The sequence below is a fragment of the Anolis sagrei genome, chromosome 5, assembly GCF_037176765.1.
Source record: "Anolis sagrei isolate rAnoSag1 chromosome 5, rAnoSag1.mat, whole genome shotgun sequence".
Taxonomy (NCBI): domain Eukaryota; kingdom Metazoa; phylum Chordata; class Lepidosauria; order Squamata; family Dactyloidae; genus Anolis; species Anolis sagrei.
In genome coordinates, this window is record NC_090025.1 from 83,596,571 (window position 1) to 83,740,749 (window position 144,179).

General features: G+C 41.2%; 3 protein-coding genes across 3 annotated transcripts in view; 2 read left to right on the forward strand and 1 right to left on the reverse strand.

The window, feature by feature from the left end:
* Nucleotides 1-10,306: 10,306 nt before the first annotated feature.
* On the forward strand, nt 10,307-42,392 carry NAMPT (nicotinamide phosphoribosyltransferase). The gene is made up of 11 exons (XM_060778369.2): nt 10,307-10,495; nt 23,085-23,241; nt 26,064-26,167; nt 27,064-27,192; nt 28,150-28,308; nt 29,633-29,769; nt 31,674-31,899; nt 34,553-34,672; nt 36,668-36,808; nt 36,951-37,085; nt 40,217-42,392. Exons 1-11 carry the CDS (start codon nt 10,436-10,438, stop codon nt 40,328-40,330), a joined length of 1,482 nt encoding a protein of 493 aa, XP_060634352.1. The 5' UTR covers nt 10,307-10,435; the 3' UTR covers nt 40,331-42,392.
* A 19,120-nt stretch (nt 42,393-61,512) lies between these two features.
* SYPL1 (synaptophysin like 1) lies at nt 61,513-111,253 on the forward strand. The gene is made up of 7 exons (XM_067468482.1): nt 61,513-61,547; nt 89,053-89,089; nt 99,747-99,917; nt 102,133-102,251; nt 102,615-102,819; nt 105,451-105,639; nt 110,408-111,253. Exons 1-7 carry the CDS (start codon nt 61,513-61,515, stop codon nt 110,531-110,533), a joined length of 882 nt encoding a protein of 293 aa, XP_067324583.1. The 3' UTR covers nt 110,534-111,253.
* An 18,934-nt stretch (nt 111,254-130,187) lies between these two features.
* Nucleotides 130,188-144,179, reverse strand: part of CDHR3 (cadherin related family member 3) — a 51,041-nt gene continuing 37,049 nt past the window's right edge. The window contains exons 15-20 of the mRNA XM_067468483.1: nt 143,320-143,564; nt 139,908-140,089; nt 136,128-136,141; nt 135,543-135,574; nt 132,651-132,699; nt 130,188-130,558 (exon numbers count right to left, since the gene is read on the reverse strand). Coding sequence (XP_067324584.1) covers nt 130,188-130,558; nt 132,651-132,699; nt 135,543-135,574; nt 136,128-136,141; nt 139,908-140,089; nt 143,320-143,564 — 893 coding nt within the window. The remainder of the gene's footprint in view (nt 130,559-132,650; nt 132,700-135,542; nt 135,575-136,127; nt 136,142-139,907; nt 140,090-143,319; nt 143,565-144,179) is intronic.

Consider the following 144,179-nt stretch of genomic DNA (forward strand, 5'->3'; position numbering starts at 1 on the left):
AAAGGTCAGTTCCTCCTAAACCCCTCCAGTATATTCAGTTCATCATGGTGGTACTGTGTGTCAAGTTTGATCCAGGTCCATCATCAGTGCGGTTCAGTTTCTCTGTTTGCAGGTGAACTACAACTCACAGAAATCAGGGTCTTTCCCTCCCAACCCCTCCAGTATTCAAATTTGGGCATATCAGGAATGCATGCATCGTCGTTAGAGCGCATGGTGCTCTCTGGATGTAGGTTAATTACAACTCCCAGAAATAAAGGTCAGTTCTCCCCAAATTTCTCTAGTATATTCAGTTGGTCATGGTGGTTCTGTGCCCAGTTTGATCCAGGTCCATCGTTCGTGGGGTTCAGTTTCTCACAGAAATTGGGGTCTCCCAAACCTCTTCAATATTTAAATTTGGGCATATCAGGCAGGCGTGCATCGTCGTTTGAGTTCACAGTGCTCTCTGGATGTAGGTGAACTACAACTCCCCCAAATCAAGGTCATTTCTCCTGAAAGCCCTCCAGTATTTTTTGTTGGTTATGGGGGGTTCTGTGTGCCAAGTTAAGTCCAGGTCCATCTTTGGTGGGGTTCATAGTGCTCTTTGATTGCAGCTGAACTTTAAATCCCGGTACCTACAACTCTGAAATGTCAAGAGCAACCCCCTCCCCCCCAAACCCGCCAGTATTCAAATATGGGCATATTGGGCATACGTGCCAAATGTGGTCAAGATCCATTGTTCATTGGGTTCACAGTGCTTTCTGGATGTGAGCCACAACTCCTATAAATCAAGGTCAATTCTTCCCACAACTCTTGAGTATTTTTCATTGATATGCCAAATTTGGTCCGACCAGGTCCATTGCCTGTGGGGGTCACAGTGCCTTGTCTTGATGGAGGGTGAACTACAACTTCCATCATGTTGAGTCAGTCACCCAAACCCTTCCAGTATGTTCAGTTGCTGATCAATTCTGCTCTGTTTGCTGTGCACCATAGAAAAGAGTAGGAAATGGCTATGGGAGAGGCAGTGGGCGGAATCACGCAAATTCCACACCAATGGAGGAACTAAAACACTAGGATGTCTAGTGTGTACTAGAAAAAGCGTTGATATTTGTAGATGTTAATGGAAACATCACTATATTATTGTAATTTAGAAGTCTCCTGAGAGTCAGCACACCTGGTCCTACATGATCTTATGATTTACATTCCAAGATGAGGAAAGCAGACATTTATCATTGATTATTCAATGGTCAGAAGGTGACACTACTTTTATCTGTCTATGCATATATGTATATTTTAGGGAAAGGCCTAAAAGGGAGCTCTAGTGGCTCAACATGCAACACATCCCAGGATTCCATGATATACAGCCCTGGAAACTAAAGAGGTTTCATAGTGCTGTAATTGTGGAAGAGACTTTATACTTACCAAATTATAAAGTACATTGTATAATCAACTTGTACTACTGTATACTATATTCCATAACTATGTTCTAAGGACTCATTGCTTATACTTGCAATTAAAAATAATATGTATACATACTTTAAAAATCTACTTGCATGAGTATGCATATTTTTGCTTGTCATTATGAAATGAAATTAATTTAAGAGGGCAATGAGCTCTGCTGATCTCTTTATAATGTCTCCATGTTTTATCCACCAACAGCCTGAGGGTTAAATGCTTGTGGCAGGGACACACCTTTGTGTTGTGAACAGAAGGAATTGTACTGTGCGGCTGCCAAAAAGTGGCAGGTAAGCTTGCAGAAACTACTTTTTACAGAATAACAACTCTCATGGGACCTTGAAAAAGTAGAACAAGGACATATATCATTATGATTTGACAGCTTATTTGTAATTCCTTTTAACTCACCTGGTAAGGATGGCACAATAGCTAACCTCTCCCATGGGGTGTGGAAAATAAATACCGCCCAGATAATCTAGGGAGAGCTTCTTGAAAAAAGGCAAGCTCATTGATTTGTAAACATACCTCTCCAACAGGCACATTTTACTACAGGTGGAAAATTTTAGGAACAAGTTTTCTTTCTTCTAAGGCAGTGTTTCCCAAACTGTGCTCCTCCAGGGGTTTTGGATTTCACCTCCCAGAAATCCCAGGAAGTTTACTAGCTCTTAGGAATTGTGGGAGCTGAAATCCAAAACATCTGGAGGAGCACAGCTTGAGAAACCGATTTAAGGAATAACCATGTGTTTATCACACTATTTTACAGCAAAAATGCTAGCCTCTAGATACCCTTTCTGTTTATTCCTATTCCACAGCACTGAGGTTAGTTTTCCCAGTACTGACAATAACTATTGCTTTTTAAAAGTTAACGCTATCTTGCTGTGTTAAATTCTCACACTGGGATGCTTTCTATCAGCAGGGTAGACTTAAACTCGCAAAACTACAATTTGCAGCTTGGATTGTACAATGGTAATAGTATGCTCAAAAAGCATTAGGGTTGTCTATGTCTCATGTGGGATGGTATATATAGAGTGGTTGGAATTATGAAAAGTAGTTTGAGATTACTTACAGTTAAATGTGGCAGAAAAATTAGCAATATCTCTATGATGCTGTATCTATATAAATAAAAATGTAATCTTCGTTTGTGGGATTAACATAACTCAAAAACAACTGGACGAATTGCTGCCAATTTTGGCCACAAGATACTACTAACTCAAAGAGTGACCATCATTAAAAAAAAATTGATTTTGTCATTTGGGAGTTGTAGTTGCTGGGATTTATAGTTCACCTACAATCAAAGAACACTCTGAATTCCACCAATGATAGAATTGAATCAAACCTGGCACACAGAACTCCTGTGACCATCAGAGAACATTGGAAGGGTTTGATGGGCATTGACCTTGAATTTGGAAGATGTAGTTCATCTACATCCAGAGAGCACTGTGGACTCAAAACAATGAAGGATCTGGTTCAAACTTGGCATGAATATTCCATATGCCCAAATATGAACACGGATGAAGTTGAGGGAAAATAGACCTTGACATTTGGGAGTTGTAGTTACTGGAATTTACAGTTCACCTACTATCAAAGAGCATTCGGAACCCCACCAACAACAGAATTGGGGCAAACTTCCTACACAGAACCCCCATGACCAACAGAAAATACTTAAGGCCAACTCCCTTCACCAGGGCAAGAAAACGTAATCAAAGCCCTCCTGACAAAGAGCCATCCAGTCATAGATATAGATATATATGATACACACAGAGATATAGTATGATAGATTTGAAAGGGGCCCCTAAAGAAGGACAATTACGTGTTGCATGTTCCAGAGTAGGCAAACCAGACAATCTCCACATCAACACTGACAAAGAAACAGCAAGAAATACTGTTTACCCACAAGCATAAAGAAACCACATATATTAGAAACCAACACTTTTCATTACTATATTTTCAGATCACCAGACTGGGCCACAGCAACGCGTGGCGGGGGGACAGCTAGTTCTAAATAATTCTAAGCAGGAATGTTTTTACAAACCCCATCTCTCAAAGTTCTATCACGCTGTTGTGGGTAGCTTGGAAAGCGAGGATGAGGAGATGCTGGTTGAAGGGCCAGTGATATAGCTGGAGCCTGGCACTGCTCAGCAGCTCATTCAGCCAGGCTTTGAAGAAGCATCCAGGAAAGTAGTTACTACTTCTCAGACTGCAGAACAAGTGTAATCTAGTTCCTCTGAGCAGGCTGAGGAAGTTAACTGTTCCAGCTTTTGTGGATCTGCGGAGAGAGGTTTCAGTTGTGTAGGTCCTAGATGAAAAATGAGCCAGCAACAGGTAATACTTGAACATCTAGGATTCAAGAAGTTCTAGGGTAGCACCTTGTTACTGGTTACAACTTCTGCCTCGGGATCTTGTTATCCAGTATTCGTGATCCCTGGACTACCCTGGCTGTTGGATTCTGATTTATCCCGGGATTCTCTGATACTCGGCTCTCAATTTGGCTACTTTGTTGGTTTTCTCTCTACTAGTAACTGGTGCCGTGGCTTCTGACAGACACTCTCAAATACCATGTCTCACATTAGAAAAGTTTAAGAATTCTACCTCTGCAGTTTTTCTATCGTCCAGTAGTCCTTCTCATGCTTAGTCTTCTGTTCTGTCATTGTTTTCCATTTCTCTTTAAAGAGATACAGTGGACACTCAGTTAACCAGAATTCAAGCAACTGGAACTTTCAAGCCACTAGCAAAAAAATAGAAGAAAATAAACTGCATCGACAAAGCTGTTTTTTATAATACAGTAAAACTGTGTTTTGTTAAATTGTCTTTATTTACTTTTAAACATTTCTTAATTTAATTAACACCAAGTCAATACAGTTTATGGTATGGTATAATATGATGTATTGTAATTCTTAAGGAACCAGGGTGCCAGTACCATCTTTAGATCTTGCAGCTCTAGGAAGGGGCATAACTGGCATAGCAGCCAATGCTGATAATAGGCCCTCCTGGCTGTTGTGTCTATCTGAGTTGTCCAGAAGCACCCTAATAAATGAAGAGGAATGTATCCCCAAACAGGACTGGTTGACATACCTCCTAACTCAGATTGACGCTTGACAGTAAGCACCTATATCTTGTTTAGATTCAGTCTGTTATTTCCCCTCACATCCAATTACCCCCTCCTGTCAGAGGAGACACATTGTCCATAGCTGACACTGATTTTGAAAACATGGAGAAATATATTTGGGTTTCATCAGCATACTGATAATACTCTGCCCCGTGCATTTGGATTATCTCTTCCAGTGGTTTCATATAAATGTTGAACACTATTGGAGATAGAACAGCAACTTGTGGTATGCTACAAAACATTTCTTTTTTCTGAGGAGCAGCTATCTTTAAGCATCACCATCTGGAATCTACTTGAGAGACAAGACTAGAAGCAACAAAGCACAGTATCTCCAGTTCCCAGCCCACCAGATTTCCAGAAGGACACCATGGCCCACGATATGAAATGTCACTGAGAGATCCAATAGCTCCAACAGGGACATAATTCATCAATACTCCTATTAAGATCATCCACTTGTTGGAGTTCAACTCCACACTGCTCAAGTCTCAAGTCCACAATGAGAAGCTAGATACCTTAGAATAGGCTGAGGGTTTCCCTTCCCCCATGTGTCCTGTATGATAGATGGAATTTATCTAATTTCATCTCTCCTCTGTGTTTCTACTCTTATTCTGATTGGTTGTGCAGAATGGGTACTTTTCTACTGCAAGCCCTGACTCTAGCTTTTTCATTGCCCTGGTGGTGCAATGTGTTAAACCCTTGTGCTGGCAGGACTGAAGACCAACAGGTCAGAGGTTCGAAACTAGGGAGAGCACAGATGAGCTCCCTCTGTCTGTTCCAGCTCCCCATGCAGAAAGAGATCTCAAAGCACACAGCACATACAAGATTTTTTTGTGTGTCAGGAGTGACTTAAGAATCTGCAAGTCGTTTCTGGTGTGAGAGAATTGGCCGTCTGCAAGGACGTTGCCCAGGGAATGCCTGGATGTTTTGATGTTTTACCATCCTTGTGGGAGGCTTCTCTCATGTCCCTGCATGGGGAGCTGGAACGGACAGAGGGAGCTGAAAGTGCAGACTAGAAACTTAATTCTTGACATTATCTTCTGTATTAATTCACTTGATTGCATGGAGGATTCAGTTATGAATGCACCCAGTCTACAGTCTCTGTGGTAAGAATGTGTCTCCTCTTTACTTTTAATGATTTTATTTTTTTAAATGTAAATGTGCTGTTGTTTTTCATTTAAGAACCCAAAGTTGCTAGCAAAGGGAATTCTAAGTGTTCTGTCATCAATAAAACACATCATGAAGAGATCAGCATAATCAATTTGGTTATAGCAGCAGAAAATTGTTGGGCATTAACCTTCTACCAACTCCCCCTGAAAGATTTACATTTTAACAGCTTTGTAAATAAGTCCACAAAGGTTACTAGCCTGCACAATATATAAATACAAGCTCGTCAGGGGTTAGCAGAGAAGGGGTGGACAGTTGTCTTTCCTGGAATGACCCCCTGCATTTTTATATTACGGTGTGAAGGGTTTACTACTCAGGTAATTTGTATAATCTCTGCGCTAGATACAAAAGTGAGGGCAGTACTTCCACTGCAAGTCTGCTCACTCACCTTCATGCACTTCCATTCCTATCTATGACTTCTAGGTAGGTGCTTCAAAGAATCAAAGAGTATTCTCAACTCCACCAACGATGGAATTGAACCAAACTTGGCACACAGGACTCTCATGACCAACAGAAAACACTAGAAGGCTTTGGTGGGCATTGACCTTGAGTTTGGGAGTTGTAGTTCACCTACATCCAGAGAGCACTGTGGACTCAAACAATGATGGATCTGTACCAAACTTGGCATGAATATTCCATATGCCCCAATATGAACTCAGATGGAGTTCGGGGGAAATAGACCTTGATATTTGGGAGTTGTAGTTACTGGGATTTATAGTTCACCTACAATCACAGAGCATTCTGAACCCCACCAATGACTGAATTGGGGCAAACTTCCCACACAGAACCCCCATGACCAACAGAAAATACCTAAGACCATCCAGTCCAACTCTCTTCATCGAGGCAAGAAAACATAATCCAAGCCCTCCTGACAAAGAGCCATACAGTCATAGATATAGATAGATATATATGATTCATATACACACAGATATAGTATCATAGATTTGAAAGGGACCCCTAAAGGACAATTCTATGTTGCATGTTCCAGAGTAGGCAAACCAGACAATCTCCACATCAATACTGACAAAGAAACAGCAAGAAATACTGTTTACCCACAAGCATAAAAAATACATATATTAGAAACCAACACTTTCTCATTATTTTCCAGATCGCCAGACTGGGCCACAGCAATGCGTGGCAGGGAACGACTAGTATAAATATATAATAATATCATATTATTATTATATTGCATTATATTATAATGTGTTATATATATTATATAAAATGTATATACAATATTGTGCAGGTACAGTTGTACCAGAAACTCCAATTTTGTTTGCTTCGCATTGAATGTTTGTTGCAGTCCTAAGTTTCAGGGACTCTGCAGATAGGTGGCTTCTTTTGGCTGCAATCATAGGGCAAGCCACCTGTCAATTATAGTTAGGTTCCCTGGTCCCGCCCCCTTTGGGTTTTTGGAGGGAATAGGAGCCTTTTTGAGTTCAGTCCACACAGAGAAGCTTTCCATGCAGGACATAATACCAAGAGCTCCTATAGAAAGCTTCATCTTCTATGGCTTGGCTGGGGAGATATACAGCCTACAGCCTGACCGGGGGTGTACAGCCTTACAGATCCTTTGCTGAAGGACTTCATTCAGCCATCATGGAAACCTGAGTTCTTTCCCCCTGGAAGTCTACAAAGCTCTGCTTGGTAAGGGTCTCTCGCAGAAGCCAGAAGCACTTGGTACCGGGTGCAGGGGCTCCACGCCAACAGAGGCAAAGACAGACTGCCCAGATTAGAAGTTAAGGATTTCCCCATTAGTTACAGTTAAGAAGATAGTGCCTGCCCCTGTGGACAAGATTGAAAGAGCCAATAGACTGTTAAGAAAGCCTTAATGTACCTGTTTGTTTTCATTAATAAAGAACTTTGTTGAAACCTTTAAGCAATCTAAAGACTCTTTAGGAAATCCAAGGGCCTTTAATCGGAGGCAGCCCCGGCGTCCTGTTGGGCACACGGAATTTATGTCCTGTCTACAGTCTTATGCACAGGCCCAGCGTGCGACAGCACAAATATACATATTTAAGGTTTTACATTTTGTGTGTTATTGCCAGGGGCGGCTCATACACTTTTTTTTTTGCCAGGGGCGGAGAGGCGCCTCTGTAAATGCCCCTCGACCACCACTTGAGGAGTGCCCCCTCGGCTCACAACAGCCCTAGCTGTCCAGGGGAAGCCTCGGCAACCCATTACGCAAAGTAAGCATTTGCAGTATAGTTGATTTTGCCCAGGGGCACTCTTGAGGGAAAACAGACCTTGACATATGCGAGTTGTAGTTACTGGGATGTATAGTTCACCTACAATCAAAGAGCATTCTGAACTCCACCAATGATGGAATTGAACCAAATATGGCTCATAGAACTCCCACGACGAACAGAAAATATATATCCGTGATTGGTTGGGGGGGGGGGGGCAAAATACTGTTTGCTTACCGTTGAAAAGTACCTAGGGCCGCCTCTGGTTATTACTTATATGTGAGTTACATTAATTGTACTGTTTTATTTGCTTGCTGCTTTGTTGTTCACTGATGTGTTGTTGGGCTTGGCCTCAAGTAAGCCGCCCCGAGTTCCCTTGGGGAGATGGTGGCGGGGTATAAAGTATTATTATAATATTGCATCATATTATATTAATAGAATAGTAGAGGAGACCAGGTGCAATTGTCTTCTGCCCCCCTCTCTCTTCACTCTAGCCCAGAGCAGCAGTTTATTTATTATTTATTTATTTACAGCATTTATATACCACCCTTCTCACTTCGAAGGGGTCTCAGAGTGGCTTATAATATATATTTTCATACAATATATGATATTATTAGCATAGTATAATATCAGTATTATATATTACTATATTGCACTATACCATTATATTGTAACTGGGTTGTTGTAGGTTTTTCCGGGCTATATGGCCATGTTCTAGAGGCATTTTCTCCTGATGCTTCGCCTGCATCTATGGCAAGCATCCTCAGAGGTAGTGAGGTCTGTTGGAAGTAGGAAAATGGGTTTATATATCTGTGGAATGACCAGGGTGAGACAAAGGACTTTTGTCTGCTGGAGCTAGGTGTGAATGTTTCAACTGACCACCTTGATTAGCATTTAATGGCTTGGAAGTGCCTGGGGGGAATCTTTTGTTGAGAGTGATTTGATGTGCCTGATTGTTTACTCTCTGTTGTTTTGCTGTTGTAATTTTTGAGTTTTTCATGGTTTCTTCCTTTCTGTTGAAATTGTCCACATGCTTGTGGATTTCAATGGCTTCTCTGTGTAGTCTAACATTGTGGTTGTGAGAGTGGTCCATGCTAATATTCACACCTAGCTCCAGCAGACAAAAGTCCTTGATGCAGGCGAAACGTCAGGAGAAAATGCCTCTAGAACATTTATTTATTTATTTACTTAATTTCTATACCGCTTTTCTCAGCCCTCAGGCGACTCAAAGCGGTGAACAACATCAGTACAAAATATCACAAAACAAGTATAGGGCTATTAAAAACAATTATCACATAAATCATTAACATCAGTATAACAATCAGTAGCGCCTCAACAGTAAAATCAGAATCCAGTCTCGTCATCCATTATTCCGTATTCCTATGTTCAATTACACTGTTTAATCAAATGCTTGTTTGAACAGCTAGGTCTTCACTTTCCTCCGGAACGGCAGCAGGGAGGGGGCCGATCTGATATCTGCAGGCAGGGCGTTCCACAGCAGAGGGACCACCACTGAGAAGGCCCTGTCTCTCGTCCCCGCCAAGCGCGCCTGTGATGCAAGCGGGACAGAGAGCAGGGCCTCCCCAGATATTAATGTCCTAGTCGGTTCATATGAGGCGATGCGTTCGGAGAGGTAAGTAGGGCCAGAACCGTTTAGGGCTTTATAGGGTAAAGCCAGCACTTTGAATTGAACATGGCCATATAGCCCGGAAAAACCTACAACAACCCAGTGATTCCGGCCATGAAAGCCTTCGACAATACATTATATTGTAATATTATTAGTAATATTACATATAATGTAAATATATAAGTATAATTATAATGCTGTATTATTATTACTAGTATTATATTGTATTACACTGTAATGTTATAAGTATTATATGTAGATTCAATATACATACACAATACAAGTTGGTGCTGGGGGGAGGGGCTATATGGCAGTGTAGTAAAATCATTAGGGCCTACTGAAGTAAGCGAGGCCTACTCTAAAGTAGAGAAGGTGGCGAAGCACCTGTCACCCTGCTGAGGGAACGAAACCAGTAATTTGACGCCTTGAGTTTTCAAGAAAGCCAGGGTTTCAGGGAAGGAATTCAGGGTCCCTTTCCCGGAATTGCTGCCGGGCTTTCCCTCACGCCGCGCTTTCTATTTCGCTTTTTTTCCCCGCCTCAGCGCTTGAGAATCGAAAGCGGAGCCGTGTCTGCCCGCTGCGCATGCGCCCTCGCACTCTCCGCCATCCCGGCCTCGCCTCGCCTCACGCCCTAGAATACACCGCCTCGCGCCCCCCAAAGCCAATGAGGAAAGAGAACCCGAAGCCCCTCTCGCGTGACGTCGGGGGCCTTTTTTTTAGCGTGACGTCAGAGAGAGCCCGCCTCCCAGTTACCTCACAATCCCTCTCCGCCCCGGGGACGGCGGCCAATCAAGAGCGGGGAGGGAAAGAGGCGGCCTGTGACGTCGGCGGGGGCTGCCCCTGGGCAAAAGCGGAGAGGCAGCAGGAGCAGGAGCAGCAGAGGAACCTGCCTTCTCAGCGCGTCCCCTCATCCTTGCAGACATGGAGAGCGCAGGCGTGGGAGCCGACTTCAACATCCTCCTGGCCACGGACTCCTACAAGGTTGGAGGGTGAAGGGAGCGAGGGGAGGCTGGCGGGAAAAAAAGGAAGGAAGGAAGGGGAGAGCGGGTCCTGAGGCAAAGAAGGCAGGCATGGGCGGCCCAGCCTCGCCATGAGTCCCCTCAGGCCTTTCAGGCACAGCGCAGGCTTCACCTGCTTGTGGCGCGCGACGTGTGTAACGGCTCGCAGGCCATGAAGAGGCACGAGGACCAGGGAAGGGCGGGGGGAGGCTCTCGTGCCTTCTGGGAGCAGATCCTTTTGTCACTTCCCCACGACTTGGGTTGGGATCGCCAATTGGTTGGGCGTGAATACACAGCCTGGAGCATCCCTCACCCCAAACCCCAAAGCACATGGGCGGCCCAGAGAGTGACACCTTTGCCTTTCTGAGGCTTCCAGGTCCTCCTGATTTGTGAGTGTGGAGGGAATCTCCTCCTTCATTCAGCCCTGCTTTCACTGTCCTGCAGGGCTGAATGAAGACTCTATACCAGTGTTTCTCAACCTGGGGGTCAGGACCCCTGTGGGGGTCATGAGGGGGTGTCAGAGGGGTCACCAAAGACCATCAGAAAACATAGTATGTTCTCTTTGTCATAGGTGTTCTGTGTGGGAAGTTTGGTCCAATTCTATCATTATGCTATTTCATTGTGGGTGAACTATAAATCCCAACAACTACAACTCCCAAATGGCAAGGTCTATTTTCTCCAAACTCTACCAGTGTTCACATTTGGGCATATTGATTATCTGTGCCAAGTTTGACCCAGATCCATCACTGTTTGAGTCCACAGTGTTCTCTGGAGTGAGGTGAACTACAATTCCAAAAACTCAAGGTCAGTGTCCACCAGACTCTCCCAGTATTTCTCTTGGCCATGGGAATTCTATGTGCCAAGTTTGATTGAATTCCATCATTGGTCGAGTTCAAAAGGCTGATTTTAGGTGAACTATAAATCCCAGCAACTCCAACATTCCCAAATGACAAACTCAATCCCCTCCAACCCCACCAGCATTCAGATTTGGGTGTATCGGGTATTTGTGCCAAATTTGGTCCAGTGAATGAAAATACATCCTGCATATCAGATATTTATATTACGATTCATAACTGGAGCAAAATTAAAGAAGTAGCCATGAAAATAACGTTATGGTTGGGGGTCAACACAACGTGAGGAACTGTATGAAGGGGTCGCGGCATTAGGAAGTATCTATTCTGCCTTGGTTAGACTACACCTGGAATATTGTGTCTAATTCTGGGCACCACAATTGACAAGCTGGAATGTGTCCAGAGGAGGGTGACTAAAATGATTAAGGGTCTGGAGAACAAGCCCTATGAGGAGTGGCTTAAAGAGCTGGGATTGTTAAGCCCGAAGAAGAGAAGGCTGAGAGGAGACATGATAGCTATGTATCAATATGATCAGGGGTCTGGAGAACAAGCCCTATGAGGAGTGGCTTAAAGAGCTGGGATTGTTAAGCCCGAAGAAGAGAAGGCTGAGAGGAGACATGATAGCTATGTATAAATATGATCAAGGGTCTGGAGAACAAGCCCTATGAGGAGTGGCTTAAAGAGTTGGGATTGTTAAGCCCAAAAAAGAGAAGGCTGAGAAGAGACATGATAGTTATGTATAATGGAGCCCCCGGTGGTGCAGTGGGTTAAAGCCCTGTGCTGGCAGGACTGAAAACCGACAGGTCACAGGTTCAAATCCGGGGAGAGGTGGATGAGCTTCCTCTATCAGCTCCAGCTCCTCATGTGGGGACATGAGAGAAGCCTCCCACTAGGATGATAAAAGATCAAATCATCCTGGCGTCCCCTGGGCAACGTCCTTGCAGACAGCAAATTCTCTCACAATAGGAGCGACTTGCAGTTTCTCAGTTCGCTCCTGACACGACAAAAAAAGCTATGTATAAATATGATCAGGGGCCTGGAGAACAAGCCCTATGAGGAGCAGCTTAAAGAGCTGAGATTGTTAAGCCCAAAGAGGAGAAGGCTGAGAGGAGACATGATAGCCATGTATAAATATGATCAAGGGTCTGGAGAACAAGCCCTGTGAGGAGCGGCTTAAAGAGCTGGGCATGTTTAGCCCAAAGAAGAGAAGGCTGACAGGAGATATGATAGCCATGTATAAATATGTGAGAGGAAGTCATAGGGAGGAGGGAGCAAGCTTGTTTTCTGCTGCCCTGGAGACTAGGATGCGGAACAGTGGCTTCAAACTACAAGAAAGGATATTCCATCTGAACATTAGGAAGAACTTCTTGACTGTGAGACGTTCAGCAGTGGAACTCTCTGCCCTGGAGTGTGGTGGAGGCTCCTTGTTTGGAAGCTTTTAAACCAGTGGTTCTCAACCTGGGGTCCCCAGATGTTTTTGGCCTTCAACGCCCAGAAATCCTAACAGCTGGTAAACTGGCTGGGATTTCTGGGAGTTGTAGGCCAAAAACATCTGGGGACCCCAGGTTGAGAACCACTGTTTTAAACAGAAACTGGATGGCCATCTGTTGGGGGTGCTTTGTAATTTTCCTGTTTCTTGGCAGGGGGTTGGACTGGATGACCCATGAGGTCTCTTCCAACTCTATGATTCTGTGATAACAGGGGAATATGCTGTGTGGTGGAATAACAGGGGAATATGCTGGGTGCTGGAATCCCCTTCTCTGGAGGATTGTAAGCAGAGGCTGGATGGCCATCTCTCGGGAATGTTTGGATTGGGTGTTCCTGCCTGGCAGAATGGGGTTGGACTGGATGGCCCTTGCGATCCCTTACCAGCTCCATGATTCTATCACTCAACTCTCATGATAGAGGACTCAGAGCAACTCTCTGATTCTATATCTCAAGCAGTCCATGAATTACAAACATTCAACTTACAAAGGACAATAGGAAGTGAGAGAAATCTACTCCTGGTAAGGGAGGTTTGTAAGCAGAGGCTGGATGGCCATCTCTCGGAATGTTTGGATTGGGTGTTCCTGCCTGGCAGAATGAGGTTGGACTAGATGGCCCTTAAAATCCCTACCAGCTCCATGATTCTATCATTCAACTCTTATGATAGAAGACTCAGAACAATGGGTTAAATGACAGGAAAGGAGATTCCACCTGAACATTAGGAAGAACTTCCTGACTGCATGAGCTTTTCAGTAGTAGGAGTGTGGTGGAAGCTTCTTCCTTGGAGGCTTTTCAACAGAGACTGGGTGGCCATCTGTCAGGGATACTTTGATTGTGCTTTTCCTACAAGGCAGGAGGTTTGACTATATCAGGTCCTCAGACTTTTTAAACAGAGGGTCAGCTCACAGTCCCTCAAACTGTTGGAGGGCCGGATTATAATTTGAAAAAAGCACGAATGAATTCCTACACCCACTGCACATATCTTATTTGTAGTGCAAAAGACACTTAAAAACAATACAATAATTAAAATGAAGGACAATTTTAACAAATATAAACTTATTTGTATTTCAATTTTGGCTGGTGAGATAGGATTGATGAGACAGGAAAGGAGATTCCACCTGAATATTAGGAAGAACTTTCTGACTGTGAGAGCTGTTTAGCAGTGGAACTCTCTGTCCCAAAGTGTGGTGGAGGCTCCTTCTATGGAGGCTTTTAAACAGAGGTTAAATGGCAATTTGTTGGGGGTACTTTGAACGCGATTGTCCTGCTACTTTGCAGGGGGTTGGACTGGATGGCTGACAAGGTCTCTTCCAACTCTATGATTCTATGATTGTTGTTGTGTGCTTTCAAGTAATTTCAGACTTAAGTTGACCCTGAGCGAGGGCTGGGTAAATGACCTTGGAGGACAGTATCCGGCCCTTGGGCCTTAGTTGGAGGACCCCTGGACTAGATGGTCCATGTGGTCTCTTCCAACTTTCTGGGTCTATATCTCAAGCAGCCCATGAGTTACAAACATCCAACTTACAAAGAACAATGGGAAGTGAGAGAAATCTACTCCTCGGAAGGAAAATTCACTCCTGGAAGAGTGATCATGGGGGAAAGGTGTCTCCACTGAAGCTTTCTCTCCAATCCTTGTTTCCACAACAAGCCAAATTCTTCAGAGCCAATTCTCACAGGGACAGGAAGTGAGGTGAAATCTTCCTGACAGGGCATAGACAGCAAAACTAACACCTCAGGGGTGTTTACCCTTCCCTGTGCTAGCCAAAGCTTGTGTGTGTATATATGTGCGTGTGTGTCTGGAATTACACTTTGAATGTACCTATTAAATTTGATTTACAAACAAATTTGGCTTAAGAACAGACCTACAAAACTGATCTTGTTCATAACTTGGGGGTTGCCTGTGTATGCAAACACAGGTATTTCAAGATGCTTCTGGTTCTGAGCATTTTGGATAAGAAATGTTCAATGTATAATGATATTTATTTCGTTATTTATTGTGTCAGGAGCAGACCAAACAATTGCATTGCATTTTTAAACAAACAAAATTAATAATATTTCAATCTGTGATCAAAAAGGGTAGGAGGACTAAGCTTGGCTGGTTGCAGTGGCAGAAATTCAGGATTTGTCAGTCAAACGTAGCATAGATAGATGGAGGGTGGGGAAGGAATCTTGGTGCCAAGTGCTTCCCCTTTTTTTAGTTTCTTTTCCTCTAGATTCTGGGCTTCCAGAAATAGGAAAATGGAGAGGGAGCAAAAGGGCAAGATAGAAAGTGAAACTTATGGTGGGAAGGAGCTGGCTCAGCACTAGAGCTCTTGCGACATTTGATCTTTTCATCCAGACACTGACAATCTGACTTGAGGGGGTTGCTAAATGAAATACTGAGGAAGCACCTGCCTCATTCTATTACTAAGTTAGTTCAAAGGGCTAATTTTAGGTGGCTGTGGTAGTAAAAGGGAATGTTGCCGTTTCTGAGAAAACAATCCTTTGTACACAAGCTAACATTTACTTTCTAACAAAAGCCCTATGCTTCTAGCTAGCAAATAATGGCCCAAAGGAAGCATCTTTCTGATTTTCATCAGGTTTCGTAAAATTATTTGTTACACTAGTGGTGTTTCCTATAATAATAATATTGCTGTTGTAATGGTCTTTATAGATTTATTCCCTCACACATTTCATTCTGAAATGTTTGGACCTGGATATTCAGGAAATGTGCAAATGTGAAACAGAAACCATTTCTCATGCCAACAAGATCGTTGGACAAAAATAGTCATACTACCCCTTCAGTTTACTGGTTATGAAACCATGTCAATCTCATTGTGTTTTAAGGGAAGTAAAGGGAAAAGTTGAGTTTGAGGAACATTTCATCCAGATTCCCTGATTTGAAACCTAAGCTTTTAACATACCGTAGTGGTATAACTGTTGCTGTCCCATAGCTGTGTCATAACACTAATACCACCCTGTTATGAAACACTTTCAGCACGACCCATTCAGGGCTAAACTCTTCTAAGTCCTATTAATTTTAATAGGGGAGAGTTGAACTTGTGCTCAGCTATTCATACTGAAAGAGTTCAATCAGTACTGAAGTGTGTTTACTCAACAGTAAACCCCATTGAGATTGATGGGACTTTAAATCACAGAATAGATTCCAGCTTTAGAACATTCTTCAACCAAGAACACCTAACATAATACAGGCAATGGCTACAATTTGCAGTAATTGAGACAGTAAGAAGCATTTATAAACACTCACCCTAGGCAAAGTGATTTGATTTTAAAGTTAATATAGAATGCATATTTACATCAAAGCATATCATTTTCCATCTTGGTATAAGAAGCTTCTCTAAATGTTTTGGGCTAGGTTGTTGTAGGTTTTTTCAGGCTATATGGCCATGGTCTAGAGGCATTCTCTCCTGATGTTTTGCCTGCATCTATGGCAAGCATCCTCAGAGGTAGTGAGGTCTGTTTTGGGCTACTTTCCATCATTTTTGACCATGCAAACTAGGAGTTACAGGGAATATACCTCAGAACATCTAGAGGGCAATAGATTTCCTATTTCTATAACAACCCTCTAGGGCAGGGATCCTCAAACTTTTTGAACAGAGGGCCAGGCCACAGTCCCTCAAACTGTTGGAGGGCCGGATTATAATTTGAAAAAAGCATGAATGAATTCCTATGCACACTGCACATATGTTAATTGTAGTGCAAAAAACACTTAAAACAATACAATAATTAAAATGAAGAACAATTTCAACAAATATAAAATTATTAGTATTTCAATGGGAAGTGTGGGCCTGCTTTTGGCTGATGAGATAGGATTGTTGTTGTTGTGTGCTTTCAAGTCATTTTGTTTCATTATCATCTTTAATTACTTATTAATCGCCCTCCATCCGAGATGCTCCAGGCGATTTACATTGCAGAAATTATACAGGATAAAACACATACATACAAATATTAAAATTAACATGGGTCAAATGCTCTAGTAAAAAGCCAGGCCTTAAGTGCTAGGATAAAATGCCCTTAGGTTGACCCTGAGTGAGGGCTGGGTAAATGATCTTTGAGGGCCATATCCGGTCCCCGGGCCATAGTTTGAGAACCCCTGCTCTAGGGTTTGAAATAAGATTCCCTCTTTTATTGAGAGTGCGCTTGATACAACATGTTACCTTTGTAGTGCAAAGAACACACCCTATCCTTGAGCAGAACTTCTGTATGGAGTCTTATGTTTAAAATATCAGGTATTTTTTATGTTTGTTTGCCTTGAAGTAGTTTCCAAATTATGACAATCTTGAGATACACCTGCCACAGGGATTTCTTAGCAGCATTTGTTCAGAGGGGTTTGTTTTCCTCCAAGGCTGAGTATGACTTGCCTGTCATGGGTTTCCATGGCTAAGCACAGATTCAAATCTTGGTCTAGAGCAGTGGTTCTCAACCTGGGCTCCCCAGATGTTTTTGACCTCCAAATCCCAAAAATCCTAACAGCTGGAAAACTGGCTAGGATTTCTGGGAGTTGTAGGCCAAAAACATCTGGGGACCCCAGATTGAGAACCACTGGTCTACAGAGTCCTAGTCCAACACTTAAGCACTATATCACCCTGGCTCTTTTAGTGTAATTTAAGATATTTTCATACCTTGATTCAAACATCTTATTATTAAACATATAATGTTGTGTTCCTAGCAATAAAACCTGGTGCTTTCAAATGTTGGATCTATATTAGGTGTTATGTCCGTGTTATAACGGGGTTGTAATGCTTAAAACAATCTCATAAAATAAGTAATATTACTTTTTCTCATCTAACATGAGCTGAGAATGTGAGGCCACCTAGTGAATTTATGCCAGAAGCAGTAGTTGAACAGGTTACATACAGTGTGTCTAGATTTCACTGAGTTTTTCCTTAATCTAAACTGAGATATTCTTATTATTACTCTTTTGCTGCAGTGTTTTTTCTTGTAGTTTTTATTATGTTCTTAATTTTATAATATATGTTTTGTGCTTCTAATATTTTTTAATTGTCAGTTGTTTGAATGTCTATAGAAGTGTAATATAAGAAAATATAAAATAATTTGCCCAACACAGTGATTATGTGGGCACAAATCTTGCTTCAAATTGCCTACAAACATTTTAAAAACATTATCTGTACTTGTATTTAAGTAATTCCCTTGGTCTAAAATAAAAAAATGTCCACTCTTTTATAAAACAACTTTTTAAAATTACTAGTGATGGCAGTTACTGCATATTCATTACTAATTTTGTATTTTGAGATTATTGTGAGCTGTGATATTTATATAACAATGCCAGTGCTCATTATGGTTTAAAGAGTGTCTAAAACATTATGACTTGGCAGATGAAAGTAGGAATAGGTTTGAGTACCTAAGACCCTTATGCTTTACCAGTAGTCATTGTCTAAGCCATCCTCTTGACCAGCCTCATGAAGAGGCCTACATAAATTACTATCCTCCAAAAAATATTATTAGCCTGCAGGTGGACTTGTGCTCTACAATTCCAGATTAACCACAGAAGAGATGTCTGTATTCCCAGACATACAGACATTCAAGTTTTTAGCAGGCTAAAGGGGGGGGGGGGGTGTCCCTAGTAAGTTGTAGAAAAGGGACCACATGAAAGTCTTGGTTACCTATGGCTACTAAGGTGAGTTGTTAAATGTAAGGCTTACCAAAGGCTGTTACATCGGCTTGGTGTTCCTCTTTCACTGTGCCCTATGCTGGCTTCTGAAGCAAACGTGCTAGTAAACTGGCCTAAGTTTATAAAGTGGACCTACTGGTAATTTTATTTATAATAGAATAGCTTAGTTCAGACATAAAGATTAGCATCTCCATGAATGATGGATGGAAGGGAAGCAGCATACTGAAATGCTGTGTTCATGCTTAGAATACCATTATAGATCTTTTTCAAATGTTCACTGTAGATTCTGGACTAAAGTACTGAATGGAGTTTAAACATTCAGTAGTTTTTGGTGATATCTGAATATTCCAACAGTTCTTGATTTAAATAAACACAACATCACCTATTGCAATATATGCTTTCAGAGAAAATAAAGTTTGAAATCACTTTGAGTTACATTTTCTAATATATGTATTAAATTTAAAATATTGGAGTGAAACCCGAATTGGCTCATGATCTTTTTTCCTCAAAATCACAGATTAATATAGAAGTGGGATAGAACAGATGTTGATAAACACATCAGAAATCGAATGACTAGAACAAGGCAGATTAAACCATCCTTACTTCACATATCTATCTGCTATTCAAAATATGTCACACATTTGAAGAGTCTAAATCTCTGGGAACATTAGACATTTTTCAAATCTCCTCCAAACCAAATCAAGAGTGGTAAATATGGTGAGACATAGGAACACTTGGAGCATAATTTTGGAAATCAAAAACCAGGAGTTCTGTTTTGAAGAATCTGAATTTTAATTTGAGAAGCAATTTTTGGAGGAAGGGAAAAGGACAGAGGAGTGCTTTGCGACTACTTTGTAACTTGCCTAGCCTTTAAAAGAACTTCCACGTTTAAGTATTTCTAACAATTAAAAATATACTTTAAACACCTTTAAAAAAAGAGATTCACAGAACATGAGCTATCCCTGTCAAGGCTCTGTGCATGGCTAGTGTTGTTCACCAAACATCGAGAGCAGTTGTTAATTTTAGCTGGCTAAGGTTTCCATTGCCTTGAAGTTTAAAGCCAAAGTCTTTCATCGTGTCTTAAATTAATTGGCCCTTTTTAGAGTTTATAATTGATATTATATTAATGGTGTCCCTTCCCAGTTTAGCAGATGAGCTCTCATGTTTTGCCCAACCTGGAGCTTCCCAATACTTACCAAAGGGGTTTATATAACCATAATGTAGAGATGAAGCCTGGAATTTTCAGAATTGTGAATGATGTTTTTTTTTTTTAATAAAGTAGATAAGAATGCATTCTTAGGACAGTACCTTGACATTTTAATTGAAGGGCACTAGTGAGAGCCTTGTTCATCTTACTAACTCTTTAGAGCTATTATTGTGGTGACTTTGGTGATAGGAAAACTGGATTTTCATGCAGAAGAACCACATAAAATTGATAAATATAGTGAGCACTGGGAACAGTGAAGTTTTATTTCCCAATGTAGATAAAGTCTATTTTATTGTTTACTCCAGCTCATTGGCATGGACCATTCTCATTGCTAAGCTGTATGGTACTAATGATGGTATGGCAAATTGAATGAAAAGAGAAGTAATTTTCAAATATTTTTCCTCATCTTAAGTTGACTTTATTAGGTGTCCAGTCCTTGATTTGTCAAGCATCTGTGTTATTTCTACATTTAAAAATTATCCAGGTTAAACAATGAGGATGTCAAACTGTTTCAGAAACTTTGCATATACATTGCCTAATATGTTTAGTTCTCCAAGTATTTAGAACCAACTCCCAGAAGCCTCGTTGACTTGGCCAACTATCAGGAATTCTGGGAGTAGAGGTCCAAAACGCCTGGAGGGCCAAAGGCTGGGAACCTCTGCTAGAGTTTAATTGTTGGAGAGTTTCCAAAGTATATTTCACATTTCAAACTGAATTCTCTTGAAATGATTATAGTATCTGTTGTATCAATAAGCAGTTAAAAAAAAGGAAACTAAAATCTTAATTGGTATCCAAAGCGAAATACCTTGCATGGGAGTTCAGTTTTTAACGCAAATATAGGATGTGGCAAACAAGAAAAGATGATTTAATAATTAAAGGTCTTCAGTTTAGGCACTTTCATCAGATTAAAAACAGAATATGATATAGTAGATTATTGTTTCATTTTTAATAAGTTGCATGATTATAGGTTTGAAAATAAGTTGAAATATATCATTAAACAAGTGATAAAGACTAGATAATGTGGAATTTATAAAAGATGGAGTAAAACATTTGGTCAAATCATGGACCAAAAAGAGTGTGGTTTGTCTTTTCTTTGTTAGGCTCCACTGGTCTCTTTTTGGAGCACTTACGCTAATTGCTGGCATTTACTGTGTTGGCATCTTGTTTGAAATTTAGCATCTGATGGTTTTGTACATGCTATCAATGAAGATAGTGGAACAGAATTAGAGCAACCATCTTTACTATCTCCATTTATTCAGGCAAATGAACCTTGTGTTTTAGTCTAATTCAAACCCTCAAGGTGGCTTAAGGAAGAATACAAAATTAATTTAAGAATAGCTTAGTAATGTGATATTACGAAGATGTTTGCACACTGTCACACATTTAGCTCACAGGATAGGATTTTTTAAACCTAAAAACCTTGACTGAAAATATTTTCACTCATTTTATTTTTACCCTTATCAAACATTCCCTTGCAGTGTTCGAAATCCAAACACTACAGCATTGTGCTGGTGTATCAGAAACAGGGAGTGAAACTGATCAGTCTAATTCATTGCCCAAGCTGAAAGAAATGCAAAAATAAAAAGCATAAGTGGTGGAAAGGACATTTGACTTTAAAAAATCTTTTAATCTACAGCTTTAGTTTTTCAGGTAAGGGAAAAATGGAATGCTTTTGTCTTAAATGTCAGAAGTACATATTTTAAAATGAAATGGGGGATTTTCCCCTGAAGAGATGTTATCAAGTGAATGTGCAGTGTGTAAAATAATCCCATTTTTGTTGACATGGTATTGAATGTCTTTTAGGAGTGTAAGCCAATAGAAATTTACTAGCTTTAGTTTTTGAAAATTGTCTTGATAAAGGGATCAAGCAAAATCTTGCTTTTCCCTAAGATCTTGTGGGTAATGCTAATAGTGTTGTTAATTGTGCCCCTGTCCTCACTAACTACATCATCACTGTTACATAACATGTCAAATTTAATTGTTATTTCTGATTATATATGTCATTTGTGTAATACTGCCATTTAATATTGACAGCACACAGACAATAGAATGTTTTTACAGACAAAAACAAAACTTTGTAGACTTTTAAGAAATCTTAGTATGCCAACCATATTTGATATGGATTTTTGAGAGTTTTAAACAAAGGATTTTGACATTGAGATAAGTGATTTTAATTTTTATGTATGTATATAGTAATAATAATAATAATAATAATAATAATAATAATACATCTTTATTTGTACCCCGCCACCATCTCCCCAAGAGGACTCGGGGAGGCTCACAGAAGCATTCCAAATGCTACACACAGACAACAATACATAAGCTCAAGCACAATGGCACAAGTACAATCAAAAGCGCATAAAAATCTTAACGATAAAATCTCAAAAAATTGAAAACCATAAAATTCCTAAAAAAGCAGTGGAACCTGTGGGCTGGCAATCTATTATAACAATCAAAGTGCGGGCCAGTACTATCAATGATTCATTACATTGGCCATGGATTACTCAAGATCAAAGGCCTGTCTGAAGAGCCGTGTCTTTAGACTCACCTGGAAGGCTTGAAGAGAAGGGGCTAATCTAATTTCTTTAGGGAGGGTATTACAGAGCCAGGGAGCCACCACCGAGAAGGCCCTCTCTCATCCCCACCAACCGTGCTTGAGATGGTGGTGGGAACGAAAGAAGGGCCTCCCCAGAAGATCTGAATGCCTGTGCCAGTTTGTAGAAGGAGATGCGATCTTGAAAATAGGTTGGAACCAAAGCATATAGGCATTGAATGTTTGCTGTTTATATGTTGTGCTCTGCCCTCAGTCCCCTTTGGGATGAGGACGGAATATAAATGTTTAAATAGTAATAATAAATAAGAGTCCGGGTTAGAAATACATGATTGTAGTTGGTGGTGGCTGCTGTGGACATTTACTTTACTACTACATTTATATCCCGCTCTCTCTCACCCCAAAGGGGACTCAGAGCAGTTTGATGAGTGGTTCATCAAAACAATGAACCACAAGGAAAACGTGTTTCTTTGTGGTATGTGCTTCAAGGAAACCTGGCTTTATGGCTCATAGACATGCAGCAGATTTCTGAAACAATCACACATCTGTAAAAGCACATTTGTTCAAAATCCTGCTCAGTTTTATTTCTCAGTTGTGAAAAAAAATTCAGTAAGCATTGCAAAAGAGGGAAATAATACAGGAGTAAGGCTGGGGAGCAATATTTCTGGAGTAGATAAAATGCTCCCTCTTGTTCAAATTCAGAAAAAAGTTGAGAAACATATGGTTGCAAGTTAAAGGATGACGCTGATTCTTGCTAGAATGCATGTGACACAATCATAATTTATTTTGAGTATTTTTTTTACATGTGGTGAAATGTTCACTTACCAGCACTTTTCTTATTTGTAGGTGACACATTATAAACAGTATCCACCCAACACAAGCAAAGTTTATTCCTACTTTGAATGCCGTGAAAAGAAGACGGAGAACTCAAAATTTAGGAAGGTGAAATATGAGGAAACTGTTTTTTACGGGTTGCAGTACATTCTTAATAAATACTTAAAAGGTATTTCATCCTAGAATTTTAAATATACTTTCACTTAAATGGTAATTTCTCAACTTTCTTCCACAAAATTCTTTGGAATATGAATAGCCTTTTGAATGTTTTAATCCAGTTAAGGATAAAACAACAACAAATGGTAGTGTTTTCTGAAACTGTTCTAACTTCAGAATTAATTACTTCCACATGCCCATGATCTATGTCCAGATATGTTATGCATAAAAACTGCTTCAGTCTTCTAACAGATAAACAGTCCATCTTGCTATGTAGTCTGGCAAGGCCAGTCCCTCCAGTTTCAGTAGGAATCTGGTCACCTTTTCTTAAATTCTAGATATATTAAGTTGTGTACAGCATATGCTTTGTATGTTTAAGATATTGCTGTTTTATGGTTTGCCTTCAAGTGAATTGTTTATCTCTGTTCAGATACTGAGAAACATTTGGACTAACCAAATGAGGCAAAATTATTATTTTTGTTTTCCATGGGTTCAAAATATTTATTCCGCTTCTTCAAACTAGCATATGCTAAGATCAATAGCAGAATGAATTCTATAGTGACTCAAGTGATTAAAAAAATTATGGCAGTGTGTGGTTTTTTAAAAAATTGCTTATCAGTTATGGTTCCTTTAAATAAATTATGATGCTGATGGTTGACAGTTTCAATTTACTGTGTATAATCTGGCATTTGGGAGGCTTTGATGGTACAGCACCTGATGTGGGAGACTGATAAACCCAGTAATAATTTTTTCCTGAGCTCCAGCAAATTCATAATTTCTGGCCATTTTCTAATAGCTCTTTGAATGCATCTGTACTGTAGAGTTAATACAATTTCACCCCACTTTAGCAGCCATGTCTGAATGCTATGGAAGCCTAGGAATTGTACTTTGACGAGGCGCCAGCACTCTTTGAGAAGGCTTAAAAACCTTGTAAGGCTACAACTCCCATGATTCCAAAGCATTGAGACTTGGCAGTTGAAGTGCTGTAAAATGGCATTACTTCTGCAGTGTAAATGCACCCTTAGTCGAGGCGTCTAAGTATTTCCTGGACTCTTGGCGAAGGAATAAATGTTAGCTCATTCCTGGATGAGGCAGCAGAATCTATAATTAATAAATTGTCAGGCCTTGTCACGAGATGGTGATGACTTTTGGCCATCTTAATGAATCATATCTGCCTGTAAATGGGTGGGTAATTCCCTTTTGATTTTGATTATACTGTGTGCAGCTTTTGATATGATTTGTCACAGTGCCAAACCTCTGGAGGATAGACTGTCTATCTTTGGCTTTTAAGTTTTCCCATAGGGATACATCTTGTCCCCCTTGTTTGTTTGTTTTTTAGCCGCCCTGAATCCCTCTGCGGAGGTTGAGATAAGACGGGATATAAATGTCCGATTTTTTTTTTTTACATCTGCAGGTAGTGCCATCAAGAATTTTGTAATTAAGATGTTGTTGATACCTGACTGTACATCTTTTCCATCTGATTCCAGCAATGCTCTTGAAGTTGAGTCAGATCTAATATTGGAAATAAATAAATAAAGACAAACAAATTACATCTTAGTCCAGACCTAGGCAGAGATATCCCTAGTTAGTAGAAAATCAGATAAAGATTCAGTCTGATTTGTTGAATGAAACTGCACTATTTTGAAGACTTGAGATCATTGGTCAATTTTACTCATAAGATTTATTTGAAAACTGTGTCAGGAAAACAGAGCCTGCTTATGCCAGATCTGGACACAAATGCCATTTTATAATTCTTAATTTTGTTATAGACACTTGTCATATACAATATATTAAAACAATATTCACTTCAACAGTGACTCGTCTTAATTACATTTGCATGATGGTAATGCTGTCTTTGAACAGTATTTAGAAACTTCATGTTTTCATTACTTCGGAGCTAGGTAACACTCTCACGGATTGTCCACCCATTTCTATGTACAACTGAAAGTTCAAATTATGATCTTAAAAGACCATCATAACTTCAGATCAGCTAACTAAAAACCCTAAAAAATCTGCCCAAATTTCAAGGCATTGAACTATCTCTACATCTGAAGATCTGTCCTTTATTTGGCAAGTATCTGAAAGAGCTTTTCTTCATCCTTTCTTCTAAGCTCTGGAGCTCATTACCAAGGAAGACCAAACAAGTTCCTTTCTGCCAGCAGGCAAAGCCATTTTATGTAGCCAGGTCTTTCGTTTCATATGCTGACTGTTAATACTCATTGTAAATGTCATGGTGTGTTCCAGCTTCTGTTATTGTCATTTTTATTTTACTTACTCACCTGTTTTTATTATTTTCCTCTTAACTTGCCTGTCCTCATTGTACCAAGTCAGAGAAAGCTATATAAAGTGGACAATTATAATTTGGATACAGGTTGTTCTGTAGAACATTAAATAGAATACTTTTTCAGAGATAAAGTGTGGAGCCATCTAATTCACTCTTTCCCAAATGCAAAAACAATGATTGATTCCTCTGGGTGGCTTGATCTGGAGCAATAACCTCGTTGTTGCCATGTGTCCTTAAATCATTTTCATGTTGATTGGCTGGTCTGATTTGAATCAAGTAGTGTTGAGGATCAGAATATATGCCACCAATGTATATTTTTATGGAAACACTAATCACTAAGATATTTCCAGTTGCAACCTGAGTTAGTAACAAAATGTAAACAAAACAGCACTGGTCAGTAATCATGACATAAATTAGTCAGTGTCCTCATCCCAATATAACTATAAAATTATGAATGATCATGTCCTATGCACCAGTTTCAGAAGGCATTCTTAATTTAACTATTTATTATGTTTACATCACCCAACCGACATATTTGTTTTTTGTCATAGGTAAAGTGGTTACCAAAGAAAAAATTCAGGAAGCCAAAGAAGTATACAAGGAACATTTTCAAGATGATGTCTTCAATGAAACAGGATGGAACTACATTCTTGAGGTGAAGTAATTTTTATTAATATTAATTTAAAATAGCACTGACTCCTTTCCCCACCTTTTGAATAGGCATATTTGTAATACTATACAAAGTAACTGTTCATTTTTTGCAAGATGCAGTTAATAACTGCTTAATTTCTTTTGTTCAGTTTGATAGGTCTGTTGTTACTATGATATTTTTAAATTAATACCTTAGTTAAAAGCCATTTTTCAGGTAAGAGTTTTTGCGAATCTATTAAAGATGAGTTTACTGAATGAATTACCATACAATATAGCAAATAAAGACACATTTGAGAAGAACTTTCATAATGTTTGTTCTATGAGTAAATATCTTTTGGTAATGCACATCTGATAGTATAAAAAACAATATTAAGGTTGGGCAGTATCTTTATTATGATCACTAACATATTGCAAAAGTAGGGCATAAGTGGTGTGAGCTTTCCAATAATCCAGAACTTCTCATCAGTCAGATACAGAAGTTAGTGGTTAAGAGAAGAAAGGAAAGCTCCAAGCTCAAGTCAAGTTTATTGACCATGCCAATTGAAGATGCAAGCATAATTTGAAAAATAATTCTGCCTTAAACTCTTGTCATATCATCATTTTGCTTTCAAAAGGAGAGGCATCCCTTTGCATCCCCCTACTGAACGCGAGTTGAACCTTGCTAATTATATTAAAGTGTGTATCCAGAAGAAGAGGGAGGAAAAAATGAGCTATATTTGTGTCCTTGAGTGTATCTTTAGGTTTTTTTGAGTAAAATTTTCACTTTGAGTAATTTTCACTTGAAGGAATAGACTGCCAGATAAATATATCAATTGATGATAAATATGTTCTTCATATCATGAACTAAAAATACGTAGTTGTTTTATAAATTATTATTGTGGATTTCTATTTGTATAACAGAAATACGAAGGGTGTCTTCCCATCGAAATAAAGGCTGTTCCTGAGGGTGCTGTCATTCCCAGAGGAAATGTACTCTTTACTGTTGAAAACACTGATCCAGACTGTTATTGGCTTACAAACTGGATTGAGGTAAATAAATAGAGTTGTTTTCTGTATGACTGAGAATTTCCTAAATGATTGGCACCCATTTCCTATATGACCTATCATGCATTTCAAACTGTTTTTAAACAATTCAATTTTAACCTCCTAAATAAACAAATTCTAGAAATGCATAATGGAATGTGAGTAATAGCTATAGTACTATGGTTGTATGCTTTTAGATTGTATTTATTTTTACAATCAAAAATCACTGAGTGTTATATTATGCTGGGGTCTCTTCCATACTTGCTCCAGTGTATCCAACACAGCTTGTATATTCAATTGGTTGACTTTACCGTATGTATTTCTGATATATGTATAAATTGAGGTCAAGTTTGGTGCCAAAATTACAAATTTTTGTATGAGCCTGGGTAAGTTGAAGATAAAAATCTGGAGCTTTGCACAGGGCTTTTCAGAGCCATTCTGTGGAGAAGCTTAAGTCTCAGGACTGACATTTTCCTCCCCAGGCATTTAGAAGGCCTCTTCCCACTCTACTGAAAAGGGTTTGGTTTTTTTTTTCTATGTATAAAATTAAGGTACAGTATCAACTCTTAAAAAAAGAAGTACAGAAGCAAAATGCAAGGGGTTAGTCCATCCTGGGCAAATCTAAAAGAAACATGGATCCCCTCTACTTTTCCTGCTGTTGTGCTTCTGGCCTTTATGAATGCAACAGTGGTGTCTCTTTAATGCTTTCCCGCCTTGGTAAGGAGAGTAGAACAGGTTGGTGCTTATTCTACGCTAGGAAGGAGATAGGAAACTGTTTCTGAACAGATCTTGCCAAGGAAGCCCCACAATAAGTTTGCTTAGTTTAGTTGGACCAGACTTCAAGGCAACAACAAATTGGATTTTCAGTACCCCTTGTAACATTTCTATTTTTCCTAATATGTACAGTATATCTTGAAACCAAGGGTGAAAATCTTACGTATTACACATTTTGTCTTTTTCCAGACTATTCTTGTTCAGTCATGGTATCCAATTACAGTAGCAACAAACTCCAGAGAACAAAAGAAGATCTTGGCAAAATACCTTTTAGAAACCTCGGGCAGTTTAGAAGGATTAGAGTACAAACTACACGATTTTGGTTACAGAGGAGTCTCTTCACAAGAGGTAATGCAAGCTCTGCTTATAATATATATGTAGGAAACAAAAAAAAATGAACAACCTTTGGCTGCTGTGTCTGTCATTTTCACTTAAAGTTAATTCTCAAATTGGAGTTCATAAACCTTGAAAACTATTTACAAAAAATTGCAATTTGCCAGCTATCAATTGCTTTGGACTACAATTCTCATCAGCCCCAGGCAGCACAGCCAGGATTTCTGGGTGTTGTTTTCCAAAACATCTAAAGAATGTTAGCTTGTCTTTCTCTGCATATACTATGTCACTTTTTTCTTATAACCTTAAAGTGCACTAAATGATAATGAGTATGGCACTCATATCTCATTTATACTGTCTTGTAGGCACTGACTTTAAAACTGGATAAGGAACTACACATTTTGAAGTTATTGTGTATTTATTTATTCATTTCTTATCAAAAGCATTGCATAAATTAGTATAAAACTGATAAAAATAGAAGGTGTGCAGGCGGCTAAATATCTTTTGACCAAAAATAGGCAACAGCAACAGCATTGTCTGTAGCCTCCAACAATTCCTCTATGTACATGAGGGAGGGCACAATCGACAAGCATACAGATGCAGAGTTGTCTGTTCTGCTCCACAGTCACACAAGGTGTGGGATTCTTTTAAGTAGTGTCATTTTGCCAGGTTGTCTTTTGATCTGCCCACTCCGCTTCTGAGTCTATTCAGGGACTTCCAAGTTGCCCATTCTTGGTTTGCCCCTGGAGGAAGACCCTCATGGGGGGCTATCCAGTTGGGATTTCCTGATTTAGCTGCCCAGAGGGATACCCTTGCTATTGCTGGAGGGACACCAAGAGGAGTGGTAGTTCTCATAAAGCTTTTCTTTGATTTGAGTCTACTGGGAGGAGGCTGGTAGCCATGTCGTGGGTGGCTTTCACAGTGTTCAACCTTATTTCTCTCACATTTAGCAACAACTTCCCATCGCACATTGGCCGGGGGGGGGGGGGGGGGGAGAGGCAATGCCAGCTAGTTTGTAGAGTTTATCAACAGGTGTAGGTTTAAGACACCCTGTGATTATTCTGCATGTTTCATTCAATACTGTGTTCACCTGCTTTGCATGGGCAGACCTATGCCATACAGGGCAGGCATACTCGGCAGTTGATGTTCTTATTAATTTTGGGTCTGCACCCCATGTGCTGCCAGTAAGTTTTTGCAGGATGTTATTGCGTGCAGCTGCTTTGTGCGTTGTGTTCAAGCAGTGTTTTCTATATGCTAGGAAACACTGCTATATATGTATTAAACAGGGACATTCTAGTCATAGCCATTATGTTAATTCACAGTCATGTCTTGTTCTTAGACTGCGGGAATAGGAGCCTCTGCCCATTTGGTGAACTTCAAAGGCACTGATACAGTAGCAGGAATTGGCTTAATCAAGAAATATTATGGAACAAAAGACCCTGTCCCAGGCTATTCTGTCCCAGCTGCTGAGCACAGGTATCTTTATCATCCCCTAACACTTTGTAGTACCTTTGTTTTTCCTGTGTTTAAAATCAAATTTAAATTAACTGTTCTGCTAGTGTGGATGTGAATATCACAGCTACAGATGTATTGTTATCTTAATTTTCCGCAGAGATTGCTTTTATTGTTGTGGTATGTACTTGTATGTGGTGTGTGTGTTCATTTACATATTATCTTGGAATTGTTTTTGAATCAAAGAAGTCTTAAGTATAAAGGTTTCTTTTCTGGGCAACCTGATTACACCACGGAGAGGGACACACTGCACACATTTTAGTTCTCCAACTGAACTGTGAATCATATTTGGAATCCATCTATGCGTGCATTCAGTCAGTTTTTAATTTGAACATTATTAGATATAACTCATACCAGTACATACCTGCACTATCTTGGGAGCAGTCAAAACTTCCAAACAAGCAATGAAGATCAATATGGATGGGGAAAGTGTCTCATAAGAGGAAAGCACTGTGTAAATATTTAACATTTACCATGTAGAGTTTATAGATGACAAACAGTAGTATAAAGATAAGAATTTCTTGTATTTGTACAAGCTGAGTCTCACCTATTTGAAATGCTTGAAATCAAAGTTTTTTGAATTTTGGAGAAGAGGTTAGAATATTTATGTTTACATAGTAATTGCGGAATAGGCAGTAATGGGAGTGGAGTTTTTCCTCAAGGAACTCTTGCTCCATCACTGTTAGAAATTTGAAGGGAGGGGGAAAGTACTCCAAAGTCTTTCAGCTTGATTTGCACAAAGCTCTTGTAAGAAGTAGACAGCATGGGAGAGAAAAGTGCAAATGCCTCTAGTTGCTTCAGACTTTGGGAATGATGGAAAGTTCCTGCTGCCTGGCCAATCTATGCCCTTCGCACCCTGTTTTCATGGAGCCTGCCCTTCAGTGTGCCACCATTAGACAAGCAGAAGAGGAGCAAGACACGGACTGGACAGGCAGCTGGAGCTTTCCAACATCCCTCAAGTTCATGGCAGCCAGAGGCATTTGGAGTTTTCCCTTCACTGACACCTGCTTTTTGTAGGAACATTGTGTAAGTCAAGTTGCAGGACCTGGAGTCCTTCCCCTTCAATCCTTTCCTTTTTCCTGTAACGCGCACCCTTTTCTCAAAGACAAAAGTGGCAGTGGCACCAAAAGGGTTTGGACTTGATGAAAAGGGAAAGTCAGGCTACTGTATTTACTCCAGTCTAATGCACACCCACATGCATCGTTGGGCAAGAGATTCTAGCTGGGGATGGAGGAAGAAGAGGTGACGGTGGCCCCAAAAAGTTTGGTGGGAAGTTGACCTTGATTACTCTTCTTTTAATTTAAGATACGTCGATAATTAACACCCTCTCGATGTACACCCTAGAAAACCCTTAATAAAAATCATTTAAAAAAAAGTTTGGTGGGAAGTTGTGCCCCTCTGTGAAGCCTGGTGAGAGGTTGGCATAGGAGTGCAGTTTCCCACCATTATTATTTTATTTTTATTTTTTTGCTGTCACAGCCACCTCTCCCTCCTCTGTCCGCAGCAGGGATCTCTTGCCCAACAGAGCAGGTCGGTTTTATATGTGGCTTCCTAGTAGGCTTTCATGACCATCACCAGCTTCCCATCAAGCCTGATGGAGGGGTTCAGCTTTCCCCCAGCATTTTTGTGGCCACCAACATTATTTTCAACGCCAAATCTTTTTTTTTTTGTAATGCACACCTTGAAATCTGAGGTGTGCATTACATTCGATGGTGCATTATACTTAAGTAAATATGGTATATGAGAAAATATTTTTGCTTTTTGCGGTGTTACATATGCTGAAAAGAAAACATGGTGTTCTCAAAACACATGTGTTTCCGACACACACACATATTAATTGGGTTAATAAATATCTCCTGTTCTTCCAGTACTATAACAGCCTGGGGGAAAGACCATGAAAGAGATGCTTTTGAACACATTGTGACACAGTTTTCTTCAGTGCCTGTATCTGTGGTCAGTGACAGTTATGACATTTACAACGCTTGTGAAAAATTATGGGGTGAAGATTTAAGGCATTTAATTGAAACAAGAAGTGCAGAAGCTCCGCTCATTATTAGGCCGGATTCAGGAAATCCTCTTGATACTGTGCTAAAGGTAATGCTTTAAAATTCTCTCAAGATTTTAAAGTTTTTTAATGAGATTCTTTAGGATATCTTGCTTTTCAGTGTAGAGTTTGAGTCCAGATTTAGGCGCTGCAACTGAGTTGGCAGTGCAGACTACGTCATACTCTGCACCTTGTAAGTCGCTATTCTGTTCCCTAGAAGGTGCACCACAGAAGGTTGAGAACACTGCTAAATGGGGCAGGTTGTGGTGACGGAGAAATGGAATAATTCACACACACACACACCCTCATAGGATGGAGTTACCTTCTCTGTGGTCCCTACGACCTCTCAGCCAGTGTTTATTTGTACCTATTTTTCTCTCTCAACATTTAATTCTCCTTTTTGTACTTAGGACAATAATCATCTTAAGAGCAGCTATCTGTCCACTCCCAGTATTATAGCTAATGTAGTGAAATGATGCTGTGAGCTAAGTGCCCCCCCCCCCCGCCCAAATTCTTGGTTTCTCTGTTAGGCCTATTTCTGGGTTCATCTGGGGTGCTGATTCAGAAAATAGCATTGGATAGCAGCTTCACGTCTAATTTCTTATATATTCGTTACCATGCTTTTTCATGACTGGGCAGATAAAGACTGCTAGATGGCATATGTTCTGTAGCTCAAAACTTAGAACCGATAGGGGGAAATTTGGAATCTGCAGGTCAAATATACCTGGAAAAAGGACTAACATTTGAGGCAACAAAATATGTGTTGGCCAGTGTTCTTTTCTGCTGTGTTTACATAATGCAGATTTCTTATGGAATGTAACAGGGCACATGCATGGAATATGCAATGTATTATTTTTTCACTAAAATTATTTAGCATTGCAATGTCCAGAATATTTCCTGAGTTTTTGGAACTTGCATTTCTTCAAATAATTCAGACCAGTGAATTTGGGGGGGGGGGGGGGAGACGACCCAGTCCTGTGTCTATATGTTGCCTCCACTTTGCCAGTAAACATTATTCATTTCTGTTTATCAGCACAATGAAGTGCTTGATAAACAATCACAAATGTTTCAGCTACAGTTGCCTGCACAGATAAATATGAATTTGTCTAGTTTGTTTAACTTGGCTCTGATTACTGTAGACAGATGCTGTGTGTTATAACACCTTTCTGAAAATAAATTAACAGGTTTATTATTTCTTTGAAAACTGATGTAAAAGCAGTTCGCATCAGTTTTTTTAATGCAATAAAAAATCAAAGAGGGCACAGTAGGAGGTAACATATGGATGTCATCAAAGTGAAAGCATATTCTCCCCTTTACCTCCAATCGCATTATAGTAAGCATTGGATCTTGTAGAGGTTTCTGAGGGGTGCAGGAAGGAATACTAATACTCATGAACCCTTTGGATGATCACATTCCACAAAGTATGTCTAACAATTCCATCAGTGGCCTGTGATCTTAAAGCCAATATTCAGCAGATTTCCATGTGCTGACAGTCCACTTTTGAAATCTTCATTGACCTTTAATAATATCTCACCCTTGTCTCTGTTTCTAAACATAGGAATCTGTCTTACATTGAAGTCATTCATCCTTCCAGTTCAGTACTGTCCATATTAGGAATGGGAAATCTTAAATCCATGGGGAAAATGTAGGCCTTTAACCCGCTCAGTACAGAACACCAGGGTTTCATCATGCCATGCCCCTTTATGAGCCCTGTTTCAGCTTACTGGTGGAGTAAGAAAATATATGCACATGCCTTTGTTCATTATGTTCTGAACAAAGGTAAGACTTCCACCTATAACTTCAGTTACTTTTAGGTGTGGCCTAATGTTGGCTAGTAGGGAAGAGGTTTCCTATTCCTATTCTACACTTATTGGCAGCGGTATCTAATCAAGTTTCTCAACCTCAAGTGTGTGAAGGGTGTCCTTTGCCAAAACCTATATAACATTTTCCAAAGTTTTCCTCCAAACTGTAGTTCAATATAGTGTCCAAATGTGGTATCATTTAACTAATGCAAGGACAGGAAAGGTGTTGTTGCACTGGTTAAATGACATCCCCTGAGGTCATATTTATTTTTGCTCTCCTGTCCATTTAGGCCTGAAATATACACCTCTGTTTTTATTAACTTCCAATTCACTTCCTGCTTCATAAAAAGATTTGTCCTCGGGCCACAGCAGGGGGAGAACAGGAAATAAAATTGCTGCCATGTTCTAGAGCAGATGAGAGAATTTTGAATTTTTAAAATGGGGGCACAAAGGTCAGCCTTCGCTTACAGCTTGGCCAATGGCCAGGAATTCTGGGAGCTGAAGTTCAAAATACCTGGAGGACCACAGATTGTGTGGCCCGCCCTACAGTATCATAAAGGATCTTGCGTGTGCAAACACCTAATTCCAGAGCACTCACAAATGGGGGACCCAATGCAATTTTTAGTTGTGCAGCCTTTTGCACAAACAGTGATATCCCCAGGGCCACATGACAAAATACATTATTACTTCCACAACTGAAAACCAGTAGATCTCCACTGTTGCACTGTTCACCCCTACTAATATTACACTGGATTTAGGCTCAGGTTCCCTTAGGGGTTTTGTTCTATAGATAGTATAAAGATACAACTTTGTCTATGAGGACTCATGTAATTTGTGTGCTTGATCTGGCTTATGCAGGAGACCAATGGTTAATATTGTTTTTTAACTTTGATATTTTCAGGTTTTGGACATTTTAGGAAAGAAGTTCCCCATCACAGAAAATGCAAAAGGCTATAAAGTGTTGCCTCCTTACCTCAGAATTATTCAAGGAGATGGTGTAGATATCAACACGTTGCAAGAGGTGGGACTTTTTTTGTTAACATGTCAGTGGTGATTTCAGTGAGTGGTCGAAGTAGTAGTTAAATGAGTTGTTGGGAAAGAGTGCTTAACATCATTGAAATTATTCCTAGCGGTTGCACCTGAAAACAGGTTCTGTTAAAGGTTTGAGATAGTCTTTTATTTCTACCCCTTCCCCACGAAAATCTGCAATGTCTTAATAACTTGATAACTGCTATCTGTGCCTGTTCTTGATTTGAATTCTTTCCCATAAATTTGTGCTTGTGTGAAACATATAATGTGTAAATCGACAAGTACAGATATTATGATCTACATTTACAATAATCAAGACAATCATTCTTCCCAGATTTATTGCATTAATATACTTCACATATTAAAATTATCCATATGGACAAGAATCCAAGGAACAAACACAGTGATAATAACCTGGTGTGTTTGGGGAACGTAAATACATTAGCTTCAAATTAGTGTTGTAATATTATACATACTTATCTGGGAGATAATATTATAGAAACCACTGGGCTTGCTTTTGAGTAAGCATACATAAGGTTGCGTTTTAATTCCCATTAAAATCTGAGACTTGGTTCGAAGTAAATACAACTGGATTGAGCGTTAGGATGTGTTATTTATTTATTTATTTATTTATTTATGGCGTTTATATGCTGCCCTTCTCACCCCGAAGGGGACTCAGAGCGGCTTACAAGATATATTTTCATACAATATATTATATTATTAACATAGTACAATATCAGTATTATATATTACTATATTGCACTATAACCATTATATAGTAATATTATTAGTAATATTACATGTAATGTAAAAATAATTATAATATTGTATTAGTATTACTAGTATTATATTGTACTACATTATAATATTATAAATATTATATGTATATACAATATACTATATTATATTATTAGTAAAGATAAGATGGAACTGTCTTCTGCTCCCCTCTGTCTTCACTCTGGTACCGGGGGGGGGGGGGGGGGCCTCCCAACTGATTATATAAGCAGAAGACAAGATGGAAATGTCTTCTGCTCCCCTCTTTCTTCACTGGGCAGAGCAGCAGTTGGTGCCAGAGTGGGGAGGGGCCTCCCAACTGATAATATAGGCAGAAGACAAGATGGAAATGTCTTCTGCTCCCCTCTGTTGTATTCCAACATTTGTTCAAAATTGAATAAAGATTGAACATAATATCTGTTTTAAGAAATATTTCTGTTTTGCTGTGACTCTCTAGAGTTAGGGTGAGCCACTTTTCTGGTTGTGGGGTGAACTGGGGCAGTTGCATAAATGTGGAAGGTTGGTGATGAGTGATAGGTGTAAACAGCTCCATCATCTGCACCAGAATTAGTAATAATACATGACTGAAATGCACAGATCTGTTCTGTATGAATATTGCTGTTAGCTAGCTAGATCTTACTTAGCCTATGGAATGCATTCTTTAATATACAGATTGCGGCATGATGGAGGATTTCAGTAGCTATTTTAGATTATTTTTAAAGAAGTCAGACAAATGTTAAATACCAACTACTCCATATACTAATTTATAAGTGGATCTCACGTTTTAAGTCAAGGGTAGGTGGGGGGGGGGGGCAAAATTATGGATGTTGGTATGACCTGTGCTTAGGCTGAGGGTCATTCCTCAGAGAGAGAAAAGCAGCAATGCCTTATCAGTGGGCCAGTCACTCCTGGTTGTTGCCACTGCTGTTTTCCCTCCTAGGCATTCAGAAAGGTTAGAAGTGGTGTGGTGGTGGAGAGAGTAGAGGGAGTTGGTGCTTCTTTAAGGTTTTTCTGGTTAAGACACAGTAGTTAGCTTGATTCGTGGATAAATCAGCCCATTGTTTGGTGGATTTTTGACCAAAATTTCTGGACTTAACATAAGCATATACAGTACTCTTAAATAGTCTTAAAAATTAAATTCCTGTATAATATATGTGTCTGTCAAAGAACATTGTTATAAGTAAACTCTTAAAATGCTTTCTGTCATTTTCAGATGGTGGAAGGAATGAAAAAAGAGAAGTGGAGTATTGAAAATATTGCCTTTGGGTCAGGTGGAGCTTTATTGCAAAAGCTGACCAGAGATCTCCTGAATTGCTCCTTCAAATGCAGTTACGTGGTCACAAATGGCCTTGGGGTATGTTTTTTTCCCCAAATGTAGAGCTTTTAAACTGGGGTGGGCAGGTGGGGGGATTGTTTTCACTTCTTAGGACCTCTGAGCTAATTTTTATAGGAGAGAAATCTGTTACTCACAGTGCTTTTTTCATTTTGAATTTCAGGTAAATGTCTTCAAAGATCCTGTAGCTGATCCTAACAAAAGATCAAAGAAAGGCAGGTTATCCTTACACAGAACACCAAATGGAGACTTTGTCACACTAGAAGAAGGCAAGGGAGATCTTGAAGAATATGGACAGGTAAAGACTAATTCCTCTTCTAGTTAGTGTGAGACAGATTTTTTCCCCTACTATGACACTTCAGAGCTGAGGTAGGCAACCTTTTTGTGGTTGAGAAGTGCATAGAGGCAGTCACATGAACAGGAAAGTTGATGTTAAATCAATACTGGATGAGGCCAAGGCACCAACATACATTTTCATTCTCTTTCACTACCACCCATGTAGGTAATGGTGAAGAGTAGGCAGGAAACCCTTGGCATTTGAAGCTTGCATAGAGAAGGGCTTCTTAATTTTTTCCATTCGGGACCATTTTGGCCCAATAAATGTTTACATGGCCCCAAGTACATAGGGATATAAAATGTGTATAAAAGCCAAACATTTACTGATAAGACATTAGCATTTGCAAGGCCTGCTAAACAGGCGATTTTTCTTTTAATGGGGTACAGCTAAAGCATTTTCTGCAGAGTCCTGCAGTCCTGACCTGAGACTCTGAGGGCAGAGTGTATGGGCCTTAACTCCCTCTGCACATGAATCAAAGAACTAGAAATCTAATCCAGGCATTTGCAAACTTTTTTGGGTGGGGGATGCATTGCAGACTGAAGCGGGCAGGGCAGAGCTGAAGGGTTCAAGGGGAGGCTGAGGGTAGTCAGTGCAGGATGAGGTGGCACAATGGCAGTTGGTGCCTGGGGTGGAAGGGGCCTCCTCTCAGCTTGGGAACAGTCTGAGAGGAGATAGGCCACCGCCAAGGGCTCTCTGGAGAGCTCTCGGCAGTGGCCCATCCTCCCCACGGCAAGTGGTGGCTGAGAGCGCCTTGGAGGAGGGCCCCAAGAAGGCATGTGGCAGCTAAGAGAGCTCCAGAGGGTTCCCAGCTGCCACATGCCTTCCTCCCCATCCTTTCAGCATTAAGGACACAGTGGCCCACTACGCCCTTATGCCCAGAAGACAGGGAAGATGAGGAGGGGGCAGACATAAGCGCCCAGACGGCTGAATCTGCGGGCCTTTGTTTACTTATGCCTGGTCTAGTCACAGGTAATTCTGCATCATGTAGAGAATAGGGAAATAATCAAATATAAATTCCATTGATTGAGTCTTTTAAATTCTTTTATGAAATAAATCATTTTGCAGCATGTTGTACACATTGCTTTAAGACTCCTGATTTACTTATTCTACAATTTAAGTTTGTTATTAATTGACTGCTTTATAAACATTACTTATCTCAAATATCCTCCAGTGTTTGGTAATCTTGTATCTGTATCAAAAAATTCAACAATATACTGACCTGTTAACAAATACTGTATTTCTTCCGTTCTAAGACTTACTTTTTCCCCGATATAAATATTCCTAAAAATGGGGTTTGTCTTAGTATTTCAGGTATATATTAAGTGTTTTTATTGGTGGTGGTGGTAGTATTGAAATTAGTGTGCTTCTGACAGTTAGTGGCATCTTGACAGTTGAAGAAATATGGTATGTGAACTGTGTAACCTGAGACAAATGTCAGGTCTGACAATTCCATACCTAGTTTTGTCACGTCTCTTCACTTTTGGAAGTGAAGAAATATGGGCTATAGACCATAACACCTGTACTTTTCTGCACGTTAATGTCACACTTGTACAAATGATCTGATGTTCATAATTTGCAAGCCTTATGTTTGAATGCATCTCAGACCAACCCTGCACTTGTAATATAAATGACTTGTAAAATACATGGGGTGATCAACACCTAGGTGATTCTCTGCTCATAACACAGTTATTTTTTTTCTGCTTACACATTTTTTTATTGAATCAATTTTTATTGAAAAAGTATATAGTATATAGTTACATGGAAAGTGGGGGAATATAATAAAGAAAATAGAAAAGTAGGAAAATAAGATAGAAAGAATAAAATAATAGTGTATATATATATATATATATATATATATATATATATATATATACACACACACACACAAAAATAAAATGAAGAGAGAGAGAGAGAGAGAGAGAAAAATAAAAAAAAATAAAAAATCATATTCTATTGAGTGTAAAATTAAGGGGGAAAAAACCCAAACAAACGGTTATAAGTTATCATTTGCTGCTGTGAATTTGCTGCAGAAAATGATGTGCCTGTTACTCAAAAGCACAGTTGATGTACTAGTTTTCAGCTGTAGCTGTCCGTGCATTCACTTGATAGTTATAAAGTTCTAAGATATGTAGTTGATTTTAACTGTTATTTTTAATGCTGTTCATGTTTAGTTCTATTTTAATGATTGTATATTTTTAGGTTTTAATTGGATTTTATTTGTTTTATCGTGAGCGACTTTGAGGTTTTTTTAATAAGAAAAAAGCGGGATACAAATAAAATTATTATTATTAATAATAATTCCTTTTTAATATAGGATGAAAGAAGCATTTATATCAGGAGTTATGTAAATTAGTAGCTTCTTATTTTGCCAAGTCTGACTATACTTCCATAGGTGTCTGCTAAATGTGCCTGATAGCTTAACTACACAATTCCATTCATAACATCAAAACGTAGCCATGGTCAGATTATCTCATCTTTCATTAGGGGTTCATTTACTTTACTATCCCTCCCTTGAATTCTAGAATTTGTTTCTGAAGAAGCAATAGCCAATGTTGGGATACTGGTTTGAGTTTTGTTCGACTGTGACCTAAGATTCTAGCCATGAAATGTATTTGGTGCTTTTTGGCCAGCCACACTCTCCATCTGACCAAGATTAGAAGATTGTTTTAGGATTAAAGTGACAGAATGCAAGTATAGCAAGCACACATAAATGAGTGAAGGTGTATTGGTCTATCTTCCTGCACTTCTGCATGTTTTCGTTATGATCTTCTCTAAGATTCTCAGAAAGATTTGGAAATCTCAACAGAGTATAAGAAGGGATATTATGCAATGAAAGAACACATGTTTTGCATTGAGAAAGTCCTATGTTCAATCTTCTGAAACTGGCGAGGCAACAGCTATGCTGCCCTTAGAACCAACAATCTGTTAATTGTTTTGGAGACAAAGAATGTTATGTGTAGCCAGGCTCTCAACACGCAGTATATTAGGAACTGTTTTACATGGTCCATATTCAACCATGCAAACAAGTTTGATATTTTGATGCATGAAATGCTGTATTACCGAAACTGAAAGAAAATGATGTGTGTTTGCAGGATCTCCTTCATACGGTGTTTAAGAACGGAGTAGTAACGAAGTCTTATTCATTTGATGAAGTAAGAAAAAATGCCAGGCTGAAGACTAGTGAACTGACAGTGTCATCTCACTAAAGTTTCATTCCGTGTTTGTATATGTGTAACAATTATGTACTGCTAATTGTTTCTTGTAGAGATCTGTGTGTTTGTGTTTGCCACATTATAGCCAAATTATTTGTTGGTTTATGGACATCAGTGCCCTTTCTTTTCTTTTCTTTTTTCCTTTTTGTCTTTCAAAGAGATTAAATTGAGGAAATAATTGCAATTTAAAATAGTGTGCTTTTAGGGACCCTTTGCCAGTAGCGATTCAATCTGGTATTGATCTCCTTATTAATGAGACTGAGCTGAGACTTTTTATATATATATAGTAGCATACCACAAAACAGATTTGCATAAAAGTATCATTGCTTTATGTTTATATTTAACTTGTATTTTTGTACAAATAAGATTGTGTAAAATATATTTAAAGTTTCAATAATTACGTCTTTCCAACTTTTCATGATTTTTATGAGCACAGACTTTCAAGAAATATTTGGGGAATGGGAATTCATTGCCTTTGTGTCCATTTATCAGCAAATAAAACACGGCCTTAAGTTTTATTGTGAAAACTGTAGTATTTGGAAGTTTTAATCAGGATTATTTCCTCACGTCCCACAGAAGAACAAACCTCATTGTTCATTGTATTTATCTGTCATTTGACAAATAGCTTGTCGTTGACAGTGGTCTTGTCATTTGATAGTTATCTGTTGTTTGACAGGTAAACTTCTGTTCTTTCTGTAATAGTGAGGTTCTATAAATCAGAGTATATAAATGCATTGGTCTTGCTAGAGAGCAAGATATATAAATGTAATGCCAAATGCGGATGGACTTTTTATTGCAGCAAGCATTGTCAAGTGTTTGTTTATATTCCAAGAGCCAAGGCTCCATTATGGTGTGTGTCCACCTGGGTATAAATCCCATTCCAACCAATGGGACTCATTTCCAAACAAACGTACAGAAGAGTTGGTTGTAAAAATAAAGAATTCCCTTCTGCTGCAGAGTATGTATATGTAAAATATGGACAGGAATGGAAGTGGTATATTAAAAGAAAAACACTTCTGGGTTTATTTTTCCATATATTGTGACAAATTTCAAAACAAAAGATTTGACTGATTAGTGCACTTTTTACCTTTTTTGTATTTTGGTCATTGAGTTTGCCTTTTTTGTCAGATTTGATGTTAAATTGTATAGACGTCTTACCTATTTTTTTTTGTTAAACGACTTTAATAAAACATTCTACTAGCCAAACTCCTTTTACATTGGTAGCCTCCCCTATAGGGGACACTATGCAGAAGTTAGCTATTTTAAAAACGTCAAGAGTAATGAAAGGTACTTTGTCCATGACTGCACTTGATTCACTTTTTACTGAAGTGTGCTTACTAAAGAACAAGTTGGTTAGTGAATGACTTGACAGGCTGCATCGAGTTCTCAGGTGTACAGGCGTATTTCAGGATGGTTGCTAGAAGACAAGGACCTTGTCAGCCTTTTTAGAGGAGGCAGTATGTTTTGTTCATTAGCTGTATAAAGGGGTAGGTGGGATATAAGGTGGGTTTAAAAATTATCTTGGGAATGGTTCAGAAGAACTCTAACAAAAGGAGTAAACCAAGTTAATATGTTTCTAAAAGTGTTAAAAAGCCATATTTCAATGTTCTGCAATGAAACGTATTCAGTTGTCCAGATGTGGTAAGCCACATGTTTCCAGTCTTAATTGTTTAATTTGTTTAATGGGGTTCTGCTGTTTTATGTGATTATTCACAGAATGAATGTATTATGATCAAAAGCAGTGGTTTGAATAATTTAAGTAGTGACGGTTATGCACAGAATTCACATTGTGGTTATCCTTTTCCTGATAAACACAATAGGCTTGTCTTCAGGTTAAAATTCAGCAAGGCTTTTACCTGTTCCACACAATGTACTAAGAACTGTCTGAGAAGCAGCAGTATCACAAAGTCTAGTAAGATATTTTTTCTTAATTTATATTTCTGTATGTGAAGGCTTTGGGGAAAAAAAGCTGTTATGCACTATGAATTCCCTGACATGAATGTTATGGGTTCTAGATATTTCTGGGGAGTGAAAGCAAATTAAAACTCTCTATGAATTTCTTTGCCTCTTCTTGTTAAAGAATCTTTAGCACCTGAGATCAAGTAGTTTGGTATCAAAAACAACTAACTCTACAAAGCTTGAATCTTAAATATCCTAACTGTTCCGTGTAGAGATAAGCAGTATTGATTGTGTTTGCTTTAAACAAGTAGGATGGTAGAAATTGATATCTTTAGCTTTCACCATAAAAGTACAGTACGACTAGTTGGGAGGCTTTTTGTGTTTAGTCTAAAAATAATTTATTTGTGACCTATATTTAACATAAAAGTCCCCCCCTAGGGGGTGAGAAGGGCGGGGTAGAAATGACCGAAATAAATAAATAAATAAGAATTTAGGAGTATTTTTTTCTCAGAGGAATGTTCATGACATGGGTACAAAATCTTTTAATAGCAAAAAAATCAGTCTTGGAAGATTTGATATGTATATTATTGTTTGCCAAAAAATCAATCCGGAAACAGAACTTTCTCTAGTTTTACATTCCTTCTTAACCTCCTTATCTGAGTAAGTATTCATCACCTAAATCGTATATTTAAATAGTCATGCTGTACTTCGCATCAAAGATTAATGTAATAAACATGGAAATAAAGTTTTAGTTCCCATAGTAAAATCTATAGCTATTTGGTTTTGTTCGACAAGCAAATTACTTCTAGATTTTTTTGTAAAGTCTCTTAGGAGAATGGGAGGCATTATGCTATAAACCAGTGTTTCTCAACCTGGGGTCCCCAGATGTTTTTGGGCTACAACTCCCAGAAATCCCAGCCAGTTTACCAGCTGTTAGAATTTCTGGGAGTTGAAGGCCAAAAACATCTGGGGACCCCAGGTTGAGAACCACTGCTATAAACCATGGATGGCCACCCACTGCAAACTTGAGGGCCACTCAATTCTCTGGGTATTAGTCCAAATGTCCGTATTTCCAGTATGAATATCTCTTAGATGATGAAGTTAGCCTAACATAATAGTAGTAGTTTCATAGATGTGGCATGTACCCTATATACTCATGTATAAGTCTAGACATTTTAGTTAAAAAATCATCCCAAACAACTGGGTTGACATCTATGGGTCAATATAAGTACTGTACATTATCTATATATATAAAAACGGTCTGTTCATTTTGAGTGACGACATAACTCAAAAACCACTGGACTAATTGCCACCAAATTTGGCCACAAGACATCTACTAACCCAAGGAGTGACCATCACTCAAAAAATTGATTTTGTCATTTGGGATTTATAGTTAACCTACAATCAAAGAGCATTCTGAACTCCACCAATGATGGAGTTGAATCAAACTAGGCACACAAAACTCCCATGATCAACAGAAAACACTTGAAGGGTTTGGTGGGCATTGACCTTGAGTTTGGGAGTTGTAGTTCACCTATATCCAGAGAGCACTGTGGACTCAAACAATGAAGGATCTAGACCACACTTGGCACAAATACTCCATATGGCCAAATATGAACACAGATGGAGTTTGGGAAAAATAGACCTTGACATTTGGGAGTTGTAGTTACTGGGACTTATAGTTCACCTACCATCAAAGAGCATTCTGAACCTCACCAACGATAGAGTTGGGCCAACCTTCCCACACACAACCCCCATGACCAACGGAAAATACTGTGTTTTCTGGTGGTCTTTGGGGACCCTTCTGACACCCCCTCGCAACCCCACAAGGGTCCCAGCCCCCAGGTTGAGAAATGCTGCCTTAAGCCCATCCAGTCCAACTCCCTTCATCAGGACATGAAAACATAAGCCCTCCTGACAAAGAGCCATCCAATCAGAGATATAGATAGCTATGATTCACACACACACACACAGCCATATATATGACAGATATAGAATCATAGAATCAGAGTTCGAAGAGACCTCATGGGCCATCCAGTCCAGCCCCCTGCCAAGAAGCAGGAAAATTGCATTCAAAGCACCCCTGACAGATGGCCATCCAGCCTCTGTTTAAAACCACCCAAAGAAGGAGCCTCCACCACACTCCGGGGTAGAGAGTTCCACTGCTGAACAGCTCTCACAGTCAGGAAGTTATTCCTAATTTCCTTCCTAAAGAAGGACAATTATATGTTGCATGTTCCAGAATAGGCAAAGCAGACAATCTCTACATCATCACTTTCAAAGAATCAACAAGAAATACTATTTGCCCAAAAGCATAAAGAAATTACATATATTAGAAACCAACACTTTTTCATTACTTCATTTTCCAGATCACTAGACTGGGCCACAGCAACGCGTGGCAGGGGGCGGCTAGTTTCTTATATAAAAGGAACTATCTCCTTCTCTGAGGAAAAGTGCCAAAGGAAAAGAATTAGTATGTCCTGGGGAAACTTTAATGGAAACTCCAACCTGTTCTACTCTCCACCACTTCTGTCCTTTTTGAATACCATGGCAAGGAAATGGTGGTAGTGGCCACGGCTGACATTAGTGCTTTCCTCTCTGCAGAACGACGATCGATTTATCCATAGGTCATATCAAAATCAATAAGTTGGGCCCAAAACTTCTCCCAACTTATACATGAGGTCAACTTTTACATGAGTATATACGTATGTGTTCTGCTGGAATCAAATTCCAGAAAGATCTGTTCCATAGGCAGGTAGAGAAAAGTCCTCTGTCTTTCTCAAAGGCCCTTGAAATACATTTCAAAATGTCTATAAAATGATCAGGGGATGAGGTTTGTTTTTGTTTTCTAGCTTACCTGTATAGTCGTTGTTCATTCATTCAGTCGTCTCCGACTCTTCGTGACCTCATGGACCAGCCCACATCAGAGCTCCCTGTCGGCCGTCACCACCCCCAGCTCCTTCAAGGTCAGTCCAGTCACTTCAAGGATGCCATCCATCCATCTTGCCCTTGGTCGCCCCCTCTTCCTTTTACCTTCCACTTTCCCCAGCATAATTGTCTTCTCTAGGCTTTGCTATCTCCTCATGATGTGGCCAAAGTACTTCAACTTTGTCTCTAGTATCAAGACGGTGATCCTTTGCTGGAGTACCTGTGTAGTACAGTTTGGTAAATCCACATCAGACCACATAGAATTCTATGTAGGATAATCTCTGTGCAAGAACTTGGACTGCTCTTACCCATTAGACAATCGCACTGAACTAAATGAAATAACAATTGCCTATGTTCAGATAGTTATTAAAATGCTGTGTATTCTTGTGCAGAGTGGTATAGTTTCTATCCTGAATTGTGTACTTAAATTAATTTTAATTCCTGTGAACTCTTCTGTCCCTCTCACCTTGATGCTGTTGAAATAGTTAAAAAATACTCATTCCTAAGCAGAACAAAAAATACCAAACATTCCCTTTTTTTTCTTCAGCAGGGAATATAAACTCAAGAACCTCTATTTTCATGTAAGATAGTACACAGGACATATAATGGTTTACATAGCTACATGAAGATTCATCTCAAGTAGTTGGTGTAGACCAGTGCTGGAATTTCATGGAAACAGAAACAATGTTCTCTCATTACTACAGCCTTAATTGTGCTAAGAAAACCTATCCATGGCAGATCAAGTATTTAAATATGTGGTGTGTTGATGAAAAAAGATTGATATAATTCTAGTCTCCCCCCTCTCAACTGTTGAAGCTACATTCATAGGATAAGTACAGTATATTTGGGCATATAAAACAACTGGGTATATAAGACGGCTCCCAACTTTTCCAGTTAAAATATAGAGTTTGGGATATATTCGCCGTATAAGACTACCCCTCTTCCAACACAGACCAAATAAAAAATTCAAAAGCATCAGACTTGATTTCAATATGGTAATTTTCCTATTACTGTACCTCCTTCTCTGCCTCTCAGATCTAGCACATGCGCACCTGCACCACTTCACTGCAGTCTTCAGGAGCAAGATCTGAGAGGCAGAGGAGGAGGCACGGTAATAGGATACAAGGGCGGGCCAGACAGGTAAAAGAGGTGTGTTTTTCTGGGCCCAGAGCCACTCTAGGTCTTTTCCCATACCTTGGGCGCCCCGGATGCCTGCAGCTTGCTCCGCCCTTCACTTACACCTTCCCAGTGAGGCGCCCCTTCACCTCACCATTGGGATTGCATTAAGTCCATGAATCCTGATGAATGGATTTTCTTCTACTTGTACAGCGTTGCCCTTAATGCTTTCATACAATCGCTGCATACGGCAGGGATGCTGCTACTGCCATTTTTGAGCTCCCAATACAATATGCAGGAACCACAGATTCTCCAATCCGGATTGGAAGTTTCAGCACTTGCTCTATAAGACAACTCCCGGCGTATAAGGCTACTCTCGCATATAAGATGACTCCCATGCATAAGGCTACTCCCACATATAAGACGACTCCTGTGTATAAGACGACTCCCAGGCATGTAGCCGGGGGGGGGGGGAGGGCTTGAGGGGCTTCAGCCCCCCCCCCCCCCCGAAATTCTCATGGTGGTTCGTGAAAAGGTGCATTATTTAAACTGTAATGTTTATTCATATCATGATCTGATCACCATACTCAATATATCCCATATGCATGGGGGTATTGGGGTAACGATACAAAAGGTTTGCTAGGGTAGACCCTCTTTCACTCAGACTCAGCCCCCCCCCCCCCGAAACAAACTCAGCCCCCCCCAATCGAAATCCTGGCTACGGGCCTGACGACTCCTGTGTATAAGACGACTCCCACGTATAAGACAACCCCTGACTTTTGAGAAGATTTTCTTGGGTTAAAAAATAGTCTTATACGCCAGAATATTCGGTAATTAGAACTTCTATGCATTAGCAGACTTTAGTGGCAAGCCCTGCCCTTCTAGGTCTTGAGAAAGTCACAGATATTGTCCACATGCTTCAAAACTACAGATATTACACCATTTGTTTAGAAACACACATCTGAGATGTTCGCACTGTAACCATGTTCTTTTTTTAAAACCCCTTGTTCAAGAAAACAGATAATTGTCCCGAGGAGAAAATATACAGTAATACATTTTCAGACACTCTTTACAGAAGACCTTCAATACGGTATGTACAAAGCAAGTTCAGACAAAGCTTTGCCAAGGTGACTGACACAAAGAGACCTGTTTTTCACTTAGTACACAGAAACGCGTTGCTTACAACAGTTTGTTTACCACAACTTTGTTATTGTTCACAGTTCATCTTTATATTGAAAGGCAATTGTACATGATGCAGAATTTTTTGACAAAAATGTGTTCGTTTTCTGAAAGATATAAACTGCAGTTCTATTGCTTAATAGCTTCCTCCTTTTATGTTGATGATGGGCAGATTCGGGATGACTGAAGGACACTTAGATGAGCCAAGTGCTTGAAACTCACATTTTAATTTTTTTCTTTCAAAAAAATAATAAAGTTACCTGCATCATTTTTAATTTTTCTACTTACTTACTTAGGCGATCCCTCGTAGTCCAAGGATGATGGTCCTTCAAGGTTCTGTTGGTGGGTCTGTAGGTGACTGTGGAGCCCAATTCTTGATCTGCATCTTCTCCCACAGTGAGGGCATTGGTTTCTGGGTGGAAGGTGGTCCCAGTTGGGGTTGGCTTGGCACATTTCTGTCTTTCGCCCTCCATTCATGCCTCTTCAAACTCCACAGCACTGCTGGTCACAGCTGACCTCCAGCTGGAGCACTCAAGGGCCAGGGCTTCCCAGTTCTCAGTGTCTATGCCAGAGTTTTTAAGGTTGGCTTTGAGCCCATCTTTGAATCTCTTTTCCTGTCCACCAACATTCCGTTTTCCATTCTTGAGTTCGGAGTAGAGCAACTGCTTTGGGAGATGTTGGTTGGGCATCCGGACAACATGGCTGGTCCAGCGGAGTTGATGGCGGAGGACCATCGCTTCAATTTAAATTTTTCTAAGCCACTTTAAGACCCAGGGTTTGTGAAAAGATGATTCTAACCCCAAAAACTGCATATAGTTAAAGTTAAAATACATGCTTCTTTCTGTACAAGATCCTGGAGGACTTCGGAGTTGTAGAAAAATCTGAAATCCATGTGAAGGTAAAGACTGAAACACAAGGGAGTCAAAGGGGTGAAAATAAAATATTGGCTTTCTCCAGTTCCATTCTGACCACACTTGGGAGGACAGGCCTTTAATTTAAAGGACAATGTGGCATAAGCATAATATTTAATACTTCACTCTTTTGTAACATAAATAGAATTGATTTAAAGTTCAAATCTTTCCACTGATTAACTTTACTATTACCTTTTCTGTCTCTGAGGAGATCTTGGCCTATAATTTTATTACCAGTGACAGAAGATGGCTAAAGCAGTTTGCCACCAAATGTGATGGCAAATGATACAGGCAAAGGATTGCCCTGAATTTTGGGAATAGTTTTTTTAGGGCTTGGGGATGCACTCTTTCCCCTTCTGCTCTGTGTCATATGTGTAGAACAGTTTCACAAACTTTTTAAACAGAGGGCCAGGTCACAGTCCCTCAAAATGTTGGCGGGCCAGATTATAATTTGAAAAAAACATGAATGAATTCCTATGCACAGTGCACATATCTTATTTATAGTGCAAAAAACATTTTAAAAAAATACAATAATAAAATTAAGAACAATTTTAACAAATATATTAGTATTTCAATGGAAAGTGTGAGCCTGCTTTTGGCTGATGAGATAGGATTGTTGTTGTTGTGTACTTTCAAGTAGTTTCATACTTACGTTGACCCTGAGCAAGGGCCGGGTAAATGACCCTGGAGGGCCGCATCCGTCCCCCTGGCCTTAGTTTGAGGACTCCTGGTGTAGAACAAAGTATTCTCTCAAAGTCTGGGTGGAAGCATCCCTGAAAACATTTGCTGAAACGTTTTCTTTTTGCCTTAATTTGATGTCCTACTTCCAAACAAAAGAAGCAGGGGACTCTGTCCATCCATCCATCCATCCTTTATAGAGACAGGTTGAAAGATTATCAATTCCAACATAACTATACTTCTCAAATATCCCCCTCCCCATACACACACCCTTTTCAAGCATACTAAGAACAATAACGGACTACGCTCCATTGTGTTAGCATATCCAGCATCAGATGTGGCTCAATATATTTTTTGTTGTTGTTCATTCGTTCAGTCGCTTCTGACTCTTAGTGATCTCATGAACCAGCCCACGCCATAGCTCCCTGTCGGCTGTCACCACCCCCAGCTCCTTTAAGGTCAAGCCAGTCACTTCAAGGATACCATCCACCCCATCTTGCCCTTGATCAGCCCCTCTTACTTTTTCCTTCCATTTTCCCAAGCATCATTGACTTCTCTAAGCTTTCCTGTCTTCTCATTATGTGGCCAAAATACTTCATCTTTGCCTGTAATATCCTTCCCTCCAGTGAACAATATCTTTAGTCATTAAAAAATGCCCAATCTCCTTAGAGGAGCATACATTTTTGTTGTTGTTATTGTTGCAACTTAGAATAAAGTTGAAGTTATTTGCTAGAATCCAGTTCCACAGGAAGGCCTATAATTTCACTTCTATTTCAGTGGCGTACTTGTTCTGTAGCTTATCTAGATTGGGACCCAGTAATAAAAGAACCTGGGTGGCTATGGGAAAGCCTCCACCATGTGTAAATATTTGGACTCCTTAGGCATCTCAGTTGCCACCAAGAGACCCAATTGCAAATAATTACTTTCAGCCATTCTTATTCTGGCTTAAGGTCCTCAAACAATTTGAAGTAATTGATCTGATAAATAAACAGGTGTTAATTCCTAGGTTTGACCATGTATGCCAAATTACTGTTTAGTTACATTTGGGATTTCCCATGGCATCCTTATGTATATTTGGATCGATATTTATGGGTTCCCCGATTTTGTCCGTGTTCTGTTTGTGACCGTGATGGTGAGGATTTTGAAAACAAATTGGGAGTCCAATCTAATACATATGCCATTTTCTGCCTCTTAATTCATTCAAGGTCTACTATTCCTAGTCCCTCCTGTCTGTACAGGCCTAAAATACACTGTGGTAAGTTTGATGGTTGGGATGTTCCCTTTACCGATAGACAATGGCTGTGTGTTGTATGCAACACATGGTCGCCCACTTTTTGCTAAACTTTCTCTCCAGTACAAGTATCCATACTTGCTCATGTAGACCATAAGAGTGAGTTTGGGTTATTAAGTCCAGCTAAGTCTACTCCAATACCTCTTTTGCTGGCGTTATCACTCTCCCTTAACAAGAGCACTTGTTGGTAACATTCTTCCCAATATTTTTAGCAGCCGCTCTATGAGGTCACACTGCTATTTTCAGTTGTTTGTGACTGACAGTGTTCTTGGCAAAAGAATACCAAGTCAGAAAGGCATTTCTGTAACACAGATGCTAACTGAGGCATGACACTCCACAAGTAATGCTCATCTAAATCACATTTCACTGGCAAACCATAGTGCCAGTCACAATAGTAGACACTTCATAATAGTTCTCTGAGGCAAGTAGAGAGGAGTCGATAATGCTAGACGGCCGTGGTCTTCAGCCAGGAAACTGATGACAAATTTATGAAGATAAACCCTTTCTGCTAAATGGTGGAAATGTACATAGGCTGGAGATTGAGACTGAATGGGATAATGAAATGCAGTTCAGCAGCCAGGTATCTTCATATATGTGTCATGGTGCACCTAAAAATTGAAGTATAGAAACTCATCTATATATCAAAAGAGAGAATGACATAATTCAAATTCACAATTTATTATATTGTGCATCCCTTCTATATAAATAAAAATGTAATGTTCGTTTGTGGGATTAACAGAACTCAAAACCCACTGGACGAATGGACACCAAATTTGGATAGCACACACCTAACATCCCAATGTATGTCCTTCGCTCAAAAAATTGATTTTGTCATTTGGGAGTTGTAGTTGCTGGGCTTTATAGTACAGCTACAATCAAAGAGCACTCTGAACTCCATCAATGATGGAATTGAATGAAATGTGGCACACAGGACTCCTATGACCAACAGAAAACACAATGGTTTGGTGGGCATAGACCTTGAGTTTGGGAGTTGTAGTTCACTACATCCAGAGAGCACTGTGGACTCAAAACAATGAAGGATCTGGACCAAACTTGGCACTAATACTCCATATGCCCAAATATGAACACAGATGGAGTTTGGGGAAAATAAATCTTGACATTTGGGAGTTGTAGTTGCTGGGATTTATAGTTCACCTACAATCAAAGAGCATTCTGAACCTCACCAACAACAGAATTGGAGCAAACTTCCCACACAGAACCCCGATGACCAACAGAAAATACTTAAGGCATCTAGTCCCAACTCCCTTCACCGGGGCAAGAAAACGTAATCAAAGCCCTCCTGACAAAGAGCCATCCAGCCATAGATATAGACTGATATATATGATTTACACACACACACACATATGGATATGACAGATGCAGTATTATAGATTTCAAAGGGACCTCTAAAGAAGGACAACTATATGTTGCATGTTCCAGAGTATGTAAACCATACAATCTACTTACTTACTTACTTACTTAGGCGATCCCTCATAGTCCGAGGATGATGATCCTCCAAGTTCGATGTCCTGGCGGTGGGTCCGTAGGTGACTGTGGAGCCCCATTCCACATCCACACTGACAAAGAAACAGCAAGAAATACTGTTTACCCACAAGCATAAAGAAATTACATATATTAGAAATCAACACCTTCTCATTATTTTCCAGATCACCAGACTGGGCCACAGCAACGGATGGCAGGGGATTGCTAGTATACAATATAATAGTACCAAGTTCTATCATATTAGCATGCAGATATAATAATATGTTATGCTTACTCAGAATCATCACTAACGTTTATTTATTTATTTATTTATTTATTTATTTATTTGCTTCGCTTATATACCGCAATTCTCAGCCTAATGGCGACTCATTGCGGTGTACAACATGGAAAAACAGGTGCAAAATACAAACATAAGATAAAATAATCCACAGTACATAATTATCAAAACATCTCATCAAAAACATCAACATTACTACAAAGCCATTCCGAGTCGTCTCATCGTCAAACCCACAATCCGATACCATTTCCGTTGTTCCATTCCTGTGGTCAAGTTACCAGTCATTGCACTTCTATTCAAATGCCTTCTTAAACAACCAGGTCTTTAGCTTCCTGCGGAATATCAACAGGGAGGGGGCTAGCCTGATGTCTACGGGAAGGGTGTTCCACAGCCGAGGAGCCACCACCGAGAAGGCCCTATCTCTCGTCCCCGCCAGCCGTGCCTGTGACGCAGGCGGGATCGAGAGCAGGGCCTCCCCGGAAGATCTCAAAGTCCTCGTGGGCTCATAGGCCGAGAGGCGGTCAGTTAGGTATCTTGGGCCGGAACCGTTTAGGGCTTTATAGGCCAATGCCAGCACCTTGAATTGAGCCCGGTAGCAGATCGGCAGCCAGTGGAGCTGGTACAGCAGGGGAGTTGTATGCTCCCTGCGCCCCGCTCCTGTTAGTATCATGGCTGCCGCACGTTGGACCAGTTGGAGCTTCCGGGCTGTCTTCAAGGGCAACCCCATGTAGAGAGCGTTGCAGTAGTCTAAACGGGATGTAACCAGAGCGTGGACTACCGTGGCCAAGTCAGACTTCCATAGTTCATCTCAGGGAAGTGGGACATACAGAAGCACCCACTGAATAATGTATTATTGTTAATTATTATTGTTCTTTCATGATTTATGCAGCTGACTATTCCGAAATAAGAACAGACTATCACTTATCAGAGATTTATTTGAATGTAGTATACCACTCCTTTTATAATACACCTTAATACCTGTTTGTTAGGTGTTGCTTATGTATTAAATTGCAGGGTAACTTGAGGTCATTCTTTGCAGCTTTTGTCTGAATTCTTTAAAGGAGGCTAGGCATTCTTCCCAGATTTGAAAGCTAAACAAACCATTTCTGGGTTTTTTTTTATTATGAGACAGAAAACAGACAGGCACAGTCATTAATCTTAAGCTCTATGTACTACCACCTCTAGGTTTTACCAGGTTACATGTTCTTATATGTATATGTATATGTAGTATATCCACAGGCTGAAGAGTTGCCAATTAAATTCCATCTGACCTGTAACAAGATGAACTGGAGTGACTCAAATTCCAGCTCATTCCAATTTGCTGGCTGGCATTTAAAACGAGGGGATTGGAGTGGGATGGGGAGGACAGGAAAATGAAAGTAATATCAATAAAAAGCATCGTATCACTTGCTATAAAAATAGCAAATACATTTTTAAAAATAAGTTTGGAATTTTTTAAAATGAGAATTTGAAAAGAATTCACTGAAGAATTCAGAATATGCTAGAGATAAGGAGTTGCCAGGATGAATATGTTGGTGGAAAAGCACAGTGGTAGTAGGAGCTACAGAGTTTCCTACTACACTTTCCTACTATAGAAACATTCTAAGCAATATTAGACTCCAACAGATACTGTGCGCCTGTTTTTGGTATTTGCCACTAGCACTAACAGCTAGAATAATGTTTTCCTGTCTTTGTGGAAAGAAATTTGCTCATCACCAAATCACGAATATAGATTTTACAATTTTGATTTCAAATGTAATGTGGAGTTGTTTTGATTCAATGAAGGGGGGCCCTGTGTCATACATTTCCCTCTATACTGCAAATTCCTCCACCTCCAGAGTTATTTATTCCTATCACAAGAGTTCACCTGAAAGAACTGAGATAAACTGAATGAAATATTGTAAATTTGGCAAATACAAGAGAATAGAAAAAGTTTCAGGGGACAATGTGATAACAGCTGGAAAATCCTCTTCTAAAACCTACAGTAGGGTATCCATGTGTGTTCATTCGATCGTTAACCTTAATGGGAAGATACACAGGTTTTCTACACTTGCTACTTTGTCCTCTACTGCCTTGTATCAGAGTTAAGATACCAATCTTTCTAGGATTGTTTGTTATTAAATCCTTCATTAAGACCTGGATTACAAGCTTCAGAATTAGGATACCACTCTTTCTGGGATCCTTTGTCCTTATATATTTCATGAAGAATGGATTTAAAAGCATCAGAATTAGGATACCACTCTTTCTGGGATCCTTTATCCTTGTATCCTTCATTAAGAACTGAATTAAAAGGATCAGAGTTATGATACCACTCTTTCTGGGATCCTTTGTCCTTGTACCCTTTATTAAGTACTAGATTAAAAGCATCAGAGTTAGGATACCACTCTTTCTTGGATTGTTTGTTCTTATATCCTTCATTAAGAGCTGTATTAAAAGCATTAGTGTTAGGCTCCCAGGGAAATCCCATGCAAAGAGCACACGGAGTTCCCTCATGCTCCCAAAAAGCAGAAAAGGAGCCGAAATCGGCTCCCACTTGCTTTCATGTTGGCAGTTTTTTTGTACTAGGAGGGCCTTTCCCATTACATGCTCCCGAAGGTGTCGAAGGAAACAAAAGTACTGAAGGAAAACAAGTCCGCGCACAAGCCTAGCATCCATTGCAGTGCCTGCCATTTTGAAAATGCTATTAAGGCATTTTTCATATTCTAGAAAAGTAGAATCATTGCTAAGACTAAATCTTGGTATTAAGATTGTGAAGGAGAGAAAATTGTGCCTCTTTAATCACACAATGTAGCAGAAGGAAACAAAAACCAGAACCACAAGCAACAGCCGAAACCAGAACTGGATACATCACGGACCATCATCAACCTGACAGACAGACAACTCTCTGAAGACCAAGTATCCATACTAGCAAAAGGAGGAAACTTTGCTGTAACCGCCACCAGGATCCCAGTAGAAAACATCATTGCCAATGTCGAATCAGCAATTTACCGCCTCCCAGAGGAGGAAGCAGAAGTACGAGCGGAAGCAGCAAGGATCCTGAAAAAGGCAAAACTCCCCTCCAGTAACATTACTAGGAAAGAAAGAGAAGCCATTAGAGACCTAAATTCAGATCCTGATATCCTCATTCTGCCAGCAGACAAGGGGAATGCCACAGTCATCATGCATACAGAGCAATACAAGGAGAAGATCAGAAAACTCCTGGACCCTACTATATACAGAAAACTTAAGCAAGACCCAACTTCCAAAATAACCAGAAAAACCAACACTCTAATTAAAAACTCCTCAATCAACTTCGACATACGACAGCAGCTATGTAAATCGGAAGCCCTTCCACCCAGGCTTTATGGACTCCCCAAAATCCATAAGGACTCCACCCCACTCAGACCAATCGTGAGTGCCATTGGGTCCCCCACATATGACTTAGCCAAATTTCTTGCTGCACAGTTCAGACCTCACCCTCTGAGGAAGCTTGCCATAGATGCAGGCGAAACGTCAGGAGAAATGCCTCTAGAACATGGCCATATAGCCCGAAAAAACCCACAAGAACTGAGTGATTCCGGCCATGAAAGCCTTTGACAATACAAAAACCAGAAACTTATGATTACAAGTAGTGAAGTGTTACTTCCTGTTTCCTAGGAGAGGTCAATATGTGTTAGCACGTGGACTTCTTGATAAAATATAGCAATGTACTTGTTGACTCTGTACTTTGGTACTGTAATCCAAAACTCCATGAGAGCTTTACAGTAGAGGTTATCCTGGATATCAAGTGGAGCATTTCACAGCAGCTGCAGACCTTTTCACTTGACTGACATAATGGATCTGACCATGTTTATAATCCTTTGACACATTAATTTCTCATTTCCAGTGTTGAACAATTAAGGGAAAAGGAATAATCTCACTGTGTTATTAGGAACAAGTAAGATGGAATAGGAGAACAGAGAAAATGACTAACTGGGCTATAATGATGTTATAGTATGTAGTTGAAGAATTTGAACAGTGTCAACCATGAGAGTCAGGAGACCTCATTGATCCTCTATTGGACCATTGACCTTCTATTGGACGCCCTGCAAAAGCCTTTAGCAGTGTTCCTCCACACACATGCACAGACAGCATTTTGACAATGCTGTTATTTTGCCACTAATAGTAACTTGCTAGGCAGTTGATGCACATTAAGTTGTCCGGAAACACTTGAATCCTTGTCTTCAGAATGTCATCTGCAAGTGTCAGGAAATTCAATTTAACCCTGTAGCCCAGTGGTTCTCAACCTTCCAAATGTCACGACCCCTTAAAACAGTTCCTCATGTTGTGGTGACCCCCAACCATAACATTATTTTTGTTGCTAATTCATAACTTTAATTTTGCTACTTTATGAATCATAATGTAAATATCTGATATGCAGGATGTATTTTCATTCACTGGACCAAATTTGGCACAAATACCTGATTCAACCAAATTTGAATACTGGTGGAGTTGGGGGGGATTGATTTTGTCATTTGGGAATTTTAGTTGCTGGGATTTATAGTTCACCTACAATCAAAGAGCATTCTGAACTCCACCAATGATAGAATTGAATCAAACTTAGTACACAGAACTCCCATGACCAACAGAAAATACTGGAAGGGTTAGGTGGGCATTGACCTTGATCATGGGAGTTGTAGTTCGCCTACATCTAGAGAGCACTGTGGACTCAAACAATGGAGGATCTGGACCAAACTTGGCATGGATACTCAATATGCCCAAATGTGAACAGTGGTGGAGTTTGGGGGAAACAGACCTTGAGATTTGGGTAATTGCTGGGATTTATAGTTCACCTACAATCAAAGAGCACTCTGAATCCCACCAACTACAGAATTGGGCCAAACTTCCCACACAGAACTCCCATGACCAACAGAAAGTACTGTGTTTTCTGATGATCTTTGGCGACCCCTCTGACACTCCTCACAACCCCTCCAGGGGTCCCAACCCCCAGGTTGAGAAACACTGCTGTAGCCATTCAAATGTCAGTGGCAGGCCCGTAGCCAGGATTTCGTTTCGGGGGGGGGGGGGGGCTGAATTTTTTTTCAGGGGGAGTTTTGGGGGGCTGAGTTTTGGGGGGGGGCTGAGTCTGAGTGAAAGAGGGTCTAGCCTAGCAAACCTTTTGTATCATTACCCCAATACCCCCATGCATATGGGATATATTGAGTATGGTGATCAGATCATGATATGAATAAACATAACAGTTTAAATAATGCACCAATAAGGCCTTTTCGCGAACCACCATGAAAATTTGGGGGGGGGGGGCTGAAGCCCCCCGAGCCCCCCCCCCCCCCCCGGCTACATGCCTGGTCAGTGGGCTCTAACTCCCAACCTCACCAAACATAATAGCCAGGAATTGTATTTTAGGTACAACATCATCTTGGGTGAAGTAGTGCTTCTGTGCATTCTGTTCAAATTTCAATGTGGAAACACCTTTTAACTACAGGGATTAAGTCTGTTTTTATTTTTCAGTCAAGTTTCATATTTCACATAGCAGCTCTAGTAATATTGGTATCTGCGACAGATAATCCCACAAGCACCTTACCAGTATAGCAGTTACCTATAGTCTAGAAATAGAAGTGAGATCGCAAGTTTTTTTTTACTTTAGTTCCCACCAATACCTATCAGCTTAATGATACTCTGGGATCTATAAGAGGGGTCTATAACAGGTGGAGACGTGTCTTATGATCATCATCATCATCATCATCATCATCATCATCATCTTTATTTAATACCCATCTCCCCAACGGGGACTCAGGGCAGCTTACATGAGGCCAAGCCCAACAGCATATTACAATAAAATAAAAACACAACGACAACACATAAAACATGTGAATACAATGAGCAATATAAAATGCAAAACAAAATAATTCACAATCACAATGACAATGAGCATGTACAAGATAAAATACTAAAAACTCAGGGTGAGATAGGAATGGAGCAGATTGTGAGGGAGAAACTCATACAGGAACGGGGTCATAAAATAGGCCTTCATATACCTATCTTATACCCAATACTGTTGTAAATATCTAATTTTAAATGGTTGGACTATTCCCAGACTTCTGTTAAATCTAGATATAGCTACTAGGTTGTTAAATGGAACCGGACAGTGTGAGCCTATGCCCAAAGTGGAAGAAAAACAGTATGGTGGTTTCAGAATATTGTGAGGAAGAAAGAGGGGTTGAGGAGGCCAAACTCAGTTATTTATTTATTTATTTATTTATTTATTTACAGCTTTTATATTCCGCCCTTCTCACCCCGCAGGGGAATCAGGGCAGATTACAGTGTACACATATATGGCAAACATTCAATGCCAATTTTTGACATACAAACATATACAGACATACACAGAGGCTATTAAACTTTTTCTAGCTGCCAGGGGAGCTGTAGCTTTCATCGTCCATCTGCGACGCTGATGAAGCACTTCTGCATTCCCCGCATGCTTCCCTGCTGGAATGCTTTTGCTGGAGTCTTCTTTATGGCCTCATAAATCGGTTAATTTAGCCTCCTCACACTTTTTAAGGTGGTACCTAATTTTCCTACTTGACAGATGCAACTGTCTTTCAGGTTGCAAAGGTCGACAACAGGCTACACACAATTGGTTGGAAACCCACTCCAATCCGGGTTGGCTTCGAACTCATGACCTTTTAGTCAGAGTGATCTTAATGCAGCTGACACTCAGCCAGCTGCGCCACAATCCCGGTGCCCACTGGAAAAGAAAAGAGCTGCTTATAGGTCTACCTGGGGAGGGTATCTTGTGCTATCCCAGTGGTTCCCAACCTTTGTTTCTCTAGATGTTTTTGGATTTCACATCCTAGAATTCCTGACAGTTGGTTGAGATAGAGTTGAAATCCCAAATACCTGAAGGCACAAAGGTTGGGAACCATTACGCTATCCCATTTACTTTGAGTCGTGGTGGTAGCACATTTCACAAGTGCATGAGCAGATCCCCATCTCCCGGTTTCAAGTGCTGATGCTTATTTTCAAAATCCTACATAGTTTAGCTACCTGGAATCTATGGAGACTTTGTGGAGGAAAGTTTATACACAGAGGCCGCTTTGTTCAAATAGCTCTGCTCTCTGAAATGAAATGGGCAGCAATCAAGAAATATTTTCTACTGCGTGGTGTTTTATCTGTTTCCATCAATATTTTATTGTGCTTTTGGATGTTGTCCTACCTACTTCATAATTCTTTCCCCCATAGCCTTTTACATGGAAAATGAAGATATCAATCAATAAATAAATCTGAAAATGAGCTTCATTATACACTTTTATGCATTCTGATAAAAGACAAAATGTAAATCAAACCAGTCTCTGTTATTGGTTACTTATTACTGTCCACATTTTTACCTGGCAGGGCTTTGTAGCTCACATGAGGATAATATGCTAAGACAGTGGTTCTCAACCTTTCTAATGATGTGACCCTTTAATACAGTTCCTCCTGTTGTGGTGACCCCCAACCATAAAATTATTTTCGTTGCTACTTCATAACTGTAATTTTGCTACTGTTATGAATTATAATGTAAATATCAGATATGCAGGATGTATTTTCATTCACTGGACCAAATTTGGCACAAATACCCGATACACCCAAATTTGAATATGGGTGGGGTTTGGACTAATTGCCACCAAATTTGGCCACAAGACACCTACTAACCCAAGAAATGATCATCACTCAAAAAATTGATTTTGTCATTTGGGAGTTGTAGTTGCTGGGATGTATAGTTCATCTACAACAGTGGTTCTCAACCTGGGGTCCCCAGACGTTTTGGGCCTACAACTCCCAGAAATCCCAACCAGTTTACCAGCTGTTAGGATTTCTGGGAGTTGTAGGCCAAAAACATCTGGGGACCCCAGGTTGAGAACCACTGATCTACAATCAAAGAGCATTCTGAACTCCACCAACGATGGAATTGAACCAAACTTGGCACACAGAACTCCCATGACCAACAGAAAATCCTGGGTCTGCTGGACATTGATCTTGTCGCGCTTTATCTCACAATTCAGCAGCAGATCAGTTGCACAACCTCAGAGCTTTGCAGTAGCTTCTTCCTGCACAGTATTTTCAGTCAACTGCTCCCACAAACTGCAGTCACTCTGGAACTCTCCACAGGCACTTGAGTACATGCCCGGCCATTGTCAGTTTTACTATTGTTTTCCCCTCCAATCTAGATGACACTACAAACTTACCACAGCACACGGTTATATCTTGTCTTAGCACAGGTTCCTTTAATAAATTACATAGAGCCTTTGGCAAACAGCATCACAGCACAAGAAGAGAAATATACACTGTACATGACTTCCTTATATACAATTCTGTACATTTACACATAGCAATCACTGATTGGTTCCCAACTCATTAACTTAACTCCAACCCAGGATTGCATCATCCACAATCACCTGGATCAGGCTAGAACACATTCCCCAAATGATTCCCTATATACAGTTAATGCATGACTCAGCATTTCCAATAGAAGCCTATTAGCAGTGCATGACTCGGTTATATTATATTACAATACATTGTAAAACCTGACAGATCTTGAATTTTGGAGTTGTAGTTCACCTACATCTAGAGAGCACTGTGGACTCAAACAATGATGGAGCTGAACCAAATTTGGCATGAATACTCAATATGCCCAAATGTGAACACTGGTAGAGTTTGGGGAAAATAGAATCTTAACAATTGGGAGATATAGTTGCTGGGATTTATAGTTCACCTACAATCAAAGAGAATTCTGAATGCCACCAATGCCACCAATGATACAATTGGGCCAAACTTCCCACACAGAACCCCCATGATCAACAGAAAATACTGTGTTTTCTGATGGTCTTTGGCGACCCCTCTGACACCCCCTCGTGACCCCCCCCCCGGGGTCCCGACCCCCAGGTTGAGAAAGGCTGTGCTAAGAGATCAGACTCGACCTGCTAATGGAAAAGCAATATTTGAAACTCTGTACCAAAAGCCAGCCCCGATTTAATTTTGTGCATAACATTGGGATTTACATAATCAGCTGACTGGGGAGTATCATTTGCTCGTGTCTGAAATTTGTGTTATATTGAGATAAATACATATACTCTGCCTTTGGACCCATTCGTGTCTATAAAGAAGAGTACAAACCAGCAATGTCATCCACAATTAAACACATACCATAGTAGTCATTTAAAACATATCAAAAGTAAGCAAAGAAATCAGAAAAACACAACAACCAAAGACCAGCAGTTAGTGCACCATCAACCAACTTATCTCTAAAATCCTCTGAAACTGAACTCTTCCAGCTGTAATGTAACATTTATTAGGATTGGAGAAAGAGGTTGGGAGCTGCTTCTCAAGGCCATCACTGTTGCAGAACCTTCTATCACCTTTCCAGTGATTGGGAAACATGAAGCAGAGCCTCTGTGACAGACACATGGACAGGTAAGTTGATATGAGGGAAGGTAGTCCCTAAGGAATCTTGTTCCCAGACTGCAAATGTTTAAAGGCCAAAGTGCATCCTTTTATTTACTAATTGGGAGCAATATCAAAATTCATGCACTCTGACCCACCTTGGAAACTGCACCCTTAGCAGCGGAGGTCTTTTGTTTGTTTGTTTTCTAATCATAATTTTAATTTCAGTGGATATTTACAATAAAAATTACTTAACAAGATAACAGATTATTTTTAATTAAAAGCTGTGCACAACTAGTCTTAGCATTATTAATGATATCTTGCCATTATTAATGATATCTCCTTAAGTCCTGATGATGTGACGGAAGTGAACGTTTGCAAGTAAGTATTACATATTTGACATGGGGAAGCCACTTCTCAGCGAATGGAAACATCTTATCATTGGCTGTTTTTTTCACATATCCCAATTAGCAAATAATCCCATACTGTATTATTTATCGTGTCATCAGCAACCATACCATTGTATTACATTTCTAACAGAACAAAACAAACAGATAAAACACACAGATTTTGTAAACTTGGTAGTTGGTTAAATGTCCTTTGACCAGTATCTGGCCACTTGGAGTGCCTCTGGTGTTGCCGCAAGAAGGTCCTCCATTGTGCATGTGGCAGGGCTCAGGGTGCATTGCAGCAGGGGGTCAGTGGTTTGCTCTTCTCCACACTCGCATATCATGAATTCAACTTTGTAGCCCCATTTCTGAAGGTTGGCTCTGCATCTCGTGGTGCCAGGGCGCAGTCTGTTCAGCACCTTCCAAGTCGCCCAGTCTTCTGTGTGCCCAGGGGAGAGTCTCTCATTTGGTATCAGCCATTCATTGAGGTTCTGGGTTTCAGCCTGCCACTTTTGGACTCTTGCTTGCTAAGGTGTTCCAGCGAGTATCTCTGTAGAGCTAAGAAAACTATTTCTTGATTTAAGTCGTTGACGTGCTAGCTGAAACCCAAACAGGAGCTGGAGATGTCTCTGCCTTGGTCCTTTCACTATTGGCTGCTACTTCCCGGCAGATGTCAGGTGGTGCAATACCGGCTAAGCAGTGTAATTTCTCCAGTGGTGTAGGGCTCAGACACCCCGTGATAATGCAGCATGTCTCATTAAGAGCCACATCCACTGTTTTAGTGTGGTGAGATGTGTTCCACACTGGGCATGCGTACTCAGCAGCAGAGTAGCATAGCGCAAGGGCAGATGTCTTCACTGTGTCTGGTTGTGATCCCCAGGTTGTGCCAGTCAGCTTTCGTATGATATTGTTTCTAGCATCCACTTTTTGCTTGATGTTCAGGCAGTGCTTCTTGTAAGAGCACGGTCCAGAGTGACTCCAAGGTATTTGGGTGTGCTGCAATGCTCCAGTGGGATTCCTTCCCAGGTAATCCTCAGAACTCGGGATGCTTGTCTGTTCTTAAGGTGAAAGGCACATGTCTGTGTTTTAGATGGAGTAGGGATCAGTTGGTTTTCCCGTACTGATCTTCACTAAGTCTCCATTGAGAATTGCCCTGTTTTCCACTTATTTTCTTCAACACTCTTTAAAGAAAGGATGGAGAAAGGGTGGGTCGCTTGGGAGCTCTCTAGTCCCTTTTCTGGAGCCTCCATACATTTTTTGGTAGAAAAGTACAATGCTAATGGTACTCAATATGCCCAAATGTGAACACTGGTGGAGTTTGGAGAAAATAGAATCTTGACATTTGGGAGTTGTAGTTGCTGAGATTTATAGTTCACCTACAATCACAGAGCATTCTCAATCCCACCAACGATAGAATTGGGCCAAACCTCCCACACAGAACCCCCATGTGGGCCACAGCAACGCATGGCAGGGGATGGTTAGTACAATATAATACTACTACTACTAATATATTTATATTTATATATTTTATATTAAATGTAATATTACTAATATATATTACAGTATAATGTTATAGTACAATGTAATATATAATATTAATATTGTGCTATGGTAATCTATATAAATAAAAATGTAATGTTCACTTGTGATACCATCAGAATTCAAAAACCACTGGGGGAATTGACACCAAATTTGGACACAAGACACCTAACAACCCAATGTATGTCCTCCACTCAAAAAATTGATTTTGTCATTTGGGAATTGTCGTTGCTGGGATTTATAGTTTACCTACAATCAAAGAGCATTCTGAACTCCACCAATGATGGAATTGGGCCAAACTTGCACACAGGGCTCCCATGACCAACAGAAAAAACTGAAAGGGTTTGGTGGACATTGACCTTGAGTTTGGGAGTTGTAGTTCACCTACATCCAGAGAGCACTGTGGACTCAAACAATGGCGGATCTGGACCAAACTTGGCACGAATATTTCATAAGCCCAAATATGAACACAGATGGAGTTTAAGGGAACTAGACCTTGACATCTGGGAGTTGTAGTTGCTGGGATTTATAGTTCACCTACAATCAAAGAGCATTCTGAACTCCACCAATGATGGAATTGACCCAAACAATGCATACAGGACTTCCATGACCAACATAACACACTGGAAGGGTTTGGTGGGCATTGACCTTGAGTTTGGGAGTTGTAGTTCACCTACATCCAGAGAGCACTGTGGACTCAAACAATGATGGATCTGGACCAAACTTGACACAAATATTCCATATGCCCAAATATGAACACAGATGGAGTTTGGAGGAAATAGACATTTGGGATTTGTAGTTACTGGGATTTATAGTTCACTACTATTAAAGAGCATTCTGAAACCCACAAACGATAGAAATGGGGCAATCTTCCCACACAGAACCCCCATGACCAACAAAAAATACTTAAGGCCATCCAGTCCAACTCTCTTCACCAGCGCAAGAAAATGTAATCAGAGCCCTCCTGACAAAGAGCCATCCAGCCATAAATATAGATAGATATGATTCACACACAGAGAGAAATATAGTATCATAGATTTGAAAGAGACTGTTAAAGAAGGATTATGATATGTTGCATATTCCAGAGTAGGCAAACCAGACACTCTCCACATCAACACTGACAAAGAAACAATAAGAAATACTGTTTATTCACAAGCATAAAGAAATTACATATATTAGAAACCAACACTTTCTCATTACTTTATTTTCCAGATCACCAGACTGGGCCACAGCAACGCGTGGCAGGGGACAGCTAGTATAATATATTGTATTTACTTTTAACTTGTAAGACGTTCTGAGTCCCCTTCGGGGTGAGAAGGACGGCATATAAATGTCGTATATAAATAAATATTACAATCCGTAGTAACCTACGGATGTGAGAGCTGGACTTAGGGAAGGCTGAGCGAAGGAAGATAGATGCTTTTGAGCTGTGGTGTTGGAGGAAAGTTCTGAGAGTGCCTTGGACTGCGAGAAGATCCAACCAGTCCATCCTCCAGGAAATAAAGCCCTACTGCTCATTGAAGGGAAGGATACTAGAGACAAAGTTGAAGTACTTTGGCCACATCATGAGGAGACAGCAAAGCCTGGAGAAGACAATTATGCTGGGGAAGGTAGAAGGTAAAAGGAAGAGGGGCACCAAGGGCAAGATGGATGGATGGCATCCTTGAAGTGACTGGACTGACCTTGAAGGAGCTGCGGGTGGTGACGGCCGACAGGGAGCTCTGGCGTGGGCTGGTCCATGAGGACACGAAGAGTCGGAGACGACTGAACGAATGAACAACAACAATTACAATGCAGTCTGAGCCCTGCCACATGCACAGTGGAGGACCCCCTTATAGCAACAGAAGGACATTTAATATAATACCAAGTTTTAAATTTTGTGTTTTTAAAATACATTTTCAACTGCACCCTTGGTTTGCTTCAGATACGATAAATACAATAAAATGTCTAGAATCTACTCTGGTTTGGTCTCTAGTTTTGGAAGCAGCCATGCCTGCCTTTTGAAAAATATCGAAACGAAGAACAGATGTGAAAGGGGGGTGTTGGCGGAAGCTTTGCCAATCGTGCCATGATCTCTTGTTTGCATACATTCTCAAAGTCTTTCCTTCTGTGTTGTGTTTTCCTTTATCGACGTTGACGACTTTGTAGTCAAGCAAGCAAAGACATGATTAGGGGAAAAAACTAATGTTGAAACAAAGCAGAGTTGCCAAATTGAATATGCAGACAGCCATGTTGTTTGTTTATCTCCCACCGTACATCATAAGATTCCCCATTTACAATAGGTACAACACCCCAGAGGGTTTGGACGAGCTGTTCACCAGCTTTGCTTTGGCTTGCTTTCTTGGCAAAGCTCTCCAAACACGACTGTGCCTCATTAAAATGCTCCTGAGTGTGGATCAGGGAGGGGGTTGCCACAAAGACAATGCTAATGACTTAGCATTATATGTTTTTTTTCTTCCCTTATCAGTGCTTACGGCAGTGCAAGCTTTGCGCAGCTGAACTCTTCCGTTTCTCTTTATAAGCTGCAAATTAATGTGTTGTTTCTCAGCTGTTAAACAGAAACTAAGTGGTCCGTCTTTCCCTTTTCCGAGCTGCTTGATGAGGCCTCACGCTGTGATTCTTACTGAGAGGTGCTGATCTTGACATTTGTCCCCTCTGGGTTGAAATGACATTGTTAAACTCACAACTGCATAATTGCCTTGAGCTTAACCTTGATCATGTCCCTGGATAAATCAAGAGGCTTGAAGCCAAACAGAAAAATATAAATGGCCAAACTGCTTTCACGTGATCGGAATAGCACGGATTTGTTTAGCACCTTTGCCTCCACTCCATGGTTTATCTTATTAGATTTTGCTCATATTACTCTGTGTCCTGGCCCAAATCACCGCAAAAGAAAGCTATCTATATTTAGAAACAAACAGAGCTATGCCATGCTAGTTATATGTGCTCAGGAGGTGGCACTGCCAGGGAGAGGGAAAATATTTCCAGGCTTTTGCAGATCAGGATGTCAAAATAATTGAAAAAAGAGAATTCAAAAACCTTCCAGCACTGCCTGCACTGAAGTGGAAATAACGGAGATTGACACAACACACTCACACTTTCTCTCTCTTTCTGCCCCCCCCCCTCACATATATATATATATATATATCTATATAAATAAAAATGCAATGTTCAGGTTGTTGTAGGTTTTTTCGGGCTATATGACCATAGTCTAGAGGCATTCACTCCTGACGTTTTGCCTGCATCTATGGCAAGCATCCTCAGAGGTAGCTTGCCATAGATGCAGGCGAAAAGTCAGGAGAGAATGCCTCTAGACCATGGCCATATAGCCCGAAAAAATCTACAACAACCCAATGATTCCGACAATGTAATGTTCATTTGTGGGATTAACATAAGTCAAAAACCACTGGACGAATTGCCACCAAATTTGGACACCAGACACACATCAGGCCAACGAGTGATCATCTCTCATAAAGACACTGAAAAACACAGCAGAAGAGACAAAAAAAGCCAAAAAATAAAAATACATTACAATGCATGCGCAAAACCACATATATATACACAAACACACATATATACACAAACACACACATACACACAAAGCACATATATACAGACTGGGCCACAGCAACGCATGGCAGGGGCCAGCTAGTGTGTGTGTGTGTGTGTATGTTCATTTGTGGGATTAACAGAACTCAAAAACCACTGGATGAATTGACACTGGGTGAATTGGACACAAGACACCTAACAACCCAATGTATGTCCTTCACTAAAAACAAATTGATTTTGTCATTTAGGAATTGTAGTCACTGGGATTTATAGTTCACCTACAATCAAATAACATTCTGAACCCCACCAACGATGGAATTGAACCAACCTTGGCACACAGCTCTCCCATGACCAACAGAAAATACTGGAAGGGTTTGGTGGGCAGTGTTCTTTGGATTTGGAGTTGTAGTTCACCTACATCCAGAGATCACTGTGGACTCAAGCAATGATGGATCTGGACCAAACTCTACAAGAATACGCAATATGCCCAAATGTGAACACTAGTGGAATTTGGGGAAAATAGAATCTTGACATTTGGGAGTTGTAGTTGCTGGGATTTATAGTTCACCTACAATCAAAAAGCATTCTGAACCCCACCAATGACAGAATCAGGGCAAACTTCCCACACAGAACCCCCATGACCAACAGAAAATACTTAAGGCCATCCAGTCCAACTCCCTTCACCAGGTCAAGAAAACGTCATCAAAGCCCTCCTGACAAAGAGCCATCCAGCCATAGATATAGATAGATATGATTCACACACAGAGAGAAATATAGTATCATAGATTTGAAAGGGCCCCCCTAAAGAAGAACAATGATATGTTGTATGTTCCAGAGTAGGCAAGCCAGACAATCTCACATCAACACTGAAAAAGAAACAACAAGAAATACTGTTTACTCACAAACATAAAGAAATTACATATATTTGTAGCCAACACTTTCTCGTTTCTTTATTTTCCAGATCATGAAACAGGGCCACAGCAACGCATGGCAGGGGACGGCTAGTATAAAGATAAAACCCGATCATAATATAAGGTTTACCCTTAAAAATGATAACTAAACAGGGATGTGTTGGCTAGAATCTTGTCACCTGTTTCATGCTAATAGTAATAATTGTTTGGACATCATGCAATACAATATCTCTGGGAAATTCCACAATCACAGTTCTGCAGGCGTAACCCATTCTACTCTGTTTACTTTTTACTCTTTTCATACTACTGCTGGCATGAATCCCATTGTTCCTGTGAGTTTCCCTCCTCATCTGTTACCAGCTTTCACTTCATTCACGCAGGATTTTCTTCCAAATAATCTGTCACCGTATCTCAATGTCTTAAAAGCAAGACTAAAGCCAAACTTAGATTAAACAAAGATTAGTGCAGACGCAGACTGCAGCCAGGAAATCAGAAGACGCTTACTTCTTGGGAGGACAGCAATGACCAATCTTGATAAAATAGTGAAGAGTAGAGACATCACACTGGCAACGAAGATCCGCATAGTCAAAGCAATGGTATTTCCCGGAAGGCTGGATAATGGAGAAAGGCAGGGAGTTTCAGAAAAACATCTATTTTTGCTTCATTGACTATTCTAAAGCCTTTGACTGTGTGGATCATAATAAACTGTGGCAAGTTCTTGGTGGGATGGGCATCCCAAGCCACCTTGTCTCTCTCCTGAGGAATCTGTACAAGGACCAAGTAGCAACAGTAAGAACTGACCATGGAACAACAGACTGGTTCAAGATTGGGAAAGGCGTACGGCAAGGCTGCATACTCTCACCCAACCTTTTTAACTTGTATGCAGAACACATCATGCGATGTGCGGGGCTTGATGAATGCAAGGTTGGGGTGAAAATTGCTGGAAGAAATATTAACAACCTCAGATATGCAGATGACACCACTCTGATGGCCGAAAGCAAGGAGGAGCTGAGGAGCCTTCTAATCAAGGTGAAAGAAGAAAGCGCAAAAGCTGCGTTGCAGCTAAACATAAAAAAAAACAAGATTATGGCAACTGGAAAATAGAGGGAGAAAACGTGGAGGCCGTGACAGACTTTGTATTTCTAGGCTCAAAGATTACTGCAGATGCAGACTGTGGCCAGGAAATCAGAAGACGCTTACTTCTTGGGAGGAGAGCAATGTCCAGTCTCGATAAAATAATAAAGAGTAGAGACATCAGACTGGCAACAAAGACCCGCCTAGTCAAAGCCATGGTATTCCCTGTAGTCACCTACGGATATGAGAGCTGGACCTTAGGGAAGGCTGAGCGAAGGAAGATCGATGCTTTTGAGCTGTGGTGTTGGAGGAAAGAGCTGAGAGTGCCTTGGACTGCGAGAAGATCCAACCAGTCCATCCTCCAGGAAATAAAGCCTGACTGCTCACTGGAGGGAAGGATACTAGAGACAAAGTTGAAGTCCTTTGGCCACATCATGAGGAGACAGCAAAGCCTAGAGAAGACAATTATGCTGGGGAAAGTGGAAGGCAAAAGGAAGAGGGGCCGACCAAGGGCAAGATGGATGGATGGCATCCTTGAAGTGACTAGACTGACCCTGAAGGAGCTGGGGGTGGTGACGGCCGACAGGGAGCTCTGGCGTGGACTGGTCTATGAAGTCACAAAGAGTCGGAGACGACTGAACGAATGAACAACAACAACAACAACAATCTAGAGATGTGAGAGCTGGGACTATAAGGAAGATTGAGCGAAGGAAGATAGATACTTTTGAACTGTGGTGTTGGAGGAAAGTTTTGAGAGTGCCTTGGACCACAAGAAGATCCAACCAGTCCATACTTCAGAAAATAAAACCCGACTGGTCATTGAAGGGAAAGATAGTAGAGTCCAAGATGAAGTACTTTGGCCACATCATGAGAAGAAAGGAAAGCTTAGAGAAGACAATTATGCTGGGAAATGGAAGGAAAAAGGAAGAGGGGCCGACCAAGGGCAAGATGGATGGATGGTATCCTTGAAGTGACTGGATTGACCTTGAAGGAGCTGGGGGTGGCCACAGCCAACAGGGAGCTCTGACGTGGGCTGGTCCATGAGGTCACGAAGAGTTGGAAACGACTGAACGAATGAACAACAACAATCCAAAATGTTAGAGAAGGATTATTTTGCTAAAAAAATTGAACAAAAAACTGATGTGTGCTTTCGTTATTATTATTCGACACAATCTCTATATGCATAACAACCCCATTTTATTTGTGGGGACGAGGGTTCATAAAAAGTCCTGCATTTTTCTCCACAAAACAATTTCTTAACACCACAGAAAACTGTAGAATACTGTTTTTCCTGCAGCCAAGAAAAAACTTGTATGCAAGAGTCAGAGATTTATATTCCTCCAGCTGCCAAAAGCTCATTACATTCAAGCTGCATCATGAGTTCAAGAAAAAAACAACACATTATTTGGAATGAAAAATGTTTAAAAAATGAGAAAGAGGCAGGGATAGGAGTAAAGACTGAAAACCAGTTCAGCAAGCCCACACCCATAAAGCACAGACTAGATCAAACCCTGGCATAACTAAAGCCCATTCGTTCCATCTAATGTACTCTGTATATCTTGAAAAAAGCAAAGTAATGGCATGGTGGGCATGCAGAGTTGCACACATGTGGTTAAACGTGTCTCTTCTTGCATCTGCTAGGTTACAAGCAACCTGATTAGATAAATCAGGCAATATTGGGAAGCTTGTTAAATGTTTATCTGCCTGAAAGCAGAGTCTTGAAATATACAAGCTCACTTTCTATGGCAGGAGAACATCTCCTGGAGCTTTCTTTGCATATACTAGGCCTGAATGAGCAGCTCCGTGAATTAGGAGTGGAGGTAAAAACAGTGTGGCTGCTTTTGGGCAATTCATAAGTAGAGGGATAGCTATGGGGTGGGAATCACGTGGCCTTCCAGAGACTACACAGGTGTAGCACTCTAATTCCACTTTAACTCCCAAGGCTGCATCATGTGGATTTCTGAGGTTTCTAGTTTCTTGCAGCTGAGAATTTGAAAAGCTCTCCTTCAAAAAAACCTTCCCAAAAACAAAAAACCATTCCACAGGATGCTGCCAAAGTGATTAAAGTGGAATTACAACATATAACACACGTAGGGAAAAGTAGGGAACTTTATTCGATAATAAAAATCCCAACACTGCTTCACCAAAATTATAACGTTCACACCATCAGCTACGAACACCACAAGCACCACCTAAAAATATATGTGAACAAAGGAACGAACGCTGCTGTTCACCCAAACATATAAAGCTGTCAAAAGGAAGAGCGAGTATGGTTGCTGAACCAACTGTATAGTTAAATATATCTTTATTTTATTATTGAAAATAGATCCCACTGGTTATATAACAAAATCAGGGGAGATTAGACCAGAGAAGGGGGTGAGACGCTTGGTATTTTTAAAAAGGTAGGAACTGGGGAACACTAGAACTGAGAGACTTAAATTGCTTCTTCAAATGAGTTCCGCTGCCACCATTCTAATAATAATCAGACTGAGGTAATATTGAGAGTTTGTTCTGTGAACACACACTGTGCCACTATAGTTTCTTAGAGGCTGCTGTGAAGCTGTTTTTAGAAATACTTTGACCACGAAGGTATTCACACTGAGGCTGGTATAAGTTGATAAAAAATAACAAGAACATTTATTGAACAGGCTTGAAATATTCAGGTACAAATGATTAATGGTTTCAGTAAAATACTGGCATAAAAATCTTGTGGTTGCGTTTGAGTAAATATCTTAAAAACTTCTGGGTTACAAGTCTTCAAAGTTCCACCACAGAAAATTACTTCAGGAAATGGATCTCTGAAAGTAACTCCCAAAAATGCCCCTTAGGAATCTAGCCAAAAATACCCTGAACTAGACTTCCTTAGGAATTGAACAGACCACTAAGGGGGTACTGCTCCTCCACAGTATTCTAGCTATTTACTCAATAGCTACTCTGAATACTTCACAAAAGACTGACACAAACTTCTTCTCCAAACCCAAACTCGCTCCCACTAACACCAACTCTTCTTCTCTCTAACAGCTTCAAAACCTAACTGACTAACTGGGACCTCAAGCCTCAGTTTAAAAGACACTTTTTTCCTCTAGACCAGGCATGGGGAACCTTCGGCTCTCCAGGTGTGGTGGACTTCAACTCCCACAATTCCTTGAGGCTCGGCATTTGCCCCAAAGGCTTACCTTGGCCCAAGGAATTGTGGGAGTTGAAGTCCACCACACCTGGAGAGCCGAAGGTTCCTGACCCCTGCTCTAGACACTTAGGCTCCACCCCCATCTTCCCAGCCAATCCTAGCCTTCTGATTTTCCCTCTAAGATTTGAACATGCCCTCTCAAGGCAAACCCAACTAAAATGGCTTCTCCCTGTCTCCCTTTTCTAAAATGGATGCTGTGGTTTCACCCGGCCCACTCCCTTAGGCTTCAGGCAGCCAGCTAAGGTAAGGGATTTATTACACAACACTCATACTCTCCAACATTCCACAGATAAAAGTCATGGACTTCATCCCATGGGATAAGTAAAGCATTTGGAATCATTGTTTTTGAAATTTTGAAATTAAACGGATATTTTTCCTACCCCTATTACACGTTTTTCCTCTTTCCGCTTTCTTTCCGCTTTCCATGGGAGACATATTTCTCCTCCCACTGTGTCTCCTCTCCGGTTTTTTTTTCTTTCGATATTACAATTGCTCTTTTATCAGTAGAGATAGTTCTCAATTCAAAAGGTAAGTCTATTTATTTTACTTTTCAAAAGAGATATAAATTACCGTTTCTTCCACCTCGGTCCCAAAACTGTAATGGTGGAAGACAGGAATCAATGTTGCCCATTTTGGCTCCTCCCTCCAAGATGATGTCATTGTTATGTTTACAAGCAGACAAGGGGTAATTCCCATCACACGTTACATTGGGCATTTCTGCATATCTCTACGCAGGGAATTGGAAAATAGTTGATTGCAAATTGACTTAGGAAGCGTAGGAAGAAAACTACATAGCGAAATACCTGGAATCTATGGTACAAGCTTGCATCGTGTGATAGCCTCCACCGGTAGCCATTTCTTAAATGTGTAAAATACGGTTCTGGCCCAGCTTAATTGTCCGAACGTATCTCCCCCTACGTCCCACCTCGAAATTTATGATCTTCCGGGGAGGTTCTGCTCTCGATCCCACCTTTGTTGCAAATGCACTTGGTGGGGAGGAGGGACAGGGCCTTCTCGGCAGTGGCCCCTTGTCTGTGGAACTCGCTCCCCAGTGAAATTAGGTCAGTGGCTTCCCTCCTTTCCTTCAGGAAAAAGTTGAAGATGTGGCTTTGGGGCCATGCATTTGGATAGCAGGCTGACAATAGAAAAAGATGATAATGCTATGGAAAAAGGACTACAGACAAGCTTCTGATTAAGTTGTTGAACGCGGACTTGACATGCCAACTAATTCAATTTGTACTATCTTAAATGGTTTTTAATCTAATTTTAATGTTTTAACTTATTATGTAACTGTTGCTTATTTGTTGTTTATGTAGGGCATTGAATTGTTGCCAGCTGTAAGCCACCCTGAGTCCCCCTTCGGGGGTAGAGAAGGGGGAAATAATAATAACAATAACAACAATAATAAAATAGCTGATTTCATTTCGTGTGATAAAATCCCAGGATATGTAAACATCAGGTTGTAGTCAAGATAACAATACTCAGTTCTTGTGGGTTATTTCGGGCTATATGGCCATGTTCTAGAGGCATTTCTAGGAGAAATGCCTCTAGAACATGGCCATATAGTCCGAAAAAACCCACAAGAACTGAGTGATTCCAGCCATGAAAGCCTTCGACAAGATAACAATAGTTTCTTAATGAGAAAGAACACACAAGCTAGGAAAACAGCAATTTGCTTTTGCCTGAACCTACTTGGAGGCAAGATTTGCCCACCTCCACTATACATACTGTAAATCCCAGCAACTACAACTCCCAAATGACAAAATCAATTTTTTTGAGTGAAGGACATACATTGGGATGTTAAGTGTATGCTGTCCAAATTTAGTGTCAATTCGTCCAGTGGTTTTTGAGTTCTGTTAATCCCACAAACGAACATTACATTTTTATTTATATAGATGGTCCTTGTTAATAATATCAGAGTGGTTATTTTCTCTCATCAGAATAATAATGCTTTTAAGACTTTCAAAGAAAAAAGGTGTCTATTCTTTACAAAAACCTATTTTCATTTCTGAAAGACTGGAGAGAGAGATTTCTCTGAAACTGGTCCTAAAACGGCAAGGAATTAACCATCTAAATAGATGCTGTCAAGTGCCATAACTGTACGTTTAGTCTCAGTGACATTTAAAATTAAGTAACACATGCAGGCTAACAAAACTGGCGACCCACAAAATTGGATACAATTTACCGCTCATCTATTGTGACCTTCCAAGTATTTGATTTCGTAGTTCCAGGAAAGCAGCGAAATCAGGAGGTTTTATCAAGCGGCAGTAAATTACCATGCATGCCTTAGAGGGTTGCATTCGATGAGTCACATGTTTTGGCTCATGGCATTGTAGCTCAATGTTATTCATGTTTCAAACGTTTACATTTCATAAAACTGATTGCATTCTCGTGCATGATAATACTCTTCTTTGTCCCAGAGTTAGGCCTTCCATCTAGAAAAATAAATGTTATCTCCAAACAGAGGATCCAGTCTACCAAATGTCCATTATTTTAAAAGTGTAATTGCTGAGCAACTTCCATGGATTTTAAATCTATCAATAAAATGATAGATTTCTTCTCCCCAGTGCAATATGTACTTTTCCTGTACAAAATTGGATTTGAAACTCATAATTGGTTAATGTGTTCTTACCATTATGGTAGGAAAAAAGTGTTATTTCATGAAGAAACACAGTGCCTATTATCCCCATATTAATGGTATTCTATTAATTGTATTTAAACCACTGAACCTCCGGTGGCGCAGTGGGTTAAACCCCTGTGCTGGCAGGACTGAAGACCGACAGGTCGCAGGTTCGAATCCGGGGAGAGGCGGATGAGCTCCCTCTATCAGCTCCAGCTCCTTGTGTGGGGACATGAGAGAAGCCTCCCACAAGGATGATAAAATAACATCAAATCATCCGGGCATCCCCTGGGCAACGTCCTTCCAGACGGCCAATTCTCTCACACCAGAGGCAACTTGCAGTTTCTCAAGTCACTCCTGACATGACAAAAAAAATTGTATTCTATGTGATTAAAACAAAAATTCAGAATTATCCATTCTTAAAAACTACCGGAAAACCTAGCCTTCATGAGAGTGCTTTTTGATTCAGGTCAAGGCAAGAATGCAAGCTAAGCTAGTGAAAGGAAGCATAGAAATGTCATGAATGACTTTTCAATGCCTTTAAAGCATAGGTTCTTTTTATTGCAATTTCCAGTGTGGGAGGGTATATCAGATTACAGAAAAACATTTAGACATACAGACATACAGATTCTATGCAACTATATGGGTGTACAACAACTTACATTGGACGAACTAACAGACAAAGGGGTTGAACGGGACTCAGCGAATGCCTTGGTGGATAATGCTGCTCTTGGTACTGCTGTCCTTTTCCTTTTTCCATGTTGGGTCGAGCTCAAAGCTCATTTTCAGTCAGCATTCACACCACATGTACACACATACATCCTTAGGCATTCAAATATTACCATATCATTTTCTCCATCCTTGGAGAAGCACCTGTTAGGCCAGATCCTGCTTCCCTGCAGCCTTGCAATGCATAGTTCCATAACGCCAAAACTTCAAAACACTGAAATGCCAAAACTTCTTTCCCTAAGAACAATGCCAAGGACCAGATCTGTTTTCCAAACAGCAGAACCTGACGCCCTGCACAAAATCTATGACTCCAAAAGCGCACTTCTTCCTCTTCCCTTGAAAAAGAAGGCCAAAGTGACCAGACTGCTCCCATGCAAATCTGCCACTCTCCATAGGTACACTAGCTCTCTCCTTCCCATGGAGCAGAGCATAGCGGGTGAACCAGACTCCTCAGGTCTGCCACACTTTGAGCATTATTAGACCGAGTCCTTTATAGGAATATTCTGTTGATGTAGTCCCAAAGTTGTAAATTAATGATAGACGTCTTCCATCCTGGCTCCATGTCAGTTTCCTGGCCAGATGTTCATCTTCTTGATTGGTGTTGACAAACACAAGACTTGTGTTGACTTCCTTCTTAACATTCTGTTATCACTGTCCCAATTCTTATCAGAGTTTACTTTTCAGCTCTTATTAGCAACTTTTAATTACAGTCCAGCAAGCAGGTATTTGGTCATTGCAGGCCTTAATATTTTACTGGTGCTCGAAAATTATTAACTGCATCCATACATCCTTCCATTCTTCCTATCATTCCCACACATATTAATTTTATATTTATCAAATCTGCAATGATATTTTAATGACAGAAAAGCTAGTAAGCTACTGTATTTGCCTCCTTTGCCATTCACCTTCCTGTGCTAAAGGTAAATTATCCCCTTCTAAATTTTAAAATAGAACATAATTGTGAATCCAAGCCTTTCATCTTAAGGACACCTACTAGAATTTCTTTGGATAAGCACACTTCGGTTTGCATCTAATTGTTTTATTATCAGATGTGAATTAAGAAATACACTGAATGTATGAACTCTGAGCTTGATAGACTATTTTATGAATCTCAGTGCATTGTTCTGTGTCAGTGTTGGAATAACAATGATAATTGGGACTTGGATAAGCTATCTGCACAAAAAGTACCTATTTCATGTAAGTATGGTTGTCCTTGACTTCAGGATTGCAATCCTATCATCATTAGGTAAAGGTAAAGGTTTTTCTAAGCCAAAGAGATGGCGTTTTCCATAGACACCTTCAAGGTCTTGTGGCCGGCATGACTGCATGGAGCGCCTTTACCTTTCCACCGGAGCAGTACCTATTGATCTACTCACATTTGCCTGCTTTCGAACTGCTAGGTTGACAGAAGCTGGGGCTGACAGTGGAAGCTCACGCCGCTCCACGGATTCAAACCTTTTGGTCAACAAGCTTAGTAGCTCAGTGGTTTAACCCACTGCACCATCGGGGGCTCCCATATCATCATTAGAAGCCTTTAAAATATTGCTTTTCAAGAGTAGGACTTGACCCTAAAATGACAAAGGGATGTTGTTTGGGGAAAGTTGTATGCTTTCCAATGGTAGTAGAGCCGGCTTGGACCTTTCAGTCAAAGGACCAATGTAGTAGTAGTAGTATTAGTAATAATAACAATAACAATAACTACAACAACAACAACAACAACAACAAAATTTATTACCTTCTCCCTGTAGCTCGAGACAGGATACAACATCATTAAAACAAGAGATAAAACACTATTAAAAGTCATAATACAAAATACAAAGAGTTAAAACACAAGTTAAAATCCACTAATGAAATGCATATTAAAATTCACAACTTAAAATACCTTTTTCTGCCCTCCAAGATGGAGGGAAATGGAGTTCCAGCCTAGAAACACTCTGGTTATAGCAGGGTAAGAGAGAGTTATCGCAGGGAAAGAGTATGCTTATATGTATTTCAATTCACTAGACCTGAAGTGATAAAGATGTGTAGTATATCATTCACAGTGATATAATTGGGGACAGACTCTTGTAATAGTATCAGCTCTCTTTTAACTATCACAGAGAGGTCCTCCCTAGGTTTTGACAGTGAAATCTCAGGGCAGACCTGGCAACACGTAGAACATATTTTTGAATAAATATCCACAAGATCTAGCTGTTAATGTTTCATGCATTTAATTGTGTACATAAAAGTACAGGAGACTAGAATATCCAAGGGGAATTATGACTGTGGGTCAGACATGTAGCGGGGGGGGGGGGGCTCGGGGGACTTCAGCCCCTCCCCCCCCAATTCTCATGGTGGTTCGCGAAAAGGCCTTACTGGTGCATTATTTAAACTGTTATGTTTATTCATATCATGATCTGATCACCCTACTCAATATATCCCATATGCATGGGGGTATTGGGGTAATGATACAAAAGGTTTGCTAGGATAGACCCTCTTTCACTCAGACTCAGCTCCCCCCCCCCCGAAACCCCCCCTGAAAAGAAATTCAGCCCCCCCCCCCCCCCCCGAAACGAAATCCTGGCTACGGGCCTGCTGTGGGTTTATACCTAAGAAAACCCTATGAAGAAAACCCTATAAAAACCCTATGAATTTCACCAGGTTACAATAATAATAATAATAACAACAACAACTCTGCAAGGAAGCAGAAGAAACAATAGATCACATCCTCAGTTGCTGCAAGAAAATTGCGCAGACAGACTACAAGCAGAGGCATAACACCGTTGCTCAGATGATTCATTGGAACTTGTGCCACAAATACCATCTGCCTGCGACAAGATCACAAGCCTGAAAAAGTTACAGAGAATGAACACGTCAAGCTTCTCTGGGACTTCCGGATTCAGACAGGGTTTTGGAGCACAATACTCCCGACCTCACAATCGTGTTAAAAAACTAAGTATGGATTGTCGATATTGCAATCCCAGGTGACAGCAGGATTGAAGAGAAACAACTGAAAAGCTGACACTATATGAGGATTTAAAGATCGAACTGCAAAGACTCTGGCACAAGCCAGTCAAGGTGGTGATCGGCACATGGGGTGCAGTGCCTGAAGACTTTGGCCTGCACTTAAACACAATCGGCGCTGACAAAATTATCATCTGCCAGCTGCAAAAGGCCACCTTACTGGGATCTGCACGCATTATTCGCCAATACATCACACAGTCCTAGACACTTGGGAAGTGTCCGACGTGTGATCCAGTACAACAGCCAGCAGAGTGTCTGCTGTGGACTCATCTTGTGGTGTTTCAAATAATAATAATAATAATAATAATAATTATTATTATTATTATTATTATTATTACTATACTGACACAAAAACACAGTATGTCACAGCAAATGAGATCTATATATAGCACCGAGATTGTGGCGCAGCTGGCTGAGTGTCAGCTGCATTAAGATCACTATGACCAAAAGGTCATGAGTTCGAAGCCAACCCAGGTTGGAGTGGGTTTCCAACCAATTGTGTAGCCTATTGTCGACCTTTGAAACCCGAAAGACAGTTGCATCTGTCAAGTAGGAAAATTAGGTACCACCTTAAAAGTGTGGAGAAGCTAAATTAACTAATTTATGAGGCCATAAAAAAGACTCCAGCAAAGCACTCCAGCAAAAAAGCATGCGGGGAATGCGGAAGTACTTCATCAGTGTCGCAGATGGATGATGAAAGCGACAGCTTCCCTGCCGGCCAGAAAAAGTTAAATAGACTCTGTGTATGTCTGTATATGTTGCATGTCAAAATTGGCATTGAATGTTTGCCATATATGTGTACATTGTAATCCGCCCTGAGTCAACCTGCGAGGTGAGAAGGGCAGAATATAAAAGCTGCAAATAAATAAATACATAAATAAATAAATGCTGGATTTCGTATCACAAAATCACAAGTCGAACACTTCCCAAGTGTATTATTATTATTATTATTATTATTATTATTATTATTATTAAGAGAGACTGTGAGAGCCGTTCAGCAGTGGAACTCTCTGCCCCGGAGTGTGGTGGAGGCTCCTTCTTTGGAAGCTTTTAAACAGAGGCTGGATGGCCATCTGTCAGGGGTGATTTGAATGCAATATTCCTGCTTCTTGGCAGGGGGTTGGACTGGATGGCCCATGAGGTCTCTTCCAACTCTTTGATTCCATGATTCTATTATTATTATTATTATTATTATTATTATTATTATTATTATTATTATTATTTTTCTTACCCATCTCTCCCCATGGGTTGAGGCGGGTTACAATTAAAACATATAAGTTGACAGTCAACTTGAAGGCACATACATACACACAGAGGCGGCCCTAGGTAATTTCAACGGTAAGCAAACAGTATTTTGGCGCCCTCCCCCCACAAGCAATCACTGATATATAGTTTCTGTTCATCGTGGGAGTTCTGTGTGCCATATTTGGTTCAATTCCATCATTGGTGGAGTTCAGAATGCTCTTTGATTGCAGGTGAACTATACATCCCAGTAACTACAACTCGCTTATGTCGCTCATGTGCTGGCGTTGGCCTTTAAAGCCCTAAACGGTTCCGGCCCAAGCTACCTATCTGACCGCATCTCTGCCTATGAACCCACCAGGACTTTGAGATCTTCCGGGGAGACCCTGCTCTCGATCCCGCCTGCTTCTCAAGCTCGGCTGGCGGGGACGAGAGATAGGGCCTTCTCGGTGGTGGCTCCTCGGCTGTGGAACGCCCTTCCTACGGACATTAGACTAGCACCATCTCTAATGGTATTCCGCAAAAAGGTGAAGACCTGGATGTTTGTGCAGGCGTTTGAGTAATTTAGTGCAATCTGGTAATGGAACATAGGAATGAACAATGGACGACGAACCTGGACTACGCTTGGATGATGAGAAGATTGGGTACGGTTATTTTTTGTAATAATTGTGCATTGTAATTGCTTATTGGTAATTTATGGATAATGTGTTAAGTCAACTGTTATATGTTGTATGGAACCACTGCTGTTTCTACTGTTTTTACTGTTTGTGAACCGCTGTGAATCGCCTTCGGGCTTGAGATACAGCGGTATATAAGCAAAGTAAATAAATACTGCAAATGCTTACTGTGCGTAATGGGTTGAGCCGCTCCTGCATACACATAACTGTAAATGTTAACTTTTAAACAACATGTTAAGCCGAGAAGTCAGCTTGCAATTGCTTAAGAATGTGTTCATCAAAGTTACAAAACTGTTCAGGATACGTGTTGTTAGTCCATCCTATTTCCTTTTCTGCAAGAAGTGCTAAAGAGACAGCTATTTTTCATTCATTTTGCTTCCTATTCTGTCTTTCCCAGCAAACAAAAAAAATGTAGTTTTTAAACATTCTGTTTTGATTTCCGATGCAGCCCTTTTACACGCCTATGGAAGCTTTGCCAGATGTCCGTAGAGAAGGGCAAGGAGTGGCTTTTCAGTGTTACAGAACGTTTTTCCAGGCAAGTGCCAAAACTAACAACAACAGTCCAACATGTGCTTCTGGAAATTCACAGGTGGGAAGCCTGCCAAGAAAGAAAAGCAAGCAAGAAAGGACATCAGCTATGTTCCAGTTGACAAGACAGACCTTTAGGCAAGACCTTGGCCGCCATACAAAATACTACAGTTGCGGGCAAAGAGGGGGAAAAACAGATGTAAAGAGTCTGCACAATTATGATTCAACATTTAAAACAATATTAATAGGATTTGTAACAAAATGTTGCCACGGTGGGTGCTTATCCGTGACTCTTTCAAGATAGTCTATTATTTCCCCCCTCTGTTCACTATCTATATATATATAAATGCTCTGTGCATAATGAGTGCCTTAAAAACAAAAGAACCAATGAACGCAATCACACCAAATTTGGCAACAAAACGTCTCACAACACAAGGAGTGACCATCACTCAAAAAATTATGATTTTGTCATTTGGGAGTTGTAGTTGCTGGGATTTATAGTTCACCTACAATCGAAGAGCATTCTGAACTCCATCAACGATGGAATTGAACCAAGGTTCTTGTAGGTTTTTTTCGGGCTATAGGGCCATGTTCTAGAGGCATTTCTCCTGACGTTTCGCCTGCATCTATGGCAAGCATCCTCAGAGGTAGTGAGGTCTGTTGGAAATAGGAAAATGGGTTTATATATCTGTGGAATGACTGGGGTGGGGCAAAGAGCTCTCTGCTGAAGCTAGGTGTGAATGTTTCAGCTGGCCACCTTCATTAGCATTTGAAGGCTTGGCTGAGCCTGGGAAAATGTTCTGTTGAGAGGTGTTAAGATGTGCCTGGTTGTTTCCTCTCTGCTGTTTTGCTGTAGTAATTTTAGAGTTTTTTTTAATACTGGTAGCCAGATTTCAGCCATGAAAGCCCGACAATGAATTGAACCAAATTTGGCACACAGAACTCCCTTGACCAACAGAAAATACTGGAAGGGTTTGGTGGGCATTGACCTTGAGTTTGGGAGTTGTAGTTCACCTACATCCAGAGAGCACTGTGGACTCAAACAATGATGGATCTGGACCAAACTTGGCACAAGCGCTTAATACACCCAAATATGAAGACAGATGGAGTTTGGGGGAAACAGGCCTTGACATTTGAGAGTTGTAGTCACTGGGATTCACAGTTCACCTAATCAAAGAGCATTCTGAACCCCATGAACGACAGAATCGGGGCAAACTTCCCACACAGAACCCACATGACCAACAGAAAATACTTAAGGCCATCCAATCCAACTCCCTTCATTAAGGCAAGAAAGCGTAATCAAAGCCCTCCTGACAAAGAGCCATCCAGTCATAGATATATATTTAGATAGATAGATATGATTCACACACCCACAGATATAGTATCATAGATTTGAAAGAGACCCTTAAAGAAAGACAATGATATGTTACGTATTCCAGGGGTGGGCAAACCAGACACTCTCCACATCAACACTGACAAAGAAACAAGAAGTACTGTTTACCCGCAAGCATAAAGAAATTACATATATTAGAAACCAACACTTTCTCATTACTTTATTTTCCAGATCAACAGACTGGGCCACAGCAACGCGTGGCATGGGACAGCTAGTTATTTATAGTTTGCCTATTGTTTGACCACTGAGCATACTCAGTCCTCATTGAGCTGCTTCCAGGTCCCTTTCACTTTAACATTTTCCCCTAAAAGTTTTTTTCCCCCACTTCTGCAAGCTATGGGATTTTCTCAATTAGAGTCCCAGCTCTCAACCTCCTTCATATGTGTGTGGTGAAGAGGTGCAATTTTGGTTTGATAAAAATAAGCACTTGGATAATAAGTTGAGTCTTAATAAAAACTATTGGAGGGAGGAACATATGACCTAATCAGGCAGACCAAAGTGGCGCAGTGAATTAAACCCCTGTACCAACAGGACAGGTCGCAGGTTCGAATCTGGGGAGAGGCATATGAGCTCCCTCTATCAGCTCCAGCTCCTCATGCAGGGACATGAGAGAAGCCTCCCACAAGAATGATAAAAACATCAAATCATCCAGGCGTTCCTGGGCAACGTCCTTGCAGACGGCCAATTCTCTCACACCAGAAGCAACCTGCAATTTCCCAAGTCGCTCCTGACACAACAAAAAAAAATCAGGCAGACAAACCCCCTCCCCGCCTCATTTTACTGTCAATCACTGTCATAACAGGTTGTCATAACTGCCATCTGATGATGCAGCCATAGTTCCGGCCATCGTTCCTACCCCCCCCCCCCCCCCCCGGTCATAGAACTACAGATCTATTTTTTATTTTGGTTAATCTGTGACCACCAAGAGATATTGTGAAATTAGCAAAAATAGCAATTATTTTGTCTCCAAATGACATGTGACAGTCCATGATAGTCTCCATCCCATTTCAACGCCTGGCATGATGAAGAGGGGCGTTCCAATGGGTGGTCCTTACAGCAATGAGTTGTCATCCCTGTTTATAGAAATGCATGGTTACTCCTTTGCAAATTTATTGTCAAAGGCTTCCATGGCTGGGATCACTGGGTTGTTGTAGGTTTTTCGGGCTATATGGCCATGTTCTAGAAGCATTTCCCTCCTGACGTTTTGCCTGCATCTATGGCAGGCATCCTCAGAGGTTGTGAGGTTTTTAATTGCTTTTAATGAAAATTATTTAATGCAGCTGTTTATTTTAACTTATTGTACAATGTTTAGTATTGTCTTTTGTTTAAAATTTTTATGGTTCTCTGTTTATATAGGCATTGAATGTTTGCCTGTTACTATGTTGGAAGCCACCCTGAGTCCCCATGGAGAGATAGGGCAGGATACAAATAAATTTATTATTATTACTAGCGGTCCCCTGCCACGCGTTGCTGTGACCCAGTCTGGTGATCTGGAAAATAAAGTAATGAGAAAGTGTTGATTTCTAATATATGTGATGCTTGTGGGTAAACAGTATTTCTTGCTGTTTCTTTGTCAGTGTTGATGTGGAGATTGTGGAGATTGTCTAGTTTGCCTGCTCTGGAACATGCAACATATACTTGTCCTTCTTTAGGGGTCCCTTTCAAATCTATGATACTATATCTGTATGTGTGTGACTCATATATATCTATCTATATCTGTGGTTGGATGGCTCTTTGTCAGGAGGGCTTTGATTATGTTTTCTTGCCCTGGTGAAGGGAGGTGAACTGGATGGCCTTTAGGCAGCATTTCTCAACATGGGGGTCGGGACCCCTGGGGGAAGGTCATGAGAGGGTGTCAGAAGGGTTGCCAAAGACCACCAGAAAATACAGTATTTTCTGTTGATTGTGGGGGGGTCTTTGTAGGAAGTTTGGCCCAATGTTATTGTTGGTGGGGTTCAGAATGCTCTTTGATTATAGGTGAACTATAAATCCCAGCAACTACAACTCCCAAATGTCAAGGTCTATTTTCCCCAAACTCCACCAGTATTCACATTTGAGCATATTGAGTATTTGTGCCGAATTTGGTCGAGATCCATCACTGTTTGAGTCTATAGTGCTCTCTGGATGTAGGAGAACTACAACTCCCAAACTCAAGGTCAATGCCCACCAAACTCTTCCAGTATTTTCTGTTGGTCATGGGAATTCTGTGTGGCAAGATTGATTCAATTCCATCATTGTTAGGGTTCAGAATGCTCTTTGATTGTAGGTGAACTGTGAATCCCAGCAACTACAAATCCCAAGTGACAAAATCAATTTTTTGAGTGATGGTCACTCCTTGGGTTAGCAGGTGTCTTGTGGCCAAATTTGGTGGCAACCCGTCCAGTGGTTTTTGAGTTCTGTTAATCCCACAAACGAACATTACATTTTTATTTATATAGGTTATTATTATTATTATTATTATTATTATTATTAGTGGTAGTATTAAGTTATTGTTGATGCCATTTTGCTTTTGTCGTCTCTCCTTTTCCAATTACAGAGTTAGTTTGTTGGTAAATATTCCAAAACATTTAACCCACTGATGCCTCAATTAATGTAATTCTATTGGTATCTATTTTATCTTTGAAATTTACTTGTAGTCCTGCATTTCCCATTCTTGGCTTATATTCAAGTCAATAAGATTTCCCAGTTTTGATTTTTTTTTGTTTGTTTGTTTTTTTTGGTGGTAAAATTAGGTGCCTCAGCTTATATTCGTGCCGGCTTATACTCGAGTATATACAATAAGCTTATCAAACATTTAATGCAGAATTGCTTTAGTGATATTGACTGTGCCATTCCATACTTACTTACTTCTTAGGCGATCCCTCGTTGGACGAGTAAGATGGTCTTCCATTATGGATTTCCTTGTGGGTCCGTAGGTGGCTGTGGAGCCCTATTCTTGCTCTGCATCTTCTTCCGCAGTGAGGGCATTGGTTTCCAGGTGGAAGGCGTTCCCGGTCGGGGTTGGCTTGACGCGCCTTCCTCCTGGCACGTTTCTCTCTTTCACCCTCCACTCGTGCCTCCTCGAATTCTGCAGCACTGCTGGTCACAGCTGTCCTCCAGCTGGAGCGCTCAAGGGCCAGGGCTTCCCAGTTCTCAGTGTCTATGCCAGAGTTTTTAAGGTTGGCTTTCAGCCCATCTTTAAATCTCTTTTCCTGTCCACCAACGTTCCGTTTTCCGTTCTTAAGTTCGGAGTAGAGCAACTGCCTTGGGAGACGGTGGTCAGGCATCCGGACAACGTGGCCGGCCCAGCGGAGTTGATGTTGGAGGACCATCGCTTCAATGCTGGTGGTCTTTGCTTCTTCCAGCACACTGACGTTTGTCCGCTTGTCTTCCCAGGAGATTTGCAGGATTTTCCGGAGGCAGCGCTGATGGAATCGTTCCAGGAGTTGCATATGACGTCTGTAGACTGTCCACGTCTCACAGGCATATAGCAGGGTTGGGAGGACAATGGCTTTATAGACAAGCACCTTGGTCTCCCTACGGATGTCCCGGTCCTCAAACACTCTTTGCTTCATTCTGGAAAATGCTGCACTTGCAGAGCTCAGGCGGTGTTGTATTTCGGCGTCGATGTTGACTTTGGTGGAGAGGTGGCTGCCAAGGTAGCGGAAATGGTCCACATTTTCTAATGTGACACCATTAAGCTGTATTACTGGCATTGGAGAGGGATTGGCTGGCGACTGCTGGAACAGCACCTTGGTTTTCTCAATGTTCAGTGACAGGCCGAGCTTCTCGTATGCTTCTGCGAAGGTGTTTAGAGTGGCTTGTAGATCTTCTTCTGAATGCGCACAGACGACATTGTCATCAGCATACTGGAGTTCTATAACAGATGTTGTTGTAACCTTGGTTTTGGCTTTCAGTCTGCTGAGGTTGAATAGCTTGCCATCTGTCCGATAGATTATTTCCACTCCGGTGGGAAGCTTCCCATCAACAAGGTGAAGTATCATAGCGATGAAGATGGAGAATAGAGTTGGGGCGATAACACATCCCTGTTTGACACCGGATTCCACTTTAAATGGGTCACTTTGGGAGCCACTGCTGTCCAAGACTGTTGCCATCATGTCATCATGGAGGAGCCGCAGGATGTTCACAAATTTGTTAGGGCACCCGATTTTGTGGAGGATGGTCCAGAGAGCGCTGCGATTCACTGTGTCAAATGCCTTTGCAAGGTCGATGAATGCCATGTACAGGGGTTGGTTTTGTTCCCTGCATTTTTCTTGGAGTTGTCGTGCAGTGAAGATCATGTCCACGGTTCCTCTGGAGGGGCGGAAGCCGTTCTGGGATTCTGGGAGGGTGTCTTCTGAGAGGGGCAGAAGGCGGTTTGCAAGGATTCTTGCGAGGATTTTCCCAGCGGAGGTTAGAAGGGAGATACCTCGATAGTTTCCGCAGTCTGTTCTTTCCCCTTTTTTGAAGAGGGTGATGATGGTGGCATCCTTGAAATCTGCTGGGATTTTCTCGGTCACCCACACTTTTTCTATGAGCTGGTGGAGTTGGTGTGTTAGCTCAGGTCCTCCCTCTTTAAAGATTTCAGCAGGGATCCCATCTGGTCCACTGGCTTTGTTATTCTTCTGTTGGTTGATGGCATTGCTGACTTCCTCCAAACTAGGCAGTGCTGCAAGCTCATCCCTGGTTTGTTGTTGTGGGATTTGTGAGAGGACCTCGTTGGCCACATTGGAGCTGCGGTTCAGGAGGCTTTGGTAGTGTTCTTTCCAACGTAGTGCAATTGAGTTTTGGTCCTTCAGGAGTTTGGTTCCATCTGATGAGCGTAGAGGCTGTATGCCATGGTTTCTTGGTCCATAGATGACCTTTGTGGCTTTGAAGAATCCCTGAGCATTATGGGTATCTGCCAGGTGTTGGATTTCTTCGGCCTTCTTTGTCCACCAGATGTTCTTGAGTTCTCTTGTCCTTCTTTGGACCTCAGCTTTTGCACTAGCATAGATCTTTTTCTTAGCAGCACAGTTGATGTCTCTCTGCCATGCTTGGAAGGCTTTCCTTTTCTTGTCAATTAGCTGTTGGATCTCGATGTCATTTTCATCAAACCAGTCTTGATGTTTCTTGGCTTGGTATCCAATAGTTTCTTCGCAGGCTTGGATGATGGAGGTCTTCAGTTTGTTCCAATGTTCCTCAACATTTTCGGGGTGTTCTGTGGGTAGATGGTCCTTGAGTGCTGTTTGGAGATGGGCTCGCCTGGAGGGCTCCTGAAGGGCTTGGGTGTTCATTTTGCGCCTTGTCTTCCTTCCTTGGAGTCTGCGCTTGGGGGCGATCTTGATAGCCATCGAGGATCGAATTAGCCTGTGGTCAGTCCAGCAGTCGTCAGCACCTATCATGGCTCTTGTGAGGAGCACGTCACGGCGGTCTCTGGCGCGTGTGATTACATAGTCTAAGAGGTGCCAATGCTTTGACCGGGGGTGCTTCCATGATGTCTTGAACTTGTTTTTCTGGCGGAAGAGCGTGTTGGTGATGACAAGGTTGTGCTCCGCACATTTGGTGAGAAGCAGGATGCCATTTGAGTTGCTGTTTCCAACCCCGTCTTTTCCTATGGTGCCTGGCCACAGGTCGAAGTCTCGCCCGACTCTTGCATTGAAGTCCCCCAGGAGAATGATTTTGTCCTCCTTAGGTATCCCCGATAGGACGGTGTCCAGCTGACAGTAGAATTTCTCCTTGATGTCTTCATCAGCGTCTAGTGTTGGTGCATAGGCACTTATGATGGTTGCCCGTTGGTTTTTGGCAAGATCAACTCGGAGGGTGGAGAGACGTTCGTTGATACCAGTGGGCGCTTCGGACAGATGTTTCATCAGATCATTTCTTATAGCGAAGCCAACTCCGTGCATTCTTTGGTCTTCTTTGGGCAGTCCCTTCCAGAAGAAGGTGTAGCCTCCTTTTTCTTCTTTCAGCTGTCCCTCTCCTGCTCTCCGGGTCTCCTGAAGGGCTGCTATGTCGATGTTGAAGCGTCCCAGCTCCCTTGCAATGATGGCAGTTCTGCGTTCGGGGCGTTCACTGCCACTGTTGTCCATCAGAGTCCGTACGTTCCACGTACCGAAGTTCATTTTTCTTTTTTGGCCGCAGGGTGGTGACCCCACTGGACGCGGCAGTCCAGTCAGGGATGAGTGAGGCAGACTATGTTTGGGGCACCTTTTCTAGCCCCCTCCCCATGTGGGGTGAGCAGAGTGGGTCCTCAATAGGGCTGCTCAGTCGTGGATACAGCTGCCGAACTACTCAACTGCCTCGGACCTTGAGGTAGAACGACTGAGTCCGTACCCACCGCCCATGTGCCAGTCTGTGACTAGGGGCTTCCAGATTTCACAGTCCTGCCCCCGTCGCCACTCGCTGATCGCCATGGGACTTTGGTTGGTTGGTTTTTATTTTCTGTGGAAGACGCCTGTGCGTGGATTTTTTTAATGTGTGGAGGTCAGTGCACAACTGATCAACACACAGACTTCACAGAGTGAGGTTCCACTGGTGATGTAGTTTAACACAATGACCGTGGCTTCTCAGTCTGTTGCAGCCTTCTTCCGCCTTCGCAGCCGTTGTAACATGTGCCATGTTATCCTCCGCCTGCTCCGCCGTTGAGGTCTTTGGGTCTTCGGACTGTGCTTGGTCTGGGACCTCCCCCGCAGCCACTCCTGGGAGTGCACGACTCCAGTTGTTGTGCCTACAGGTTCATCGGAACACGCAAGCCCCCTCACCACGACAAGGTGACAGTCCATCGAGGGGGGCCATTCCATACCTGTCTACTCTATCTAATCAGTCTCATTGCTTTCAGTGTTGCTCATTCCTAGGGAACTATGAATAGGACTGAAATCTTAACCTCTAATATATCTAGAAACTATATATTAAACCTTGATGAGAAGCTTGATTCTCCCTCTTCCATTCTGAAAATGGTACTATGGAGAAGGATGATTAATATTTCTTTCTCGCGGGGAATAAGGTGATTTGTGTCCTCATTATGTCCATATGACACAGCTCAGGATTATAAATCCTTGTAAGAAATGTTGCCCCTTCACACTGCATACTAAAGCAAAAAATTAATAGAAGGCATCTTAATGCACATACCAAATATTAAATGAGATTCTTTTGAACACGACCAAAATTTTTGCTTATCAGAATCAGAACAGTTGTGTGTGTATATTTACATTTTACTGAAATACTATCGAGAAGTTAATCTTCACAAAGAACTCTACAGGCTTTCTAAAACCACCAGAACCTACTGTTTACTATGCACATATTACACCATCCTTTATTGGCCATGATGTTATCTTGATCAAAAGCATGTTTTAATGTGTTGGTTCAAATGCTAGCAATTTACTTCTGTTTGAAAGAGTAGGTTCACGACGTCCCCTGTTTTTGGCATCATAACATCCTGTCATATTATGTTTTTACATATCATCAATACATGACTTTTATGGCTGTTACAGTGTTATTAGTCACTGCCCTTCAGACCTTTGCTTTGGAGGTATAGACACCAGGTAGGGACAAAATGACAGCATTATCCTCCAAATAAGGGTTCTGCCACTCAAATTACATTTTACTTCAGTTTCCAAATTTCTAGCATTCCAATAGTGTAAAACTTTATCTGAGCGTTCAGAAATTTATTTATTTATTTACTGTATTTGTATACCGCCTTTCTCAGCCCATAGGCGACTCAAGGCGGTTAACAGGGCAAAATTAAATGCTTACAATGTCATAAATATAATTTAAAACATAACATATAATAAAAACTAAACAAATCAATAAAATATACATTCCATTTTCCTGTGTCATGTGTCGTCGCGCCTGGGGGCTATAACTCTTAGTGAAAGAGGCATGGACGTGACATCTTTTCCCTAGGGGATTGTTTCTTGCCCTCCTTTAGGAAAACTGGAACTCCCAAAGACCAAAACACTGTAGATAATTCAAAATAAGTTTAATTGTTCACAAAGAGTTATCCCTTTAAGGCAATAAGCTGGAAGTGTCAAAGGGGTAAAGGAAAATATACATTACAGTCTCTGGTTGTCTTGGGTCCAAGGAGTTTTGAAGCTGAGAAGCTTTTCCAGGTCCCTCTTTCTCAATGGCTGTGAATATCGGAATAATCACAACCCCAATTGCAATGGCCTATATTTTGAAGGCACAAAGGCTTCCTCTGGTGCCAAAGAACAGGTTTGAAGGTGCTTGAGACTTCTCAACGTCGTCCAGGTTGATCTGAACATGAAGCATAAGTCTCAAGGGTAAGAACCTCAGAATTGGTGCTGAGAGGTAACTTAATCAAGGGCTTCAGAGCCAAGTCTCTCTCTCACGTCCATCTGATAGAAAGTTTGATGGTGGAATGGAAAAGGATACACTGTTCTACTCTCCAGGAAGAGGTGGGATCAACCAATTGAGCAGGAGGAGCAATTCAACATTGATTGACAGCTATAAATAACCAATCAATCCAAATATACATTTACAGGGTAAAAAGGCAAAATCAGACATGATACAACAGTTCAAATCCTGCAACTTACAGTTCTACATATAGGTGGCACCACTTGCGCCGTCACAGTGTCAGTTACTCTGCATTTGCAAATGCTTGTTCAAAAAGCCACATCTTGACTTTTTTCCGGAATGTTAAAAGGGAGGTGGCCGATCTAATATCTATAGGGAGGGCATTCCACAGCCGAGGGGCCACCACCTAGAAGACTCTGTCTCTTGTCTCCGCCAAACATATTTGCGACAAAGGCGGTAACGAGAACAGGGCCTCCCCAGATGATATTAAGGTCCTAGATGGTTCTTTCTGGCTTCCTGGCATGCAAATAAAAGGAACATGCAGGGTGACCAAGGAAAAACAAAGTGCAAATACAAGATTTCCAGGTGTGAACCATTTTCAATGTCCCATTTTCTTCAATGTTAGACATCTGAGGATTGAATAAGCATTTAGTGTCTAGAGGTCTAGAAGCATTTGCCAGTCTTCTTAGAGTCTCTTCCCCAGTAGATTTAGAAAGTACATGGTCCAAAGAAACTGGGGGATTGCACCCCACTCTCTACCCATCCTTACACACAACCCCAAGCAAATTACTTTTCAGCCTCCACTTGTATAATTTTATTTTCTTGTGTTATGAATCCACTAGAGGGCACATGTGTTCTTCTCCACATTGTCATTGTTCCACTCTATATTTAAGAGAAAATCCTCTTCAGAGTATTCCTTGCCTAAGAAAACCCCCAACCAATCACTGATATATATTTTCTGTTCGTCGTGGGAGTTCTGTGTGCCATATTTGGTTCAATTCCATCATTGGTTGAGTTCAGAATGCCCTTTGATTGTAGGTGAACTATACATCCCAGTAACTACAACTCACATACGTCAAGGTCTATTTTCCCCCAAGAGCGCCTCAAGAGCGCCCCTGGGCAAAATCAACTATACTGCAAATGCTTACTTTGCGTAATGGGTTGAGCCACCCCTGGTTTAGTGTTTACACCTTATTTTATTTTTCTGGTTATTTAATATTTAATAATATTTTTATTATTTATTATTTTTATTTATTATTTATTTATTTACTTTACTTCTATACCGCTGTTCTCAGCCTGGAGGCGACTCACAGCGGTTCACAACACAAAGGGAACAGCAAAATTCAATGTACCAATATAAAAACAGTTAACCTAATCTAATACACAGTTAGTACACAATTACTATAATAACCATTCACTAGCGTCTCATCACTAAAAAACACGATCCAGATTCATCATCCATTGTTCCATTCCTATGTCATTACCATTCATTGCACTAATTATTCGAACGCCTGCACAAATAACCAGGTCTTTACTTTTTTGCGGAATACCATTAGAGATGGTGCTAATCTAATTTTTGTGGGAAGGGCGTTCCACAGCCGGGAGCCACCACCGAGAAGGCCCTATCTCTCGTCCCCGCCAGCTGTGCTTGTGAGGCTGGCGGGATCGAGAGCAGGGCCTCCCCGGAAGATCTCAAAGTCCTGGTGGGTTCATAGGCCGAGATGCGGTCGGCTAGGTAGCTTGGGCCGGAACCGTTTAGGGCTTTAAAGGTCAACGCCAGCACTTTGAATTGAGCCCAGTAGCAAATCGGTAGCCAGTGGAGTTGGCGCAACAGGGGGGTTGTATGCTCCCTGCGTTCCGCTCCTGTTAGAATCATGGCTGCCGAGCGTTGGACCAGTTGAAGCTTCCGAGCCATCTTCAAAGGCAACCCCACGTAGAGTGTTGCAGTAATCTAGGCGGGATGTAACCAGAGCGTGGACTACCGTGGCCAAGTCAGACTTCCCAAGGTATGGGCGCAGCTGGCGCACAAGTTTTAACTGTGCAAATGCTCCCCTGGTCACCCCCGAAACTTGGGGTTCCAGGCTCAGCGATGAGTCCAGGGTCACACCCAAGCTGCGAACCTGCGTCTTCAGGGGGAATGCGACCCCATCCAACACAGGCTGTAACCCTATGCCCTGTCCGGCCTTGCGACTGACCAGGAGGACCTCTGTCTTGTCTGGATTCAATTTCAATTTGTTCGCCCTCATCCAGACCGTCACAGCGGCCAAGCACCGGTTCAGGACCTGGACAGTCTCCTTAGTAGCAGGTGGAAAGGAGTGACAGAGTTGGACATCATCTGCGTACAGATGGCACCGTACCCCGAATAGTATTTTTCTTTACTATTCTAATGTAGCACAAATCCTACGTAAAATCATACTACATTTTTGACATTAATATTGAAATCTGAAATATATACTGAAATTCCCAGTATCTGATAGTCAGAGGTATTCTGCCTCTGACCATATTGGTTCAAGGGTAAAATGCTGGAAGATTGTGTGAGTCTCCGCTCTCATTTATAGCTGCCGATTAGAGTTTTCCCTTTTATCAAAGGTCTGCCTCTGCTAGTTGACTGGTGGAAATGACTCTAACCTTTCCGCTTTACCTTTAGCAGTTGTCTTGGGACTTTTAGCAGCTGCAACATGATGTTTCACAGGGCTGCCGACATTTGAAAAGCTTTATCTGCTGAAATTCTATCTCCGCATACATCTTAAAGTTACAGGAGCCCCAGACATGAAAGGCTGGCAATCCTATTTTAGATCAGCCTGCAGCAACACTTTAAAAAACTTGGGAGCCTTGCCGCCTCTGACTCAAAAATCAAATAAAAATAACCATAAATGCACCGATTTGAAACAACTGCCAACACATTAAAATCGGGGTTTCTTTATTCTTTTCAGTGACAAAACCACTACCCACTTTCTCACAAGAGAGTCTTTTTGGTTTTTTGTGTACTTCAAAGGTGGGTAATTTGCAGCCTGGGGGCCAAATGCATCTTCTTGCTATAATGTGTTCCCTGAACTCCAAAAAAATTCCAGATGTGACTATTCCCTTTTTCAGAAGCCAACAAGCCCCACTCACTGCTATCAGAATTAATCATTTCTTTCAAAAATGATCACTTTTGGGTTGTTTTTTTTTGTTTTCATGCTGTTGGAAAGGTTGTGTTTTGAAATTGTTTGTTTGCGTGGTGTACGTGTTTACATTGTTGGCACTTAAAAAGCTGGATTTCTTCAGCCTGCAAATCACTTGGGAAGACAGGCAGACAAACGTCAGCGTGCTGGAAGAAGCAAAGACCACCAGCATTGAAGCGATGGTCCTCCACCATTAATTCGCTGGACTGGCCACGTTGTCCGGATGCCCGACCACCGTCTCCCAAAGCAGTTGCTCTACTCCAAACTCAAGAATGGAAAACGGAATGCTGGTGGACAGGAAAAGAGATTGAAAGACGGGCTCAAAGCCAACCTTCAAAACTCTGGCATAGACACTGAGAACTGGGAAGTCCTGACCTTTGAGTGCTCCAGCTGGAGGTCAGCTGTGACCAGCAGTGCTGCAGAATTTGAAGAGGCACGAATGGAGGGCAAAAGATAGAAACGTGACAAGAGGAAGGCGTGTCAAGCCAACCCTGACCGGGACCACCTTCCACCTGGAAACCAATGCCTTCACTGTGGGAGAAGATGCAGATCAAGAATACGGACCCACCAGAACACTGATCCTGGAAGACTATCCTACTTGGCCAACAAGAGATCACCTAAGTAAGTAAGTACTTGCAAATCTATTGGAGTGTCCTGCCAGCCCAATCTGATAACCCCAGATGCACCTCCTCTGTAGAAATAATACAGTTTGACGCCACTTTAACTGCCAAGGCTATGGAATCCTGGGATTTCTAGTTTGGTGAGCTACCAGCTTTATTTGGCAGAAAAGGCTAAAAAGGCCTTGTAAAACTGCATCTCCCATTACATTGGCCACGGCAGTTTGAGTGGTGTCAAACTGCTTTAATTCTAAAGTGTAGATGAACTCTAAGTTGCCCAACTGAATTGCTTGGACAACCTGTGAAGCCAGTATCATCTGCTCTTCCCTATTATAAGTGTTCAGGGACATCCTTCCAAAAATTGGGTTGGCTGGCTTATTGAACTCTATGCCAGCATGGGACCCAACATGTATTACAAAGGAAACAAATTAGCTCAAATTAAACAAATTAGCAGTCTCTCTCCCCGCCCCGCCCCCCCTGTTTAAGGAGCTCTATTGTCTGCCGTTTATTTTCTGGCCCCAATTCAAGGTGTAGGTTATCACCTACAAAGCCCTGAATGGTTTAGGATCCGCATACCTTCGTGACCACATTTCCTTCTACGAGCCTGCACGATCTGTTCGATCTTCAGGGGAGGTCTTCCTCTCGCTTCCACCTCTGTCACAAGTACGGCTTGTGGGGACGAGGGAGAGGGCCTTCTCCGTGGTGGCCTCTCAGCTCTGGGACTCGTTATGCAGGGAGATCAGGCAAGCACCCACCCTAGCAGTTTTTAGGAAAAACTTGGCTTTTCTGGTGTGTTTTTGAGGTATGAACAACAAATCCCCACACCTTGTCCATCCCAGTACAAATATGTCCTTTGATGCACTTTATCTCATCCCTCCGTGAAGATTAACCCCATTTTTTCCCACCTGAATCTTCCTCTTGATACTCTACCCTATTTAACTATCTTGGTAAAGGTAGTCCCCTGACATTAAGTCCAGTCATGTCTGACTCTGGGGTGTGGTGCTCATCTCCATTTCTAAGCCGAAGAGCCAGCGTTGTCCGTAGACACCTCCAAGGTCATGTGGCCGGCATGACTGCATGGAGCGCCGTTACCTTCCCACTGGAGTGGTACCTATTGATCTACTCACATTTGCATGTTTTCGAACTGCTGGGTTGGCAGAAGCTAGGGCTGACAGCGGAAGCTCACACCGCTCCCCGGAATCGAACCTGCGACCTTTCGATCAACAAGCTCAGCAGCTCAGTGCTTTAACCCACTGCACCACTATCTTACCCAGGGGTTTTATAAATGTATCCCTTGCATTTGGCCCAGTCCGCTGTGTTTAATCCTTTTATTTCTTTATATTTTGTGTTTATTTTATTGTATTATGTTGTTATTGTTTAGCATTTTATTTGACATTATGCATTTTATTTGATGTTATTGTCTGTGTATGTATTTATTTTGCCTTATTGTTATTTTTGGGCTTGGCCTCATGTTAGCCGCCCCAAGTCCCTTCGGGGAGATGGTGGCAGGGTATAAATAAAGTTTACTATTATTATTATTTGAAACACAACAAGATGAGTACACACGCTGGCTGTTGTACTGGATCACACGTTGGCCAGCAGTGGTGTCATCTGCATATCTAAGGTTGTTAATGTTTCTTCTAGCAATTTTCACCCCAGCCTTGCATTCCTCAAGCCCCCCACATCGCATGATGTGTTCTGCATATTATTATTATTATTATTATTATTATTAGCTGTCCCCTGCCACGCGTTGCTGTGGCCCAATCTGATGATCTGGAAAATAAAGTAACGAGAAAGTGTTGGTTTCTAATATATGTAATTCCTTTAGGCTTGTGAGTAAACAGTATTTCTTGTTTCTTTGTCAGTGTTGATGTGGAGAGTGTCTGGTTTGCCTACTCTGGAACATGCAACATATCATTGTCCTTCTTGAAGGGTCTCTTTCAAATCTATGATACTATATCTGTGTGTGTGTGTGTGTGTGAGAATCATATCTATCTATCTATATCTATGGCTGGATGGCTCTTTGTCAGGAGGGCTCTGATTACATTTTCTTGCCCTGGTGAAGAGAGTTAGACTGGATGGCCTTAAGTATTTTCTGTTGGTCATGGGGGTTCTGTGTGGGAAGTTTGCCCCGATTCTCTCATTTGTGGGTTTCAGAATGCTCTTTAATTGTAGTGAACTATAAATCCCAAATGTCAAGGTCTATTTCCGCCAAACTCCATCTGTGTTCATATTTGGGCATATGGAATATTTGTGCCAATTTTGGTCCAGATCCATCATTGTTTGAGTCCACAGTGCTCTCTGGATGTAGGTGAACTACAACTCACAAACTCAAGGTCAATGCCCACCAAACCCTTCCAGTGTGTTCTGTTGGTCATGGAAGTCCTGTATGCCATGTTTGGTTCAATTCCATCATTGGTGGAGTTCAGAATGCTCTTTGATTGTAGGTGAACTATAAATCCCAGCAACTACAACTCCCAAATGTCAAGGTCTATTTCCCTTAAACTCCATCTGTGTTCATATTTGGGCATATGTGCCAAGTTTGGTCCAGATCCATCATTGTTTGAGTCCAGAGTGCTCTCTGGATGTGGGTGAACTATAATTCCCAAACTCAAGGCTCATGTCCACCAAACCATTCCAGTTTTTTCTGTTGGTCATGGGAGCCCTGTGTGCTAAGTTTGGCCCAATTCCATCATTGGTGGAGTTCAGAATGCTCTTTTATTATTTATTTATTTGGGGTTCTTTTACCCCGCCCTTCTCACCCCGAAGGGGACTCAGGGCGGCTTACACAAGCAAAGGCACAATTTGATGCCTGTATCATAAAACAATCATACACAAAATTACATCAATACACAGTTAACAACAATTTATGCATTATAACCATAAAATCAATAAAACCAAATACCAACCCAATTTCTCCTCTTACATGGTCAGCGTTCGCTACTCATAGATCTATTTTTACGTTACACTTCATCAATCCTGCTGGTCTTACTCGCCTGGTTGTCTGATTTAATTGCTGGAGTGCCCAAAGGCCTGGTCCCATAACCAAGTCTTCACCCTTCTCCTAAAGGCGAGGAGGGATGATGATGCCCTGATTTCCCCCGGGAGTGAGTTCCACAGGTGAGGGGCTACCACTGAGAAAGCCCTGCTCCTCGTCCCCACCAGCCTCACTTGTGACAGTGGTGGGGTCGATAGCAGGGCCTCCCCAGATGATCTCACACTCCGAGGTGGGATGTAGAGGGAGATACGTTCGGACAGATACACTGGACCGGAACCGTACAGCGTTTTGTAGGTCAAAACCAGCACCTTGAATTGTGCTCGGAACTGAATTGGCAGCCAGTGGAGCTGGCACAGCAGGGGGGTGGTATGCTCCCTGTATGTCGCTCCGGTGAGCAGTCTGGCTGCCGCTCGCTGGACTAGTTGAAGTTTCCGAACAGTCTTCAAGGGCAACCCCATGTAGAGAGTGTTGCAGTAGTCTATTCGGGATGTAACAATGTTAAGCTGCTTTAAACCAGTTCCATGAATACATCCTTTTGCATAATAATAATAATAATAATAATAATAATAATTCCTACTTTCATTGTAGGTAAACTATAAATCCCAGCAACGACAATTCCCAAATGACAAAATCAATTTTTTTTTGAGTGGAGGACATAAATTGGACTGTTAGGTGTCTTGTGTCCAAATTTGGTGTCAATTCCCCCAGTGGTTTTTGAGTTCTGATGGTAGCACGAACTAACATTACATTTTTATTTATATTTGTTGATGTTCATTCGTTCAGTCGTCTCCGACTCTTCGTGACCTCATGGACCAGCCCACGCCAGAGCTCCCTGTCGGCCGTCACCACCCCCAGCTCCTTCAAGGTCAGTCCAGTCACTTCAAGGATGCCATCCATCCACTTTCCCCAGCATGATTGTCTTCTCTAGGCTTTGCTGTCTCCTCATGATGTGGCCAAAGTACTTCAACTTTGTCTCTAGTATCCTTCCCTCCAGTGAAGGATATATATTTATTTATATAGATTATTATTATTATTATTATTATTATTAAGCAGCTAAGGGGGGAAAGGAAGGGGGCTGAGGCTGTTAGGAATTGTGGGAGTTGAAATCCAAAACACCCGGAGGGCCCAAGTTGGCCCAAGCATGGTCTAGCTCAGTGTTTCTCAACCTGGGGGTTGGGACCCCTGGAGGGGTCGTGAGGGGGTGTCAGAAGGGTCACCAAAAATCACCAGAAAACACAGTATTTTCTGTTGGTCATGGAGGTTCAGTGTGGGAAGTTTGGCCCAATTCAATCGTTGGTAGGGTTCAGAATGCTCTTTGATTGTAGGTGAACTATTGTTGTTCATTCGTTCAGTCATCTCCGACTCTTTGTGACCTCATGGACCAGCCCACGCCAGAGCTCCCTGTCGGCCGTCACCACCCCCAGCTCCTTCAAGGTCAGTCCAGTCACTTCAAGGATGCCATCCATCCATCTTGCCCTTGGTTGGCCCCTCTTCCTTTTGCCTTCCACTTTCCCCAGCATAATGTATAGGTGAACTATACATCCCAGCAACTACAACTCCCAAATGTCAAGGTCTGTTTTCCCCAAACTCCACCAATGTTTACATTTGGGCATATTGAGAATTCGTGCCAAGTTTGGTCTAGATCCATCATGTTTGAGTCCCCAGTGCTCTCTGGATGTAGGCGAACTACAGCTTCCAAAACTCAAGGTCAATGCCCACCAAACCCTTCCAGTATTTTCTGTTGGTCATGGGAGTTCTGTGTGCCAGGTTTGGTTCAATTCATGGTTGGTGGAGTTCTGAATGCTCTTTAACTGTAGGTGAATTATAAATCCCAGCAACTACAACTCCTAAATGACAAAATCACCCCCCCCCCCCCCCCAATCCCACCAGTATTCAAATTTGGGCATATCAGATATTTGTGTCAAATTTGGTCCAGTGAATGAAAATACATCCTGCATATCAGATATTTAGATTAGTATTCATAACAGCAGCAAAATGACAGTTATGAAGTAGCAATGGAACTTATTTTATGGTTGGGGGTCACCACAACATGAGGACCTGTACGAAGGGGTCGCGGCATTAGGAAGGTTGAAAACCACTGGTCTAGCTACTCCAAAACAGTGAGGAGGGATACTATCGGCACTTAGGCCTGAATCTCTGAATGGAGAAAAGTAGTGGCAGCTGATGGCCAGTGAGGCCTATTGTGAAGCAACAGTTAGAGGAGGAGAGGAAGGCAGTTCCATTGCCTGAGGAAGGTGGGCGGGGCTTGTGGGCCCAGGCTAGATCTATAGGGAGAGCAGGCCAAGCTTTGGTCTAAGGGAGGTCTTCAGCCAAGGGAGGTTGGTTTGTTGTGGGTCTGTTGGGCCTTCTGACTCTGGGTGCCTTGCGTGTTCTCGCCTTTCTCCCCACTAACGTTTTGTTTCTCCCTTTGCAGAAAATGAGTGAATTCCACCCTGACCTCAGCCCACTCAAGGAGCCCCTGGGTTTCATCAAGGTTATTGAGTGGGTGAGTCTCTTGGTAGAGTGGCTTCTCTGGCTGAGATATTTGGCCAAGGCAAACCCTTCAAAAGGAAAGGCCTCAGAGGAGCTACTAGGCCGCAAATGTGTTTCCTAGGGAACCAAGCTTCTCTTTGCCAGCAGGACTCTCTTGCTAGGCCTGGACTAAGCCTCCCCCTTGCTTGATGTGGAGTTCCTTCAAAACAAGGACATTACAGGCAGTCTCTGAGTTACAAACATCCGACTTACATACAACTCATAGTTAAGAATGGGGTGAGACAACAGAAAGTGAGAGCAATTTACTCCTTGGAAGGGAAATTCATTCCTATCATCATGGGGGAAATGTATCACAGCTGACTCTTCAGCACCAATCCTTGTTTACACAACAAACCAAATTTGTCAAAATCCAATTATTACCAGGATGGAAAGTGAGGTGAAATCTACTGAACAGACAGCAAAACCAACACCACAGGGGTGTTAACCCTTTCCTATGCTGTCCAAAGCATCTATCTGTCTGCCTGTCTCTCCTTCCTTCCTTTCCTTCTGTCCTTTCTTTCCTTCTTTTCTTTTTTTGTTTCCTTTTCTTTCTTTTTAGGAGCCCCCAGTGGCACAGTGGGTTAAAGTGCTGAGCTGCTGAGCTTGTTGACCGAAAGGTCGCAGGTTTGATTCCGGGGAGCGGCGTGAGCTTCCGCTGTCAGCCTTAGCTTCTGCCGACCTAGCAGTTCAAAAACATGCAAATGTGAGTAGATCAATAGGTACCGCTCTGGCAGGAAGGTAACGGCCCTCCATGCAGTCATGCCGGCCACATGACGTTGGAGGTGTCTATGGACAACGCCGACTCTTTGGCTTAGAAATGGAGAGGAGCACCACACCCCAGAGTCAGACATGACTGGACTTAATGTCAGGGGACAACTTTTAACTTTACCTTTCTTTCTTTCTTTCTTTTTGCAGTTACCTGTTCCAACTTACATACAAATTCAGCTTAAGAACAAACCTACAGAACCTGTTCATAACTTGGAGCCTGCCTGTATTTGTAATATCCAGAACCAAATATTTCTGGGTTGTTGTAGGTTTTTTGGGCTATATGGCCATGTTCTAGAAGCATTCTCTGCAGATATTTCGCCTGCATCTATGGCAGGCATCCTCAGAGGTTGTGAGGTCTGGTTTCCAACAGACCTCACAACCTCTGAGGAAGCTTGCCATAGATGCAGGTGAAACGCCAGGAGAGAATGCTTCGAGAACATGGCCATATAGCCCAAAAAACCTACAACAACCCAGTGATTCCAGCCATGGAAGCCTTCAACAATACATTGAATATTTCTGGTTTATGCCTTCCTATGCACTAGTGCATAATGAATATTGGGTATTAACCCTACCGTATGCTATTCAAAGCTATATATATATATATATGGCTGGAGTTACACTTTAAAAATGTACCTGTTCAGACTTAACACACAAATTCAACTTCAGAACAAACATACAGAACCTATCCTGTTTGTAACTTGGGGACTGCCAGTAACTCAATTGTGGTTTCATTTTCTTAATCACCTAAGCATATATGTTTTAGTCAACAGTACTAAATTATTAAAAAACTGGATTTGTTTTGGTCCTGTAGAATTAAAACCAATATGTAAGATTGGAAAAACCACAGTCAAAAGTTCTTGCTGCCCCTGAGCTTCTTGGGAGCTACTAAAGGTTTTGCATTTTATGTATTTTATTTTCTGGTTTTATGTTTTTGTGTTATATTGTGTGTATTGTACTGATGGGCATGGCCTCATGTAAGCCGCACTAAGTCCTCCTGAGGGAGATGGAGCGGGATATAAATAAAGTATTATTATTATTATTATTATTATTATTATTATTAAGCAGTTTTGTCTCCTGGTGAACAGGGTTCTTCCCCAATCCCAGTATAAAGTTCACATAAATTTGGATAATTGAGTTTTGTAGTGGTATAAATAACAAACAGGATTCCAGTCTAGATGGCCATTTACCTGTTTCATTGCTCTATCTCAAACTTAAAAGCTAGAGTAAAGTCTGAAAATTGGGTGTCTCCCAGTGCATAAATCTACTTGCTATCTGTGATGTTTCTTTAAGAAAAGGACACAAACACAGATTTATAGTGGAATGCCTGTTGCGAGAGCGAGTCTGTTAAAATGGGTAATATGATACTCCCAGTTTTCCAGGCAGATGAAAATGTATATACTAATTGGTTTATTTCTATGTAGTTCTTTTCTATGTTTGCATTTGCTGCATGTGGAGGCTATAAAGGTGCAACAACAATACTAGTGTCCTGTGTAGGACTTGTCAACAGAACGGCAACAGCTACTTTTGCCTATCCTTTCAGGTGAGCCTTTAGTACATTTGCATATAAAAGTGGTCAGCCATCACTGTTAACTAGCATCCCACTTGGTCAAGTTATTTTCAGTAATTCTGAAGATTATTCCACATTCCTCAGTTAAGTGGGTTAGTTTTTCTTGAGCAGTTAATGTATTAGCAATTATAAACACAAGCAAGAATTTTATATTTTAGAACAAATAATTTTCTCAAAAGGCCTAACAGAATAATTCTACAAATCACAGTCTGGAGCCTATTAGCTGGCTAATGTATAGAAGAATAGACCCAGTGGAGCCATTGTCCCCCCCCCCCTTCTTTTTATTGTAGCTATATATGATGCTTGTAGTAATACTTGAACATTGTTGTTTTTTAGGTTGAACAAAGTTATATTTAGTTCACCAGATCCTACCCGCTGCAATGGCACTTGGGCTGACTTCCACCTCGTGGGCAATTTCTCTACCTCGGCACAGTTCTTTGTGACATGGGCGGTCTTGATATTCTTGTACTGCATGGCTGCCCTTCTGCTGTACCTTGGTTATATGCACATATATCGGAGCGGGGGCATTCTGCCAATTATAGTAAGTTTCTACAATTAAGACCTGATGGAAAGGAGATCTGACCTGGCTTATAATTAAGCCAACCAGTACTTAGAGGGTTAGCAGTAGACTTCATAAATCAAGACTTTTTGGCATCTATGCCTAGTGACATCATTAAAAGTATACAAGAATTTAAATAATCTTACATGCCCTTATGAAGATGCATGCTTTTGGAAACATTCACATTTCCAATTGATAGATATTATGAAACATAAAAATAGTAAGTTCAGCTATTATGGTACAAGGAGCAGTTAAGCTATGTTTATTTTGACATGAAGATAAGTATGATACTAGTTAAACGTTTGGAATCCTTTAATGCAAGGATAAATGCTTAGAGATTGGCATAATGCATCTGGATCTGTGGGGAAAAAATTGGGCAATAGTCATTAGATCTGGATTGGAGAGACTTGAGTTCAGACCTACGTTCAGCCATGAAATCAAACACTCCTGAGGCCTCTTTTGCACTGCCATATAATCCAGATTATCAAAGCAGATAATCCGCACTACCTGCGTTGTATCGGATTATCTGAGTCTACACTGCCATATAAACCAGTTCAAAGCAGATAATCTGGATTTTATGTGGCAGTGTAGGACCCTTTTACACTGTCATATAATCCAAAATATCAAGGCAGATGATCCAGATTATTAGCTTTAAACTGGTTTATCTGAGACTACACTGCCATATAATCCAGTTCAAAGCAGATATTTATTTATTTCCCTCATTTCTACCCCACCCTTCTCCCACAAGGGGACTCAGGGCGGCTTTACATAAGCATCAGTGATGCTGTCAACATATACATTCAGTTAAAAACAGAAAAGCTTGATTAAAACATTATAAAAATCATAAAAATCATTTTATAATAATAATAATAATAATTATTATTATTATTATTATTATTATTATTTAAGATAGTCTGGATTTTAAACAGCTGTGTAGAAGAGGCTTGGGTGACTAGCAAGCAGTTTTTCCTGCCTCTTCAAGCTTATTTTGAGACAAAATTTGGGGTGGAAAAACAATATATGCTACACTGAGTTTATTGGAGGTAGATCAGGAAAGAAGTGGAAAAAATTAATAGTGGGTTGTTGTAGTTTTTTTCGGGCTATATGGCCATGATCTAGAGGCATTCTCTCCTGACGTTTCACTTGCATCTATGGCAAGCATCCTCAGAGGTAGTGAGGTCCTCACTACCTCTGAGGATGCTTGCCATAGATGCAGGTCCTCACTACCTCTGAGGATGCTTGCCATAGATGCAGGCGAAACGTCAGGAGAGAATGCCTCTAGACCATGGCCATATAGCCCAAAGAATCCTACAACAACCCAGTGATTCCGGCCATGAAAGCCTTCGACAATACAAGAAATTAATAATTCTTTGGGCAATCATCTGCTTTATCAAGTAGCAATCTACTGAAAGTTCAAAACATTTTAAAATTATCTTGAATTTCTCTCTGGCTTTCTAGTTGGAAGACAACTGAATGAGTCCAAAGATAATATATTTGCAATTAAAGTTTTTGAAATTCAAGGAAAAGTAGTACATATCAAGCTTTTTAGGCATAAGAACTGTTTTATTCTTAGGCTATATAGTATGATGGATAAAGAGTTTGCCTCCCAAAGTTTTCTGTAAAAACATTCTCAGTATTAGGTTCTTGTGGGTTTTTTCGGGCTATATGGCCATGTTCTAGAGGCATTTCTCCTGACGTTTCGCCTGCATCTATGGCAAGTATCCTCAGGGGTAGTGATTCCGGCCATGAAAGCCTTCGACAATACATATTCTCAGTATTCTAGCTTCACCGATATATTGGAGAAGGCACTAGAGCTGTGTAATCTGCAAGTGTTTTGTATTCTTGCAAAGGAGGGCCTTTCTACACTGCCACATAATCCAGAATATCAAGGCAGATTATCCACATTATCTGCTGTGAACTGGATTATCTGAGTCTACACTGCCATATAATCCAGTTCAAAACAGGCAATCTGGATTTTGTACAGCTGTATAGAAGGGGCTGGAAATCAGGGAAAGGTTGTTTCTAGGAGAATGTTAAAGAGGAAAAGGCAATAATAATTGTGTGAACAACCATAGCCCAGCTGCCAGATCATAGAGAAAAATGACCTTCGAGCCATTGAATTCATTAGAATGTAATCTTAAATAGTTTAGTCCATCATTGTACTAATTGTGGTGTTTTCGCAAATACTTATAATTTATGATGCGAGATAGTTGTAATTTTGGGGATATATTACTACTTTGAGATTTTTGACATTAAGTAATTTGTGATTTCAATGATACATAAGATTGTTAACTACTCTGAGCTCTTACAAGAAAAGGGAGGGTATGAATCAATTTGATGATGATTAATAGTGCAACAAGGATAATGATCTTATAAAAATATTATTTATGCAGATCACAGAAGCAATTCACTTTAGTTCTGTATCCTAGAGATGAATAGAGCTCAATATTAATTAAGATGGCAATAAAACATTCAGTGATAAAAACAGAAAAATTTAATTAGTCTTCATTTTAGTAGCTCTGTGTCTCAAGTGATAGTGAATTGTTAACTGTAGCTTTCATTCTGAAAATCTTGTCTTGTGCTGAGCAATTAGTAGCTTGACTCTCTCCGCAGGATTATCTCTTCAGTCTCGCGGCTGTCTTTATGTGGCTGGTCAGTACTGCTGCCTGGGGAAAGGCCCTTGCTGACATCAAAATTTCAACGGGTCCTCGTATCATAGAAGAAATCGTTGCTTGCAAACTACCAGGTTCCTCCTGTGTATTTGGTTCTGTTAGCACTATGGGAAGCCTGAATGTCTCTGTGGTACGTATGTTAGAAATTTGGGTGCTGTCATATTGTGTTATTGTTATGGATTGATAAGATGTAGAACATGTGGCCAGTTCACAAATGATTCAGGAGATCTGGGAATAGAACCTCTTGCAGGGCCCTTCCACACAGCCATATAACCCAGAATATCAAGGCAGAAAATAATAATAATAATAATAATAAATAAATAAATAAATAATAAACTTTATTTCTACCCCTCCACCATCTCCCCAAGGGGACTTGGGGCTGCTTACATGAGTCCAACAATATAATAATACAAATAAACAACATACGACGACAGTAAAATATAAAATACAAAAAAATATACGGTATATACTCGAGTATAAACCGACCCGAATATAAGCCGAGGCACCTAATTTTACCACAAAAAACTGGGAAAATGTATTGACTCGAATATAAGCCGAGGATGGGAAATTTAGCAGCTACTTATCAATTTCAAAATAAAACTAGATACCAATCAAATTACATTAATTGAGGAACCAGTAGGTTAAATGTTTTTGAATATTTACATAACACTGTAATGTAAGACTGTCCAACTCTGACGAAACCATTATCCTTCAATGTAAATGTGCTTACGTATCCTTCCAATAATAATAAAGAGAGCAAAATAATAAATTTAATAACAATAATAGAGTAAAATAATAAATATAATAAAAATAATAGAGTAAAATAATGTAAATGTAATAATATCAATAATAATAGAGTAAAATAATGTAAATGTAATAATATCAATAATAATAGAGTGAATAATAAATGTAATAAAATAATAATAGAGTAATAATATAAATATAATAAAAAGAGTAAAATAATGTAAATGTAATAATATCAATAATAATAGAGTAAATAATAAATGTAATAAAAATAATAATAGAGTAATAATATAAATATAATAAAAATAATAGAGTAAAATAATGTAAATGTAATGATATCAATAATAATAGAGTAAATAATAAATGTAATAAAATAATAATAGAGTAATAATATAAATATAATAAAAATAATACTAATAACAGAGTAAAATAAATAACTTTGGCTCAAGTATAAGCCGAGGGGAGCTTTTTCAGCCTAAAAAGGGGGCTGAAAAACTAGGCTTATACTCGAGTATATACAGTATATAGATAAACATCAACAATATAAAATCACAATAATTTGAACACAAGAAAATAAATCACAGTGGGCAGGGCCGACAACAGGATTAAAATCCCACAATATCTGCTTTGAACTGGATTATTTGAGTCCACACTGCCATATAACCCAGTTCAAAGCTGATAATGTGGGATTTTATTCAGCTGTGTGGAAGGGGCGACAGTAAGTTTTGGAATATGATCTGAAATCATTTCTGTAGACCCCTTGCCTAGTAGGACAAATACCAAAGAGGAAAAAAAATCCTCTTGGACAGAGGGGAAATTGTCTTTGCAGCCATGTATTTATAGAGGTCTGTTTTGGAATTCAAAAGTATTTGATGAATCAAATACCATATGGGCAGATGTGGAAGAGTGTGGAGATTCCTCTGGTGGACAGCAAGATAGTAAACATATTCAAAATGGCAGAAATTGATAAATTAACAATGTTGATAAGACATCAATCGATAACACAAGCCAGACAAAAATGCTTCTTGGGGCCCTTCCACACAGCCCTATATCCCAAAATATCAAGGCAGAAATTATCTGAGTGTGGACTCAGATTATTGATTATTATTTATTTATTTTATTTACCGTATTTAAATAACCCCGTAGAGGACTCAGAGCAGATTACAATGTACATATACATGGCAAACATTCCATGCCATTGACACACAACATATATAGACAGACACTCAGAGGCTATTTAACATTCCAGCTTTTCATGAGGGTATTCTAGCCACCAGGGGAGCTGTCGCTTCACCGTCCATTTGTGACACTGATGAAGTACTTCCTCATTCTTTGCATGCTTGCTGGAGATTTTAATGGCCTCGTAAATTAGTTCAATTTGCCTGCCCGCACCTAAATTTCCTACTTGACAGATGCAACTGTCTTTTGGGTTGCAAAGGTCGACAGCAAGCTACACAAATTGGTCAGAAGCTTACTCCAACCCAGGGTGGCTTCAAACTCATGATCTTTCGGTCAATAGTGATCTTAATGCAGCTGACTCCCAGCCAGCTGCGCCACAGTCCTGGTAACCCAGTTCAAAGCAGATATTGTTGGATTTTCTGCCTTGATATTCTGGGATATAGGGCTGTGTGGAAGGGCCCTTGGTGTCTTTGTTTTTAGGCCTGTTCCTGGGTTATTTGGGCGTTGATACAGAAAATTGCATTGAATAGACCGCATCAGCTCTAGATTCCTAGATATGATTATCATAGTTTTATATAGTCTCCCCAGGGGTGAGAAAGGCGGTATATAAATACTATAAATAAATAAATAAATAAATAAATAAATAAATAAATGTGGGCAAGCAGATTGGTGACTGGTAGATAGTATACGTTCTGTATTTCAAAAACTCGAGCTGATAGAGGAAAACTGGTGCCATTTTTGGAATTAGCAGGTCTAATATAACCAGAAACAGGACTAATATTTGAGACACTAAAATGTGTAATCATTTAAGATGTAGGACGTGGGACCAATTAACCAAATAGGACAAATACTGTAGAGGGAAAAAATCACTATTATTTACTTACTGTATTTGTATACCACCTTTCTCAGCCTTTCAACAACTCAAGGCAGTTTACAGGCAGCAAATCGATACACATAATATCAAAATACAAATAAAAACATTGAATTACAATATAAAAACACAACAGAAACAATAAAAACCAACATCATTAGTGTCTCCTTGTTAAAACATTGTCCAATTCCATCGTCTAGTCATTACATTTGCTATGTCGGTTACTCTGCATTTGTAAACACTTGCTCAAACAACCATGTCTTAACTTTCCTCAGAAATGTTAAAAGGGAGGGAGCCTATCTGATATCCATAGCCGAGGGGCCACCACTGAGAAGGCCCTGTCCCTCATACCCGCCAACGTTACTTGTGATGAAGGTAGGATCGAGAGCAGGGCCTCCTCAGACGATCTTAAGGTCCTAGATGGTTGATAAAAGAGGAATAATCTGATGCTGAGGAAAACGGTATCTCCAACTTCCCAAAAATTATAGCCATGCAGAGACAAGGTTGGTGTCAATATTTTTGATTGTGTAAGAGAATGCATAGCTTTCCCAGGCTTGTGTGTTCTTCACTCATAACGTTTCCCATTTTGAGCTCAGCCATGGATTGCTTGGCCACTGGTAAAAAGGTATAATCTACCCCAATTTTGCCAGCAGGAATTGTCACTCTGCTAGCATTAAGATTAATCTGTAATAGTAATTAGGATTGAATCTACAGTCATGCTGTAATGAATCTGTTAACAGTGCCACAAAACTCTTGTCCATGTAACTTTTGTGTGTGTGTGTCCAAAGAAACACTCTATTTAATAGCCCTCCGAAAAGGAAGAGTAATGCATAATATTAATACATAGGGAAATTAATACATTAGATTAATACATAGGGAAATACATAAGATTAATACACAGGGAAAGTGTGCTTGAATAATAGTAATAATATATAATAATAAAACTTTATTTGTACCCTGCTACCATCTCCCCAAGGGACTCGGTGCAGCTTAGATGAGTCTTTAAGAGGAGCCTGAAAACGTGGTTGTTCCAGTGTGCCTTCCCAGAATAAGGAACCCTAAGCAACATGTCCCAAATCGCACTTTACTAATGATCTAGGATTGTCTGCTCGCTCCATTTCTCTCCAAATACCCATCCTAGTTATATGTCACCTTGTCATGCCCAGTATTTTAAAATTTTTAATTATTACATTTGGCCCTGCCATAATGCGTCGTGGTGTTACTGTTATTGTTTATTGCTTTGTTTATGAGTTATTTATTGCCTCTATTGCTGTGTTGTTTTTATTGATGTATTTGGGCTCGGCCTCTTGTAAGCCACACCGAGTCCTCCAGGAGATGGTAGCGGGGTATAAATAAAGGTTTTTTATTATTATTATTAGATGAGGCCAAGCCCACAATACATCAATAAACAAAAAATCAATAAACAAAAGCAATAACAAAACAATCAATAAAATACAATTCATATAAATCACATAAACAAAAAAAAATCAACAATCAACAGTGACACACAAGCATTTAAAACCAATGGCTGGGCCAAATGTAATAGATTAAAATTAAAATATAATGCTGGACGTGAACAAGGGATAGGATTTTCAGAGAGAAATGAGGGAACGCAGTCCTAAATCAGTGGTAAAGTGCATTTTGAGGGCATATTGCTGAGAGTTTTCCTTATTCTGGGAAGGCACACTGGAACAACCACGTTTTCAGGCTCCTCCTAAAGACTGCCAGAGTTGGGGCATGTCTGATGTCCCTGGGAAGTGAGTTCCAGAGTTGGGGGGCCACCACCGAGAAGGCCCTCTCCCTCGTCCCTATGAATCGCGCCTGTGAAGGAAGTGGGAGTGTGAGCAGGGCCTCTCCAGATGATGGAAGGGAATGTGTGGGTTCGTACACAGAAGTGTGGTCACGCAGATAGGGGGGTCCCAAACCGTTCAGGGCTTTGTGGGTAAGAACCTGCACCTTGAATTGGGACCGGAAAATGAACGGCAGCCAGTGGAGCTCCTTAAACAGAATCTCTTTAATAGGGAAGAGGCTTGGAGCATATTGTTTTTTCCTCCATTGTAAAATCGCCACATATTAACGCACACATTGTGTTTTTAACTTTCAGGTTTTTGGATTGCTAAATGTTATTATGTGGGGAGGAAATGCTTGGTTTGTTTACAAGGAGACAACTTTCCATAAACCAAATAATTCCCCAAGCCATGGGCTCTATCCGCCGGCGTCAGGAATCTAAAGAGCTTCACACCAAAGCGGTTTTGTTGTATCCTGTTGCCAAGATCTTGGAACACCCTGCATTTCAAAGTATCTCAATAGTAACTCATTTTCAAATCTGTAAAACTTCAGTACCCATCCCCTGAATAGTAAAAACTAGGAAACTTTGGAAGGGGCAGCTAATACTCTGTTGGATAGTCTAATATTCAATCAAACCTACTTGTGCTTTGTTAAAATCTAAACTAGATTCTCTTCAGGGAAGAGCATTTTTTGTACTGGTAGTAAATGTTTGTTCCTGTACCACATCTTGTAATATTAACTAGTCCTCTTCTAAACTTCGAATCAACTTGTAATTTGATTATTACTACGTTGTTATTACATTGTTGTACATTCTACTGCGAATGCTATAACTCTTTGCTTACATAGGGTTGATTTTCTGATTTCAGTGTAGTTGTTTAATGTTCTGGAAAAGAAAGTAACTCTTGAACAAAAGTTGAAATTTACGTAAGAACTTGAGGTAGCTCCCGTGAATGTTTGTGGTGGTTACCAAGGTCCATTTTAAGTCACAGGATCCCTAGTGATGACATGTTTGAAACCGAATAGCTGTAGATGCTTGCTTAAGTAAGATAAAAATCCAAACAATATTAGATGTAAAAACATGGCAACACTTTTGAGGAATTGATTGTATTTTTGAGGAAGTGACTGTGCTTCGGTTGAACCAATAAAGAGGTTTCTAAGAATCTTGCCTTTTGTGTTCAGTATAGTATTATTTATTTATTTCACAGTTTTCTATACCGAGCTTCTCAACCTCATTGAGGGACTCAGCCCGGTTTCCAGCCATAAAAACATATACACTTATTAAAATATCATATATCACAATTACAAAAACAACTTTAAAAACACTATATATAAAACTACAGTGGTCAGTCGTCCTATAAAGATGGATCTACATCAACTTCCATCCAGGGTCCTATGGTGTTGTCTCATTCATCGAAGGCCTGACTCCACAGCCACGTCTTCACCCGTTTCCTAAATGTTAGGATGGATGGGGTGGTTCTGGCCTCCAGAGGGAGAGAGTTCCAGAGTCGCGGGGCCACCACCGAGAAGGCCCTGTCCCTCGTCCCCACCAGGCGCGCTTGCGAGGCTGAGAGCAGGGCCTCCCCAGATGATCTTAATAATCTTGATGGTTCGTAGGGGAGAATACGTTCGGAGAGGTAAACAGGGCCGGAGTCGTTTAGGGCTTTATAGGTCAACACCAGCACTTTGAATTGTGCTCGGAAGCTAATTGGCAGCCAGTGGAGCTGGTGTAACAGCGGAGTGGTGTGTTCCCTGTACCCAGCCCCCGTTAGTAATCTGGCTGCCGCGCGTTGGACTTGCTGCAGCTTCTGGGCAGTCTTCAAAGGCAACCCCACGTAGAGAGCGTTGCAGTAGTCTAAGCAGGATGTAACCAAAGCGTGTACTACCGTGGCCAAGTCAGCCCTCCCAAGGTACGGACGCAGCTGGCGCACAAGTTTTAATTGTGCGAATGCTCCCCTGACCACCGCTATGACCTGGGGTTCCAGGCTCAGCGATGAATCCAGGAGAACTCCCAGACTGCGTACCTGAGCTTTCAGGGGGAGTGTGACCCCGTCCAGCACAGGCTGTAACCCCGTACCCTGTTCGGTCTTACGACTGACCAGGAGTACATCTGTATAACAGGTGCAATTGCCTTAAGCAACTTTACGTTGTCATTAACTTTTACCCTAAGGTTATCAGTTTCATTTTCTGGTAGACCACTTCATCCCTTCAGTTATGTTGTCAAGACCCAGAAGCCTTAATGACGCCAAACACGATGTAAAAGGTCCAAACACAAGTTTATTTGTTACAAAAAAGGCTTGGAGACACTTACTTGAGTGTCTCAAGCAAGAACTAAGAGTTTGTAACAAACGCAAAGCGAAAAAAAGCAACTTAAATATAATCCTGATTATTCTGGCATATAATCCGGTATAACAGAAACATGTAGCAATCCGCTTGAAATTCAGTGTCCAAAGAGCATACAAAAAACAAGTTGCCAAAGAGCAAAAACAGTGTCCAAAGGCAGTCCGTAGTCCAAACACTTTCCAAGCAAGTTGTGATAGTCCAAAACACGTAGCCGTTGTCAAACACGATCCGGAGTAAAAAACGGGAGAGTAGAAGTCGTCACTTATGGAGTTTCAAGAAGTAAACACAGGAACACGGAGATCTGTAGTCCAAGGACCCAAACTTGAGAATTGTGGCAGTAACAAAGAATCACATACGAAAAGACACTTTGCCTTCTGCAAAGACCCATTGAAACAAAACCCACTTATATCCTAAAGTTCCTCATCAGAAGATGAGGTGCTCCCCACCCTTTCATCATCGCTCTCAGCTGCCCCATTCCCTGCAGCTGAACCCAGACCAGGGGCGGCTCATCCATTACGCGAAGTAAGCGGTCGCAGAACACTTTTTTTTTTGGCCAGGGGCGCAGAGGTGCCTCTATAAATGCCCCTAGACCGCCATTTGAGGAGCGCCCCCTCAGCTCACAACAGCCCTAGCAGTCCGGGGGGAGCCTCGACTTTCTTGCCTCGCTGCCGGGCGATCCTCTTCCCAAAGGGGCTGGGCCCTTGAGCCTCGCCTAGCCCCTCTCGTTCCTGTTCCACCCGGCCGCCGGGTGTGCGAGCAGAACCGGTGCTCAATCGTTCTCTGCGTTTGATCCCTTCCCTATGACCGGCTCCCTTTCCTGATCCCCCGGCGCTCCACCCACCTCCTCTCCTTTCCCCAATCCGCGGGTGGGCCAAGGGGTGGAGCCGCCGCGCCTGGACCTCTTCAGGTCCGGAGGCGTGTCTGAAGACCCCAGCGTGCGCACCAAAAGTCGCCTCTTCTCCTGACTTTCTCTTCAGCCATTGGGACCGAGAGAGAGAGAGAGCCCCTCCTGCTGGAAGTATCTCCCACCTCCGCTCCCTCCTTTGTTTTTGCGCCTACATTCAGGAAAGGTGGGCATCTCCACCTCTCTCTCTCTATATATCTCTCTCTCTCTCGGTCCTAATGGCTGAGGAGAAAGTCAGGAGCAGAGGTGACTTTTGGTGCACATGTCTTCAGGCATGCCTCTGGACCCAAAGCGGGCCAGGCAAGGGAGCAAGTGCGGCAAGTGTAGTTTCCAGGATGTATAGTTCACCTACAATCAAAGAGCATTCTGAACTCCACCAATGATGGAATTGAACCAAATATGGCACACAGAACTCCCACGAAAATATATATCAATGATTGGTTGGGGGGGGGGGCGCACCAAAATACTGTTTGCTTACCGTTGAAAATTACCTAGGGCCACCTCTGACCCAGACCCCCATCTCTCCATCTTTGCCAGCAGGTCTGTCAAGACTTAGATCTTGCCAAGTGCTCCCCAGTTGCCACTCTTCTGTAAACCCCTCAAAGTCATCGCTGGAGGTAGGCTGGGTACAGATATCCCTAATCTCCTGTACGCAAGTCCAATCAAGCTCATCCTCCTCCCCCATGTCACTCTCAGTCCCATCACTCCCTTCAAAACCCATGAAGTCTTCATCTTCTGTAGGAGCGCTAAGTATATCACGGATACGCTTCCTTTGAATCTCCTCGTCAGATTCTTGTTCGCGAGTAGCCCGCTTGACTCCCCTGCTTTCCTCTCCATCCCCCATTTCACAGTCGGAGAAACCCTCGAAGGTTTCGGAATCAATCGGGGCCATGATTGTCTCTCTAATCTGCTTTTGCTGCTGCTCCTCTTCCAACACCTGCGCAGCCCTCTTCTCCCTCCTACCAGTAGTAGCAACGTTACCATCACGCTGTACTACAACTACAGTTTAATTAATATATTTTCACTGCTGTCACGGGGTTTCATAAATAGATTCATGATAAAATACATTTCTCATACTGAGCAACCCTCTGGAACCAAATTGTTCTAATAGGAGTGGAACATGCTATAAAAGCCTTACTGTGTAAGGATTGCATTATATATAGATAACCAATGTCTTTATGGTTACTATCACATCCCTCTATGTGAACGCTTAAGACCTCCATTGCAATCTGCTAGAAATATACAGTTGCATTGGTAGAAGCTTCGGGCGCATTTAAGTACTAGCTTGGGTACCCAGTGCTGCTGGGTTTGTAATGCTATTTATTTAAAAAAATCATGACTTGTTTTTTAATTTTATTAATGGTGCCATTAGAAATTGTATAAGGATATGGGTAAACTACCTCTCCCATCATTCCAGGACCATAACCCTGCAAACATTGCCAAAATTTAAAGTTGGTCATGAGGAGTATATGTGCCAAGTTTGGTCCAGATCCATCGTCAGTGAGGTTCACAGTAGTCTGGATGTGAGTGAACTACATCTCACATCATTCTGAGTGAATCCCTCACAACCTCAGCAGTACTTAAAGTTAGTTATGAGTGATATGTGTGACAAGTTTGGCCCACATCCTTCATCAATGGCATTCACAGTGGTCTTTGGAAGTTCTTTGATGTGCGATGAACTGCAATTCCCATCATCCAGGATCAATCCCCCCCCCCGACCCCACCCCTCTAGTATTTTTTTTGTTGGTCATATGTGCAAAATTTGGTCCAGATACATTTTTTGTAGGAATCACAAAAATGTATCTGGAAGTGGGAGTCATCTTGGAAAATGCATGCATATATACATATTTTTTTACTTACACATACAGATATGTAGGTGGGCAGCCATATGTTCTTTCAGTGGCTTACCAAACCGAAAATGCAGTATATTGATGACTCCCAAAGCAGTTGCTCTACTCTGAGCTCAAGAACGGAAAACAATGTTGGACGACAGGAAAAGAGATTTAAAGATGGACTCAAAGCCAACCTTAAAAACTGTCATAGACACAGATAATTGGAAAGCCCTGGCCCTTGAGTGCTCCAGCTGGAGGTCAGCTGTGACCAGCAGTGCTGTAGAATTTGAAGAGGTACGAATGAAAGGCAAAAGAGAGAAACGTGCCAAGAGGAAGGCGCATCAAGCCAACCCAGACCGGGACCTCCTTCTGTCTGGAAACTGATGCCCTCAGTGCAGGAGAACATGCAGGTCAAGAATAGGGCTCCACAGTCACCTACGTACCCACCACCAGTACACCGAAATGGAAGACTATCTTACTCGGTCAATGAGGGATCGCCCAAGTGAGTAAAGTAAGTAAGTATAATGATGCAGCAATTGAAATATAACATACAGTAACCTTTACATGAGCCCCCAGTGGCGCAGTGGGTTAAAGCACTGAGCTGCTGAGCTTGTTGATCGAAAGGTCGCAGGTTCAATTCCGGGGAGCGGCGTGAGCTTCCGCTGTCAGCCCTAGCTTCTGCCAACCTAGCAGTTCGAAAACATGCAAATGTGAGTAGATCAATAGGTACCGCTCCGGCGGGAAGGTAACGGCACTCCATGCAGTCATGCCGGCCACATGACCTTGGAGGTGTCTACGGACAACGCTGGCTCTTCGGCTTAGAAATGGAGATGAGCACCACACCACAGAGTCAGACATGACTGGACTTAATGTCAGGGGACTACCTTTACCTTTACCTAACCTTTACACAAAAACACAAAACTCATTTTAAGATAATTATTTCATGGTATGGCCATCATAGAGTTGGACAAGACTGCATGGGCCCTCTAGTTCAACCCCCAGGAAAAGCACATTCAAAGTACCCTTTTGTGGAGGCAGTTTTTGCAGATGTATTCCAGGCAGCTTCAGCATCTGGACAGTTCATATGCAACAGCTGAATACATTTCTAAAAATTATTTTTGAATAGCCTGCTGGTTTGGAGTGCTGTTATCACTTAGAAGCACCTCACTATGTGACGTCTGCAGTGCTGTCTGGAATTTACAATAGCCTGTTAAGGCAGTTGTGGCATCCTTTTAAAAGGATCTCACTGCTTTTATGCAATGTGTTTTACATAAAGCCCATATTTCTAGCAGATGTATATATATACAGGACTGGTACTCTTTTTTCCACAAAAAAATAAAATTACATACCGTCTTGCAACAACAAACCAGGGATGAGCTTGCAGCACTGCCTAGTTTGGAAGAAGTCAGCAATGCCATCAGCCACCAAAAAAATAACAAAGCCAGCGCACCTGATGGGATCCCTGCTGAAATGTTTAAAGAGGGAGGACCTGAGCTGACACACCAACTCCACCAACCCATAGAAAAAGTGTGGGTGACCGAGAAAATCCCAGCAGATTTCAAGGATGCCACCATCATCGCCCTCTTCAAAAAAGGGGAAAGAACAGACTGCGGAAACTATCGAGGTATCTCCCTTCTAACCTCCGCTGGGAAAATCCTCGCAAGAATCCTTGCAAACCGCCTTCTGCCCCTCTCAGAAGACACCCTCCCAGAATCCAAGAACGGCTTCCGCCCCTCCAGAGGAACCGTGGACATGATCTTCACTGCACGACAGCTCCAAGAAAAATGCAGAGAACAAAATCAACCTCTGTACATGGCATTCATTGACCTTGCAAAGGCATTCAACACAGTGAACCGCAGTGCTCTCTGGACCATCCTCCAAAAAATCAGGTGCCCTAACAAATTTGTGAACATCCTGCGGCTCCTTCGTGATGGCATGATGGCAACAGTTTTGGACAGCAATGACTCCCAAAGGTGAAATCAGGTGTCAAACAGGGATGTGTTATTGCCCCAACCTTATTTTCCCTCTTCATCGCTATGATACTTTATCTTGTTGACGGGAAGCTTCCCACCGGAGTGGAAATCATCTATCGGACAGATGGCAAGCTATTTAACCTCAGCAGACTGAAAGCCAAAACCAAGGTTACAACAACATTATAGAACTCCAATATGCTGATGACAATGTCATCTGTGCAAAATTCAGAAGAAGACATACAAGCCACTCTAAACACCTTCGCAGAAGCATACGAGAAGCTCGGCCTGCCACTGAATATCGAGAAAACCAAAGTGCTCTTCCAGCAGTCACCAGCCAATCCCTTTCCAATGCCAGAAATACAGCTTAATGGTGTAACGTTAGAAAATGTTGATCATTTCCGCAACCTTGGCAGCCACCTCTCCACAAAAGTCAACATTGACACTGAAATACAACAGCGCCTGAGCTCTGCGAGTGCAGCATTTTTCAGAATGAAGCAGAGTGTGTTTGATGACTGGAACATCCGTAGGGATACCAAGGTGCTTGTTTATAAAGCTATTGTCTTCCCAATTCTGCTATACGCCTGCGAGACGTGGACTATCTACAGACATCAAATGCAACTCCTAGAATGATTCCATCAGTTTTGCCTCCGAAAAATCCTGCAAATCTCTTGGTAAGACAAGCGGACAAATGTCAGCGTGCTGGAAGGAGCAAAGACCACCAGCACTGAAGCGATGGTCCTCCACCATCAACTCTGCTGGACCAGCGGATGTCCGACCACCTTCTCCCAAAACAGTTGCTCTACTCCGAACTCAAGAACAGAAAACTGAATGTTGTGTAAAGAATGAATGTTTGGATGCATGCATGTAGAAGGGCAGAAGAAACAGGCCTGAAGAAAAACCAACATGGAGTTCTCGCAAGGCATAATATGGGACGAACTTGGCAGCCTAAGCAAGGAGGCAGCAAGGCATAACTGAATGGCAATGATTAATGAGGTATGTGGTCAAGCACGTAAGGAGGGTAAGGAGTGTGCAGGAGGTATCCCATAAGTCATGAGGTCTGGAATGTGAATATCTTGAATTTTGGGAAGAACAAGAACTCGGAAGAACTTGAAAAGGACAGAACAACCTGATTATTAAAAAGAAGAAAAAAGGGTTTTTGGCCTATAAATGCAGGGGACCCCCAACAACATGCATGCTTCCTGATCCGCGGCAACGGGAACGTCCACACCTTCTCAGAGGAAAGCTGATCATCTTCGTCTGGAGAAGGCCTGTGTGTGCGTGAGTATGCGTGAATGTGTGTGTGCACGAGAGCTCTCCTTGATGTGATTCTGATATGATTCTGTGATAATTGTATTTCAATAAATGTTACATGAATAGTGTCAAAACCAAATTTGGTCTCTAAAGTGTCTCATTGATCTAAACTACCATGCTATTCCTTGAACACTCTGCACAAAGAACAGGAACCTCTTTGGGTTCATAACAGTTGGAGGACAGGAAAGATGGGCTCAAAGCCAACCTTAAAAACTCTGGCATAGACACTGAGAACTGGGAAGCCCTGGCCCTTGAGCGCTCCAGCTGGAAGTCAGCAGTGATCAGCAGTGCTGTAGAATTTGAAGAGGCACGAATGGAGGGCGAAGGAGAGAAAAGTGCCAAGAGGAAGGACGGAACCGCCTTCCACCTGGAAACCAATGCCCTCACTGCAGGAAAACATGCAGATCAAGAATAGGGCTCCATGGTCACCTACGGACCCACCGCCAGAACACCGATCTTGGAAGACAATTCTATTCGGACAATGAGGGATCACCTAAGACAGTGGTTCTCAACCTTCCTAATGCCGTGACCCCTTAATACAGTTCCTCATGTTGTGGTGATCCCCAAGCCATAAAATTATTTTTGTTGCTACTTCACAACTGTAAGTTTGCTTCTATTATTTATCGTAATGTAAATACCTGATATGCAGGATATATTTTCATTTGCTGGACCAAATTTGGCACAAATACACTCAAATTTGAGTGCTGTAGGGTTGAGGGGGGATTGATTTTGTCATTTGGCAGTTGCAGTTGTTGGGATTTATAGTTCACCTACAATCAAAGAGTATTCTGAACTCCACCAACAATGGAATTGAACCAGAAGACACTGTAATTTTGCTACTGTTTTGAATTGTCATGTAAATCTGATATGTAGGATGTATTTCCATGCACTGGACCAAATTTGGCACAAATACCCAATATTCCCAAATTTGTATACTGGTGGGGTTGGGGGGGGGATTGATTTTGTCATTTGGGAGTTGCAGGTGTTGGGATTTATAGTTCACTTACAATCAAAGAGCATTCTGAACTCCATCAACGGTGGAATTGAACCAAACTTGACACACAGAACTCCCATGACCAACAGAAAATACTGGAAGGATTATTTGGCATTGACTTTGAGTTTGGGAGTTGTAGTTCACCTACATCCAGAGAGCACTGTGGTCCCAAATAATGATGGACCAAACTTGGCATGAATCCTCAATATGCCCAAATGTGAACAATGGTGGAGTTTGAGGAAAATAGACATTTGGGAGTTGTAGTTTCTGGGATTTATAGTTCACCTACAATCAAAGAACGTTCTCAACCCCACCAATTGGTCCAAACTTCCCACACAGAACCCCACATGACCAACAGACAATACTGTGTTTTCTGCTTGTCTTTGGTGACCCCTCTGAAACCCCCTTACGACCCCTCTAGGGGTCCCGACCCCCAGGTTGAGAAACACTGGCCTAAGAAGAAGAAGCTAGTATTGTTTGAATTAACTTACATGTATCAAAATCCCATTAAAATTGCCAGGATCTGATAACTTTGCTGTATAAACACCCATCTGCTTTGTCTCCTCGTGCCCTTTTTTAAATGCCCACAGCAGTATTATCCCTTCTAGCTTCTTTGAACCCTATTCGGCAGGATGTGTAACACATCCCCCAAAGCAGGAAAAGCAAAATAATTCTTTAAGTTGATTTTGAGAAAGACCTGTATTGTACCACTAGGAGCTGCTATTGCTACATTTCAAACAAATCTAATCAGTAGCTACTAGTATTCAACTGATGTCAATTAGTGCTTTTCATATTTCTGACACTTGTGTTAAGTAGTTGATTGTTATGTGTGCTTGCAGTTGAAGCTGTAAGTTTTATCATTGATTCTACCCTCCTAGTTCCTTTTTGAAAATTTAAAGCACCGGATCGTCCTGTTCAGGTCAAAAACATATTCAGAAGAAAAATAAGTGTTTCCAAACTATATGTACTACTAGCTGTGCCATGCCACGCGTTGCTATGGCCTATAGTAAGAATTTTCAAAGTAGAGGTAGATATCTGGACTATTATGAAGGAGCAGTACCTACCTATTCCTTCCCCCCTTTCTCTTCCCCTTCCCCTCCTTTCTTCCTTCTCTACCTCTTTTTTCATTCCTTCTTTTGCTCTTTGGTTTCATCCTTCCTTCTCTCTTTCCTTCCTTCTCTTCCCCTTTCTTTACTTCTTCCTTTGTCTCCTTTCTTCCCTCCCTGTTTTCTTCCTTCTTTTCTCCTCCCTTCCTTCTTTATCTCTTTCCTGCCTTTCCTCCCCTTTTTCTTTCCTTTCTACTTTGCATTCTTCCTTCCTTCTGTACCACTTTCTTTCCTTCGGCCCTGTTTACCTCTCCGAACGTATTCTCCCCTACGAACCATCAAGATTACTAAGGTCATCTGGAGAGGCCCTGCTCTCGGTCCCACCAGCCTCGCAAGCGCACCTGGTGGGGACGAGGGACAGGGCCTTCTCGGTGGCGGCCCCGCAACTCTGGAACTCTCTCCCTCTGGAGGTCAGAACCGCCCCATCCATCCTAACATTTAGGAAACGGGTGAAGACGTGGCTGTGGAGTCAGGCCTTTGAGGAATGAGACAACACCATAGGACTCTGGGTGGAAGTTGATGTAGATCCATCTTAATAGGACGACTGACCACTGTAGTTTTATATTTAGTGTATTTTAAAGTTAATGTGTAATTTGTGATATATGATATTTTAATGAATGTATATGTTTTTATGGCTGTAAACCGGGCTGAGTCCCTCAACAAGGTTGAGAAGCTCGGTATACAAAACTGTGAAATAAATAAATAAATAAATTCCTTCTCTCCCTTCCTTCCCTCTTTCCCTCCCTCCTCCTCTCTTTCCTTCCTTCCCCCTTTCCCTCCTTCATTCCTTCCCTTTTTCCCTCCCTCCTTTCTTCTCTCCTTCCTTCCTGTCCTCCCACAATACTATGGGAGAGTCCCTTCTAATTCTATTCTATGAGTCTATTTAATATAGTAATATTTTGAATGTAAATGTATTTTTATGGGGGTTTTTTTAGTGATGGTCACTCCTTGGATTGTGAGGAGTTTTGTTGCCAAATCTGGGGTCATTTGGCCCAGTAGTTTTTGTTTTTTTGTTTTTAAGGTACTCATTATGCACAGAGCATTTATATATATAAATGCTCTGTGCATAATGAGTACCTTAAAAACAAAAAAACAAAAACTACTGGGCCAAATGACCCCAGATTTGGCAACAAAACTCCTCACAATCCAAGGAGTGACCATCACTAAAAAAAACCCCATAAAAATACATTTATATATATATATATATATATATATATATATATATATATAATTGTTTCAAGCCATCTTGAGTCCCAAACTGGAAAAAGTTAGGATATAAATAAAGACCAGTATAACTCCCAAGGCCTATATATATAGGCCTTGGGAGTTATACTGGTCTTTATTTATATCCTAACTTTTTCCAGTTTGGGACTCAAGATGGCTTGAAACAATTAAAGTATAGTTAAAATTTATAGCATACAACTAAAGTATAAATTTTAAAACCAGTTGACACAAAACAACTGCAACAAAGAAAAGCCCAGTACCTTATACGAGGCTTGGTTCTTCTGAGAAGTGAAAATACTTTTACCTAGTTGTGGAAAGATAGTAGTTATTTACAGTATACAATCCACTCAGATTTGGTTCTAGGATTCCCCCATGGATACCAAAACCCATGGATATCCCATTATGTACAATCTATATAAATAAAAATGTAATGTTCGTTTGTGGTATTAACAGAACTAAAAAACCACTGGACAAAATGAAACCAAACTTGGACACAAGACACCTAACAACCCAATGTACGTCCTTCACTCAAAAAAATGGTTTTGTCATTTGGGAGTTGTAGTTGCTGGGATTTATAGTTCACCTACAATCAAAGATCATTCTGAACCCCACCAACGATGGAATTGAACCAAACTTGGCACACAGTTCTCCCATGATCAGAAAATACTGGAAGGGTTTGGTGGGTACTGTCCTTTGGTTTTGGAATTGTTGTTCACCTACATGCCGAGATCACTGTGGACTCAAACAATGATGAATCTGGATCAAACACTACACGAATACTCAATATGCCCAAAGGGGAACACTAGTGGAGTTTGGGGGAAATAGAATCTTGACATTTGGGAGTTGTAGTTGCTGGGATTTATACTTCACCTACAATCACATAGCATTCTGAACCCCACCAACGATAGAACTGGGCCAAACCTCCCACACGGAACCCCCATGTGGGCCACAGCAACGCATGGCAGGGGACAGCTAGTCTATATAAATAAAAATGTAATGTTCATTTGTGGGATTAACAGAATTTAAAAACGACTGGACGAATTGATACCAAATTTGGACACAAGACACCTAACAACCCAATGTATGTCCTTCACTCATTTTGTCATGTGGGAGTTGTAGTTGCTGGGATTTATAGTTCACCTACAATCAAAGAGCGTTCTGAACCCCACCAACAATGGAATTGAACCAAACTTGGCACACAGTTCTCTCATGACCAACAGAAAATACTGGAAGGGTTTGGTGGGCAGTGTCCTTTGGTTTTTGGAGTTGTAGTTCACCTACATCCAGAGAGCACTGTGGTCTCAAATAAGAATGGATCTGGACCAAACTTGACAAAAATACTCAATATGCCCAAATGTGGACACTGGTGGAGTTTGGGCGAAATAGACCTTGACATTTGGGAGTTGTAGTTGCTGGGATTTATAGTTCACCTACAATCACAGAGCATTCTGAACCCGACCAATGATAGAATTGGGCCAAACCTCCCACACAGAACCCCCATGACCACCCTTGGGGAGATAGAGCTGAATATAAATAAAGTGATATTATTATTATTTCAGAGTCATTTTGTGATTAAGATATACAACTGTTTTTTATAGATCTGGTGTAACCATGTACATATCAAAGCTGATAGACAGATTAAAATTACAAGACATGCCCCTGCAGAAAAAGTATGTCTTGTTTCATCAGAAAGTGACACATGAAGAAACTGAATGCATTTTATTTTCCTTAAAACAATTGAAACAATGGCCTTGTGGCATTCTGAATGGGAAGCTTTCGTCATTAGTGTTTCCCAACCCTCCACTACTATAACAACTACAGAGTTACAGTAAACTCGAAACATGTCAGGGCTACCCACTGGCTATTAATCACTTTTTCTTATCTCTGTCACTACGTGATTTTCTTATAAATGGAAAATAAATATTCTAGTTGACTGCTTTGTTATTGTAACTAAGTTAACCAAGTTATGTATTAACCTCTATGGCAGTGATCCATCTGTGTCTCATAGAATCACAGAATCACAGAATCATAGAGTTGGAAGAGACCTCATGGGCCATCCAGTCCAACCGCCTGCCAAGAAGCAGGAATATTGTATTCAAATCACCCCTGACAGATGGCCATCCAGCCTCTGTTTAAAAGCTTCCAAAGAAGGAGTCTCCACCACACTCCAGGGCAGAGAGTTCCACTGCTGAACGGCTCTCACAGTCAGGAAGTTCTTCCTCGTGTTCAGATGGAATCTCCTCTCTTGTAGTTTGAAGCCATTGTTCCATGTCCTAGTCTCCAAGGAAGCAGAAAACAAGCTTGCTCCCTCCTCCCTGTGGCTTTCTCTCACATATTTATACATGGCTATAATATCTCCTCTCAGCCTTCTCTTCTTCAGGCTAAACATGCCCATCTCCTTAAGCCGCTCCTCATAGGGCTTGTTCTCCAGACCCTTGATCATTTTAGTCGCCCTCCTCTGGACACATTACAGCTTGTCAATCTCTCTCTTGAATTGTGGTGCCCAGAATTGGACACGATATTCCAGGTGTGGTCTAACCAAAGCAGAATAGAGGGGTAGCATTACTTCCCTGGACCTAGACACTATGCTCCTATTGATGCAGGCCAAAATCCCATTGGCTTTTTTTGCCACCACATCACATTGTTGGCTCATGTTAACTTGTTGTCCATGAGGACTCCAAGATCTTTTTCACACGTACTGCTCTCGAGCCAGGTATTGTCCCCCATTCTGTATCTTTGCATTTCGTTTTTCCTGCCAAAGTGGAGTATCTTGCATTTGTCACTTCATTTTGTTAGTTTTGGCCCATCTCTCTAATCTGTCAAGATTATTTTGAATCCTGCTCCTGTCCAATGGAGTATTGGCTATCCCTCCCAATTTGGTCTCAAACCAGGGTTCCTTAAAGACAATTTTTTTTCTGATGCGCTTTTGGAGAATAGCCATACTATCATACACAGTTGCTCCCCCTCAACGTTTTTGTCCCCAGAGTATATTTCTCCGCCTGTATGAAGGTCTATTTTTATGAACCCGTTCCTTTATGAGTTTCTCCCTCACAAACAATCTGCTCCGTTCCTATCTCATCCTGAATTTTTAGTAATTTAGTATTTTATCTTGCACATGCGGCCTGCTCATTGTTATTTTGTTGTGTATGATTTTGTTTTGTATTTAATACTGTTTTTTGTATTCATATGTTGTATGTATTTTACGGTATTGTTATTGTGTTTTAGTTTTTATTTTATTGTAATATGCTGCTGGGCTTGGCCTTATGTAAGCCGCTCCGAATCCCCGTTGGGGAGATGGTGGCGGGGTATTAAATAAATATTATTATTATTATTATTATTATTATTATTATTATTAATAATATTATTATTATTAAAAGGGATACTCACACACAAGGGACTGCAAAGCAATTCTGTAATTTCCTTCCAGCTTCCCAACCAGTTTTAGGACTTCATCCCATGGGAGAAGTAAACCGTTTGGGATCATTGTTTTTCTCTTTTAAGTTTCAGATTGCCCTGTTTGGGAATTAAACTGATGATTTTCCTACTCCCATCACACTTTCTCCTTTTCTCCGCTTTCTTGAGGATTTATCAATGTGATTTGTTATCACACGGTAGAGATTTGTTTCCTCCAATTGTCCCTCCAGGATTTTGATCTTTAAAAAAATCACCCTGGATCGTAGAAAGAGGGCTAAAATTAACCCTAATCTTTCCCCAAGCTTCTGCATTGGTGATCATAGGAAGTGATATATATATATATATAATTTTCATCTTATTTTCAAAAAAAGAGTGAGAACAATAAGTCTTTGAGAAGAAAGTAGGAAAAATGGGAATGAGGTAAATATGGGGAGGGGGAAAGATAAGAAAAGAAGGAAAAAACGAGGGGGGGGGGTTAGTTGACTTGCTTGCAGGTTCTACCAGGATGTCACAATTCTTTTTTTCCTTATCCTTGCTCACCTTGTCTTCAGTTTCGTTTTGATGTTTCCTTTGAGTTTCATTTATAGGTTTCTGATATATATTTCTCTGTTTTCTCCTCTTACAAATTCCAGAATTTTCTTTCCCATCCGTTCTTTGAGGTTTTGTTGTGTTGTGTGAAATTTTTTGTGTCACTATGCCCATGTTTATTATGTCCATTACCTTTATCACCCAGTGCTCCACTGTGGGTATTTCCTTGGATCTCCATACTTTGGCCAAAGTCATTCTCGCAGCTGTTATCAAGTAAGAGAATATCTTATCTGCATTTTTATCTATTTTAAAATCCACAATTCCTAGTAATAATGTCTCTGGTTTTGGGTCAAATTTTATATATAAGATCTGCTCTATCTTCTTGTGTATTTGGTGCCAAAAGTCTTTTATTTTCTTGCATTTCCACCACATGTGGATAAAGTTACCTTTGTCTTTTTCACACTGTAGGAAGTGCTTTTAGATTAACCCTGATCTTTCCCCAAGCCTTTCTATTGGTGATCATAGGAAGTGGTTTAAAATTAACCCTGATCTTTCCCCAAGCCTCTATATTGGCAATCATAGGAAATGCTTTTAGATTAAACCTGATCTTACCCCAAGCCTCTCCATTAGTGATCGTGGTTTAAAATCAGAGAAATTGTCATTTTTGCTCTTCTCACACATGCCGTCATTGTTTTATTTACAAGCGGGCACCATGGGTTGCCATTTCTTAAATGTGTAGAAACTCTAATTCAAAGTGCTGGTCTTGACCTATAAAGCCCTACACAGCTCCAGCTCAGTCTACTTGTCTGAACGTGTCTCCCTCTACGTCCCACCTCGCAATTTAAGATCATCCAGGGAGGCCCTGCTCTAGGCTCTGCCAGTTTCACAAATGCGTTTGCCGGGGACGAGAGACAGCGCCTTCTCGGTGGTGGCCCCCTGCCTGTGGAACTCGCTCCCCAGAGAGATCAGGTAGGCTTCTTCCCTTCTGCATTTCAGGAAGAAACTGAAATCGTGGTACTGGGACCAGGCCTTTGGTCAACAGACGTAGCAGCACTTTGGTTATTGAATTGGATTGGATTGGCATTACGGCTTTGACAAAACATTTTAACTGCTTTTAACTTAACGATTTATCTATTGTTTTAAACTGTTATATTGTTCAATGTATTGTCGAAGGCTTTCATGGCTGGAATCACTGGGTTGTTGTAGGTTTTTTTGAGTTATATGGCCATGTCCTAGAGGCATTCTCTCCTGACGTTTCGCCTGCATCTATGGCAAGCATCCTCAGAGGTAGTGAGGTCTGTTGGAACTAGGAAAAGGGGTTTATATATCTGTGGAATGACCAGGGTGGGACAAAGGATTGCTGGAGCTAGGTTTGTGGCATACACTGCCAGGCCATCAAATGCTAATCAAGGTGGTCAGTTGAAACATTCGCACCTAGCTCCAGCAGATAAGAGTCCTTTGTCCCACCCTGGTCATTCCACAGATATATAAACCCTTTTTCCTAGTTCCAACAGACCTCATTACCTCTGAGGATGCTTGCCATAGATGCAGGCAAAACGTCAGGAGAGAATGCCTCTAGAACATGGCCATATAGCCTGAAAAAACCTACAACAACCCATTGTTATATTGTTTGTTTGTATGTATGTATGGCATCAAATTGTTACCGAATGTAAGTCGTCCTGATTCCCCCTTCCGGGGTTGAGAAGGATGGGGTAGAAATAGGGGAAATAAATTTTACTGTGTGGGATGAAGTCCTTAGACCCAATGAATTCTTTTTCAAAAGTAGACATGACCAATAATAATTTCCAGTTTATTTTATGGGGGAGGAAATGGTCTTAAAACAAATATAATGGAGGTGGCAAAATTGTCCCTTAAACAGAAGAATTTTTAAGCCAAGCAGGGTACGTAGGGGTGCGGAACAATCACACTGGATCCAACCTTCCTTTAAAAATACTAGCTAAACCTCCCCAGATAAATCAATCATGTTCCGTGAACAAAATCACATCCACTTTTCTTTTTGTCTTCTGCCAACCTAGCAGTTCGAAAAAATGAAAATGTGAATAGATCAATATTTATTTCTTTACTATATTTGTATACCGTCCTTCGCAGCCCGCAGGTGACTCAGGATGGTACCGCTCCAGCGGGAAGGTAATGGTGCTACATTTATTAATTTATTTATTTAGGGATTTTATGTCCCGTCCTATCTCAACCTCCAAAGAGGGACTCAGGTCGGCTAACAAATCGGCATGGCTCCCACATCAGAAAAACATAAATATACAATTTAACAGTAGTATAATAATAACAGTATAAAACAGTATAAAACAGTACAAAACAATATAAAACAGTATAAAAACAATCAAGCAGTCAGCAGTTCCTGGTTTGAATCAACATCCAAGAGGCAGTCAGTCAGTTCTATATAATTAATAATTAATAATAATAATAATAATAATAATAATATTTATTTATACCCCGCCACCATCTCCCTGATGGGGACTCAGAGCGGCTTACATGAGGCCAAGTAAAACCGAAAACACAAACTGAAAATGCGAACAATAAACAACAACATCATAATTACATAAAACATGTGAATACGTAATAATATAAAATTACAATAAGCACAACCACAATGACAATGGGCAGGCTACATGTAATGATTAAAAGAAAAACTACTGTATACTCAAGTATAAACCTAGTTTTTCAGCCCTCTTTTTAGGCTGAAAAAGTTCCCCTCGGCTTATACTCGAGTCAAGGTTATTTATTATTTTACTTTGTTATTAACATCATTTTACTACATAAATTATTTAAATATATTAATTATTATTATTATTCTATTTACAGGCCTTTACTCTATTATTATTTTATTACATTGATTATTTTACTCTATTTGTTATTAGTAATATTATTTATATATTATTATTACATTTATTATTTTACTTTATTTTTATTGTTACTGCATTTATAATTTTACTCTGTTATCACTGTTATTACATTTCCATTATTTTACTCTATTATTATTATTATTATTATTATTATTATTATTATTATTATTATTATTATCCTGACACAAAAACACAGTATGACACAGTAAATGAGGTATATATGCTGGATTTCATTATTATTATTATTATTATTATTTTACTATCTTTATTACTATTGGAAGGATACATAAGCACATTTACACTGAAGATTACAGTAATGATTCAATCAGAGCTGGACAGTCTTATCTTAAATTACAGTTTTATGTAAATATTCAAAAACATTTAACCTACTGATTACTCAATTAATGTAATTTTATTGATATCTATTTTTATTTTGAAATTTACCAGTAACTCCTGCATTTCCCACCCTCAGCTTATACTCGAGTCAATAAGTTTTCCCAGTTTTTTGTGGTAAAATTAGATGCCTCGGCTTATATTCGGGTCGGCTTATACTTGAGTATATACGGTAATTAAAACTAATAAAAACTCAGGCGAGATAAAAGAGAGACAGATTATTTGCGGAGGAGGGCTCATTATAGTGGGGGTTGTGGAATCAAGCTTTCCCATGGGGGGTGGGGGACGACGACAATGACGACGTATACTCCAATGACAGTCATCATGTCAGCCAGTCAGCCTAATCTACAAAAGCCTGATCCCAAAGCCAGGATTTTACTTGTTTCCGGAAGGTCAAGAGGGATGCAGCAAATCTAATTTCACTCGGGAGTTCCATAGCTGAGGGGCCACCACAGAAAAGGCCCTGTCCCTTGTCCCTGCCAGACGCGATTGCGACAGTGGGGGAACAATGAGCAGGGTCTCCTCAGATGATCTTAGGGCCCTAAGTAGGCATGTAGCTGGGGGGGGGGGGCTTGATGGGCTTCAGCCCCCCCTACCCGAAATTCTCATGGTTGTTCGCGAAAAGGCCTTACTGGTGCATTATTTAAACTGTTATATTTATTCATATCATGATCTGATCACCATGCTCAATATATCCCATATGCATGGGGGTATTGGGGTAATGATACAAAAGATTTGCTAGGGTAAACCCTCTTTCACTCAGACTCAGCCCCCCCCCGAAACTCAGCCCCCCCAAACCCCCCCTGAAAAAAACTCACACCCCCCCCCCCGAATCGAAATCCTGGCTACGGGCCTGGCCCTAGGTGGATCGTAGCAGGAGATGCGTTCGGACAAGTCATGCCGGCCACATTACTTTGGAGGTGTCTATGGACAATGCTGGCTCTTTGGCTTAGAAATGAAGATGAGTACCAACACTTAATGTCAGGGGAAAACCTTTACCTTTCTTTTTGTAGCTTGAGACTGGATTCACCAAATCATGAAAGCCAAATCTGTTAGAAAACTATGGACACTGTTCACAATCTCTTAAGCCACTGGAGATGATGGTATTCGAATTAGAACTGTTACGCTGGAAAAGGAGTGAGTCAATAGCATTTGCATTCATTTGTTCACTATTTGGAAGAACAGCAGAAGTGGATTTTCAAACTTCTTTTGAAGGCTGATTCCCATACTTGGGATATACTTTTGGAGAGGGGCTGGGCGACTTGCGTGGGATAATAGACGGGGACAAGCCCTTGCCCACAGGTTCTTCTTTGGGCTTTTGGGACTTTGGGTTAGTCTTTTGTTTCAAAGGCTCTGTCTTTTTCTCTAAAGGCTTTGGTTCAACGTGCTTTTGTTCTCCCAGCTTCTCACCGCTGGTGTTTGCTTCCTTTTTGCTTACGTTCTTTGTAGTTTCTTTCGCTGTCTCCTTTTGTGCAACTGATTCTTTTTCTTCTCGCTTGGAAGGCACATTGGGATCTTTCCACCGTCGAGCTCCAGACTTTGAATTATATTCATACCATTTCCCAGTGACTGTGGGGAAAAAAATTAATAATCTAGTCATTTCTTTTCACAGATCAAGGGGTAACATTACTGTTTGTTCATCTAGCAGTGAAGCCTGGGATAACATTCAGAACTCCTTAGACAGTTTGAGGAAAATTTCCAGATACTCTTTAAGCTTTGGGTACCCGTATATTCTGGCATATAAGACGACTGGGCATATAAGACGACCCCCAATTTTTCCAGTCAAAATATAGAGTTTGGGATATACTCGCCATATAATACTACCCCTCTTCCAACGCACACCAAATAAAAATTTGAAAAACATCAGATTTGATTTCAATGTGGTAATTCTGTTATTACTGTACCTCCTTCTCTGCCTTTCAGATCTCGCACATGCGCACCTACACTGCTTCACTGCAGTCTTCAGGAGTGAGATCTGAGAGGCAGAGGAGGAGGTACAATAATAGGATACAAGGGTGGGCCAGACAGGTAAAAGAGGTGTGTTTTTCTGGGCCCAGAGCCACTCTATCTCTTTTTTCCATACCCCGGGTGCTCCGGATGCCTGCAGCTTGCTCCACCCTTCACTTACACCTTCCCGGTGAGGCACTCCTTCACCTCACCATTGGGACCACATTAAGTCCACGAATCCTGATGAATGGATTTTCTTCTACCGTACTTGTACAAGGTCGCCCTTAATGCTTTCATACAGTCGCTGCATATGGCAGGGACGTGGCCACTGCCATTTTTGAGCTCCCCCCACCATATGCAGCAACCACAGATTCTCCAATCCGGATTGGAAGTTTCAGCACCCGCTCTATAAGACAACTCCTAGCGTATAAAATTACTCCCACATATAAGACGACCTCCATGCATAAGGCTACTCCCGTGTATAAGACTACTCCCGCATATAAGACGACTCCCACATATAAGACGACCCCTGACTTTTGAGAAGATTTTCTTGGATTAAAAAGTAGTCTTATACGCCAGAATATATGGTATTTTATTTGCCACCGAGTATCTCAGATGTCCCACCTTTTTCTTCTACTAAAGTCTATAACAGTGGTCCTCAGACATTTTAAGCAGGGTTGTATGGTTTCCAGGCTGTATCGCTGTGTTCTAGCAGCATTTTCTCCTGACCCCTTTCCAATGCTAGAGATACAACTTAATGGTGTAACATTAGAAAATGTTGACCATTTCCGCTACCTTGGCAGCCACCTCTCCACCAAAGTCAACATCGACACCAAAATACAACATTGCGAGTGCAGCATTTTTCTGAATGAAGCAGAGTTTGAGGACATCTGTAGGGATACCAAGGTGCTTGTTTATAAAGCTATTGTCCTCCCAACCCTGCTCTATGCCTGAGAAACGTGGACAGTCTATAGACATCATATGAAACTCCTGGAGCGATTCCATCAGCGCTGCCTCCGGAAAATCCTACAAATCTCTTGGGAAGACAGGCGGACAAACATCAGCGTGCTGGAAGAAGTAAAGACCACAAGCATCAAAGCAATGGTCCTCCGCCATCAACTTCACTGGACCGGCCACATTGTCCGGATGCCCGACCACCGTCTCCCAAAGCAGTTGCTGTACTCCAAACTCAAGAACGGAAAACAGAATGTTAGTGGGCAGGAAAAGAGATTTAAAGATGGGTTTAAAGCCAACCTTAAAATCTCTGGCATAGACACTGAGAACTGGGAAGCCCTGGCCCTTGAGCGCTCCAGCTGGAGGTCAGCTGTGACCAGCAGTGCTGCAGAATTTGAAGAAGCACGAATGGAGGGTGAAAGAGAGAAACGTGCCAAGAGGAAGGCGTGTCAAGCCAACCCCGACCGAGACTAGCTTCCACCTGGAATCCAATGTCCTCACTGCGGAAGAAGATGCAGACCAAGAATAGGGCTCCACAGCCACCTACGGACCCACAAGAATACTGATCCTGGAAGGCTATCCTACTCGGCCAATGAGGGATTGCCTAAGTAAGTAAGCATACATCCTGGAAACCACACAACACTCCAGATGTTACGTAGTTGAACAAATGTAATGTAACAGCTAATGCAGAATAACTCTAATTTCACACCAGCCTTTCCCCTATTTTTTCTCTCCCCATCCCATTTAGTAAAAGCTTTACCTGGGTCTCTTGCTTCCCCATCAAAAATGGTGTTTATGTTGGTCATCTCCTAAGGAGGAAAACAACACACTACATCAACCCCATTAGTCGAAGAAAACGCAAGGAATGGAAGGACTGACCTTTATGATCTCTAGAGCCTACACATTGCTTTTTAGGAAAGTATAATTGATAGGCATGTGCAATCCATGGTTCTTAATGGTTCTAAAGTACTTACAAAACTAAAGTTCTGGTTGTGAAAACGGGGGGGGGGGGCGCTGGTGCTTTGCTTCTGCAGTGTTGCTAAAGTTCTGGTGGTGAAAAGTTCAGAACTCTAACACCACTTTCAAAATTTCATAAAATTTATAAATTTATAATTTATAAATTTATAAATAGCAGTTCCTAATAGGTTCTGTCATAAAAATCACCAATAATGAAATAGTAATGGAATTTTGAAAGTTTTGTTAGAGTTCTGAAATTTTCACCACCAGAACTTTAGCAACACTGTAGAAGCAAAGCACCAGCGCCCCCTAGTTTTCACAACCAGAACTTTAGTTTTGTAAGTACTTTAGAACCATTTGGAACCATGGATTGCACATGCCTAATAATTAACATTGGGACCTGAGTCACTCCTGCCTTGAGTGTTGTAGTTCAATACTCAAAAGAGGATTAAACATGTCACACTGTGCTGGTACAGCTGTACCAGGAGCTCCAATTCTGTTTGCTTTGAATTAAATGTTTGTTTGCAATCCCAGGCTTGGGATTTTGCAGCAGGGTGGCTTCCTGTTATAGTTTGCAGTCATAGGGCAAGCCCCCTGTCCATCTTCATTTAGCTTTGGTTCTGCCCCTTTTTCTGGGTTTTTGGGAAGAGAGAGGAACCATTTTAGTCAGTCCACACAGAGCAGCTTTCCATACAGGACATGAAACGAAGAGCTCCTGTAGAAAGCTTCGTCTTCTACGGCTTGGTCGGGGAGATATACAGCCTACAGCCTACAGCTTGGCCGCGGGAGAAAAGGCCCCACAGCTTGGCTGTGGATTTTTCAGCCTTACAGCTCCTTCGCTGAGGGACTTCAGTCAGCCATCACAGCAACCTGAACTCCTTCTTTTCCCCTGGAAGTCTACAAAGCTCTGCTTGGTAAGGGTCACTCGCGGAAGCCAGACGCAGTTGGTACTGGGTGCAGGGGCTCCACGCCAACAGAGGTAAGTACAGACTGCCCAGATTGGAAGTTACGGATTTCCCCATTAGTTATTATATAGTTATGAAGATAGTGCCTGTTCCCAGTGAACAAGATTGCAAGAGCCAATAGACTGTTAAGAAAGCTTGAAAGTACCTGTTTGTTTTCATCACTAAAGAACTTTGTTGGATTTACTTTAAGCAATCTAAAGACTCTGTTTGGGGGAATCTAAGGGCCTTTAATCTGAGGCAGTCCCGGCGTGCCGTTGGGCACAGAGAATTTATGTCCTGTCTACAGTCTAATGCACAGGCCCAGCGTGCGACACACACACACATCTGATATTCCAAGTCAAATATGTCACCAAGAAAAATCATCAATAACAGAAGGAAAATTTGGAAGTTTCTTAGCAATTGTGCTGTTATATCCTAGAGTGTATGTTTGTTATAATAAGCAAACATTTTCAGGATGTCTCCATCTGGAAGTAAATGTCTGCCTTTTTAAGTGGATTTTGTGCCTCTGAACATTCACAGATATATTGGTAAATGGAACTAAATGTGCTGCTTTGAATGAAATGTCAGAACACAACACACCGACATACACTTTCTCTTAATTTGCCCTTACTCTTGATAGGAACGACAAGGGTTGCAGGTGAAATTTCCACTTGGTAAAGAAGCATCTACCAGCTAATTCCTGAGCTGATGGTGAGTTCATTCTGTTGTTTCTCTCAATTTTCAGTTGGTCAGAGTGAGTGACAGAAGGTCTGATTCTTGCAGCCCAGGAGCAAGCCATCAGAACCAATGCCATTAAGGCCAGCGTTGAAAAATCAGCTGATGACCCAAAATGCAGACTGTGCAAGGAAGCTGATGAAACCATGGATCATATCCTCAGCTGTTGCAAGAAAATCGCACAGACGGACTACAAACAAAGGCACAACTCTGTGGGCCAAATGATTCACTGGAACTTATGTCACAAGTACCACCTGCCAGAAGTAAAGAATTGGTGGGACCATAAACCCACAAAGGAAGTGGAAAATGAACACGCAAAAATACTGTGGAACTTTCGAGTCCAGACTGACAAAATTTTGGAAGACAATACATGATTGTTGAAAAGAAAAAAGTCTGGATTATTGATGTCACCATACCAGGTGACAGTTGCACTGAGGAAAAACAACAGGAAAAACTCAGCCATTATCAGGACCTCAAAATCGAACTGCAACAGCTCTGGCATAAACCAGTACAGGTGGTCCCAGTGGTCATCGGCACACTGGGTGCTGTGCCAAAAGATCTCAACCAGCATTTGGAAACAATCAACATTGACAAAAATCATGATCTGTCAATTGCAAAAGGTCACCTTACTTGGATCTGTGCGCATACTTCGAAAATACATCACACAGTCCTATACACTTGGGAAGTGTTTGACTTGTGATTTTGTGATATGAAATCCAGCATATAGATCTCGTTTGCTGTGAGATACTATGTTTTTGTGTCAAAATAATAATAATAATAATAATAATAATAATAATAATAATAAACTTTATTTGTTCCCCGCCACCATCTCCCCAAAGGGACTCGGAGCAGCTCACAAAGCTCTCCAAAGTGCTGCACATAAAATAAAAAAATACATAGACCTAAAAAAGATAATAACATGAAATTATATGTATTCTCGTGAGATAATAACATGAGATTATAATTTAAAATGAAGTAATGCTTCCTTTTAAATTGAATATTTTTATTTTACTTACCCATACGACTTCTTTCTTAGCTTTCTTTTTTTCTATAAAGAGAAAAAATACAATATTACAACTTGTTTTTTTCTCTTAATTTCTAATTTTATTTATCCTAGACCTGTAACAACATCAACAATTTCTAAGGAACTAGAAATAAGAAGTGTGTTTTGTGTGTATATATGTGTATATATGCTTATGTGCATGCGTTGTAATTTTTTTATTTGCTTTTAAAGTCTCTTTCACTGTGTTTTTCAGTGTTTTATGAGTGATGGTCACTCATTGGCCTGATAGGGGTATTGTGTCCAAATTTGGTGTCAATTTGCCCAGTGGTTTTTGAGTTATGTTAATCCCACAAACGAACATTATATTTTTATTTATATAGATAAATTATTAATAGATCTCTGTCTATTTTTTGCTAATATTACAACATTTTTATGTGTGTAGATTGTAATCCAACGCAGTTTCATGTAATTCTCTGGTCTCAATAGGATTTTGGAACACGTAGTTTTTGGTTAAATTGCATCTCAAAGACATACACACTTTATTTTTTAAAATCTAAGACAGTTTTCAATTGATAATGAAAATAAGGGAAATACATACCTGACACTTGTATCCTATTTAAAATAATGAAAAAAAACATGTATGTTATTAATATATTTGAATATTTTTAGTCTGTTATATATAAATAATAAACATGTTAATGTTATTGATATTTTTGAGCAGTCATTTGACAATGCAAAGCATAAATAAGGAGTAATGTATACGACCTCGTCAGACAGGGGTAGAATCGGCAGCATGCTGCACTTCGGCACAGGAGTTTAATCCACTGCACCACTGACGTCGAGCATGCCCCCCCCCCCCCCGCTAACAAGGGATGGTGACTTATAGTTCTGCAAAGGACAAAGGTACCAGACTGCACAATAGGGGTTAAGTCTTGGTCAATTTGCCAAGGCCTTAACAACAATGAGGACCCCATGAAACTTCGGGAATAGCTAGACCTTGGGGTCTCTGCCTCTCTCGGGAGCTGTAGTTCTCCAAGGACGGGGAGCAAAGCTTGTTTCCAGAGACACCAGGTCCATTTGGGCCACTCAAGAACTCCTGCCAGGACCTTTGTGCAACACCCTTGCGTTTTAGCCATCCCCTATGGACACTCTTTCCCCCCACATGGACAAACCTTATGAAATCTTGCCTTTTATGAACTTTAGATATATGAAATGTGTTTTCTGATTTCTTCATGTGGCAGAAACCTTTCCCCTTTTCTTCTGACCTTTGTTTCCCCTATATACATGAAGAAACTCCACCAAAGGGACTACAAAGCCCCAAACATTCCAGGAATTTTTTTATCCACAACTTCCTTTTGCATGAACAATAGCCTGGGCAGCTGGTGGCCCTCGGAGGAATTGCCCAGCCCTCAGCTTGCCCCTTTGGCAAAAATCTTAATCATATTTCCTCCTGAAGGACAAAAGGTCTTCGAAAAACCTTTTGCCTTCGCTCTGATTAACTCAGCTATCTCCACCAAGAAACAATCACCCCAGTCTACACATGTTGATCCATTCCACTCAAAGCACAATAGATCAGGCTGGCTTGAGATTTCCCCTTTGTCTCGCTGGCCACATGGCATTATTTTTTCACATTCATTCATAGATTCCTTTGTGTCCTTTCATCCCGCCTCCCTCTTTTCTGATTTGCTATCGCTGCTAGATGGCCAAAGCCTCCCCATTGGACCCTGCGGACCGCTGGAGCTTCCTGATTGGTCCGGAGGCGCCGGGGGCGGGAGGGCCACCTCCCAGCTGTTCGCCCATTGTCCAATTGCAGTGGAGGGTGGCAGGGAAGCTGGGGCGGGAAGTTTGAACTCTGCAACTTTGAAAACTCTATATAAATGGCTGTATCAAATGTATTTCTTTATGCTTGCATGTGAATGATCACTGCAATTGCATACGCTTCAGCTGAATCGCACAATAAACCTCGGTGCCACTTCTTCGCCTTGGCAAGAGTCTCATTTCAATTATTAATATCAATAAAATTGCTAGAATCAGGCTTCTCTGACGGCTTGCCAAGGTCATGGGCCCTCTTTGGTGCGGTCCTAGGGGTTTCTCTTACTGGGGAGACCCTCCTAAAGTCCATATTGACTTCACCACCAGGGGCTCCATGCTGTGATGTCAGAAACACAGAAGGCTTCCTAGGTTGCCTTGGAGCAGTGGTTCTCAACCTGGGGTCCCCAAATGTTTTTGGCCTCCAACTCCCAGAAATCCCAGCCACTTCACCAGCTGTTAGGATTTCTGGGAGTTGGAGACCAAAAGCATCTGGGGAACCCAGGTTGAGAACCACTGCCTTGGAGCAATGGGGGGAAGCTGGATGGTCAACACTTCCCCCCATGGGATCTTCTGGCAGGTAAGCAGGGCAATGTGGGGTGTGGGGCGACGGTCCCCCTTCCATCATAATCACCAGATTTGCCGCAATGCGTGGCAATTCTGGCGGACAGTGTGAAGAGTGAAGGTTGTCAAATGAAATAATTCATCCAGGGCTTTCAAGGTGGGCCCTTCTTTGTGATCAGCTAGCAAAAGTTGTATCATTGCCACTTGGTGCATAGTCCCATATATGTTTTGCACAACACAACTTTTCACTACCTTTATTTTTAGGAAACAAACATGATTTATGTGAAGGAGGCCGATCATGTTATCCTCTCATTGTTGTTCTCATAGCTGGGGTCCTTGTTCTGACCTCAGAGAAAGGGACTTTGCAAGAGGGGCTCTGCCAGGGAGATGCTTATCAGGGAAGGTAGTGGCAGTGCTTTGCCAGCCACTACCTTCCCTTGTTTTATATTTTCAATGATGAGGGCCCAATTTACCCCCTCACTTTTGTCTAATGCATGCCTTGTTGACAGCCTTGAGGAAAATGAAGGAGGAAAAAGCTACCCCAATCTGAATTTGAGCAGGGGAGATGTGTGGTCATCATACAATGTTAGTATGATATATGATATGATATTCCTAATCCATCTAAAACACAGACATGTGCTTTTCATCTTAAGAACAGACAAGCATCCCAAGCTCTGAGGATTACCTGGGAAGGAATCTCACTGGAGCATTGCAGCACACCCAAATATCTGGGAGTTACTCTGGACTGTGCTCTGACCTACAAGAAGCACTGCCTGAATATCAAGCAAAAAGTGGGTGCTAGAAACAATATCATACGAAAGCTAACTGGCACAGCTTGGGGATCATAACCAGATACAGTGAAGACATCTGACCTTGCGCTATGCTACTCTGCTGCTCAGTATGCATGCCCAGTGTGGAACACATCTCACCACGCTAAAACAGTGGATGCAGCTCTTAATGGGACATGCCACATTATCACGGGGTGTCTGCAGCCTACATTATTGGACCGTTTAGTACTGCACCACTTGACATCTGCCGGGGAGTAGCAACCAACAGTGAAAGGACCAAGGCAGTGACATCTCCGGCCCATCCCCTGTTTGGGTATCAGCCAACACACCAATGACTTAAATCAAGAAATAGTTTTCTAAGATCTACAGGGGCACTCGCTGGAACACCTCAGTAAGCAAGAGTCCAAAAGTGACAGGAACAAACCCAGAACCTCAAATGATACCAAATGAGAGACTCCCCACTGGACACACAGAAAACTGGGCAACTTGGAAGGCGCTGAACAGACTGCGCTCTGGCACCACGAGATGCAGAGCCAACCTTAAGAAATGGGGCTACAAAGTGGAATCCACGACATGCGAGTGTGGAGAAGAGCAAACCACAGACCACCTGCTGCAATGCAACCTGAGCCCATGCACAATGGAGGACCTTCTTGCAGCAACACCAGAGGCACTCCAAGTGGCCAGCTACTGGTCAAAGGATATTTAATAGAATATGATGTCTGCAAACTTTGTGTTTGTTTTTAATAGTATGATATGAGTAGTTATGGTGCTGGGGGGGAGGGAGAATCCAGAGCAGCTTCAGATCACAATGCTATGAATTACAACTCGATTATATTGCTGGTGTAAATGACCTCTGTGTAAGATTATAACCTGAATGTGTGGAATCATAAGTGTGACAAATGCAATGTTGAGATCAACTTTAGCTAACCCAGGAAAAATAACATTCTCATTGGTTTGGATCCCGAACAGGAGTGCTCAAGAACAAGTAAGTCATATTGGTGTAGATCAGTGGTTCTCAACCTGTGGGTCCCCATGTGTTTTGGCCTACAACTCCCAGAAATCCCAGCTGGTGGGATATCTGGGAGCTGAAGGCCAAAATATCTGGGGGAATCACAGGTTGGGAACCACTGATATAGCTTGTATGCACTAAATTTTTTTAAACATCTCTCAATAGAAAGAAAGTATTTAAAGTGTGTTGTTTCCTTATGGTTACTTACAGTGGCTTTTTATCAGCTCTGGGTTTCCGGGCACAGTAGCTGTGGATATATCTCACCAGCAAAAAGCTCAGATACCCAAGAAGTCCAAGGAGTAGCAAGCTGCCAAGGACAATTATGAATGGCACGTACCAAGCTGATGCAGAATATACATTTGCTCTTCTTGTCACAATAGTAACACCAAGCTTGTAAGACAAAATTCAAAAGAATGTTGTTTAACTACCATGTCTGGAAAGTTAGCCCCTCAGTTAGCAATTATATTTCAGACATTTTTCTTCTAATGCAGTGGTTTTCAAACTATTTTATCACACAGAACCCTATAACAGTGGTTCTCAACCTATGGGTCCCCAGATGTTTTGGCCTTCAACTACCAGAAATCCTAACAGCTGGTAAACATGTAAGTTGGGCCAGAACTGTTTAGGGTTTTATAGGCTAAAGCTAGCACTTTGAAGCCACCACTGAGAAGGCCCTGTCTCTCGTCCCTGCCAAGCGCGCTTGTGACACAGGCGGGACAGAGAGCAGGGCCTCCCCGGATGATCTTAGTGTCCTAGTCGGTTCATAGGAGGAGATGCGTTCGGAGAGCTAAGTAGGGCCAGAACCGTTTAGGGCTTTATAGACTAACGCCAGCACTTTGAACTGTGCCCGGTAGCAAACTGGCAGTCAGTGGAGCTGGCGCAACAGAGGAGTTGTATGCTCCCTGAGCGCCGCTCCTGTTAGCAATCTGGCTGCCATCCATTGGACCACTTGAAGCTTCCAGACAGTCTTCAAAGGCAACCCCATGTAGAGCACGTAGCAGTAGACTATACGGGATGTAACCAGAGTGTGGACTACCGTGACCAATCAGACTTCCCAAGTTCCCAAGAGGAAGGAACTGGCAAGCAAAACCAACTTGAGTATTTTGAGCCAACAAAACCCTATGAAATTCATGGAATCACCATAAGTAGTCAACAGGCGGGTGAAAGGCAAGTACACACACACACACAAACTGTGTGTGTACACAAACATACACTGACACAGTTTTCTTGTATCATGCCTTATATACTGTACATCAAGAGCCCATTTCCTTCTCCTAACTGCAATGAGGGTACTGTTGTGTAAGTAGAGATTATACGGTAATCTTTGTTTTTCTCTTACTGTCCTCCACTTAGAAACTTTTTGAATAATGCTACAAATCTCCAGGTGCCTCTGGCTTTAAACCCCTTTGTCATCTTGCTCATCTGCTTTCTACACACTACACAAATGGCTGCGGGTGGTGGCAGTGTTAGTAGTTGTCTTAGCAGTGAGTACTCTAACACTACTGCTGTGCACATCCAACCAATGAGGGAACTACAGTGGTGAAATGCACCAAGACTCTGGCGCAGCTAGCTGGGAATCAGCTGCATTAAGATCGCTACTGACCGAAAGGTCATGAGTTTGAAGCCAGCCTGGGTTGGAGTGAGCTTCCAACCAATTTTGTGTAGCTTGCTGTTGACTTTTGCAGCCTGAAAGACATTTGCATCTGTCAAGTAGGAAATGTAGGTACTGTTTATGCGGGCAGGCAAATTTAACTAATTTATGAGGCCATAAAAATCTCCAGTAAGCATGCAAAGAATGAGGAAGTACTTCATCAGTGTCACAAATGGTCAGTGAAGGGACAGCTCCCCTGGTGACCAGAATACCCTCAAGTAAAGCCAAAATGTTAAATTGCCTTTGTGTCTGTCTATATATGTTGTGTGTCTATGGCATTGAATGTTTGCCATGTATATGTACATTGTAATCCACTCTGAGTCCCCTGCGGGTTGAGAAGGGCGGAATATAAATACTGTAAACAAATAATAAATATATTGTTGAAGGCTTTCATGGCCGGAATCACTGGGTTGTTGTAGGTTTTTTCGGGCTATATGGCCATGGTCTAGAGGCATTCTCTCCTGACGTTTCGCCTGCATCGCAGATTCTTTTTGCACGGTCTGCCAAGACTTTAATGGTGCTTCTTTTTTGACTTGGGTGATGGTTGGAGTTTTTATGTAGATATCTATCTCTGTGTGTGGGTTTTCTGTAAACGGTGTGACCCAATTGTCTACATAGATATCTACATAAAAACTCCATCCATCACCCAAGTCAAAAAAGAAGCACCACGCAAAAAGAATCTGCGAAAGGAATCTGCGAACCCCACCTCCTTCAAGATGAACTGAACCACCTAAACTGGGCTCTACAGGCCAATGGATACTCCACCTCAGACATCAGAAGAGCTGCAAGACTGAGAACAAGCCACGAGAATAAAGACGAAGATCCACCCAGAGGAAAAGTGTTCTTGCCATACATTGAGGGAATCACTGACTGCATAGGGAAGCTGATGAGGAAACACAACATACAAACTATCTACAGACCCACCAAGAAAATCCAACAAATGCTACATTCAGCAAAGGACAAGAGGGATCCCCTCACCTCTGCAGGAGTCTACCGTGTACCACCTCTGTGGACAAGTTTACATAGCTGTGGACAAGTTTACAACACGAATCAAGGAACATGAAAGGCACTGCAGACTACTTCAATCAGAGAAATCAGCCATAGCAGAGCACCTGATGAACCAACCTGGAGACAGCATTTTATATGAGAACACAGAAATGCTGGACCACTCTCACAATCACCATGTCAGACTACACAGAGAAGCTACTGAAATCCACAAACATGTGGACAATTTCAGCAGAAAGGAGGAAACCATGAAAATGAACAAAATCTGGCTACCAGTATTAAAAAACTCTAAAATTACAACAGCACAACAACAGAGAGGAAACAAACAAGGACATCTAATCACCTATCAACAAAAGTTTGCTCTAGGCACTGTCAGACCATTATTATTATTAAACTTTATTATTATATGCTAATCAAGGTGGTCAGTTGAAACATTCACACCTAGCTCCAACAGACAAGAGTCCTTTGTCTCACCCTGGTCATTCCACAGATATATAAACCCATTTTCCTAGTTCCAACAGACCTCACTACCTCTGAGGATGCTTGCCATAGATGCAGGCGAAACGTCAGGAGAGAATGCATCTAGACCATGGCCATATAGCCCAAAAAAACCTACAACAACCCAAATAATAAATAAATGATGATCTATTTCACAACATGCCCAATTTAAAAAGGCAAATGATAGGGTTATGAAAGGCCAGCTTGGTGTAGTGGTTTATGGGCTGGACCGAGGCTCTGGTCAAGTAGGACTGGAATCCTTACTTCGAAACCTACTGGGTGACCTTGGGCAAGTCAAACACTCTCAGCATAAGAGCAAGGCAATGGCAAACCTCTTCTGAATAAATCTTGCCAAGAACCATTTCATTATGAGTGATTCCAGTACTTGGATTGGGCATAATCGAGCCATCTTGATTCTTAAACACCATACAATATGCACATAAGTTACGCAGCTCAGCAGACTTACTGTGGTTGGGATTACAGTGGTTGGTTTTGGAATCACTTTAATGGTTAAGGTTACCGTGCCAGTTTGGATGTTGGATGTAGTTCTATCATCAGTTGCCAGTAAATTATCATCTGTTATGAATACTAAAAGTCTGTAGTCCCAAATTCGGTCTAGGCCTCCCTCATAATCAAATGGCAATGCAAGCATCAAGCGTGAGACGTTGGAGCCTGCGCTCGGTGAGAAGGTGAAATGGTTATTCACGTTACCTAAAAACAGAGCCAAATAGAAAATAGCACATAAGAATCTGTATGAAATTATAGAGATGTATCTGAAATGCCCTGAAGACACCAAATCTGATCTTGGAAGCTAAACATTTTGGAAGAATTAACTGAGAAAACCATCTCCAAGTTTTCAGGAGGTCAACAAAGGTGGACAGGTGGATTGAAGGCACATATGAACACATCTACTCCATCAATTGATTCAGAGTAGATTCATGATACAACCATTTTCCATGCCCTCCCCGCCCCAATGACTGCCTTCCATCTTTTTTAATGGACTTGAATTGACTACTGTGGCAATACCAAAAAAGAGAACATAAAAGGATAGTAAGCTACTGATTCAAAGATAGTTTCTAGTCGAACGTTATTTCCTTTGAAGAAACGTATCATCGTTCCTACAAGGAGCTTGTAATGAAATTAGGCATTTCTTAAATACATTGTGGATGAGTGTATTAAAAAGTTTTGGGAGCTGAGACTGACTGACAAACTAAGCGACCTTACAAATAGACAGGAACATTATATAAGTTTCTAAAATAGAACCATCACAGAGGAATTTTTCTTGCACATGTTTAGTGTTACCGTGTTCAATCAGGTAAAGTGGAG

Bases quoted from the DNA above. Each gene is read 5' to 3' on its own strand.
- NAMPT (XM_060778369.2), top strand. From the start codon at position 10,436: ATGGAGAGCGCAGGCGTGGGAGCCGACTTCAACATCCTCCTGGCCACG. The intron at 28,309-29,632 runs GTAATGCAAGCT...TCTTGTTCTTAG, and splicing joins GAGGAGTCTCTTCACAAGAG to ACTGCGGGAATAGGAGCCTC. The intron at 37,086-40,216 runs GTAAAGACTAAT...GTGTGTTTGCAG, and splicing joins ATCTTGAAGAATATGGACAG to GATCTCCTTCATACGGTGTT.
- SYPL1 (XM_067468482.1), top strand. From the start codon at position 61,513: ATGAAGCAGAGCCTCTGTGACAGACACATGGACAG. The intron at 61,548-89,052 runs GTAAGTTGATAT...TTGTGCCTACAG, and splicing joins TGTGACAGACACATGGACAG to GTTCATCGGAACACGCAAGC. The intron at 102,820-105,450 runs GTAAGTTTCTAC...CTCTCTCCGCAG, and splicing joins GGGGCATTCTGCCAATTATA to GATTATCTCTTCAGTCTCGC.